Source organism: Pristiophorus japonicus, chromosome 11 (assembly GCF_044704955.1).
Source record: "Pristiophorus japonicus isolate sPriJap1 chromosome 11, sPriJap1.hap1, whole genome shotgun sequence".
In the NCBI taxonomy this organism is placed as follows: Eukaryota; Metazoa; Chordata; class Chondrichthyes; family Pristiophoridae; genus Pristiophorus; species Pristiophorus japonicus.
The window spans coordinates 128,283,686-128,389,188 of record NC_091987.1 but is presented as its reverse complement, the minus strand read 5'-3'; the positions used below and the strand labels follow the sequence as shown (position 1 = coordinate 128,389,188).

The 105,503-nt window shown below is 46.2% G+C and overlaps 1 protein-coding gene across 1 annotated transcript; it reads left to right on the top strand.

Moving 5' to 3' along the window:
- The first annotated feature begins 29,398 nt into the window (after positions 1-29,398).
- cdadc1 (cytidine and dCMP deaminase domain containing 1) lies at positions 29,399-97,432 on the top strand. The gene is made up of 9 exons (XM_070894034.1): positions 29,399-29,642; positions 46,012-46,103; positions 49,992-50,169; positions 51,032-51,622; positions 75,636-75,685; positions 79,760-79,932; positions 81,498-81,687; positions 94,992-95,046; positions 96,436-97,432. The coding sequence occupies exons 1-9, from the start codon at positions 29,558-29,560 to the stop codon at positions 97,242-97,244; spliced, it is 2,223 nt and encodes a 740-aa protein (XP_070750135.1). The 5' UTR covers positions 29,399-29,557; the 3' UTR covers positions 97,245-97,432.
- The last annotated feature ends 8,071 nt before the right edge of the window (positions 97,433-105,503 follow it).

The following is a 105,503-nucleotide window of genomic DNA, read 5'->3' as shown; positions in this document are numbered from 1 at the left end:
ACCGTGGTGCCGGTTGCCACTGATGTGTATGTTGGGGGATCGAAAAAGGTAGGATCCAAGGTAGATTGCTCAGGATAGTCCGTGAATCTGAGTTTGATGTGGTCCAAGTGTTTCCGGTGAATGAGTCATTTTGAAAGTTTGACCCGAAGCACCCTGTTCCCCTCCTTGGCCGGGAAGCTACTTGGGACCTTGTCCATAATTTAATACAAATACAGGATCATTGATTTCAATCTCGCATGACACATTTGCGCTATCATGGTATGCACTTTGTTGAAGCTGCCTGCTCTCTACCTGTTCATGTAGATCAGGGTGAACTAACGAGAGCCTTATCTTAAGTGCTCTTTTCATGAGCAGTTCAGCAGGTGGGATCCCAGTGAGTGAGTGGGGTCTCGTGCGGTAGCTAAGCAGGACTCGGGATAGGCGAGTCTGCAGTGAGCCTTCAGTTACCCTCTTCAAGCCTTGCTTGATGGTTTGCACTGCTCTCTCTGCCAGATCATTGGACACTGATTTAAACGGGGCAGATGGGACATGTTTGATCCCGTTATGGGTCATGAATTCTTTGAACTCAGCACTGGTAAAACATGGCCCGTTGTCGCTGACCAGGACATCGGGTAAGCCGTGAGTGGCAAACATGGCGCGTAGGCTTTCAGTAGTGGCAGCGGACGTGCTAGTCGACATTATCTCACATTCAATCCACTTGGAGTACGCGTCTACAACCACAAGGAACATTTTACCCAAGAATGGGCCTGTATAGTCGACGTGTATTCTAGACCACGGTGTGGTGTATTGTGTTCCTAACACAGATGAGACTGCAGACAGGGAGGTTAAAGTAACTGTGACCTCAGTCTTTATTAAGACACTCCAGAGTAACAGGCCTTAGGGGCCGGCTTATATACAGTGCTCCCAAGGAATGCGCTCCCTGGTGGCGGAATATGGGTGTGCATGCTTTACAGATACACAACATCACTCCCCCCGCAAAGTCAAAGTGAAAACTATTTACAAGGTGAGGCGGTCGGGAGCCTTTCTTTCCCTGGTGGACCGCCTTGGTACAAATGTCTGTTCTGGTGTGCTGGCTGTGCCTTCGCTGGGCTGGCGTGTTGTTGGCCCTGCAGGGCTGCTAGGTAAGGCTGGCCTTGCTGGGCTGTTGGGCGTGATGGGTTCGATTTCCTGGTCCAGCGTGGTGTCGTTGATCCTTTGGGTGTGTGTTGTGGGCTTGAAAAAGGTGGTGTCTGCTGTGGGTTATTCATGGCAGTCTGTGAACCGCAACCTTGTTTGGTCCAGGTGCTTTCTGCAAATTTGTCCATTGTCTAGTTTGACTACAAACACCCTACTCCCTTCTTTAGCTATCACCATGCCCGCGATCCACTTGGGACCATGTCCATAGTTTAGCACATACACCGGGTCATTCAGATCAATTTCCCGTGACACGGTGGCGCGACCAGCGTTTACATTTTGTTGTTGCCGCCTGCTCTCTACCTGATCATGCAGGTTAGGGTGAACCAGCGAGAGTCTGGTTTTGAGTCTGGTTTTCCTGAGTAGCTCAGACGGGGGCACCCCTGTGAGTGAGTGGGGTCTCGTGCGGTAGCTGAGCAGTATTCGGGACAGGCGGGTTTGGAGTGAGCCTTCTGTGACTTGTTTAAGCCTCTGTTTGATTATTTATATTACGCGCTCTGCCTGCCCATTGGAGGCTGGTTTAAACGGGGCCGAGGTAACATGTTTGATCCCATTGCATGTCATGAATTTTTTTAATTCGGCACTGGTGAAAAATGGCCCGTTGTCACTGACCAATATGTCAGGCAGGCCGTGGGTGGCAAACATGGCCCTCAGTCTTTCAATGGTAGTGGTGGCGGTGCTTCCCGACATTATTTCATCAACAATCCATTTTGAAAAAGCATCCACCATCACCAGGAACATTTTACCGAGAAATGGGCCCGCATAGTCGACGTGGATCCTTGACCATGGTCTGGAGGGCCAGGACCACAAACTTAGTGATGCCTTTCTGGGCGCATGGCTCAACTGAGCACACACGCTGCATTGCCGCACACAGGACTCTAAGTCAGAGTCGATACTGGGCCACCACACGTGGGGTCTGGCTATCGCTTTCATCATTACTATACCAGGGTGTGTGCTGTGGAGATCCGAGATGAACGTCTCCCTGCCCTTTTTGGATAGCACTACGTGGTTACCCCACAACAGGCAGTCTGCCTGAATGGACAGCTCGTCCTTTCGCCACTGGAACGGCTTGATTAGCTCTTGCATTTCAACGGGGATGCTGGTCCAGCTCCCATGCAGTACACAGTTTTTTACTAGGGACAGCAGAGGATCTTGGCTGATCCAAGTCCTAATCTGGCGGGCCGTGACAGGTGATTTATCATTTTCAAATGCTTCCATGACCATCAACAAGTCTGCGGGCTGCGCCACCATCAACAAGTTTGCAGACTGCGCCATTTCCACCCCTGTGGTGGGCAATGGTAGCCGACTGAGAGCATCCGCACAGTTCTCGGTGCCTGGCCTGTGGCGGATGGTATAGTTATACGCTGATAGCGAGTGCCCACCTTTGTATGCGGGCTGAGGCATTAGTATTTATCCTCTTGGTTTTCAGCGAACAGGGATATGAGGGGCTTGTGATCGGTTTCCAGCTCAAATTTGAGGCCAAACAGGTACTGATGCATTTTCTTTACCCCGAACACACACGCTAATGCCTCTTTCAATCATGCTGTAGGCTCTCTCGGCCTTAGACAAGCTCCTGGAAGCATAGGCGACAGGTTGCAACTTCCCCACAACGTTAGCTTGTTGTAATACACACCCGACTCCGTACGACGACGCATCACATGCTAGCACAAGTCTTTTACCCAAGTTATACAATACAAGCAGCTTGTTGGAGCATAAAATGTTTCTGGCTTTCTCAAAAGCAATTACTTGTTTTTTTCCCCATACCCAGTTCTCACCTTTATGCAATAGCACATGTAGGGGCTCTAAGAGGGTGCTTAACCCTGATAGGAAGTTACCAAAGTAGTTGAGGAGTCCCAGGAACGACCGCAGCTCCATGACGTTCTGTGGCCTGGGCGCGTTCCTGTCTTGGCGTCTGTGGGCCGAATGCCGTCCGCCGCGATCTTTCTCCCCAAAAACTCCACTTCTGTTGCCATGAAGACGCATTTCGATCTCTTCAGCCGCAGCCCTGCGCGATCCAGTCGCTGGAGGACCTCCTCCAGGTTTTGTAGGTGCTCGACGGTGTCCCGACCCATGACCAATATGTTGTCCTGAAAAACCAGCGTGCCTGGTACCGACTTGAGTAGGTTCTCCATGTTTCTCTGGAAGATCGCTGCAGCCGACCGAATTCCAAACGGGCATCTGTTGTAGATGAACAGTCCCTTGTGTGTGTTGATGCAGGTGAGGCCCTTCGAAGACTCCTCCAGCTCCTGCGTCATGTAGGCCGAAGTCAGATCGAGCTTGGTGAACGTCTTGCCTCCTGCCAGCAGCGCAAATAGGTCATCTGTCTTAGGTAGCGGGTATTTGTCCTGTAGCGAGAAATGATTAATAGTTACTTTATAATCGCCGCAAATCCTGACCGTGCCATCATTTTTGATGACTGGAACAATCGGGCTAGCCCACTCGCTGGATTCCACTGGGGAGATGATGCCCTCGCGTTGCAGTCTGTCCAGCTTGATTTCCACTCTCCCTCATCATGTGAGGTACCGCTCGCGCCTTGAGGTGAATGGGTCGTGCCTCTGGGACCAAGTGGATCCGCACCTTCGCCCCGGAAAAGTTTCCAATGCCTGGCTCTAAAAGGGAAGGAAATTTGTTAAGAACTTGGGTACATGAGGCCTCATCGACATGTGATAGCGCTCGGATGTCATCCCAGTTCCAGCGGATTTTGCCCAGCCAGCTCCTTCCAAGCAGTGTGGGGCCATCGCCCAGAACAGTCCAGAGTGGCAGTTCATGCACCGTGCCCTCGTAGGTGACCTTGACCATGGCGCTGCCCAGGACAGTGATAAGTTCTTTGGTGTACGTTCTCAGTTTCATGTGGATGGGGCTCAGGGCTGGTCTGAATGCCTTGTTGCACCACAGTCTCTCAAACATCATTTTACTCATGATGGATTGGCTAGCGCCAGTGTCCAGTTCCATGACTACGGGTAAGCCATTCAATTTTACGTTTAGCATTATAGGTGGACATTTCGTCGAAAATGTGTGCACCCCATGTACTTCAGCATCTGCCTCCTCTCTCTGAGGCTCGAAATTGCTTTGATCCACCGTGGACTGATCTTCCTCTGCCACGTGGTGGTTAGCAGGTTTTGCAGAGCTTGCAGCTCGTCTGCAAGCTTGTTGGAGGTGCCCCATTGTTCCACAGCTCTTGCAAACATACCCTTTGAAGCTGCATGAATAGGCTGAATGGAAGCCTCCACAACGTCAACAAGGTGTGAATTGCCTTGCATTCATCCTTTGTTGCGGACTCTGAGTCATCTGGGTCACCTGAGGCCTGCTGGCAGTTGCAGACTCGTGGTTTCTGCCTTGTATATTTCTGCTCGCAAACACAGTTCCAGTTAATTTATGAATGACTTGTGTGCTGAGAGATTTGTTTGGTGTTATCACTGGTGGACATAAACGTCTGTGCCATCGCAATGGCCTTACTGAGAGTCGGTGTCTCTACAGTCAAAAGTTTTCGTAGGATGGTCTCGTGGCCAATGTCCAGTACAAAAAAGTCTCTGAGCATTTGCTCCAGGTAGCCACCAAACTCATATTATCCTGCAAGTCACCTTAGCTCGGCGACGTAGCTCGCCAGTTCCTGACCTTCAGATCGCTGGCACGTGTAGAACCGATACCTCGCCATGGGCACGCTCTCCCTCGGGTTAAGATACTCCCGAACCAGTGTACACAGCTCCTCATACGACTTATCTGTGGGTTTCAGTGGAGCCAGAAGATTCTTCATGAGGCTGTAGGTCGGTGCCCCGCAGACTGTGAGGAGGACCGCTCTCCTTTTTGCAGCGCTTCCTTCTCCGTCTAGCTCGTTGGCTACAAAGTACTGGTCTAGCCGTTCGACATAGGCTTCCCAGTCCTCACCCTCCGAGAACTTCTCCAGGATGTCCACAGTTTGCTGCATCTTTGCGTTGGATTCGTATCCTCGTCGCCAATTATTGTGTTCCTAACAGATGAGACTGCACACAGGGAGATTAAAGTAACAGTGACCTCAGTCTTTATTAAGACACTCCAGAGTGAGTAACAAGCCTTAGGGGCCGGCTTATATGCAGTGCTCCCAAGGGATGCTGTGATCCTTGGGACTTCAGGGGATGCGCTCCCTGGTGGTGGAACATGGGTGTGCATGCTGTAGAGATACACAACATGGAGGGCCAAGACCATAAACTAAGCGGTGCCTCCCTGGGTACATTGCTTAATTGCGAGCATGTATTACATCTGTGAATGCAATACTCTAAGTCCGCATCGATACCGGGCCACCACATGTGGAATCTGGCTATCGCTTTCATCATTACGATGCCTGGGTGAGTACTGTGGAGGTCATTGATGAAGGTGTTTCTGCCCTCTTGGGGACCACTACTCGATTGCCCCACAGAAGGCAGTCTGCCTGTATAGACATTTCATCTTTGCGCCGCTGGAACGGCTTTATCTCTTCCTGCATTTCCACTGGGACACTGGACCATCTCCCGTGAAGCACATAGCTTTTGACTAGAGTTAATAAGAGGTCCTGGCTTGTCCAGGTTTTGATCTCCCGGGCAGTAACAGGTGATTGCTCACTCTCAAATGCTTCCATAACCATGGCTAGATCTGCGGGCTGCGCTATTTCCACCCCAACGGCAGCCTACTGAGAGCATCAGCGCAGTTTTCTGTGCCTAGCCTGTGGCGGATGGCGTAGTTGTATGCGGATGTGAGCGCCCATCCCTGGATGCGGGCCGATGCGTTGGTATTTATCCCTTTACTCTAGGAAAACAGGGATATAAGTGGCTTATGGTCAGTTTCCAATTCAAATTTTAGCCCAAACAGGCATTGATGCATTTCCTTTACCCCATAGACACACGCTAACGCTTCTTTTTCAATCATGCTGCAGGCTCTCTCAGCCTTAGACAGACTCCTGGATGCATAAGTGACCGGTTGCAGTTTCCCGAAATTATTAGCTTGTTGTAATACACACCCGACGCCATATGACGACGCATCACATGCTAGTACCAAACGCTTACATGGATCATACAAAACAAACAATTTGTTTGAGCATAACAATTTTCTCCTTTTTACAAAGGCATTTTCTTGGCTTTTGCCCCAAACCCATTCGCCCCCTTTTCGTAGTAAGACATGTTCTAGCAGTGTGCTGAGACCCGGTAAGAAGTTACCAAAATAATTCAAGAGTCCCAGAAACGACCGCAGCTCCGTCATGTTCTGTGGCCTCAGTGGATTCTCGATTGCCTCCTTCTTCACGTTGGTGGGCCTGATGCCGACTGCCACAATACTCCTTCCCAAGAACTCCACTTCAGGTGCCAGGAAAATGCACTTCGAGCATTTTAACCTGAGCCCCACGCAGTTGAGTCGACTAAGAACCTCCTCCAGGTTCTGCAGGTGCTTGATTGTGTTCCGACCTGTGACCAAGATGTCGTCCTGGAAGACCACGGTGTGCAGGACCGACTTTAGTAAACTTTCCATGTTTCTCTGGAATATCACCGCCCCTGATCGGATTCCAAATGGGCATCTGTTATAAAAAAAAGGCCCTTGTGCGTGTTGATGCAGGTGAGAGCCTTCGATGATTCCTCCAGTTCCTGCGTCATGTAGGCTGAAGTCAGATCCAGCTTCGTGAACGTCTTTCCTCCCGTCAGCGTTGCAAAGAGGTTGTCGGCCTTTGGTAGTGGGTTTTGGTCCTGCAGGGAGAAACGATTGATAGTTACTTTGTAATCGCCACAGATTCTAACGGTGCCATCTCCCTTGAAGACTGGGACAATAGGACTGGCCCACTCGCTGAACTTGATCGGTGAAATGATGCCCTCTCTTTGCAGCCGATCTCTACCCTTTCTCTCATCATGTATGGTACTGCTCTCGTCTTGTGATGGATGGGTCGCGCCCCCGGAATTAGGTGGATCTGCACTTTTGCTCCTTGGAATTTCCCGATACCTGGTTCGAACAGCGAAGGAAATTTGTGTCGCCAGCGGGCGATAGCGCTCGGACGTCGTCCCAGTTCCAGCGTATCTTTCCCAGCCAGCTCCTGCCGAGCAGCGTGGGACCATCGCCCGGTACCACCCAGAGTGGTAGCTTGTACACCGCCCCATCGTAAGAGACCTTTATGGTAGCACTGCCGATTACAGGAATCAGTAATTTCGTGTAAGTTCTTAGTTTTCGTGCGAACTGGAGTTAAGACTGGCCTTGAGGCCTTGTTGCACCACAACCTTTCGAAAGTCTTTTTGCCCATGATGGAGTGGCTCGCGCCAGTGTCGAGCTCCATTGACACCAGGAGTCCATTTAGTTCAACATTCAGCATTATCTGGGGACAATTCGTGATGAATATGTGCACCCCATGTACCTGTGCCTCCTCTATCTAAGGCTCTGGTTCATCGTGATCCTCCGTGGATCTGTCCTCCTCTGCAACATGGTGGTTTGCAGGTTTAACAGGCTTAGCAGCTCACCTGCACACTCATTGGAGATGTTCCATTGTTCCACAGCCCTTGCAAATGTACTCTTTGAATCGGCATGAATGGAAATGATGATCACTCCCGCAGCGCCAACAAGGTGTTAATGGCCTTGCATTCATCACCCTTGATGGTGGACTCAGACATCTGCGGATGTGTAGTTGCAGGTAAGTGTGACCTGCCCTGTACGTTACGATTCGAAAACAACATCACTTTGTTCACAGTACTTGTAGCAGCACTTGTGTGCTGAGAGATTTGCTTCGTATTGTCACTGGTGACAATGAACTCCTGCGCTATTGCGGATTGTTCTAAGAATTGTTCTGGTACTTCTGACAATTGTTGTTCTAATGCTGATCCTTTCCCATCTGACACTCAAGGCGAATTTTCAGTAAGTCTCTCCTTCGAGTTTCCTGCCGCCACTCCCAGCCTTATCAGGGTTGGGAATTAAACCGTGCTGCATGCCAGCTGAATTAAAGCAACGCCTTCATTAAGAAGGTTGCGTGGAGAGACTAGAGGAGCCGGGATTGTTCTTTCACAGCAAGAGGCGGTTAAGGGGAGATTTAATAGTGGCGTTCAAATGATAAGCGGGGGGTTTTGATGGAGTAAATAAGGAGAAACATCTCCCAGTGGCAGGCCGGTCGGTAACCAGAGGCCACAGATTTAAGGTAATTGGCAAAAGAACCAGAGGGGAGATGAGAAGATTTATTTTACGCAGCGAGTTGGTATGAACTGGAACACACTGCCTGAAGGGGCGGTGAAGGCCGATTCAACAGTACCTTCCAAAAGGGAACTGGATATATACTTGAAAAGGAAAACAAAATGGAGGGCAGTGAGGAAAGAGTGGGACTGATTGGATAGCTCTTTCAGGCACGATGGGCTAAATGGGGTGTTGTGTGATTCTATGAAAACCTGGCATCTGGAGTGTGCCCACGGGTGCACTGCCTTGAAGAGCTGGGTTCCTCAGAATAACCACTTTTTGAGACAAGTTCAACACAAAAGCAGGCCATTTGGCCCATCATGTCTGTGCCAACACTTTTGGTTGTGCTTCTGGTCGGGCATTTTGTTACAATCCTCTTGATTAAAAAAAATAATTTTCCTAAGGCCCTTGTCCTTTTGGTGAGGGTGATAAATTTCTACTGTTAAAGTTAGTCGATCCACTGTCGCTCCATGGCTGTGGGTCTTACTGCAGCTAACACCTTTTAATTACTGCATCAACAGGAACTGCACCATTTACCGGCCCAATATTTCAGATTTTTGCTTACAAGAAAACAATTCCTAGCAATCACTTACCAGCGATGCCCACATTCCGTGAACAAAAAATATATATTTCCTGGTATGTTCTGATATCTCTAGTATGAAATGAGCTTGGAGGAAGCTACTTTGGGACTCATTCGTCACCTGCTGTGGTTCTGTGATTCTATCGATAGTGAGTCCCGGGTCAGTGATTCTGGTTAGTCATTCCTGAACAAGAGCTGCCTAACCACAGCCTCTGCCCATGGCCATCCGATTTCTCATCAAACTCTTCCAGAGCAGGTACAGCACGGGGTTAGATACAGAGTAAAGCTCCTTCTACACTGTCCCATCAAACACTCCCAGGGCAGGTATAGCATGGGTTAGATATAGAGTAAAGCTCCCTCTACACTGTCCCATCAAATCCTTTCAGGGCAGGTACAGCACGGGTTAGATACAGAGTAAAGCTCCCTCTACACTGTCCCATCAAACACTCCCAGGGCAGGTACAGCACAGGTTAGATACAGAGTAAAGCTCCCTCTACACTGTCCCATCAAACACTCCCAGGGCAGGTACAGCACGGGGTTAGATACAGAGTACAACTCCCTCTACACTGTCCCATCAAACACTCCCAGGGCAGGTACAGCACGGGGTTAGATACAGAGTAAAGCTCCCTCTACACCGTCCCATTAAACACTCCCGGGGCAGGTACAGCACGGGGTTAGATATAGAGTACAGCTCCCTCCACACTGTCCCATCAAACACTCCCGGGGCATGTACAGCACGGGTTAGATACAGAGTAAAGCTCCCTCTACACTGTCCCATCAAACACTCCCAGGGCAGGTACAGCACGGGGTTAGATACAGAGTAAAGCTCCCTCTACACTGCCTTAAGAATGTGCCTCAGCCACAATGTCACAAGAGCGCCCCCTACTGCAAGCATTGTAGGTTTCCATTTTCCATACCAGGCATCCTTAGAATATGTTTGCCAGCCAAGATCTTATTGAATGGCGGTACAGGCTCGAAGGACCAAATGGCCTACTCCTGCACCTATTTTCTATGTTTCTATACCCTTTGAATCGGCATGAATGGAAACAATGATCACCCCCGCAGCAGCAACAAGGTGTTAATGGCCTTGCATTCATCACCCTTGATGGTGGACTCTGAGACATCTGCGGACGTGCAGCTGCAGGTCTGTGTGACCTGCCCTGTACATTACGATTCAAAAACATCATCACTTTGTTCACAGTACTTGTAGCAGCACTTGTGTGCTGAAAGATTTGCTTCGTATTGTCACTGGTGGCAATGAACGCCTGGGCTATCGCTATGGCCTTACTCAAAGTTGGGGTCTCTACAGTCAAAAGTTTGCGAAGTCTGGTTTCGTGACCAATGCCAAGTACGAAAAAGTCTCTGAGCATGTGCTCCAAATGTCCTTCAAATTCGCAACGTCCTGCAAGGCATCTTAGCTTTTTGACATAACTCGCCACTTCCTGGCCTTCAGACCTTTTGTACGTGTAGAACCAGTACCTCGCCATCAGAACGCTTTCCTGTGGGTTCAAATGCTCTCGGACCAGTGTGCACAAATCGTTGTACAATTTCTCTGTGGGTTTCGCTGAAGTGAGTAGATTCTTCATGAGGCCATACGTTGGTGCCTCACAGACGGTGGGGAAGATCACTCTTCGTTTGGCAGCGCTCTCTTTCCCATCTAGCTCATTGGCCACGAAGTATTTTTCGAGTCGCTCCACAAAAGTTTCTCAATCATCTTCCTCCGAAAATTTCTCCAGGATGCCCACTGTTCTCTGCATCTTTGGGTTTGCTATCTGTATCTCGTCACCAGTTGTTGTGTATGGAGAAAGAGTCACACTGAACACTGTGAGCTCAAAGTAAAGTGTGACCTTAGTCTTTTCTTGCAGGTCTCCAGAGTGCCTCTCCAACCTGTGAAGCCTCCTTAAATACCTGTGCTCAAGGGATGAGCCCTCTGGTGGCTGTACAAAGTAAATACAAGTTCACATATATATAGCAAATGGTATGTTAGCTTTTGTTACAAAGGGATTAGAGTATAAGAGTAAAGAAGTCTTATGGCAATTATACAGGGCATTGGTGAGGCCACACCTGGAGTACTGTGTCATCATCGGAATCGAGGAAGACTTGCTTCCACTCCTGAAGTGAGTTCTTTGGTGGCTGAACAGTCCAATATGAGAGCCACAGACTCTGTCACAGATGGGACAGATAGTCGTTGAGGGAAGGGGTGGGTGGGACTGGTTTGCTGCACGCTCTTTCCGCTGCCTGCGCTTGATTTCTGCACACTCTCAGCGTTGAGACTCAAGGTGCTCAGCGCCCTCTCAGATGCACTTCCTCCACTTAGGGCGGTCTTGGGCCAGGGACTCCCAGCTGTCAGTGGGTTCTCGCACTTTATCAGGGAGGCTTTGAGGGTGTCCTTGTAGCGTTTCCGCTGCCCACCTTTGGCTCGTTTGCCGTGAAGGAGCTCCGAGTAGAGCACTTGCTTTGGGGGTCTCGTGTCTGGCATGCGAGCTTTGTGGCCTGCCCAGCGGAGCTGATCGAGTGTGGTCAGTGCTTCAATGCTGAGGATGTCAGCCTGGACGAGGACGCTGATGTTGGTGCGCCTGTCCTTCCAGGGGATTTGTAGGATCTTGCGGAGTCATCGTTGGTGATATTTCTCCAGCAACTTGAGGTGTCTGCTGTACATGGTCCATGTCTCTGAGCCATACGGGAGGGCAGGTACAGGAAAAGTACTGCTTACAGTTCTGGTCTTACCTAAGGAAAGACATACTTGCCTTAGAGGGAGTGCAACAAAATTTCACTCGACTAGTTTCTGGGATGAAGCCATTTCCCTATGAGGAGATATGGAGTAGATTAGGCCTATATTCCATAGAGGTTAGAAGAATGAGAAGTGATCTAATTGAAACATAAAATTGTTAAGGGGCTTGACAGGGTTAATGTTAAGAAAATGTTCCTTCTGGCTGGGGAATCTAGAACACGGGGTCACAGTCTCAGAATAAGGGGTTGGCCATTTGGGTCTGAGATGAGGAGAAATTTCTTCACTCAAAGGGTTGTGAATCTTTGGAATTCTCTGCCCCAGAGAGCTATGCATGCTCAGTCATTGAGTGGAGATAAGAAATAATAACGGGAAAAAGTCACTGGTGGGCATAATCTATAGGCCCCCTAACAGTAACAACTCTGTTGTTCGGAGTAAATAGTGGGGGCTTGTAAAAAGGGAACAGCAACAATCATGAGTGATTTTAACCTTCATATTGATTGGACAAATCAAATTGGTCAGGGTAGCCTTGAGGAAGAATTCATAGAGTGCATAAGGGACGGGTTCCTTGAGCAGCATGTAACGGAAGCAACCAGGGGGCAGGCTACCTTGGATCTGGTCCTGTGTAATGAGACAGGATTAATAAACAATCTCCTCGTAAAGGATCCCTTTGGAATGAGTGATCATAGCATGGTTGACTTTCAAATTCAGATGGAGGGTGAGAAAGTTGGATCTCAAACCAGGGTACTAAGCTTAAATAAAGGAGACTATGAAGGTATGAGGGCAGAGTTGGCTAAAGTGGACTGGGAAAATAGATTAAAGTGTACGACGATTGATGAACAGTGATGTACATTTAAGGAGATATTTCACAGCTCTCAAGAAAAATATATTCCAGTGAGGAGAGGGTGTAAAAAAAAAAGATAGCCATCCGTGGCTAACTAAAGAAATAAAGGACCGTATCCAATTAAAAACAAGGGCATACAAAGTGGGAGGACAGAAGATTGGGAAGCTTTTAAAAGCCAGTAAAGAGTGACTAAAAAACGATTAAGAAAGGGAAGATAGACTATGAAAGTAAACTAGCACGAAATATAAAAACAGATAGCAAGAGTTTCTATAGGTATATAAAAAGGAAAAGTGTGGCTAAAGTAAATGTTGGTCCCTTAGAGGACGAGACCGGGGAATTAGTAATGGGGAACATGAAGATGGCAGAAACTCTGAACAAATATTTTGTATCAGTCTTTACGGTAGAGGACATAAACAATATCCCAACAGTGGATAGTCAAAGGGCTATAGGGGGGGAGGAACTTAACACAATCACAATCACTAAGGAGGTGATACTCAGTAAGATAATGGGACTAAAGGCACTTAAATCCCCTGGACCTGATGGCTTGCATCCTAGGGCCTTAAGAGAAGTAGCGGCAGGGATAGTGGATGCATTGGTTGTAATTTACCAAAATTCCCTGGATTCTGCGGAGGTCCCACCAGATTGGAAAACTGCAAATGTAACGCCCCTATTTAAAAAAGGAAGCAGACAAAAAGCAGGAGACTATAGACCAGTTAGCCTAACATCTGTGGTTGGGAAAATGTTGGAGTCCATTATTAAAGAAGCAGTAGCTGGACATTTGGAAAAGCATAATTCGGTCAGGCAGAGTCAGCATGGATTTATGAAGGGGAAGTCATGTTTGACAAATTTTCTGGAATTCTTTGAAGATGTAACGAACAGGGTGGATAAAGGGGAACCAGTGGATGTGGTGTATTTGGACTTCCAGAAGGCATTTGACAAGGTGCTGCATAAAAGATTACTGCACAAGATAAAGGTTCACAGGGTTGGGGGTAATATATTAGCATGGATAGAGGATTGGCTAACTAACAGAAAACAGAGAGTTGGGATAAATGGTTCATTCTCAGGTTGGCAATCAATAACTAGGGGGTGCCACAGGGATCAATGCTAGGACCCCAACTATTTACAATCTAATATTAACAACTTGGAAGAAGGGACCAAGTGTAATGTAGCCAAGTTTACTGATGATGCAAAGATGGGAGAAAAAGCAATGTGTGAGGAGGACACAAAAAATCTGCAAAAGGACATAGACAGGCTAAATGAGTGGGCAAAAATTTGGCAAATGGAGTATAATGTTGGAAAGTGTGAGGTCATGCACTTTGGCAGAAAAAAGCCAAAGAGCAAGTTATTATTTAAATGGAGAAAAATTGCAAAGTGCTGTAGTACATCGGGACCTGGGGGTACTTGTGCATGAAACACAAAAGATTAGTATGTAGGCACAGCAAGTGATCAGGAAGGCTAATGGAATCTTGGCCTTTATTGCAAAGGGGATGGAGTATAAAAGCAGGGCAGTATTGCTACAGTTATACAGGGTATTGGTGAGGCCATACCTTGAAAACAGCATACAGTTTTGACTTCCATATTTACGAAAGGATATACTTGCTTTGGAGGCAGTTCAGAAAAGGTTCACTAGGTTGATTCTGGAAATGAGGGGGTTGACTTATGATGAAAGGTTGAGGAAGTTGGGCCGCTGCTCCTTGGAATTCAGCAGAATGAGAGATGATCTTATTGAAACGTATAAGATTATGAGGGGGCTTGACAAAGTGGATGCAGAGAGGATGTTTCCACTGATATGGGAGACTAGAACTAGGGGGCATAGAATAAGGGGCTGCCCATTTAAAACTGAGATGAGGAGGAATTTCTTCTCTCAGAGGGTTGTAAATCTGTGGGATTCGCTGCGTCAGAGAGCTGTGGAAGCTGGGACATTGAATAAATTTAAGACAGAGATAGACAGCTTCTTAACTGATAAGGGATTAAGGGGTTATGGGGAGCAGAAAGGGAAGTGGACCGGAGTCCATGATCGGATCAGCCATGATCGTATTAAATGGCGGAACAGGCTCGAGGGGCCATATGGCCGACTCCTGCTCCTATTTCTTATGTTCTTATATTTAAGACAGAGGCCGATAAATTTTTGGGAACTAAGGGAATTAAGAGATAATGGGGGTAGTGCAGGAAGATATTCAGGTAGAAGATCAGCCATGATCTTGTTGAATGGCGGAGAAGGCTCGAAGAGCCAAATGGCCTACTCCAGCTCCTATTTCTTATGTTCTTATGTTCTTATATTTACTATGGGAAAGCATAGCAGCCAATTTATGCACAGTAAGGTCCCAGAAACAACAATGAGATAAATCACCAGATAATCTGTTTTTAGTGATGTTCTCTGCGTGAAAATATTATCCAGGAGGACATTATCCACTGGTCTTCAAATAGTGCCATGGGATCTTTTATGCCCATCTGAGAGGGCAGACAAGTCCTTAATTTACATCTCATCTGAAAGTTGACACCTCCGACAGTGGCGCACTCCCTCAGTATTGCACTGAAATGTCAGTCTCGGTTATTTGCTGAAGTCCCTGGAGTGGGACTTGAGTCTTTCTGACTCAAGACAGTTACTCGTCCCTCGTAAGTGGCTCAAGAATCTCACGTATGAGACCTGAGTTAGGATCTGCCCAAGGGCAGAACACAACAGACAGATGGGATCGTTTTAATATTTTTCATTCATGGGATGTGGGCATCGATGGCAAGGCCAGCATTTATTGCCCATCTCTAACTGCCTTGAGAAGGTGATGGTGAGCTGCCTTCTTGAACCGCTGCCGTCCGTGTGGTGAAGGTATACTTCTTTGTAATGGTTTGGTACAACTGAGTAGCTTGCTAGGCTATTTCAGAGGGAAGTTAGGAATCAACCTCATTGCTGTGGGTCTAAAGTCACATATAGGCCAGACCAGGCAAGGACGGCAGATTTCCTTCCTTAAAGGACATCAGTGAACCAGATGGGTTTTTATGACAATCCAATAGTTTCATGGTTAGTTGCTGATACTAGCTTTTTTATTCCAGGTTTATTTAATTAACTGAATTTAAATTCCCCAGCTGCCATTGTGAGATTTGGATTCAACATCATAGGTAGTCCCTCGAAATCGAGGAAGACTTGCTTCCACTCTAAAAGTGAGTTCTCAGGTGACTGTACAGTGCAATATGAGAATTACAGTCTCTGTCATAGGTGGGACAGACAGTCATTGAAGGAAAGGGTGGGTGGGGAGTTTGGTTTGCCACACGCTCCTTCCGCTGCCTGCACTTGTTTTCTGCATGCTCTCGGCGACAAGGCTCGAGGTGCTTAGCGCCCTTCCGGATGCTCTTTTTCCACTTAGGGCGGTCTTTGGCCAGGGATTCCCAGGTGTCGGTGGGGATGTTGCACTTTATCAAAGAGGCTCTGAGGGTGTCCTTGAAACGTTTCCCCTGCCCATCTGGGGCTTGCTTGCCATGTAGGAGAAGGACAGTGTGGCCCGCCCAACGGAGCTGGTCGAGTGTGGTCAGTGCTTCGATGCTGGGGATGTTGGCCTGATCGAGCACGCTAACGTTGGTGCGTCTATCCTCCCAGGGGATTTGCAGGATCTTGCGGAGACATCGTTGGTGGTATTTCTCCAGCAATTTAAGGTGTCTGCTGGATATGGTCCACGTCTCTGAGCCATACAGGAAGGCGGATATCACTACAGCCCTTTAGATAATAAGCTTTGTGCTGTGTGGCAGGGTCAGGTTGGTGGAGGACCTTTGTCTTACGGATGTTTAGCATAAGGCCCATGTTTTCATACGCTTTGGTGAAGATGTTGACGATGGTTGGAGTTCAGCCTCTGAATCTGCGCAGACGCAAGCGTCGTCTGTGTACTGCAGTTTGACGACAGAGGATGGGACGGTCTTGGATCTAGCCTGGAGACAACGAAGGTTGAACAGGTTCCTACTGGTTCTACAGTTTAGTTCCACTTCACTAGGAAGCTTGTTGAGCTTGAGATGGAGCATTGCAGCGATGAAGATTGAAAAGAGGGTTGGCGCAATGACGCAACCCTGCTTGACCCTTGTCCAGACGTGGATTGGGTCTGTAGTGGATCCATTGGTTAGGATTGCAGCCTGCATGTCATCGTGGAGCAGGCGGAGGATGGTGACAAGCTTTTGGGGGCAGCCGAAACGGAGGAGGACGCTCCATAGTCCCTCACAGTTAACAGTGTCAAAGGCCTTTGTGAGGTCAAAGAAGGCCATTTACAAGGGTTGGTGCTGTTCTCTGCATTTTTCTTGCAGTTGTCGTGCCATGAAGATCATGTCCATTGTACCCTGTAGTGGATGGAATCCGCACTGTTAATCCAGGAGGAGTTCCTCAGCCACAGGGAGAAGACAGTTGAGGAGGATTCCAGCGATGACTTTCCCAGTGGCCGACAACAAGGAGATTCCTCTGTAATTGGCGCAGTTGGACTTGTCCCCTTTTTTAAAGATGGTCACGATTACGGCATCTTTGAGATCTCCAGGCATGCACTCCTCCTTCCAGATGAGGGAGATGAGGTCACACATTTTAGCCAATAGTGCCTCTCCGCCATACTTTAGTGCCTCAGCGGGGATTCCGTCTGCTCCTGATGCCTTGTTCTTAAGCTGACGGATGGCCTTTTCTACCTCGTACAGGGCTGGGGTTTTGCTGAGATGGTGGTGGGTAGCATGCTGTGGGATGGAGTCGAGGACACTTGTGTCAAAGGCAGAATCTCAATTAAGGAGATCTTCGAAATGCTCCTTCCAGCGGACCATGACTGTCTCGGTGTCCTTGATGAGTGTCTCCCCGTTCTTGGCCAGCAGTGGGGTTGGAAAGAATCCTCGCACGTCATGGCTATCAGCCAGCTGCTGAATCTCCTGTGCTTTCTTCATCCACCATCTATTCTTTAGGTCGTGAGTTTTTTGTTGGACCTCGGCTTTCAGCCGTCTGTAGAACTACTTTGCTGCTCCCGAGTTGGGTTGTTGCTTTAAGTTCAGAAATGCCCTGCGCTTGCGGTTTATTAGCTCCTGGATCTCCTGGTCATTCTCATCAAACCAGTCCTGGTGTTTCCTGATTGAGTGACCAAGCGTCTCTTTGCACGCACTGGTTATGGTAGCCTGGAGGGCAGACCAAACGCTGTGGGCACTCTGCGTCTTGGGGTGATCGAGGGTCACCAGGTTGATAGTGAGGCACTGGCTGTATGGCTGGCTGTACTCTCTTAGCTGGGTCTTTGAGGGCCCCGGTGTTGATTTTTCTGCGGCATTGCTTCTGTTGCCGTCGTCGCTTTTGGGGCTATATTAATGTTGATGATGGAACGGATTAGGCGGTGGTCCGTCCAGCATTCATCGGCTCCTGTCATGGTGATGTGCACATCCTTGCGGTTCCTAGCTCGAACGGTGACGTAGTCGAGCAGGTGCCAGTGTTTGGAGCGAGTGTGTTGCCATGATGCCTTGCACTTGTCACTCTGGTGGAACAAGGTGTTGGTGATGACAAGGTCGTGTTCTAGTAATTTTGTCAGGTGCAGGGTACATAGAAGCATAGAAAATAGGTGCAGGAGTAGGCCATTCGGCCCTTCGAGCCTGCACCGCCATTCAATAAGACCATGGCTGATCATTCCTTCAGTACCCCTTTCCTGCTTTCTCTCCCTTGATCCCCTTAACCGTAAGGGCCATATCTAACTCCCTCTTGAATATATCCAGTGAACTGGCATCAACAACTCTCTGCGGCAGGGAATTCCACAGGTTAACAACTCTCTGAGTGAAGAAGTTTCTCCTCATCTCAGTCCTAAATGGCCTACCCCTTATCTTAAGACTATGTCCTCTGGTTCTGGACTTCCCCAACATCGGGAACATTCTTCCCGCATCTATCCTGTCCAGTCCCGTCAGAATCTTATATGTTTCTATGAGATCCCCTCTCATCCTTCTAAACTCCAGTGAATAAAGGCCCAGTTGATCCAGTCTCTCCTCATATGACAGCCCAGCCATCCCTGGAATCAGTCTGGTGAACCTTCGCTGCACTCCCTCAATAGCAAGAATGTCCTTCCTCAGACTAGGAGACCAAAACTGAACACAATATTCCAGGTGAGGTCTCACTAAGGCCCTGTACAGCTGCATTAAGACCTCCCTGCTTCTATATTCAAATCCCCTAGCTATGAAGGCCAACATACTATTTGCCTTCTTTACCGCCTGCTGTACCTGCGTGCCCACTTTCAGTGACTGATGAACCATGACACCCCGGTCTCGTTGCACCTCCCCTTTTCCTAGTCTGCTGCCATTCAGATAATGTTCTGCCTTCGTGTTTTTGCCCCCAAAATAGATAACCTCACATTTATCCATATTATACTGCATCTGCCATGTATCTGCCCACTCACCTAACCTGTCCAAGTCACCCTGCAGCCTCTTAGCGTCCTCCTCACAGCTCACACCGCCACCCAGTTTAGTGTCATCCGCAAACTTGGAGATATTACACTCTATTCCTTCATCTAAATCTTATTGCGCGAGGACCCTTGGGGAAAAGTGACCATAATATGGTAGAATTCCTTATTAAGATGGAGAGTGACAAAGTTAATTCGGAAACTAGAGTCCTGAACTTAAGGAAAGGTAACTTCAACGGTATGAGGCGTGAATTGGCTAGAATAGACTGGCAAAGGATACTAAAAGGGTTGATGGTGGATAAGCAGTGGCAAACATTTAAAGATCATATGGATGAACTTCAGCAATTGTTCATCCCTATCTGGAGTAAAAATAAAACTGGGAAGATGGTACCGCTGGAGTTGATTTTCCCTACACCCTCTCTGCCGAACATGCCTCCCCAGAGGTCTGTGTCCTTACCGTTGGCGTTGAAGTCACTGAGGAGGATCAGTTTGTCGTCCACAGGGACGCGGGACAGGGATTGTTCAAGGCTGGAGTAGAATGCCTCTTTGGCCTCATCTGTTGCGTCGAGTGTTGGGGCGTACGCACTGATAACTGTGGCGCACCGGTTCCGGGATGGGGTGAGCCGGAGAGTCATGAGGTGTTCTCTAATCCCGCAGGGGGAGTCTCTGAGGCGGTTGACCAGCTCGTTCTTGATGGCGAAACCAAATCCATGGAGGAAGTGTTCTTCCTTTGGTTTGCCTTTCCAGAAGGTTTAAGCTCCACCTTATTCTTTGAGCTGGTCTTCCCCTGCCCGCTGGGTCTCGCTGAGGGCGGCGATGTCGACATCGAAGTGTCTAAGTTCCCGGGCAACAATGGCGGTGTGGCGTTCTGGTCTGTCGATTTTGGGGTTGTCCACGAAGGTCCTGATGTTCCAGGTCCCGAACTTCATTTTGAAGGATGGAAGATGCCTGTGCGTGAGTTATTTTAACGTGGGGTGGCCTTGCACACCGGCTACCACACGGACTTAGCAGAGCAAGGTCTTGGTCCTGTGGCAAGGGAGTCCAAGACAATTGAAGACCAGGCTACTGTATGGTGGAGTGTGAGCCATAAGCTCGTTACTGAGCAGCGCTTTCAAGAGAGGTGGTGGGAGATCTAAGATGTGATGTGGGGAGGGGATGAGAGGCGCTGGGGCACTGCTCCATTTTAGCTTCTCAAAGGGTCGTGGGACAAGTCAGAGTGGCCACCGTCATTACCCGCGCCACGTGCCCGATAGGTGCTCCAGGCTTGTGCTGCCTCCGTTGTCAGGGAGACACTTATTTATAAATCAGCTGCCATTGTGAGATTTGGATTACTAGCCCAGTAACATAACCACTAGGCTACTGTACCCACGACGCCAAACTATCTTGGGACAGATGTACACCTGTTCAAATGGGCATAAAATATCTAGTGGGTGTAGAGCAGCGAAGCTCTTACAGGAGCTAGAGGATATTTGATTTACTCTTTCAAGGCTTTAAGGATCTTTCTGTCTCAATAAGGTCAGTTCTCCTGCTAATCCCTGGTAACCAGATTCCTGCTCCCAATACCGGTGAAGTAGCTAATGTGCCGAGCGATGATGCTGCTTTCCCTCACGGTTTCAACAACAACAGCAACTTGTATTTATATAGCGCCTTTAACGTAGTAAGGCACTTCACAGGAGTGTTATAAGACAAAACAAATAAATTTGACTCCGAGCCACATAAGAAGAAATTACGGCAGATGACCAAAAGCTTTGTCAAAGAGGTAGGTTTTAAGGAGCATCTTAAAGGAGGAAAGAGAGGTAGTGAGGCGCATAGGTTTAGTGAGGGAGTTCCAGAGCTTAGGGCTCAGGCAGCTGAAGGCACGGCCACCGATGGTTGAGCAGTTATAATCAGGGATGCTCAAGAGGGCAGAATTTGAGGAGCGCAGATATCTCGGTGGCGGGGTGGGGGGCGGTGGTTGTGAGGCTGAAGGAGATTACAAAGATAGGGAAGGGCGAGGCCATAGAGTGATTTGTAAACAAGGATGAGAATTTTGAAATCGAGGCATTGCTTAACCAGGAGCCAATATAGGTCAGCGAGCACAGCGGTGAAGGGTGAGCGGGGCTTGGTGCGAGTTAGGACACGGGCTGCCAAGTAGAATGTGGGAGGCCAGGTAGGAGTGCATTGGGGTAGTCAAGTCTAGAAGTAACAAAGGCAAATTTCAGCAGCAGATGATCTGAGGTGGAAATAGGCAGTTTTAGTTATGCCGTGGATAATTGGCCGGAAGCTCATTTCAGGGTCAAATTTGACACCTAGGTTGCGAACAATCTGGTTCAGCCTCAGACAGATGCTAGGGAGAGGGATGGAGTCGGTGGCTAGGGACCGCAGTTTGTGGCGGGACCAAAGACAATGGCTTCGGTCTTCCCAATATTTAATTGGAGAAAATTTCTGCTCATCCAGTCCTTGGATGTCGGACAAGCAGTCTGACAATTTGGAGACCATGGAGGGGTCAGTATACTAATCTGTTTTTCAGGGGCCAAGGAATGGAGGGGCATTTCATACAGAACTGATTGGCTATTCAGAGATCCTGGGAACAGACAAGCAAATTATGCATTGCATTGACTAATTGTTCAGATGGATGTGGAGTATAGAATGAGTGTCCATGTGTCCAATGGAGTAGTGAGCCTCTTGAATGTGTTGCCAGCTTGCGTAGTGTTTGCTGACTCTCTGCACACCTTCAAAGAGTACTCCTCTTCCTCCAATAACATGCAACGTTGAATGCCCATTGGGAAGCCCATTTTGCAAAGTTCAGATAGTTGCTCTGTAATTTCCCTTTAGTGCATGCCTCTCCATAGATAATGGAGAATGTAGCTGAAGGTCTCCTGTATAAAATGGTGCATGTGTATTGCAGATACCTTAAGGCAATCCCAGGAGATTGCCAAAAGTCTGGAACAAAAATAGCAGCATGCCACAATTGATTGAGCTTCAACTCGACCAAAAAGCTGAATTTCAGATTTCTACTGCCTGCTACTCCTCCCACTATAAAAAGAGCTGGAGCGCCGGGCCCTGGGACATCATGGGCCACCCCGACCTGCGAGAGAACATCTTCGCAGGTCGGGGCTATAAAAGAGCTGGAGCATGCCACTGCAGCTTCCAGCGCGAGCTGACACAAATGTGCAACGGCTTCGAGGTGGACGACTGGGTGACATCATCAGGGCCCAAGTCGCCATTTGGAGCGTGGGCAGGAGCATTGGCAGGGCTCTGGTACCGCAGAGGAGCAGGAAGATCGTGGCGGACTTGCGACGAGTGATCGGGGTGGAGGAGTGACGAGGGATCGTGGCTGGGATGTGGTGGGTGATTGTGACGGAGGTTCGGCGAGTGTTTTTGTGGCAGAGGAGCGGTGAGGGATCGTGGTGGAGGTGTGGCGAATGTTTGTGGCGGAAGTGCGGTGAATGAGGGTACGGGGCCCAGAAGAACCGAGAGCCCGGGGCAGAACGGGCCTGCCTACACTGCGATATGTGTGCGCACTAGGTCCGTGCAGCGTCCTGGTTAACCCTTGCCACTGGATAAAGGCCTAGCTTTGACAAGCCCATGTGGTGGCTGGTGTGCAATGGCCACCACACGTTTAAAAAATCCATGCACAGGCATCTTCCACCCCCTCAATTGGAGTTCAGGACTGGAACATCGGGTCCTTTATTGAAACATCTGTGAACTCATGTGGAAGCAAGTCATCCTTGTTCGAGGGACCACCTATGATGATGATTATTAAAAGGCTGCATGGGAAAGCAGAAGTCATGGAATGTTGGACAGATGGCATCATGCCATCCCTAGTTAGCAACACATTGATTTACAAATGTCTGTCACTCAGCCCACTCCAAAACCTGCTGGAAATTGTGACATAGGACTTTAGGGAAACCTAGGGGATTTAGAACTCACCCAAAATAACTATAACCCTGGAATTTCAGGGCCAAAGCGTGTCTTTTCTGTTTTACTTGCGATAAATTCCAATAACTACTGGCCAATCTGATGAACATTTCACTGTTAAACCACTTCAGTCAATTAGGATCTTTTCTATAGTTTAATCAACAGTCTGAGGTCACCATTTCTCTCCTGGATGACTTCATCCTTTTCTTCCTGATACTGTAATAAAGAGAGTCTAACCACCTCCCTTGACATTCAATGGCATTACCAACATCGAATCCCCACCATCAACATCCTGGGGGTCACAATTGACCAGAAACCTAACTGGACAGCCACATAAATACTGTGGCTACAAGAGCAGGTCAGAGATTGGGTATTCTGCGGCGAGTATCTCACCTTCTGACTCCCAAAGTCTTTCCACCATCTGCAAGGCACAAGTCAGGAGTCTGATGGAATACTCTCCATTTGCCTGGATGAGTGCAACTCCAAAACCACTCAAGAAGCTCGACACCATCCAATACAAAGCAGTTTGATTGATCGGCACCCCACCCATCACCTTAAACATTCACTCCCTCCACCAGCGGTGCAATGTGGCTGCAATGTGTACCATCTACAAGATGCACTGCAGTGACTTCTTCGACAGCACCTTCCAAACCCACAACCTGTATCATCTAGAAGAACAAAGGCAGCGGGCACATGGGAACACCACCACCTCCAAGTTCCCCTCCAAGTCACACACCATCCTGACTTGGAAATATATCGCCATTCCTTCATCGTCGCTGGGTCAAAATCCTTGAACTCCCTACCTTACAGCACTGTGGGAGTATCTTCACCACAAGGACTGCAGTCATCCAAGAAGGCTAGCTACTTCCTTCTGCATCTGCCCCTGGAAAGAACTCTCTCCAAACTCCCTTACAACTGCATTTATCAACTCAAAACTGTCCAACCTTTGGCCCTCTTTTAACAATGACATTTCTGCAGCCACCGATCCGCTCAACCACATCTCCACCACCACCTTTGATGTCCTAGTTCTGGTGTGGTGGCAACGGCAACGGCCACCACATGTTAAAAAAAAATCCACGCACAGGCATCTTCCACCCTTCAAGATTTAGTTCGGGATCTGGAATATTAGGTCCTTCATTGAAACACCTGTGAACTCATCCCTTTTTGGCGTGGAAGCAAGTCATCCTCGTTTCGAGGGACTGCCAATGATGATGATGATGTCCTAGTTCCTATTAAAAAGATTACTCTCTCCCACACTAGCCGTTCCCCCGGTACAGCCCTCATCTACGCTCGCTCAAGTCAAAAGGGCGCAGACATGAACGGATATGGCGGACAACTGGTTTAGCCATTCACCGCCAGATCTGGCTCGAACATATAAAACGTTATCGATTCCTACTCTTGTCTACAAAAACTGCTCACTATTCCAGGATCATTCTGGAATGCAAAAATAATCCCAGGCTACTATTATCTACTGCTAACCGTCTCCTTAAACCCCTCTCCGCTGTCTCCACCACAGTAACCTCCAACAAGTGTGAGGAGCTCATGGACTTCTTTGTCTCAAAGATTGAGACCATCCGATCAGCTGTCTCTACGAGTTCCCTTCCTTCATCTAGTCCACAGGATCAAACTTCATCTGAGGCTCCCACCAGCCCTAGCCCTAAACTCACATATTTTTCTAGTTTCTCTTTGATCTCCCCTCTTGATCTCTCCAAGCTCATAAGAATATAAGAACATAAGAAATAGGAGGAGTAGGCAATGCGGCCCCTCGAGCCTGCTCCACTATTCAATACGATCATGGCTAATCCGTTCATGGACTCAGATCCACTTCCCTACCCGTTCCCGATAACCTCTTATCCTCTTATCGTTTAAGAAACTGTCTATTTCTATCATAAATTTATTCAATGTCCCAGCTTCCACAGCTCTCTGAGGCAGCGAATTCCACAGATTTACAACCCTCTGAGAAGAAATTTCTCCTCATCTCAGTTTTAAATGGGCAGTCCCTTATTCTAAGATCATGCCCTCTAGTTCTAGTCTCCCCCATCAGTGGAAACATCCTCTCTGCATCCATCTTGTCAAGCCCCCTCATAATCTTATATGTTTCGATAAGATCACCTCTCATTCTTCTGAATTCCAATTAATCTTGTCCATGAAACCCACTTCATGCTCCCTTGACCCTATTCCCACTAAACTGCTGACCACCCAACTTCCTTTTTTGGCTCCCATGTTTTAGCCGACATTAAAATGTTTTCCTCAGGTACTGTTCCCTCTCCTTCAAATCTGCTGTCATCACCCCTCTCCTCAAAAAAACAAACCTTGACCCCACTTTCCTTACTAGCTATTGCCCCATCTCCAAGCTCCCTTACCTGTCCATAGTACTTGAACGTGTTGTCGCCTCCCAAATCCGTGATCATCTTTCCATGAGTTCAATGTTTGAATCCCTTCAATCTGGTTTTCACGCCTGCCACAGTATCGAAACGGCTCTCATCAATGTCACAAATGACATCCAACGCCTCTCCACCATCGTTCAGCTAGGTGGGACTGCACTCGTTTCTTATCTATCTAATCGTAGCCAGAAAATCTCCCACAATGGCTCTTCTTCCCACTCCTGCATTGTTATCTCTTGTGTTCCCCAAGGATCTGTCCTTGGCCCCTCTCTTAGTTCTCATCTATATGCTGCCCCTTGGCAATATCATCCGAAAACATGGAATCAGTTTCCACATGTATGCTGATGACACCCAGCTCTATCTCTCCACCACTTCTCTCGACCCCTGCTTGATATCTAAATTGTCAGAATGCATGTCGAACATCCAGTACAGGATGAGCAGAAATTTTCTCCAATTAAATATTGGGAAGACCGAAACCATTATCTTTGGTCCCTGCCACCACTTACTCCATCCCTCACCCTAGCATCAATCTGTGGGTGAACAAGACTGTTCGCAACCTAGGTGTCATACTTGACCCTGAAATGAGTTTCCAGCCACATATCCGTGGCATAACTAAAACTGCCTTTTTTCACTTCCATAACATTGCTTGTGTCCGCACCTTCCTCAGCTCTTCTGCTGCTGAAACCCTCATTCATGCCTTTGTTACCTCTAGACTTGACTACGGCAACTTCTGGCTGGCCTCCCACATTCTACACTAAGTAAACTTGAAATCATCCAAAACTCAGCAGCCCGTGTCTTAACTCGCACCGATTGACGATCACTGTCACCGCTGTGCTTTCTGATCTACATTGGCTCCCGGTTAATCAACTCCTCGATTTCAAAATTCTTATCCTTGTTTACAAATCACGCCATGGCCTTGCCCCTCCCTATTTCTGTCATCTTTTTCAGCCTCAAAACCCCACAAGATGTCTGCGTCCTCAAATTCTGCCTTCTTGAATACCCCTCATTATAACTGCTCAACCATCGATGGCCGTGCCGCACACATCAACTGTTTAGGCCCCAAGCTCTGGAACTCCCTCCCTAAACCTCTCCGTCTCTCTAACTATCTTTCATCCTTTAAGATGTTCCTTAAAACCTACCTCTTTAACCAAGGTTTTGGCCATCTGCCTTAATTTCTTTTGTGGCTGGGTGTCAAATTTATCAGTTTTGTCTTGTAATACTGCTGTGAAGCACCTTGGGAAGTTCTTACTACGTTAAAGATGCTATACAAATAAAAGTTATTAATAACAAGGCGGCTCACCATCACCTTCTCAAGGGCAATTAGGGATGGGCAATAAATGCTGGCCTTGTCAGCGATGTCCACATCCCTTGAATGAATAAAAACAAAACAATATGTAAAGAAAAAATAGGTAGTACTAAAGTAGGTAGAAATTTCAGATAAGGTGGCTATCGATTGGCAGATGAAGTTAAAGGAAGACAGGGAACCAAGCCTGGATAGACTTCATACAAGTGTGCTTAAAGTAGCTTACAAAATTTGTTACATCCTTGCCACCAAGTTTAGGTAAATCATTAGAAAGTAGTCCCCTGCTCTGAGTCTTTTGCCCCTCCCCCCTTCTCTGTGTCATTTGCCCCGCCCCTGCTCTCTGTTCTTTGCCCTCCCACTGCCCTGTGACCTTTGTCACGCCCCTGCTCCTTTGCCCCACCCCGACCTGTGTAAATTGACCCGTCCCCTGCTCTGTCTTTTGCCCCACGCCATGCTCTGCGACCTTTGCCCCGTCCCCTGCTCTCTGTCAATTTCCGCACCCGTTGCTCTGGTTTCTTTACCCCTCCCCCTGCTATGTCCTCTGCCCTGCCCTCTGCTCTCTGCCCGTTGCCCGCCCCTGCTTTGTCCTTTGCCCCGCCCCCAGCACTGTGTCCCTTGCCCTGCCTCCTGCTCTGTGTCCTTTGCCCCGCCCCCTGCTGTGTCCTGATCCTCGAACACTCTCTTCCTTAGGCGACCGAAGGCTGCGCTAGTGCACTGGAGGCGGTGTTGGACCTCGTCGTCGATGTCTCCCCTTGCTGATAGTAGGCTCCCGAGGTGTGGAAAGTGGTCCACGTTGTCCAAGGCCACGCCGTGGATTTTGAGGAGGGGGAGCAGTGCTGTGTGGCGGGGTCAGGTTGGTGCAGGACCTTTGTCTTAAGGATGTTTAGTGTAAAGCCCATGTTTTCGTACACCTCGGTGAAGATGTTGACGATGGCTTGGAGTTCAGCCTCTGAATGTGCGCAGACGCGTCGTCCGCCTACCAGCTCAGTTGGGCAGGTCACATTGTCTGCATGCCCGACACAAGACTCCCAAAGCAAGCGCTGTACTCGGAACTCCTACACGGCAAGTGAGCCCCAGGTGGGCAGAGGAAACGTTTCAAGGACACCTTCAAAGCCTCCTTGACAAAGTGCAACATCCGCACTAACACCTGGGAATCCCTTACCAAAGACCGCCCTAAATGGAGGAAGAGCATCCGAGAGGGCACTGAGTACCTTGAGTCTCATCGCCGAGAGCATGCAGAAAACAAGCGCAGGCAGCAGAAGGAGCGTGCGGCAAACCAGACTCCCCACTGTCCCCACCTGTGACAGAGATTATAATTCCCGTATTGGACTGTACAGTCACCTGAGAACTCCTGTTCCCCGCCCCTGCTGTGTCCTTTGTCGCGCCCCTGTTCTCTGTCCTTTGCTCCGCCCCCTGCTCTCTGTCCTTTGCCCCGCTCCCTGCTCTCTGTCCTTTAGCCCACCCCATCCTTCGCCTGCTTCATGACGACATGCAGGTCGTGATCCTTACCAACGGATCCATTACAAACCCAATTCACGTCCGGACCGGAGTCAAACAGAGCTGCGTCATTGCTCCAACCCTCTTCTCAATCTTCCTATCTTCCTCGCCACCATGCTCCACCTCACAATCAACAAGCTCCCCGCTGGAGTGGAACTAAACTACAGAATCAGTGGGAAGCTGTTTAACCTACGCCGCCTCCAGGCCAGGTCCAAGATCACCCCAACCTCTGTCGTTGAGCTGCAGTACGTGGACAATGCCTGCGTCTGCGCACATTCTGAGGCTGAACTCCAGGATATAGTCAATATATTCACTGAGGCATATGAAAGCATGGGCCTTACGCTTAACATCCGTAAGATAAAGGTCCTCCACCAGCCTGTCCCCGCCGCACCGCACTGCCCTCCAATCATCAAGATTCATGGTGCGGCTCTCGAGCTTCTTATCAACAAAGGCAGACATTAATGCGGAGATTCAACATCGCCTCCAGTGAGCCAGTGCAGCCTTCGGCCATCTGAAGAAAAGAGTGTTTGAAGACCAGGCCCTCAAATCTACCACCAAGCTCATGGTCTACAGGGCTGTAGTAATACCCGCCCTCCTGTATAGGCATGGACGATGTATAGAAGGCACCTCAAGTCGCTGGAGATATATCACCAATGATGTCTTCGCAAGATCCTGCAAATCCCCTGGGAGGGCAGGCGCACCAACATCAGTGTCCTCATCCAGGCTAAGATCCCCAGTATTGAAGCACTGACCACACTCGATCAGCTTCGCTGGGCAGGCCACATAGTTCGCATGCCAGATACGAGACTCCCTAAGCAAATGCTTTATGCGGAACTCCTTCATGGTAAACGAGTCAAAGGTGGACAGCGGAAGCGTTACAAGGACACCCTCAAAGCCTCCCTGGTAAAGTGCGACATCACCACTGACACCTGGGAGACCCTGGCCAAAGATCGCCCGAGGTGGAGAAAGTGCATCTAGCGCAGACAGCGGAAGGAGCGCGCGGCAAACCAGCCCCATCCACCCCTTCCCTCGACGAATGTTTGTCCCACCTGTAACGGTCTGTGGCTCTCATATTGGACTGTTCAGCCACCAAAGAACTCTGGGAGTGGAAGCAAGTCTTTGTCGATTCTGAGGGACTGCCTATGATGATGATGCTCTCTGTCCTTTGCCCCGCCCCCTGCTCTCTGTCCTTTGCTCAGCTCCCTGCTGTGACATTTGTCCCGCCCCTTACACTGTCCTTTGCCCCGCCCCCTGCTCTCTGTCCTTTGTCCCGTCCCCTGCTCTCTGTCCTTTGCCCTACCCCCTGCTGTGACGTTTGCCCCGCCCCTTACACTGTCCTTTGCCCCGGCCGTTACACTGTCCTTTACCCCGCCCCCTTGCTCTCTGTCCTTTGCCCCGCCCCCTGCTGTGACGTTTGCCCCGCCCCCTGCTGTGTCTCCGCTCTTTTCCCACACCAGCCGGTCCAGTCCCGATCTCTCCCCTCTGTGCGCACGGGATGTCATGACGCATCGTGACGCGGTGACGTTAACGATTGCGGCGAGTGCCGGTTTGTTTTGGCTTAGTGTCTTGTCCTATCCCCAGCTGGGCCAGTCAGTCAGAGCCCGGGATTAGGCCAGAGAAGCATTCGGACCATGAACCATTTGCAGAAGTCGGAGCGCGGGAGTGAGGATGGCGAGCGGAGGGAGAGAGGTGCGCAGACGGACTGCAACGCCAGAGGTGAGCGGGAGGTGACCCGGGACCCCTGTCACTGCCGGCCAGCCAATGTTATCGGTTTTATATAGTTGGCAGCAATAACATTCACCAGGATCTTTATTACCTGCGTTGACAACTCCACAAACCATTTACCTGACGCACTTGAGAGGGAAGGGTTGTAAAAAGGGAATGACTTAAAGGTGCACTTCTGTTGTCCGGTTGCTTCTCTGACATCCAGTCCTGGATGAGCCACAATTTTCTCCAATTAAACATTGGGAAGCTTGAAACCACTGTCTTCCGCCCCTTAGCCTCGAACTCCCTTCCCTCCCGCCTTTGGTCCTCCATTCATCACGACATTTCTGCAGCTGCCGATCTGCGCATTCACAGCCTCACCACCACCAACTTTGATGCCCTAAACCCTATTAAAACAATTACACTCACCTGGCCGCCCCTCCCCCCCGGTACAGTGCTCATCTTCGCTCCCTTAAGACCAAGGGTCGCAGACTTGAACGGATATGGTGGACAACTGCTTTAGTCACAGCCAGATCTGGCTGGACCACTTAAAGCATTATCGGGTCCCAATCTCAATTGCTCACTATTCCAGAATCATTCTGGAATGCAAATATAAACCCCAGCTTCTATTCTCCACTATTAACTGTCTTCTTAAACCCCTTGTGACAAAGGAAAACTATCCCTCCTGTCCTTCTTGACTTGTCTGCAATCTTTGACACAGTTAACTTCTCCAATGCCTCGCCACTCTCGTCCACTTGGATGGGACTCCACTCGCCTGGTTCCATTCTTATTTATCTAATCAGCAGGAGTGGGTAGAGAATCACCTGCAATGGCTTCTCTACCCACTCCTGCATCGTGACCTCTGATGTCCCCTAAGGATCTATCCTTGGCTGCCTCATTTCTCATCTGAATGTTGCCCCTTGGCGACATAATCCAAGAACACAACGTCAGTTTCCACATGTATACTGATCACATCCAGTTCTACCTTACTACCACTTCTTTCGACCCCTCCATGGTCTCTAAATGGTCAGACTGTCCGACATCCAGTTCTGGATGATCAGAAATGTTCTCCAATAAATATTGGGAAGACCGAAGCCATTGTTTTGGGTTACCGCCACAAATTCTGTTTCTAGCCACTGACTCCATCCCTCTTCCCAACTTCTGTCTGAGGCTGAACCACACTGTTCGCAACCTTGGTGTCATATTTGATCCTGAAATGAGCTTTCGACCACATATCCGCAGCATAACTAAGACCGCCTATTTCCACCTCCGTAACATCGCCCGTCTTTGCCCTTGCCACAGCTCATCTGCTGAAATCCTCATCCATGCCTTTGCTACCTTTAGACTTGACTACTCCAACAACTCCTCGCTGGCCTTCCACATTCTACCCTACGTAAACTTGGCAGCTGGTGTCCTAATTCGCACCAAGTCCCGCTCACCCATCACCCCTGTGCTCGCTGACCTACATTGGCTCCTGGTTAAGCATTCCTCGATTTCAAAATTCTCATCCTTGTTTACAAATCCCTCCATGGCCTCGCCCCTCCTTATTTCTGTAATCTCCTTCGGCCACACAAGCCCCTGAGATGGCTGCGCTGCTCAAATTCTGCCCTCTTGCGCATCCCTGATTATAACTGCTCAACCATTGGTGTCTATGACTTCAGCTACCTGAGCCCTAAGCTCAGGAACTCCCTCCCTAAACCTCTCCATTTCTCTATGTCTCTTCTCTCCTTTAAGACGCTCTTTAAGACAACCTCGTTGACCAAGCTTTTGTCATCTGCTGTAATTTTTTCTTGTGTGGCTCGGTGTCAGATTTATTTGTTTTGTCTTATAACACTCCTGTGAAGCGCCTTGGGACGTTTTACTACGTTAAAGGCGCTATATAAATACAAGTTGTTGTTTTGGTATGTTTGTGTAATCTCTCCTCATAATTGAGGGAGTGCAGCATAGAGTTCCGGTATCACTCTGGTAAACCTACACTGCACTCCCTCAAAGGAATATATCATTCCTAAAGTGTGGTGCCCAAAACTGAACAAAGTACTCCATGTGTGGTCTATCCAGGGCTTTGTATAGCTGCAGTATAACTTCTATCCCCTTGAATTCTAGTCCTGTAGATATAAAGGCCAAAATCTTACTAGTTTTTTTGATTATTTTTTGTACTTATTTCCCATGTTAGTCAACATTGTTAACGGTCCTCTCTCCTCAGGTATTGTTCCCCTCTCCAAATCAGCTGTCATCCCCCTCTCCTCTTTAAAAAAAAAAAAAACCCTTGACCCCACTTCGCTTGCTAGCTATCGCCCCATCCCCAACCTCCCTTTCCTGTCCAAAGTACTTGAACGTGTTGTTGCCTCCCAAACCGTGGCCGCCTTTCCCTGAATTCAATGTTTGAATCCCTTCAATCTGGTTTTCGCCCCGAAACGGCTCTCATCAAAGTCACAAATGACATCCTTTGTGACTGTGACAAAGGTAAACTATCCCTCCTCATCCTTCTGACCTGTCTGCAGCCTTTGACACAGTTGACCACTCCATCCTCCTCCATCGTCCAGCAAGGTGGGACTGCACTCGCCTGGTTCCTTTCTTATCTATCTAATCGTAGCCAGAAAATCTCCCGCAATAGCTTCTCTTCCCACTCCCGCATCGTTACCTCTTGTGTCCCCCAAGGATCTGTCCTTGGCCCCCTCCTATTTCGCATTTATATGCTGCCCCTTGGCTATATCTTCCGAAAACAGAGTCAGTTTCCACATGTACGCTGACGACACCCAGCTCTACCTCTCCATCACTTCCTCGACCCTTGGTCTACTTGGTATCTAAATTGACAGATTGCTTGTCTGACATCCAGTACAGGATGAGCAGAAATTTTCTCCAATCAAATATTTTGAAGTCCGAAGCCATTATCTTTGGTCCCCGCCACAAACTGCGTTTCCTAACCACTGACTCCATCCCTCTCTCTAGCATCAATCTGAGGGTGAACAAGATGTTCGCAACCTAGGTGTCATATTTGACCCTGAAATGAGTTTCCACCCACATATCTACAGCATAACCTCCGTAACATTGCCCGCCTCCGCCCCTGCCTCAGCCCTTCTGCTGCTGAAACCCTCATTCATGCCTTTGTTACCTCTAGATTTCTCTACTGCAACTCACTCCTGGCTGACCTCCCACATTCTACACTACGTAAACTCAGCAGCCAGAGTCCTAACTTGCACCAAGTCATGATCACCAAGACCCCTGTGCTTTCTGATCTACATTGGCTCCCAGTTAAACAATGCCTCGATTTCAAAATTCTCATCCTTGTTTACAAATCACTCCATGGTCTTGCCCCTCCCTATCTCTGTAATTGTTTTCAGCCTCACAAACCCACAAGACGTCTGCGCTCCTCAAATTCTGCCCTCATTATAACTGCTCAACCATGGGTGGCCGTGCCTTCAGCTATTTGGGCCCTAAGCTCTGGAACTCCCTCCCTAAACCTCTCCACCTCTCTACCTTTCTTTCCTCCTTTAAGACGCTCCTTTTCTTTTGTGGCTTGGGGTCAAATTGATCTGTTTTGTCTTGTTAACGCTGCTCTGAAGCACCTTGGGCGTTTTACTACGTTAAAGGCGCTATATAAACAAAAGTTGTTGTTGTTTTATTTTTACCTGTTCATGACATTTTAATGATGTATGTTCGTGGACCTCCAAGTATCTTTGGGCCTCCACTGTTTTTAGCTTTTCACCATTTAGAAAGTACCCTGCTCTATCCTCCTTAGGTCCAAAGTGAATGACCTCACATTTGCCTACATTGAAATTCCATTTGCCACATTCACATCATCTATTAATATCTCTTTGTAATGTTATGCTTCCATCTACACTAACAATGCCACCTATCTTTGTGTCATCAGCAAACTTGAATATGTGGCTCTCAATCCCGTCAACTAAGTCGTTAATAAATACAGTGAATAGTTGAGGCGCCAAAACAGATCCCTGTGGGACGCCAATGGTCACATCCTGCCAATTGGAGTACCTGCCCATTATCCCTATTCTTTGTCTCCTGCCACTCAGCCAATTTCCTAACCAAGTCAATAATTTGCCCTCAATTCCACAAGCTTCAACTTTAACTAATAGTCTCTTATGAAGGACTTTATTGAATTCCTTCTGGAAGTCCATATAAATGACATCCATAGAGATTCCCCTGTCCACTACATTTAGTCACCTCTTTTTAGAAAATAAATTGATCAGGTTCATCAGGCATGACCTACCCTTTACAATTTTTTGTTGGCTCTCTCTGATCAGCAGAAACTTTCAGGTTGTTCAGTCACTCTACCCTTAATTATAGACTCTAGTAATTTCCCAACAACAGATGTTAGGCTAACTGATCTATAATTCCCTAGTTTCCCATTTTCACCATTCTTAAATAGCGGAGTGACGTGCACAGTTTTCCAGTATAAAGGAACGGTTCCCGAATCGAGAGAACTTTGGAAGATTCTAGTTAGGGCATCTGAAATGTTCTCACCTACTTGCGTTAAAGTGCTGGGATGGAAATCATCCGGTCCTGGGGAACAATTCGGAAAGATAGACAAGAAGGGAAAGGAGGTAGGGTAGCTCTGTTAATAAAGAATGATATCAGGGCAGTTGTGAGAGACGATATTGGCTCTAATGAACAAAATCTTGAATCATTGTGGGTGGAGATTAGAGATAGTAAGGGGAAAAAGTCACTGGTGGGTGTAGTTTATAGGCCCCCAAATAATAACTTCACGGTGGGGCGGACAATAATCAAGGGAATAATGGAGGCATGTGAAAAAGGAACGGCAGTAATCATAGGGGATTTTAACCTACATATCGATTGATCAAATCGCACGGGGTAGCCTTGAGGAGGAATTCATAGAATGCATACGGGATTGTTTCTTAGAACAGTATGTTACAGAACCTACAAGGGAGCAAGCTATCTTAGATCTGGTCCTGTGTAATGAGTCAGGAATAATAAACGATCTCCTAGTAAAAGATCCTCTCGGAATGAGTGATCACAGTATGGTTGAATTTGTAATACAGATTGAGGGTGAGGAAGTAGTGTCTCAAAAGAGCGTACTATGCTGAAACAAAGGGGTCTACAGTGGGATGAGGGCAGAGTTGGCTAAAGTAGACTGGAAACACAGGCTAAACGGTGGCACAATTGAGGAACAGTGGAGGACTTTTAAGGAGCTCTTTCATAGTGCTCAACAAAAATATATTCCAGTGAAAAAGAAGGGCGGTAAGAGAAGGGATAACCAGTCGTGGATAACCAAGGAAATAAAGGAGAGTATCAAATTAAAAACCAATGCGTATAAGGTGGCCAAGGTTAGTGGGAAACTAGAAGATTGGGAAAATTTTAAACGACAGCAAAGAATGACTAAGAAAGCAGTAAAGAAAGGAAAGATAGATTACGAAAGTAAACTTGCGCAAAACATAAAAACAGATAGTAAAAGCTTTTACCGATATATAAAATGGAAAAGAGTGACTAAATTAAATGTTGGTCCCTTAGAAGATGAGAAGGGGGATTTAATAATGGGAAATGTGGAAATGGCTGAGACCTTAAACAATTATTTTGCTTCGGTCTTCACAGTGGAAGACACAAAAACCATGCCAAAAATTGCTGGTCACGGGAATGTGGGAAGGGAGGACTTTGAGATAATCACTATCACTAGTGGGGTAGTGCTGGACAGGCTAATGGAACTCCAGGTAGACAAGTCCCCTGGTCCTGATGAAATGCATTCCAGGGTATTAAAAGAGTTGGCGGAAGTTATAGCAGAAGCATTCGTTATAATCTACCAAAATTCTCTGGACTCTGGGGAGGTACCATCGTATTGGAATGCAGCTAATGTAATGCCTCTGTTTAAAAAAGGGGGCAGACAAAAGGCAAGTAACTATAGGCTGGTTAGTTTAACATCTGTAGTGGGGAAAATGCTTGAAGCTATCATTAAGGAAGAAATAGCGGGACATCTAGATAGGAATAGTGCAATCAAGCAGATGCAACATGGATTCATGAAGGGGAAATCATGTTTAACTAATTTACTGGAATTCTTTAAGGATATAACGAGCATGGTGGATAGAGGTGTACCAATGGGTGTGGTGTATTTGAATTTCCAAAAGGCATTCGATGAGGTGCCACACAAAAGGTTACTGCAGAAGATAAAGGTACGCGGAGTCAGAGGAAATGTATTAGCATGGATCGAGAATTGGCTGGCTAACAGAAAGCAGAGAGTCGGTATAAATGGGTCCTTTTCGGGTTGGAAATCGGTGGTTAGTGGTGTGCCACAGGGATCGATGCTGGGACCACAACTGTTTACAATATACATAGATGACCTGGAAGAGGGGACAGAGTGTAGTGTAACAAAATTTGCAGATGACACAAAGATTAGTGGGAAAGCGGGTTGTGTAGAGGACACAGAGAGGCTGCAAAGAGATTGAGATAGGTTAAGCGAATGGGCTAAGGTTTGGCAGATGGAATACAATGTCAGAAAATGTGAGGTCACCCACCTTGGGGGAAAAAAAAACAGTAAAAGGGAATATTATTTGAATGGGGAGAAATTACAACATGCTGCGGTGCAGAGGGACCTGGGGGTCCTTGTGCATGAAACTCTTTTGAGTAAGTTAGTTTGCAGGTGCAGCAGGTAATCAGGAAGGCGAATGGAATGTTGGCCTTCATTGCGAGAGGGATGGAGTACAAAAGCAGGGAGGTCCTGCTGCAACTGTACAGGGTATTGGTGAGGCCGCACCTGGAGTACTGCGTGCAGTTTTGGTCACCTTACTTAAGGAAGGATATACTAGCTTTGGAGGGGGTACAGAGACGATTCACTAGGCTGATTCCGGAGATGAGGGGGTTACCTTATGATGATAGATTGAGTAGACTGGGTCTTTACTCGTTGGAGTTCAGAAGGATGAGGGGTGATCTTATAGAAACATTTAAAATAATGAAAGGGATAGACAAGATAGAGGCAGAGAGGTTGTTTCCACTGGTCAGGGAGACTAGAACAAGGGGGCACAGCCTCAAAATACAGTGGAGCCAATTTAAAACCGAGTTGAGAAGTAATTTCTTCTCTCAGAGGGTTGTGAATCTGTGGCGTTCACTTCCCAAGGAAGCAATTAAGGCTAGCTCATTGAATGTATTCAAATCACAGACAGATAGATTTTTAACCAATAAGGGAATTAAGGGTTATGGGGAGCGGGCGGGTAAGTGGAGCTGAGTCCACGGCCAGATCAGCAATGATCTTTTTGAATGGCGGAGCAGGCTCGAGGGGCTAGATGGCCTACTCCTGTTCCTAATTCTTATGTAATTATGTTCTATGTTCTTATTTGTTACTCTTTTGTGCCAATATCTTCTTCATTAGTTATTTTGCTTGTGTTAATTTTGGTGAGTCCCCATCCCTGATTCAAAATTAGTTTCCTTTGGATGTCTTCCTCTACTGTAAATACTGACCCAAAGTATTCAACAGGACCATATTTTCATTTACAATATCACCATGATCAGTTTTCATGGGGCCAACATTGTTCCTAATATAATTGTAAGAACTTTCTGTTGATTTTGATATCCCTTGCAAGTTTCTTTTCATACTCATTTTGTACCTTACTATCTGTTTTGTCACCTTTTGTTCTTTGTATCTCTCCCAGTTGCAGAGGATCTGTGCTAGTTTCTACATTTTTGTAGGCTTTTTCATTTCATTTTATGTTGTCAGTTATATCTTTAGTCACCTATGGCTGTTTATTTGGCAAGTAGAACTTTTGCCCCTTAGGGTTCTGTATCACAAATTCTTATTTTGAACATCTCCCACTGATCTTCTGTCATTTAAACTATCAACAGGTTTGCCCAGTTTACTGTGTACTGTCTCCATCTCATCGCATTAAAGTCAGGCTTACCTAAATCTAGAATCTTATTAGCTGTTTTGCATTTCTCCCTTTCAAACACTAATTGAACTCGATCATGTTATGATAGCTATTAGATAAACGCACCGTTCGGCTGTTAACTAAGTCTGGCCATTACTCATTACTAAATCTAATATGGCCTGTCCTCTTATTGGTTCTAGAACACATTGTTGCAGAAAATTATCTTGAACACACTCAAGAAATTCACTACCTTTTGACATGAATTGGTCTGCTTATCTCAATCTATATGAAAGTTAAAATTCCTCATTAAAACCACTTTGCCATTGCTACATGCTATACATTCTACCACTTCACAGCTGCTACAGGGGGCCTATACACAACTCTCACTACAGTCTTAAATCCTTTTCTATTTCTTAGTTCTACCCATAATGTCTGCCGCTTACTTCTCTATATCCTCTCTTATCATTGGTGATTTCATCCTTAATCACTAAGACTACTCCTCCCCCTCTAACATTTTCCTTATATTTCCTATAGACCTTATAACCTGGTATATTTAATTCCCAGTCCTGACTGTCTTACAGCCATGTCTCAGTAATGTCTACCATGTCATTTTCTCCAATTTATTCAATTTGTTCCTTATACTCTCTGCGTTTATATAAAGAACACTTATTTGGGCCACACCATAACCTGTCCTTTTGCACTAATGTTTTACTCACACATTTCTTATTTCTCCCTCCTGGTTTAATTACTTTACATCTTTTAGTTTCCCCTTTAGTGTCTTCTTGAGTGAGTTCCACCCAAAAGTAAATTATTTATTATTTTGCAGTATCTCCTGAAGTGTTTCTCATGGTGAGTTCGAGGTTGTGCTGTTCCATGGGAGGGCACGAGTTAGGAGCAAGAGGGGAAGTTGTAGGTTTTCAAGGTTTGTTTTAGGAAAAAAGGTAGAAATATCAAAGTGAAATCTTTTTAAAAAAAAAAAAAAAAAAATAGGGAGAGAAAGAGGAAAGGACAACAAGGCAAGCAGAAGTCATGTGTTCACATTTTGTTTTAATGATTAGATTTGTTTTAAATGTGTACTTAAGTTTGGATTAACATTTCAGCAATGCAGCATTTTGTTTTTCACATTTCACTTCTACTCTCGCCCCTTTCCCTTCCCCTCAGAACCACGATAGGGTTCCCCTTGTCCTCGCCTTTCACCCATCAACCTCCGCCATTTACATTCAATTGATCGTCCTCCGCCATTTCCGCTACCTCCAGTGTGATCCAACCATCAAATACATCTTCCCCTCCCCTCCCAACATTCTGAAGGGATCGCTCCCTCCGCAGGAGATGCAACACCTGCCCTTTTACCTCTGTTCCCACTGTCCAGGAAACCAAACACCCCTTCCAGGCGAAACAGTGATTTACTGGTACTTATTTCAATTTAGTATACTGTATTCGTGCTCACGATGCAGTCTCCTCTACGTTGGGGAGACCAAACGCAGATTGGATGATTGTTTTGCGGAACACCTCCGTTCAGTCCGCAAGCGTGAGCTGAGCTTCCTATCGCCAGTCATTTTAATTCTCCTATACTGTACTAATGAATCTCAATGTAAGCTTGAGAAACAGCACCTTATCTTTCGCTGAAGTACTTTACAACCTTCTGGACTCATCATCGTGTTCAACTATTTCAGACCATAACCTCTGCCCCTATTTTTTCACGTGGCAGCTGTTGATGATTCTGCATTTCCCATTTACACTTCATCTGGAATCATCTTTTGTTTCTTAACTTGTGCCATTACCATCTCCTTTTGCTTTTCACCATCATCCCTTTGGTCTTTTAATCTCTCCTCATTCCATCCTATCACAAACCTTTGTCCTTTGCTCCCCTCCTCCCTTTCCTTGCACTTGCTTAAAATCTGTTACGTCTCTAACGTTTTCCAGTTCTGACGAAAGCTCATCAACCTGAAACGCTGACTCTGTTTCTCTCCCCACAGATGCTGCCTGACCTGCTGAGTATTTCCAGCATTTTCTGTTTTTATTCCATTAGCCTTTGAGTTTTTGTTCCTGTCCATGACATTTTAATGATCTATGTAGATGGATCCTTAAGTCTCTTTGGATCGCCACTATTTCTAGCTTTTCACCATTTATAAAGTACTCTGATCTATCCCTTTTAGGTCCAAAGTGGATGACCTCGCACTTGCCTATAATGAAATCCATTTGCCACAGTTTTGCCCATACACTTAAACTATTAATATCGCTTTGTAATTTTATGCTTCCATCTGCACTACTGATAATGTTGCCTATCTTTGTGTCATCGGCAAACTTGGATATGTGGCTCTCAGTCTCTAAGTCGTTAATAAATACAATGAACAATTTAGGTCCCAACACACATCCCTGTGGGACACTACTAGTCACATCCTGCCAATTAGTGTACCTGTCCATTATCCCTACTCTCTGTCTCCTGCTGTTCAGCCAATCCCCTAACCAGGTCAATAATTTGTCCTCAATTCTACGAGCGTCAATTTTAATTAACTATTTCTTATAAAGGACTTTATTGAATGTCTTCTGGAAGTCCATATAAATAACAGTGTAACTATTTGTACTGTACTTTTTTTGACAGACATGCGTCTGTTAAACCCCCGCCACCCCATGCCTGAACTGCACTTTTTTTGACCAACATGCCCACCACGTGGTGCTGAGAAGCAGGACCTGAGGCCCGAGACTCCACTGAAGCCCCAACTCTCTTCGCCCGCACAGGCCCCGGCCTCGACTCTCTTTTTTCCCCCCCAACCAGACACACTCTCTCCCCCCCGCCCCCCCCACCAAATTAGGTGCTTTTTCTTCCCCCCCCCCCCCCACCAAACCAGGTGCTCTTTCTTCCCCCTTCCCCCCCCCCCCCACCCACACTCCCCTGCAACCAGACGCGCGCTCTCTTCTCCCCTCCACCCCCAAACCAGGTGCTCTCTCGTCCCTTCCTCCCCCAAAAACCAGGCATGCTCTCTGTCATCCCCCCCCCCCTGCAAACCAGGTGCTCCCTCTTTCTTCGCCCCCCAAACCAGGCACACTCTTTTCTCCCTTCTTCCCCCCCACCCAACTAGGCATTCTCTTTCCCCCCCCCCCCTCCCCCAACCAGGCACGCTTTCTCCCCTGCCCTCGCCACCAACCAGGCGCTCTCTCTTCCCCCTCCACCCCACCCACACCCCCCCCCCCCTCCCCCACCCCAACCAGGCGTGCGCTCTCTCTCCACCCCCCCAACCAGGCTCTCTTCCTTCCCCCCCCCCAACAAACAGCCCAGTGGGGAGCTCGGTGGATGCGTTCGGCTGCTCGGGCCTCGGCTCGGGGCTGCTGCTGGATGGATCGTAGGCAATCTGGTGTTGGATCGGTTTCAGGTTGGGGACGGGTGGGAGTGGCAGACACATACATAGAAAAACGTTGGTGGGAATTGTGCTGCGGGGGGCGGGCAGGTGGAGTCGGTGATATTTGTCCTAACTCTCGCTTCTGCGAATACGTCGGGAGATGCATGCGCAGAAGGGAGACTTAGGACAAATAGTTACTCTGTAATTATAAACTCTAGTCATCATCATAGGCGGTCCCTCGAACGAGGATGACTTGCTTCCACATGAGTTCATAGATGTTTCAATGAAGGACCCGATGTTCCAGCTGAACTCCAATTGAGGGGGTGGAAGATGCCTGTGCGTGGATTTTTTTTAACGTGTGGTGACCGTTGCACATCAGCCACCACACGGGCTTGACAGAGCTAGGCCTTTATCGAGTGGCATGGGTTAACCAGGACGACTGGAGGCCTGCTCTGCTGCACAAACCTAGAGAGCGCACATATGCAGAGTGGGCTGGCCTGTGCTGCCCCTGGGCCCTCGGCTCTTCTGGACCCCGTACTTTTATTTGCTGCTCCTCCGCCACGATCTCTCGCCGCTCCTCCGCCACAAACATTCGCCACACCTCCGTACGATTTCGGCGCACCTCCACCACAAAACACTTGCCGCACCTCCGCCACGATCTCCCGCCGCACCTCTGCACCAAACATTCGGCAGACCTCCACCACAAAGCGTTATCAGACAAAATTTGACACCAAACCATGTAAGAAGATATTAGGACAGATGACCAAAAGCTTAAAAAAAGACTTGCATTTATACAGCGTCCCCCCACGACCCCAGGATGTCCCAAAGCTTCCCACAGTACTGTCGAAGTGTATTCACTGCTGCAATGTAGCAAACACGGCCGTCACACTGCGCACAGCAAGCTCCCACAAACAGCAACGAGACAATGACCAAACCATCCGCTCCAGAAACGTTGGTTGAGGAACAATCACTGGCCCAAGACACCGGGGACAACGCCTCTGCCCCTCCAATGGTACTGTGGGATCCTCCACGTCCACCCGAGAGAGTAGACGGCGCCCCGGCAATATCCCATTCGAAAGACCGCCCCTCCGACAGTGCGCCGCTCCCTCAGTACCGCCCCTCCGACAGTGCGCCGCTCCCTCAGTACCGCCCCTCCGACAGTGCGCCGCTCCCTCAGTACCGCCCCTCCGACAGTGCGCCGCTCCCTCAGTACCGCCCCTCCGACAGTGCGCCGCTCCCTCAGTACCGCCCCTCCGACAGTGCGCCGCTCCCTCAGTACCGCCCCTCCCGACAGTGCGCTGCTCCCACCCAGTACCGCCCCTCCGACAGTGCGGCACACCCACAGCACTGCACCGGGAGTATCAGATGATATGAAGCTTAGAAATATAGTGAGCAGTGAGAAAGATAGTGACAGACTTAAAAAGACATCGACAGGCTGGTGGAATAGACTGACACATCTCAAATATAATTCAGCACAGAGAAGTGTGAGGTGATGCATTTAGTACGAAGAATGAGGAGAGACCATACACACTAAATTGTACAATTTTAAAGGGGGTGCAAGATCCGAGAGACCTAGGGGATTTATTTTACAAATGTTTGACACTGTAGCAGGCTCCGGCGGGCAGGCGTGATAGGGGAGCAGCAAGTCATTCTCCAGTTGCTATGTAACAGTATCGGGGGGACTGAGCAGCCTATTTCTGTGCCTCTGTAAAAGCCTTGACATGAAGAATGGCCTCCTCCTTTTCCTATGTAACAGTATCGAGTGTCTGAATGGTCGTTTCCTTTTCCTACGTAACAGAATCAAATATCTGAATGGTCTCCTTTTTCCTAATAGTAACGAGTATCTGAATGGTGGTCTCCTGTTCCCATCTTCCTATTAGTTTGAGTGAGCATATGTGGTCTCCAGCTGCAGCCAGGACAGAAACGATCACTAATTCCTTATTTAACAAGCTCTGGGTGATGACCACCTGAAGGGCTCAGGTAGTTATTAGAAATAGAAGCTACTCGGGTGCCCAACCACCATTTACCATAAAGAGAAGTGCCCTTTTCGTTTGGGAACTGATCTTTTTTTCATCCACCCGGCTACCTCCAATCGGAATGCCATAATTCTCTACTCCTTTTCCAAACTCGAATGTTAACTTGGAATCTTTTATGACCATTAAATGGCTCACAATAACCATATGGAATATATACTTGCACCTAAAGTACAGCACAGTGACAGACCATTTCCACTACTGGTGCATGCCACTGTTTAAGTTGTACAGAAGCCTCCTCCCAACCATCTTCACCTAACCCTATCATCATAACCTTCGAAACAGACAAAGCACAATGTGAATTAACTCAATTCTTGAATTGAAAAAGGCCATCTTGGCCCATTGAAAATGGTGGGCTTGGATCTGCTCAAACACAGGACTCCCTGATTAGGTCCAATTACACTTCATTGATTTGATATTAGAATCTCGTTGATCAATATGTCCTGGCTGCAGAGAGAATTGCCCCATCAGATGGAAATACTAACTGTGCATGAGATTAAAGGCTGAATTGTGGCAATAAAGGACCCAAATTTCCTCGGGAGTTGCTTCGTTTTCTTTGGAGCAACTAGATTTTTTTGGAGTAACTTAAAAATCGCAATTCTCCCCATTTAAGTTGCTCCAGTGTAAGTGAGTTAGTTAGTTTTTTTTTAGTTTAATTGTTTTTCAAAAGGGAGCGTTACCAGCCACTTATGCTTGTTTTGGCCATTTAAGCAAGTTTAGCCAGCTAAAAGTTACTCCAGACTAACTTCGGCCAGTATATGAGGCCACTTGTGTCTGCTCAGAAAAACCTTGCGGTGAATTAATAAATCAGCGCAGGTAGTCTCAAAAACAAATGACAGTGTTATGATAGGAATGCTAGTTTTTTTTAAATCCCAAGCAGCGAGACTGGACAGGGTGTAGGTGCTATCAGCCTGATTAAACTGAGTATATTTTTAGTAAAGATAGCTAGATATTAAAGAATCTTTGAAGATTCTTCTCCCCCCCCCCCCCTGCCCTGCGCCGGATCAAATCTCCCCCCCCCCCCCCAAACTCTTCTCCCCGCCCCCCCCAAACTCTTCTCCCCGCCCCCCCAAACTCTTCTCCCCGCCCCCCCAAACTCTTCTCCCCGCCCCCCCAAACTCTTCTCCCCGCCCCCCCAAACTCTTCTCCCCGCCCCCCCAACTCTTCTCCCCGCCCCCCAAACTCTTCTCCCCCCCCCAACCAACCTGTCTCTTGTAGTCCTCAGCGCGGGAAGACAGCAGCCCACACAACCTGCAGCGCGCGCGCACAGATTCGGGGGGTGGGGGGGTGGAGGAGCTACTGTGCACACTCTCGCGCGCGCATGTGCAGAGGTCCCGGCACTGTTTTCATATTGTGTACTAACAATTAAAAGTTGAAATAAAAACAAAAGAAAGATGGAGATATAGAGTGGTGTTCTCCAACTTTTAACACTAGGACCACTGCGGTTTCTGATATACATTAATGACTTGGGAGTACAGGGCACAGTTTCGAAATTTGTTGTCGATTCGAAGCTTAGAAGTGTAGTAAAGAGTGAGGTAGAGAGTAATAGACTTAAAAAGACATCAACAGGCTGGTGGAATAGACGGACACCTCTCAAATATAATTCAACGCAGAGAAGTGTGAGGTGATACATTTGGTACTAAGAATGAGGAGAGACCATACACTCTAAATTGTACAATTTTAAAGGAGGTGAAAGATCAGAGGGACCTGGGGGAGTTCTTTCACAAATGTTTGACGTAGCAGGCTCCAGCCGGCGGGTGTGATGGGAGAGCAGAAAGTCATTCTCCAGTCCCTATGTAACAGTAACGAGGGACTGAGCAGCCTATTTCTGTGCCTATGTAATTGGCTTGAGGTAAAGAATGGCCACCTCTTTTTTTTTCCTATGTAACAGTATCGAGGGTTTGAATGGCTTCATCCTGTACCTATAACAGTTTTGAGTGTTGCAATGACCTCCTTTTCGTATGCAACAGTATTGATTAGCTGAATGGCCTCCTCCTGTTCATATGTACTAGTCTCAAGTGTCTGAATGATCTAAAAGCAAAATACTGCAGATGCTGGAATCTGAAATAAAAACAGAGAATGCTGGAAATCTCAGCAGGTCAGGCAGCATCCGTAAAGAGAAAAATAAACTCTAGTAATTTCCTGACAACAGATCTTAAGCTTAACAACTTTCTTGCAATTGATGGCTCACATCAGGCCCAAAGGGATGTCACTGCTCAGGGCAGTATGCAAAGATCAGACACCAAACAGGAAGGCAAAGGAGAATAAAAAGGGATGGGGGTGAAAGCACGGTTGAAGAGAAGGGATTTCAGGAGGCAAGCTGAGTTTTCGGACTCTGTATCCCCACCATCACAATGATTGCCTCCTTTTACCTCCATAACATCGCCCTGCCTTGGCCCATCTGATGCTGAAATCCTCATCCATTCACTTGTTGCTTCCAGACACGACTATTGCTCTCCTGGCCAGCCTCCCATCTTCCGCGGTCTGTAAACTTCAGCTCATCCATAACTCTGCTGCCTGTATCCTAACTTGCACCAAGTCCTCTTCACCCATCGATCCTGTCCTCGCTGCCCCACATTGGTTCCCAGGCCTCCAAGTTAAAATTCTCATCCTTGTGTTCAAATTCCTTCATGTCCTTGCTCCCTTCCCCACCCCTCAATTTCTGAAACCTCCTCCAGGCGTACAACCTTACCCAGAACTCTCCGCTCCTCCAACTATGGCCTCGTGTGCATTCCTTACTTGCTTTTCCCCACCATTAGTCGCTGTGCCTTTAGCTGTCTATGCTCTATGCCCTGTGCTCTGGAATTCCCTTCCTAAAACTCTCCGTCTCTCCACTTCTCTATCCTCCTCTGGGATCTTCCTTTAAACTTACCTATTTGACCCCACGTAATATTTCTTCCTTTGGTTTAGCGCCCATTTTTATCTGCTTCCACCTCTAAGAAGCAGCTTTAGTCATTTCTCTATGTTAAAGGTGCTCGTATAAATGCAAGTTGTTGTTTCTGCAGGCAGGCAGGCCGTGGTATTTGAATGCATCTATTTATTTCAGTATTAGATACCCTTTTTGATAAATAACCTATTAGCACCATTTTTGGCATTTCATTTGGTAACTGCTTTGGAGAAGTGCAAAATGCACAAGGACTTAATTTAGCAACAGCAAATTAACAATGACTTCTTTATTTCCTAGGACTGAGCCCAAGGCTTTCAAAAGTAAACCTTTTCACTCTTCTTAGTCTGTGGATGGAACTTTTTCCAAATAATGAACAAAAGACAACTCAGGTACGGTATTGGCCCAGCTGATCATAACTAATCTAAGTGACTTAATAATGTGGAATGATAAGTAGATTGCATGTTGGCCATTTTACATTGTCACTTAATGCTGTGCATTGAATTGTATTATGTTTTTCTCATTATTTCAATAATCAATTAAAACAGCTTCTACATTATCAATCATTGTATGTGTAATTCTAGTCTAACAGCTGTATATTTTTATATACTTGAGCAGTTTTTGTGCATTGACTATGTACAGTCACAGACTGGATGGTGTGGAATTCCTCAAGTAATTACACTTGTCTTGTACATAAATTGAGTATTAATGCAGATGAATTCATGTGCTTAGCCCCACTTCCAGTGCATTTCCTCAAGTTTCTTTTTTGCATAAGCTGGTGTAAACATTCTGTGAGTGAATTTTGTTTTTCCCATTGAGGTAAGGCCTTTTTGAAGGACAATTAATGGGACTATGTGCAAATTTCCACAGCATTGGACTTTGATATACATTGCATATGTTATATAACAATAAAAGCTGGTGATGTACAGAGCTAGCAGACAGTAAAGCAGCTACTAACATATATTATGTCACTTAGTGCACTTTAACAAGAAGTTATATTATTCTGTGTGAAAATTGCATGAGATGAGTGCCAGAAAATCATGCATATGAGCATGTGGTTTCTGGGGAGCACTTACGATGCCTTTACTCTCAAACAATCATACTTACTCCACTTTTTCCTGGGAGAGCTCTAATACCCCACAATGACATAGCTGATTGCACCTCTATCCCAATTCCTGTATTCTGGCAGAGTACAACTACACTACAGATAAATGGGTGAATTGGAAGACTTATAGACCAGATATTTGGAGTGCTCAAGCATGCTTCAGATGTTTTGGACTGCTTAGGTCTTACAATATGGCCCAGAGAGGGTTTCCAGAGTTACAGTAATGCACTACATACTGCACAATGCCAATGCAAAAACCTTACCATAGAAATTGCTGAGAAATAGCAAGGAGCCTTGCAAGACCAGAAGGACGCTGGTGCACAGGAACCACAAACAGCACAGTACTCGGTAGTGCATGAAGGGGACTTTTGCATCAGGCTCTCATTGACCAGTTTCTTCCCTTAAATCCTGTACAAGACCCTTGTATCAGTCTGATGTTGTGGCTGGTACAGTGCAATTGTGTAACCTTGCTAGTAGTACTAATGGGATGTTAGTGTCTAAACTAGTATTGTTATTGGTGTGCATACTGATATTTAGGCACATATCTATTATCTGCAACATCCCATCATGTCCATATATAACCTGTTCTGTTATTTCACATTTATGTACATTGTTTACATTTGTGCTTCACTTGGACCACGTTCCTAGTTAATTTGCTGAATAACTTAATATGTTTAGAACTTCAGGGCCATCTGAGGTATGTCATATTCATTTGCAAGGTTGGCTTTTTTCACTTTTATTACTACCTGACAGCTGTTTGCTCACTTTCTGCCACATCCAATGAGTACACAACACCTCATCAAGCCTCTCTGTTGTTGCCTCCCAAGCTTGGCATAACTTCTGGCTACAAGGGTGTGTTCCAATTTGAAAAGGACTTTTAAACCTCTTCACTGAAGCATTGTTTTCTCTGTTGCTTCCTTGGCCTCATTACTGATCGACTTCTCTATTGCAGTAATAATTATAGTTGGATTCACAAACTATGTAATTGGTGGCTGTGTCGTGCTTAAAAGTAGTGGCTCAGCAAAATTTTTGCATGTTCATTGATTGGCTCGCAGTTGTTTACGTGTTCTTGGAATATTTGATCTTGCAGAGATCCTGCGGTACAAATTAGTATTACAGCACCAAAGGGAATATATTTAACATATGTGAAGATGAAGTTTACCTCTTAGTTGCTTTCACATGGTTTTTCAAAAGCTGTTTTACGATGTCCACTGGATACTCAATGGTAGATGACTTGTTCTTCACTGCTGCTGTTCTGAAACTATTCATGATATTTGCAACAGCAGTCTGGGATAATGCACCCTCTGATTTTTTTTCCCCCTTCTTTTTCCCTGTGGGAAGCATCGTTTTTGCCTAAATAAGATTTTTCTTTCAATTTAGGCTAAATTGTTTTGTTTTAATTTTTTCTTATCCAAATGAAATATGGTATGGGGGATTGAGACCTAGGTGGTGGTGCAGCCATTTGCTTCAGAGTAGATGGAGCTGGTTCTAAAGAAGGTTGCACAATAGAACTTGTTTTAAAAAAATGCTGGGGAAGGGTAAGAAAGGCCAGAGCGAACAGCTAAGCACCGCAGAGATCAGGGTGGAGCAGAAAAAGGAATGTAATGTTAGAACAGAAAATACCCAGGTGTAGATAGCTTCCATGTCGCCCACCCAATTGTTGATTTATTATTGTCAGAATAGAATCAACAGATTTTCTCTCAAAAAGTAAACATTTCCAATGCTTTGTATATTGACTTAACTTTTGGAGAGGGCTAAGAAATGTATAGGAGATTAAAATGTGAATGCTGCCTCCCTGATTGCTCTGAGTTTGTGTGCCCTACAGATGAGGAAATCCAGGGTTTACTCCTAGGTGTGTTACATTGGGTAATCTCAGTTGAGCCAGTAGCTGGGCGATACAATGCCACAGTGTTTCTACGGAACGGAAGGGGAAATCAGCCAAGCTTCTGGCTCCTGATAGTAACCTCTCCTGGAAATGTATACATGAGGATAGGTTTGGGCTGGGCTGTAATGTTTCCCGACTGTCCTTCCCCCACCCCCAGGGTAGTGGTGCCACCATTCACTAGGACTCTCATGATTCGTAGCACTTAGGTCCAGCAGAGAGGGAGAGAGGGCAACCAGTGCTGGTATTGCCATCCTCTCGGGAGTTGGTGTCCTCAGGCGAGAGGGTAGAATTTTGAGGAGGGAAGTGAATGGGTCTGTTGGGGGGGGGGGGGGTCAAATTCATTACTAGCCCCAGTTTGGGGGGGGGGGGTGGGAGGCAAAGGACCCTAATAATGTCTGTGTACAACAACTAAACAATGGCACACTAAAAAAAATGTACACTCTCACGATTTGTGAACATGCACTCTCAAAATATCCCAAGGATTTGTTGACCCATTCAGAGTAAACGGAAAGGCATTGTAATGATTTCAAACTTTTTGGTGAAATTGTGTCGCTCTCAGCCATTTATTTTTCTGTTATAATTAGTCTTGAATGTCCATTATTCTCTGTGCAATCACTCCTAATGAATTACTTTGCAGTATAGTGACCTTGGGGGGGGCATGTGGGCATTTTGCACACTGGAAGATCCCAGAATCAGCACTGGGATGAATGACCAACTAAGCTGTTGGTTGAGGTTGGAATTAAGACACCAGGAGAAAGCTCTGTTCTGCAAATAATACTCTGGGATGTTTAAGACTCTGGTAAACCCTCAGAGCAGACAAACTTGGTTGTAATCTCATCTGATGGGTCACATCTCCAACACTCCAGTGTTCCCTTAGTATTGCATTGGAGTTGCTGCAGTGCATCCTGTAGATGGTACACACTGCAGCCACAGTGTGCCAGTGGTAGAAGGAGTGGATGTTTAAGTTGGTGTGGATGGGCTGCTGATCAAGCGGACTGCTTTGTCCTGGATGGTGTTGAGCTTCTTGAGTGGTGTTGCAGCTACACCCTTCCAGACAAGTGGAGAGTATTCCATCACATTCCTGACTTGTGCCTTGTCGGTGGTGGGGAGACTTTGGGGAGTCAGGAGATGAGCCATTTGCCGCAGGATACCCAGCTTCTGACCTGCTCTAGCACCGGCGGCATTTATGTGGCTGGTCCAGTTCTTTGTCAAGTCCTAGCTGTTAATTGTTTTATAACTGTCTATTTGAGTATTTAGGTTTCCTATTCACTGGGTATTTTTCTTTTTTAGCGGCGAAGAAATGGCCTCGTTGTTGCACATAGTTCAAAAATTATTGGCCTACACTGTTCTAGCACGGAGCTGCACGCAGGCCAAATTGCTGTGGTCAAACATGGGTCCAGGTTGAAGGACTGTGATCTCTACTTCTCAAGGAAACCATGCTCGACCTGTTTAAAGATGGTTTTAAACGGTAGGTACAGTCAAAAAGCATTTGATAGAGTGTCACATAGTAGAATTGTTAGCAAAATCGAACCCCGAAGGGATTAAAGTAGTAGTGTGGATATGAAATTGGCTGAGACAGAAAGCAGAGAGTAATGGTGAACAGTTGTTTTTCATGACCTGGACTTGGGTATAGGGGGCATAATTTCAAAGATTGCAGGTGACATAAAACTTGGAAATGAATAAACAATGATGAAGATAGTAGCAGACTTCAGGAGGACATAGACTGACTGGTGAAATAGGCAGACACATGGCAGATGAAATTTAATACAGGTAAGTGTGAAGTGATGCATTTTAGAAGAAAAAATGAGAGGCAATACAAGTGCAATGTCCCGAATCCAGACTTTCGAAAACAGGACATTTCGAGGAACGACGGGCGGCGTGGTCCAAAATCTGGCGAAACCTGAAATCCAGCACGGATTCGGTTCGCAGCGAGGCCCGAAATCCAGCAAAATCCGAAATCTGGCACGTATTTGGTCCCGAGGATTACTGATTTCAGACTTGATTTTCTTGTCTGAAATCTGGCAAAACCCAAAAAATGGCATGGACTCAGTCCTGAAGATTCCGGCTTTCAGACGTTGTACCTGTATAAACTTTCAAAAGAGAATTGGTATATACTTGAAGCGGAATAATTTGCAAGGCTATGGAGAAAGAGCAAGGGACTAATTGGATAGCTCTTTCAAAGAGACGACACAGGCACATTGGGCTAAATGGCCTCCTTCTGTGCTGTATGATTGTATGAAAAATAACTGCATAGTTGCCACCAAACAAACTTCTCCACTTTATTTTATTTCTGCTTACCAGTTTTTTTTTGTTTAAATATTGAATTTTAGCTGGAGTCAATCGAATATCCTACTGGCCTGGTGACCCAGAGATAAGTCTAGGTGAGGACAAGGTAAAGAATAACTGCTGCTCAGACGCAAAGCTAGACGCTAAAGCTGTGGAAAGACTCAAGTCCAATAGTCGTGCTCGTGTCTGCACCTTGCTTCAGCCTTTGGCTTACAACATGCTTCAGTTTATAGAAGAAACCTCAAAAAAGTGTGAGTTTTTGCAAAGCATAGTCGGCATGGACCCAGAATTTAAACTCGACAATTTTTTTACCGAGTGCAGAAGAAAACGATTACGGGAATTTGAGAGATTGTTCTTGATTTCCGACAGCGAGGCCCACAAAGAAATCTTAAAGACTGTTGGCTTAGAGAATGTGTGCGACGATGTTCATTTTACTAACTTGAGGCATAAAATGGAGGAACTTGTCTTTTTATTAGCAACAGTCGACTGTAGTGTTCCAAAGTACGGAACGTTCAGATTTTATTGCGATGATTCATGCAACGATGATGGAGCATGTGACGAGCACACAAACAATGAATTCCAAGACTTTGCAAGACACTGCATGGTTCAAGCCAGATTATTGGCATATCGGACAGGTGAGTGGATCAATCTGGTCTTTATACTGAAGTTGGGTATGATCCTAGTGCTGTGGTACACAGACAAGTGTGCTCTTTATCCTACATTAACTAATAAAGAACCTGCATTTATAAAGGCTCTTTCACGGTGTCAGGACATCCAAAAGCGCTTTACAGCCAATTAAGTACTTTTTGCAATGTAGTCACTGTTGTAAAGCAGGAAACCTGGCAGCCAATTTGCACACAACAAACTTCCACAAACAGCATATGACCAGATAATCTGTTTTAGTGATGTTGATTGAGGGATAAATATTAGCTGGGACACCAGGAGAACTCCCCTGTTCTTCGTCGAAAAAGGGCTATAGAATCTTTTACGTCCACCTGTGAGAGCAAACAGGGTCTCGATTTAACGTCTCATCTGAAAGGCGGCACCTCCGACAGCGCAGCACTCCCTCAGTACTGCACTGGAGTTTCAGCCTGGCTTGTGTGCTCCAGACTCTGCAGTGGGGCTTGAACCCACAATTTTCATTGGCTGAAAAGCATTTCAGGACGTCCTGAGGTCATGAAAGAGGCTATATAAATGCAAGTCTTTTTAATTGTCATAATTAAGTGAGTGGTAAGATAGTGATACAACATTAGTGCTAATGAATTCTGTCTTCACAGGATGGATGCTTTTGTTCTCCCAAGTTTTTCAACCCTTGTAAAACCAGCCATCATGGGCAGGAACACTGGATATATCCCCAGGTTCCTTCTAGGGTCTTGGAAAAACTTAGCAAAAAGGAATTCAGATCAGCGGGGTAGGAGAATTGAGCCATAGAAAAGCTCTATGGCTCAATTCTCCTACCCCGCTGATCTGAATTCCTTTTGCTCAGCATTAATTTCTCCCACCCCTCTCTCACTCTTTTCCCACCCCCTCCATCCTTTCTCCTCTCTTCTTCCATCCCTCCTCTTCCCTACCTTGCCCTCTCTCTTCTCTCACCCCCTCTCTTCTCTCACCCCCTCCCTCCTCCCACCCCTTTCCCTCTCAACTCCCACCCCTCTAACTCCCTCCTTCTCCCACCCTCCCTCCCTCCCTAGCTCTTTTTCACCCATTTCTCGCCCTCTCTCTTTCCACCCATCTCCTGCTCTCTCTCTGCCCCCACCCATTTCCCCTCTTCCCCTTGTGGTCAGAAATGTTCTTGATTTTCCTATAAACAACATGTTGATTCCTCTCACACCCGCCACCTAAGTGCTAATATTAAATTCATTCTTGAAATAGTACCTACCTGTAAAGTTGGCCATAGTACGGAAGGAATGATTCCAAATGTATAGTTTTCCCAGTACTGCTTTGGCACCTTCTCTGAGACCTGGTGCTGGAGTTCTGCTCAGTTCCTGGAGCTTGGATTCTGTAATTGAAGAGCAAAGTTGTAAATTCTGTATTGGGATACCGTTTTCATCGGTATCCTGTGAAATTCCCAGAAAACACCATGAAATATGGCAACGAGGCAGAAAATGGCAGGAGTAATAGTGTTCACCCTCCATTGTAAAACTGTAGTATCTAGAGTGCACTGTGATAATCCACATTGCATGTCAGCCAGGTAGAAAAGGATCTGACAACTGGGTCAGAAAGTTCTAGCTCTTAAATTCTGTGTGTGAGAGATACATTGTGTGAGTTGTAATTTCCACCCCTCTCCTGTAGACTTCAGTACCCAGAGTGCACCACAGCACATCGCTTGACAATTGGACGGAAAATTTACAAATAATAGTGAGGCGCAAGCAACAAGGGGAAAGAAGATCGAAAATAGTTATTTTTTGGCTATTTATACAGTTTAAGTTGTAAAGTAACATTTTTGAGGTAAAAGTGCTGTTTAGGAGGAGATTTTTGTCACTGAGGGGGACTTTTTAAAAAAAAAAAATTAAATTAATTCATTGCTTGTGGGCATCACTGGCAAGGGCAGCATATATTGCCCTTGAGAAGGTGGTGGTGAGCTGACACCTTGAACCACTGCAGTCCATGTGGTGAAGGTACTCCCCCAGTGCTGTTAGGGAGGGAGTTCTAGGAATTTGACCAAGCGACAATGAAGGAACGGCAATACGTTTCCAAGTCTGGATCGTATGTAACTTGGAGGGGAACTTACAGGTGATGGTGTTCCCATGCACCTGCTGCCCTTGTCTTTGTAGGTGGTAGAGGTCGCATGTTTGGGAGGTGCTGTCGAGAAGCCTTGTTGAGTTGCTGCAGTGCATCTTGTAGATGGTACACACTGCAGTCACGTTGTGCTGGTGGTGGAGGGAGTGAATGTTTAAGCTGGTGGAAGAGGTGCCAATTGAGTAGGCTGCTTTGTCCTGGATGGAGTTGAGCTTCTTGAGTGTTATTGGAGCTGCACTCATCCAGGCAAGTGGAGAGTATTCCAGCCGCTCCTGACTCGTGCCTTGTAGATGGTGGAAAGGCTTTGGGGAGTAAGGAGGTGTGACACTCGCCGCAGAATACTCAACCTCTGACCTGCTCTTGTTGCCACAGTATTTATAGAAACATAGAAAATAGGTGCAGGAGTAGGCCATTCGGCCCTTCGAGCCTGCACCACCATTCAATATGATCATGGCTGATCATGTAACTTCAGTACCCCATTCCTGCTTTCTCTCCATACCCTTTGATCCCTTTAGCCGTAACTCCCTTTTGAATATATCTAATGAACTGGCTACCAACAACTTTCTGTGGTAGAGAATTCCACAGGTTACAATTCTGAGTGAAGAATTGAGGGAATTGAGTGTAATATCTCCAAGTTTGCAGATGATACTAAGCTGGGTGGCGGTGTGAGCTGTGAGGAGGACGCTAAAAGGCTGCAAGTGACTTGGACAGGTTAGGTGAGTGGGCAAACGAGTGGCAGATGCAGTATAATGTGGATATCCACTTTGGTGGCAAAAACACAAAGGCAGAATATTATCTGAATGGCGGCAGATTAGGAAACGGGGAGGTGCAACGAGACCTGGGTGTCATGGTACATCAGTCATTGAAAGTTGGCATGCAGGTACAGCAGGTGGTGAAGGCTTCAAATGGTATGTTGGCCTTCATAGCTAGGGGATATTGTGTTCAGTTTTGGTCTCCTAATCTGAGGAAGGACGTTCTTGCTATTGAGGGAGTGCAGCGAAGGTTCACCAGACTGATTCCTGGGATGGCAGGACTGACCTATGAGGAGAGACTGGATCGACTGGGCCTGTATTCACTGGAGTTTAGAAGGATAAGAGGGAATCTCATAGAAATATATAAACTTCTGACGGGACTGGACAGGTTAGATGCAGGAAGAATGTTCCTGATGTTGGGGAAGTCCAGAACCAGGGGACATAGTCTAAGGATAAGGGGTAAGCACTTAGGACTGAGATGAGGAGAAACTTCTTCACTCAGAGAGTTGTTAACCTGTGGAATTCTCTACCACAGAGAGTTGTTGATGCCAGTTCATTGGATATATTCAAGAGGGAGTTAGATATGGCCCTTACGGCTAAAGGGATCAAGGGGTATGGAGAGAAAGTAGGAAAGGGGTACTGAAGTGAATGATCAGCCATGATCTTATTGAATGGTGGTGCAGGCTCAAAGGGCCGAATGGCCTACTCCTGCACCTATTTTTTTATGTTTCTATGGGGCCAAGTTTCGGCCTGAGTTGCTCCTGTTTTTTTGGAGCAACTGGTTTAGAACGGAATATCTTAAAAATTTGAATTCTCGGCATTTAGTTTGCTCCAGTTCTAGTCAGTTAGAACAGTTTCACTTTGGAACAGAATTTTTTTTTCAAAAGGGGGCGTGTCCGGCCACTTGCGTCTGTTTACAAAGTTTAGGCAGTGAAAATTTACTCCAAACTAACTTAGAATGGAGTAAGTGAAGATTTTTGTACGTTCGTAAAAAACCTTGTCTCCGCTTTAGAAAATCAGGCGTAGGTTACAAATTAGGCGTAGGGGGGGAGGGGGAGGGGGGGAAGGGAAGTCATTAAATTCTACAATCAATCCTTAGTTATACTTATACAAATATTATACAAATAAATCCAACCTGAATAAAAATTTATAAGCAAAGAAAAGATTAAATAAACCATATTCCTACCTGTGTGAAACAGCAGCAGCCTTTGAGCTGCTGTGCTTCAGGCAGACCTTCCATGTTGGAGACAGGCAGGGGTGTGGCGTCAGTGTCTCGACGGCAGCCCCAACAGCGGCAGCAAGCAGCCTTCGAGCTGAGCTGCTGTGCTTCAGGCAGGCCTTCATTCTGTTAGTGGCTGGCCGGCAGCTGAAGAATCAACACCAACACACGCAGCTTTCCAAGGAGGTTGAGGCCATTCGGCCATGGGATAGGAGCGGCGTGAGTGGCTGGCCGGCAGCCGAAGAATCAACACCCACGCATGCAGCTTTCCAAGGAGGTTGAGGCCATTCGGCCACGATTAAGGGGCGGTGTCAGTGGCTCGACGGCAGCCGAAGATGCAGCAGCAGCCTTCGAGCTGTGAGGGGACTGAGGCCATTTGACCACGGGATAGGGGCATCGTCAGTGACTGGACGGCAGGCAAAGACACAGCAATCAAGCAGCCTTCGAGCTGTGAGGGGGACTGAGGCCACTTGGACAGGGAGAGGCAGCCACATAGACAGTTTTATACTTAAATTTGCAGAATGGGTGCTGCATTGTCAACACCACGTATTATGCAATGGTTCGCCATCAATTCACTGCATAGGAGAGAATTGATTAGAGCTCACCGCACCAGGAACGTCGTAGCCCGTAGGTTGATGGGCAGGAGACCTTACCCACTTCGACAATATCGAGCCAGGAGCTCGTACCTGGACGTGAGCGAGGCTGATTGTGTAAAAAGGCTGCGTTTTCGCAGAGAAGTTGTCACTGAGATCTGTGATATGGAGAGAGCAGATTTGCAGCCCAGAAGCAGAACGCCAACTGCCCTGTCTGTTGCAGTGAAGGTAACAGCGGCACTTTCTTTCTATGCCTCAGGATCGTTTCAGGCTACAACTGGCGATGTGTGTGCCATCTCTCAACGTGCAATACATGCCTACATTTACCAGGTCATGGCTGCACTGTATGCGCGAAGGAATGACTTCATCAATTTCCCAATGACCGCACAAGCGATCCATGAGAGGGCTGTGGGCTTCTTCAGGTTTACCGGCTTCCCAAAGGTACAGGGCTGTATTGATTGTACCCACATAGCCTTGCGAGCACCTGTGGAGGATTCTGAGCAGTACCGAAATAGGAAAGGTTTCCACTCTATCAATGTGCAGCTCGTGTGTGATGACAAACAGCGCATCATGTCAGTCGATGCGAGATACCCTGGCAGCACCCACGATGCGTTCATCCTACGCGACAGCGTTATATCTGACATGTTTCAGCAGCAGCCAGAAGGGCAGAGCTGGCTACTGGGAGACAAAGGGTACGGCCTGACCACCTGGCTCATGACGCCCCTACGCGTGACACGGACAGAAGCCGACCGTCAATACAACATGGCGCAAATTGCGACGCACAGCATCATTGAGAGGACCATTGGCATATTGAAACAGCGAGTCCGATGCCTGGACCATTCCGGAGGATAGTTGCTATACTCTCCTCAGATTGTCGGTCACTTCACTGTTGTGTGCTGCATGCTTCATAACTTAGCCATCATGAGGCAGCAGGATCTGGTAGTGGAACCAGAAGACCTACGTGAGGGTCCAGTGCATGATAGTATTACGGAAGAGCAGGATGTGGATGATAACGACGAACAGGAAAGCATGCAAGTGCCTGATGCTGGAGCACAAAGTCGGAGGAGGGCCGTCCATCTTGCCCCTTTAACGATTGCTCGAGCCTTGCGCCAGCAGCTCATCCATGAACACTTCAACTACTGATGCCTGAGGGCTCTGTGACCACTTTTGCACATGGACATGTTTATTCTTTGCAGTTGTTCCTACGTTGTGTTGTGTTAATGGAACATGAAACAGTTTTAATGAAAAAATATTTTATTGAAATGTTAACGTCACTGTAATAAAATATTTGTTGTATCAAACTATACTTTTTAATATGACTCTTGAAGATCACTTATAAACTTGTAAAGTTACAAAACAATTGCAGTGTGAAAAATTTTACACTCTAAGATCACTTAAACTTCAAGATCACTTTTTAGATGCAAAATTAAATAAGTTACAGAATGTGAGAGCATTTACACTATAAGATCACTTGAAAACCCTGAGATCACTTATAAGTTGTAAAGTTACAAAACTTACAAACCAGTTTCAATGTGAAAAATCTTACACTCTGAAGAACACTTAAACTTCAGGATCACTTTTTAGGTGCAAAATTAAGATACAAAAAAATGAGAGAGCATTTACACTAAGATCACTTAAAAACCATAAGATCACTTATAAGTTGTAAAGTTACAAAATTTACAAAACAATTTCAATTTGAAAAACGCTACTACAGCTACATCAAGAACAAGAACAAAAGCAGCAAAGAAAGGCTGCAACCATGTCTCATCCATATCTCAATGAATGTTCACTTCATCATGGGGGTGTCATTTGATTGGCTGGGCTGTGTGCCCTTATTGCAGCAGCTACCTCAACCAGGCCCTCCCTGACGGCCTGTGCCGACACTTACATGCCCTCCCTGACGGTCTGTGCCGTCATTTGCATGCCCTCCCTGATGGCCTGTGCGTCGATTGCACTCCCTCGGATATTCCCTCCCTAAATTCCCGTGTCATTACTGCTATTTCTCCCGTCGGGACCGTAAACTCTCTTCACCCACTGCACTGCCACCACCGATGAGTGATCGGGTAAGCTCATTGATCTCCATACCCAAAGCCACAACCTGATCCACATCTGTTGCACACTGCATCTCAGGAGAGCGTGTCTCCAATCTCCTTTTCCTCTGCCTGGGTCTACCTCGTGGCACCACTACACTGGGCGGCGCGGGCACGGACAGTGGGACACTCGGTGTTGCAAGCGGCACCACTACACAGGGAGGCGCGGGCTGGGACTGTGGGACGCTCTGTGTTCCAGACGGCAGATCTAGAGAGAGAGGCTCTGGCTAGAACGGTAGGACGCGCTGTGTTGCAGACGGCAGTACTAGAGAGAGAGGCTCGGGCTGGGATGGTGGGGCACTCGGTGTTCCAGACGACAGCACTCGAGTGCAAGCCATGGGCTGGGATGTTGGACAAATGGGTGTAAACTGCCCATGATAGCAGCAGCAGCACTGGGACCCGCAGCGTTGGAATCAAAACCATAGTAGGTGGAACCAGAACCTATGCGAGAGGGAGGCGCCGGCTCGGACGGTAGTGCACTGACTATAGAATGCTGCATTATACCAGCAGCACCACTGGGACCCGCAACATCGGAAGCAAACTATGGAAGGTGGAACCAAGACCTATGCTAGGGGTTGAAACTCTGATGCCCCTTGATGGGGGCTTATAAACACTCATTTAGAAGCTCTCCCCTGCAGAAATTTCAGTCACCGTTGCCATCATCCAGTCTGGTTCGTCCGCAGCTGGTTGTACTGGTTCTTGTTCTGTACCCTCAGGATCCTCAGGGTTGGCAGCAGCAGCAGCAGCATCATCATCATCATCATGTTCTGCAAAATACATCAGAACAGTCAAATGTTTAACAGCAAGGGAGGGGGCCGGATGGGTGACATGAGTACTCTCACACATAGCAGGTTGATTTAAAGGGCCACGATGCATTTTCAGGACATGCCCTCTTCCTCGCGAGCGGGCCCAACTTGTGCTGTACTGATTGCTTTTCTCCATGTACGACTCATCATAGCAGCTACCTTTTGTTCCAGTGGTGTCAGTGGATGCAGATTGGGCATGCCTCCTCCTGTCCGAGTTGCCTCACTTTTGTTGTGGGCCAATTTCTTCTGCAAAGAGTAAAATATAACTTTTTACAGAGAATGTGTCAGTCTGCAAGGTGGGACATACAGATAGCCAGGTTACAATTACGATTAAATTAAAAATGGGAAATATTACTTACACTAACTACTTGACCAAGGTCGTGCCATTTCTTTTTACACTGGCTTCCAGATCTCATGGTATGCACCACTGCACAGTAATCTTCTGCAACTTGGTTCCACCGTTTCTTCTTTTCTTTTGGTGGCATTTTTATGCGACCTCTGTTGCTGGTATCTAGCTCCTGCCATCTCTGCTCAATTACATTGACTCATATCTCTACTTCCTCATGCAAGAAATTCTTTGTTCTTGGTGGACGTTGATCCATTGCAAAGTTGAATTGGCACTCTTATTTCTCAAAACACAGTCCTTAATTTGCATGCACCAATGCAGCACCGGTTCTGCAAGTTTAGCAGTGAAAAGCTGAACTCACTGATTTCAGCAGGTGATTTATTCAACAGTGCTGCTAAAAGCACTCCCTCACACACACAAATATCACAAAAATTAAATTACAAGCCTTTCCAGGGGTCCAAGAGACAAATCTTCACTTTTTCTCCAGTCCCTTTAAAAATGGCCGAGTGCCAATGTTTGTTTCACACTGCGCATGCGCGCACGCTCCAAAGGGTTGCCGGCACGACATTGGCTCATTTGAATTAGACCCGCCCCCCACTGCTTAGAGAATCGGCGCAAGTGTCTGGCTCCGTCCCCCGCTATGATGTGCGCGCTGCGCCAAGCTGAGTTCGCGCGCTGCGCCAAGCTGAGTTCGAGCTCTGAGGAGCCGGAGAATTAAACAGTTTTTTTCCTGCGCACTTGTAGGCGCGAAGAATAGGCGTGCAGCTCGGCGCGGCCCGAAACTTGGGGCCTATGTTTCTAAGAAATTTCTCATCTCGGTCCTAAATGGCTTACCCCTTATCCTTAGACTGTGACCCCTGGTTCTGGACTTCCCCAACATTGGGAACATTCTTCCTGCATCTAACGTGTCCAGTCCTGTCAGAATTTTATGTTTCTATGAGTTCCCCTCTCATCCTTTTAAATTTCAGTGACTTTGGGCCTAAGTTTCGGGTGGAGTTGCTCCAATTTTCTGGGAGCAACTAGTTTAGTTTGGAGTATCTTAGAAATTGCAATTCTCAGCACTTAGTTTGCTCCAGTTCTAGTGAGTTAGTTTAGGTTCGTTTTAGTTCAGGTATTTTTTTTCAAACGGGGGTGTGTCCAGCCACTTCAGCCTGTTTTGCAAGTTTCGGCAGCGAAAACTTACTCCTAAAGGTTGGGGGGTGGGGTGCGGGGGGAAGTTAGAGGATTTTCCAAAGCACTAAACACCTTCACAACAACATTAAAGAAGCAAAGTACATTTAAAGCACTAAACACTAAACAAAACACACAAAGTAATAAGTAATTAACAAATAAAACATAGAAGGAACTCTGCATCTAAAGCACCAAGACCAAAATAATAAGCAACCAATCAATAACAAATAAAAAAATAGAACTCCTCCCTTTTATGTGAAGGGAAGGTGTTTCTGTCCGCCTCTCTCCATGTCTCTCTCTCTGTCTCTCTGTTTCTGACAGTGAGGGTGGAGAAGGGGGGGGAAGAGAGGGTGGGGTGGGGAGAGAGTGGGGGGAGGGGCTGAACAGGAGGTGGGGGGGAGGCTGAATGCGGGACGGAGGCTGAACAAATGATTACTATAATATGCAGTAACCCCGGAACCTCGCTCCTCTGCCCCCCCCCCCCCCCAATTGGTATAGGCACCCCTGCTCTCTCCTCCGGCCCTCTGATCATTTTGAGTGCCCTCCCAACCCACGCTCCTCCATCTCTTCCCATGTTTTTTCCCCCACCGATCACCTCCCCGGTCCCCACACCATTCAAAGACAGACTGGGGGAAAAACAATACTGCAAAACTGATTGCTAGAACTCAATACTACACTGTATGCACAGAAACCAGTGAAAATACATTCACCAGTGAAAGGATACTTCCACAAAAGGAGTAGCCATCATTTTCAAAAGAAAAACACTTCCATGGAAAAACGCACTGCTGAGCCAGTGCGCACACTGTAACGCGCACACGCAAGGGTGCCGACTGTGAAAAACATGCAGGACCTTAGCCCCGCCCCCTGCAGGCTGGGATCGACTTGCTCCGCCCCAGGGAGACTCCGCTGCGTCACGCCACGCTCCAGGACGACCGGAGAATTCCCCGCGCTTTTTGGCGCGCTTTTTAATGCCAGACAGGTCACGTAAATCTTAGAGGTGCGCTGTTTTCTCCAGCATCGGAAACTTGGGCCCTATAAGCCTAGTCGATCCAGTCTTTCTTCATATGTCAGTCCTGCCATCCCAGGAATCAGTCTGTGAACCTTCGCTGCACTCCCTCAATAGCAAGAATGTCCTTCCTCAGATTAGGAGACCAAAACTGTACACAATATTCCAGGTGTGGCCTCACCAAGGCCCTGTACAACTGCAGTAAGACCTCCCTGCTCCTATACTCAAATCCTCTCTCTATGAAGGCCAACATGCCATTTGCCTTCTTCACGCCTACTGTACCTACATGCCAACTTTCAATGACTGATGTACCATGACACCCAGGTCTCGTTGCATCTCCCCTTTTCCTAATCTGTCACCATTCAGATAATATTCTGCCTTCCTGTTTTTGCCACCAAAATGGATAACCTCATATTTATCTACATTATACTGCATCTGCCATGCATTTGCCCATTCACCAAACCTGCCCAAGTCACCCTGTAGCCTCTTAGAATCCTCCTCACAGTTCGCATTGCCACCCAGCTTAGTGTCATCTGCAAACTTGGAGATATTACATTCAATTCCTTCGTCTAAATCATTAATGTATATTGTAAATAGCTGGGGTCTCAGCACTGAACCTTGCAGTACCCCACTAGTTCTGAAAAGGACCTATTTCTTCCTACTCTTTGCTTCCTGTCTGCCAACCAGTTCTCTATCCACGTCAATGCATTACCCCCAATACCATGTGTTTTAATTTTGCACACTAATCTCTTGTGTGGGACCTTGTCAAAAGCCTTTTGAAAGTCCAAATACACCACATCCATTGGTTCTCCCTTGTCCATTCTACTAGTTACATCCTCAAAAAATTCTAGAAGATTTGTCAAGCATGATTTCCCTTTCATAAATCCATGCTGACTTGGACCGACCCTGTCACTGCTTTCCAAATACACTGCTGTTACATCTTTAATAATTGATTCAACATTTTCCCTACTACCGATGTCAGGCTAACCGGTCTATAAGCCCCTGTTTTCTCTCTCCCTCCTTTTTTTAAAAAACGAGGTTACATTAGCTACCCTCCAATCCATAGGAACTGATCCAGAGTCTATAGAATGTTGGAAAATGATCACCAATGCATCCACTATTTCTAGGGCCACTTCCTTAAGTACTCTGGGATGCAGATTATCAGGCCCTGGGGATTTATCGGCCTTCAATCCCATCAATTTCCCTAACACAATTTCCTGACTAATAAGGATTTCCTTCAGTTCCTCCTTCTCGCTAGACCCCTAGAATTTCCTGAAGGTTATTTGTGTCTTCCTTAGTGAAGACAGAACCAAAGTATTTGTTCAGTTGGTCTGCCATTTCTTTGTTCCCCATTATAAATTCATCTGATTCTGACTGCAAGGGACCTACCTTTGTCTTCACTAATCTTTTTTTCTTCACATATCTATAGAAGCTTTTGCAGTCAGTTTTTACGTTCCCGGCAAGTTTCTTCTCGTACTCTATTTTCCCCCGCTTAATTAAACCCTTTGTCCTCCTCTGCTGAATTCTAAATTTCTCCCAGTCCTCAGGTTTGCTGCTTTTTCTAGCCAATTTAGATGCCTCTTCCTTGGATTTAACACTATCCTTAATTTCCCTTGTTAGCCACGGTTTTATTTTTACGCCAGACAAGGATGTACAATTGTTGAAGTTCATCCATGTGATCTTTAAATATCTGCCATTGCCTATCCACCGTCAACCCTTTAAGTATCATTCGCCAGTCTATCCTAGCCAATTCATGTCTCATACCATCAAAGCTACCTTTCTTTAAGTTCAGGACCCTAGTCTCTGACTTAACTGTGTCACTCTCCATCTTAATAAAGAATTCTACCATATTATGATCACTCTTCCCGAAGGGGCCTCGCACAACAAAATTTCTAATTAATCCTCTCTCATTACACAACACCCAGTCTAGGATGGCCAGCTCTCTGGTTGGTTCCTCGACATATTGGTCTAGAAAACCATCCTTTATACACTCCAGGAAATCCTCCTCCACCGTATTGCTACTGGTTTGGTTAGCCCAATCTATATGTAGATTAAAGTCACTCATGATAACTGCTGTACCTTTATTGCAAGCATCCCTAATTTCCTGTTGATGCCATCCCCAACCTCACTACTACTGTGGTGGTCTGTACACAACTCCCACCAGAGTTTTCTGCCCTTTGGTGTTCCGCAACTCTACCCATACAGATTCCACATCATCCAAGCTAATGTCCTTCCTTACTATTGCGTTAATCTCCTCTTTAATCAGCAACACTACCCCACCTCCTTTTCCTTTCTGTCTATCCTTCCTGAATATTGAATACTCCCAGCCTTGGTCACCCTGGAGCCATGTCTCCGTAATCCCAATTGCATCATATCCGTTAACAGCTGTTTGCGCAGTTAATTCATCCACCTTATTACGAATGCTCCTCGCATTGAGACACAGAGCCTTCAGGCTTGTTTTTTTAACACTATTTGTCCTTTTAGAATTATGTTGTAACGTGGCCCTTTTTGACTTTTGCCTTTTGATTTCTCTGCCCTCCACTTTTACTTATATCCTTTCTACCTTTTGCTTCTGCCCTCATTTTACTTCCCCCTGTCTCCCTGCATAGGTTCCCATCCCCCTGCCATATTAGTTTAAACCCTCCCCAAAAGCACTAGCAAACACAAATTCCTAGGACATCGGTTCCGGTCCTGCCCAGATGCAGATCGTCTGGTTTGTACTGGTCCCACCTCCCCCAGAAGTTCCAATGTCCCAGGAATTTGAATCCCTTCCTCTTGCATGTGGCTGGTCCAGTTAAGTTTCTGTCAATGGTTACCCCCAAGATGTTGATGGTAGGGGATTCGGCGATGGTAATGCTGTCGAATGTCAAGGGGGCAGTGTTTAGACTCTCGCTTGTTGGAGATAGTCATTGCCTGACACTTCTGTGGCGCGAATGTTACTCGCCACTTATCAGCCTAAGCCTGGCTATCGTCCAGATCTTGTTGCAAGTGGGCATGGACTGCTTCATTATCTGAGGGATTGCGAATGGAACTGAACACTGCAATGATCAGCAAATATCCCCACTTCTCACCCTATGATGGAAGGGAGGTCATTGATGAAGCAGCTGAAGATGGTTGGGCCTTGGACACTGCCCTGAGGAACTCCTGCAACAATGTCCTAGGTATGACTCCAGCCAGTGGAGAGTTTTCTCCCTGATTCCCATTGACTTCAATTTTACTCTGGCTCCTTGATGCCACACTCTGTCAAATGCTGGCTTGATGTCAAGGGCAGTCACTCTTGCCTCACCTCTGGAATTCTGCTCTTTTGTCCATGTTTGGATCAAGGCTGTAATGAGGTCTGGAACCGAGTGGTCCTGGTAGAACCCAAACTGAGCGTCAGTGAGAAGGTTGTTGATGCGTAAGTGACACTTGATATCATTTTGCTGATGATTGAGACTAGACTGATGGAGCAGTAATTGGTCGGATTGGATTTGTCCTGCTTTTTGTGACAGGACATACCTAGACAGTTTTCCACATTGTCTGGTAGATGCCAGTGTTGCCAAGCTGTTCCAGTACAGGTACAAGAGACGCGGCTAGTACAGTCGGGATGTTGTCAGGGCCCATAGTCTTTGCTGTATCCAGTGTGCTCAGCCGTTTCTTGATATCACATGGAATGAATCGAATTGGCTGAAGACTGGTTTCTGTGATGGTGGGGTCCTCTGGGAGGCTGATATGGATCATCCACTCGGCATTTCTGGCTGAAGATGGTTGCAAGTGCTTCAGCCTTGTCTTTTGCATACACGTGCTGGGCTCCACCATCATTGAAGATGGGATAGCCATGGAGCCTCCTCCCGTTAGCTGTTCAATTGTTCATCACCATTTACGACTGAATATGGCAGGACTGCAGAGCTTTGATCTGATCCGTTGATTGTGGATGACTTAGCTCTGTCTATAGCGTGCTGCTTTCGCTGTTTATCATGCATGTAGTCCTGTGTTGCAACTTCCCCAGGTTGGCACCTCATTTTTGGGTACGCCTAGCGTCCATGTTTGACCTGAAGCCGAGACTTCATGGGTCCCTGAGTCCATGCTGCGGGCTCCCAGGACCACTCCCTCCTGACAGTATACCACTGTGCCGCCACCTCGGGTGGGTCTGTCCTGCCGGTGAGACAGGACGTACCCAGGGATGGTGATGGAGAAGTCTGGGACATTGCTTGACCAGTTTGTGGGACAGCTCTCCCAATTTTGGCTCAAGTCCCCAGATGTTAGTCAGGAGTCGAATGGACTGCATGTGCCTTTGTCGTGTCCGTAGCCAGTGCTGAGATGGATGCCGGGTGGTACATTCTTATTATTGCTTTTCAAGAACTAAAGAACACAAGAAATAGGAGCAGGAGTAGCCCATTTGACCCCTCGAGCCTGCTCCGCCATTTAATAAGATCATGGCTGATGTGATCATGGACTCAGTTCCACTTTCCTGCCCACTCCCCATATCCCTTTATTCCCTCATCGCTCAAAAATCTGTCTATCTCCGCCTTAAATATATTCAATGACCCAGCCTCCTCTGGGGCAGAGAATTCCACAGAGAGAAGAAATTCCTCCTCATCTCAGTTTTAAATGGGCGGCCCCTTATTCTGAGACTATGTCCCCTAGTTTTAGATTCCCCTATGAGTGGAAATATCCTCTCTGCATCCACCTTGTCGAGCCCTCTCATTATCTTATATGTTTCGATGAGATCACCTCTCATTCTTCTGAATTCCAATGAGTATAGTCCCAACCTACTCAACCTATCTTCATAAGTCAAACCCCTCATCTCCGGAATCAACCTAGTGAATCTTCTCTGAACATCCTCCAATGCAAGTATATCCTTCCTTAAATACGGAGACCAAAACTGTACGCAGTACTCCAGGTGTGGCCTCACCAATACCCTGTAGCAGGACTTCTCTGCTTTTATGTTCTCTCCCCCTTGCAATAAAGGCCAACGTTCTATTTGCCTTCTTGATTACTTGCTGTACCTGCATACTAACTTTTTGTGTTTCATGCACAAGGACCTCAGGTCTCTCTCTACTGTAGAACTTTGCAATTTTTCTCCATTTAAATTATAATTCGCTATTCTATTTTTTCTGCCAAGGTGGATAACCTCACATTTTCCTACATTATACTCTATCTGCCAAATTTTTGCCCACTCACTTAGCCTGTCAATGTCCCTTTGCAGATTTTTTGTGTCCTCCTCACAATTTGCTTTCCCACCCATCTTTGTATCATCAGCAAACTTAACTAAATTACTCTCAATCCTTTCATCCAAGTCATTAATATAGATTGTATGTAGTTGAGGCCCCAGCACCGATCCCTACGGCACCCCACTAGTTACTGTTTGCCATCCGGAAAATTACCCGTTTATCCCGACTCTCTGTTTTTTGTTCGTTAGCCAATCCTCAATCCATGCTAATATATTACCCCCAACCCTGTGAACATTTATCTTGTGCAGTAACCTTTTATGTGGCACCTTATCGAATGCCTTCTGGAAATCCAAATACACCACATCCACTGGTTGCCCCTTTATCCACCCTGCTCGTTACATCCTCAAAGAACTCCAGTAAATTTGTCAAACATGATTTCCCTTTCATAAAACCATGCTGACTCTGCTTGATTGAATTATGCCTCTTCAAATGTCCTGCTTCCCTTAATAATGGACTCCAGCATTTTCCCAACAACAGATGTTAGGCTAACTGGTCTATAGTTTCCTGCTTTCTGTCTGCCTCCTTTTTTAAATAGGGGTGTTTCAATTGTGTTTTTCCAATCCGCTAGGTCCTCCCCAGAATTCAAGGAATTTTGGTAGATTACAACCAATGCATCCACTATCTTTGCAGCCAATTCTTTTAGGACCCTAGGATGCAAGCCATCAGGTCCAGGAGACTTGTCCACCTTTAGTCCTATTATTTTACCGAGTACTACTTCTTCAGTGATCGTGATTGTATTAAGTTCCTCCCTCCCTGTGGCCCCTTGATTATCCCCTATTGGAATGTTTTTAATTTCTTCTACTGTGAAGACAGATACAAAATATTTGTTCAAAGTCTCTGCCATTTCCCTGTTCCCTATTATTAATTCCCCAGTTTCCTCGGCTAGGGGACCAACATTTACTTTAGCCACTCTTTTTTCCTTTTTATGTACCTGCAGAAACTCTTACTATCTGTTTTTATATTTTGTGCTTGTTTACTTTCATAGTCTATCTTCCCTCTATTATTTTTTTTGTCATTCTTTGCTGACTTATAAAGTTTCCCAATCCTCTGGCCTCCCACTAGTCTTGGCCACCTTGTTTTCAATTTGATACTATCCCTTACTTCCTTAGTTAGCCACGGATGGTTATCCCTTCTCTTACAGCGGTTTGTTCCAACTGAGTGGCTTGCTGGGCCATTTCAGAGTCAACCACATTGCTGTGGGTCTGGAGTCTCATATCGGCCAGACCAGGTAAGGACGGCAGATTTCCTTCCCTAAAAGGCATTAGTGAGCCAGATTTGTTTTTACAACAATCCGATGGTTTCATGGTTACTATTAGTGATACCAGCTTTTTATTCCAGATTTTAAAAAATTTAATTAACTGAGTTTTAATTCCCAGCTACTGTGGTGGGATTTGAACTCGCGTCGCGGGGTCATTTGTCCACGCGTCTAGATAGCCAATATGCTATCGTTCCCCCTGATCTTTGCTCTCAGGATGGATAGAAATGTTTGGGGCACTGGACATTGTAAGCTTGATGGTGGGCAAACACTCACTGGGCACTGTTAACCAACCGCAGCCGCCGCAGGAGCTATAACTCCATCGTGAGAGGCAAAGCTGAAGGGGGAAATATCTTTAAATAAATTAGAGAATAATTCCGGGGAAGGAGGCATCAACTAAAAGTGCTTACACTTTAAGTAAATACTTTGGTGGTCCAGGCAAAAAATATTATCGCTAAGTTTTGGTAAGGGAAGAACAAAGTTAGTGATATTTTTAAGGTGCCGGTTAATGTTATTAAATATTATAGCTGTGAAGTCTGTATCATTCAGTATCAATAACATGCAATATTTTTACCTTGTGTCAGTCATTTGTTGTATTGCTTCAGCACGTTTGCTCCATCGTAGTGCAGGGCAAACTGCTGTCACATACTGGCCATTGTGAGAATATGGTAAGCATCAGGAACTATGTGGGTTTTGGTAGTGTAATGATTATGGTACTGGGCAAATAATCCTAGAGGTTACGAGTTTGAATCCTACAACAGTTTACCCGTAGAAGGTTATGAAATTGAATTCGATAAATCTGCTCATTTGTAGGCTGACAGCAGAAAATAACTGCCAATTTCCTCAACAGAGGATTCCCCTCCGCCGTGGTTAACAGGGCCCTCGACCGTATCCGTTCTATTTCCCGCACCTCTCAGAACCATGAGAGGGTTCCCTTGGTCTCACCTTTCACTCCACCAGCCTCCACGTTCAACGGATCATCCTCTGCCATTTCCACCACCTCCAGTGTGATTCCACCACCAATCACATCTTCCCCTCCCCTCACAGCATTCCGAAGGGACTGCTCCCTCCGCGACACCTTGGTCCATTCCACAGTCACTCCCAGCAACCCCTCTCCTTCCCACGGCACCTTCCCGTTCAAGCGCAGGAGATGCAACAACTGCCCTTTTACCTCCTCCACTATCCAGGGCCCCAAATACTCCTTCCAGGTGAAACAGCAATTTACTTGTACTACTTTCAATTTAGTATACTGTATTCGCTGCTCACGATGTGGTCTCCTCTACATTGGGGAGACCAAGCGTATACTGGGTGACTGCTTTGCGTTTAGTCCTCAAGTGTGACCCTGAGCTTCCGGTCACCTGTCACTTTAATTCTCCACTCCATTCCTACTCTGACCTCTCCATCCTCGGTCTCCCACACTGTTCCAACTAAGCTCAACGCAAGCTCAAGGTGTTATGTATGCAACACCTTGTAACCAGCATTCTACCGCCACCAGAGGGTGCATCTGTTGGAGTCCCAAGGAATCCCAGCATCCCTTGGGAACACTGCATATGAGCAGGCCTCCCATGCTGTGCCGGCACTCTGGAGTCAGAATAAAGAGATTAAGGTCACACTTATTCAAGTCTACAGTACTCAGTCACATTGCTTTATTTGAGATATAACAGCTGTCGACGAGTAATAGATAAAGAACCATCACGCGAAAATGCAGAGAACTGTTGGTATCCTGGAGAAATTCTCAGAAGGTGACGATTGGGAAGTCTTCGTGGAGCGACTCGACCAATACTTCGTGGCCAATGAGCTGGAAGGGAATGAGAACGCTGCCAAACGAAGGGTGATCCTCCTCACCGTCTGCAGGGCAACAACCTATGGCCTCATGAAGAATCTTCTTGCTCCAGTGAAACCAACAACCAAATCGTATGAAGAACTGTGTACGCTGGTCCGGGAGCACCTAAATCCGAAGGAGAGCGTTCTAATGGCAAGGTATCGATTTTATACACGTCAACGGTCTGAAGGCCAGGAAGTGGTGAGCTACGTCGCCGAACTAAGGCGCCTTGCAGGACATTGCGAATTCGGTGGATTCCTGGAGCAAATGCTAAGAGACTTTTTTGTACTTGGCATTGGCCATGAGGTACTCCTTTGCAAACTATTGACTGTTGAAACACCGAACCTGAGCAAAGCCATAACAATAGCCCAGGCATTTATGTCCACCAGTGATAACACCAAACAAATTTTGCAGCATAAAGATGCATCGGCAAGTACTGTACACAAAGTAACGTCGTTTTCAGGCAAGAATGCGTATGGCAGAACATACACACCTGCAGCTGCACGACCTCAGATGACTCCGAGTCCGCCATCAAGTGTGACTGCGAGGCAATTAACACCTTGTTGGCGCTGCGAGGTGATCATTGAGCCCATCAGTGCCGCTTCAAACACTATGCGTGCAAAGGCTATGGAACAATGGGACACCTCCAGCGAATGTGCAGACGAGCTGCAAACCCTGCAAACCATCACATTGCAGAGGAAGACCAATCCATGGCGGATCAAATTGAACTAGAGACTCGAACCGAAGAGGCAGAAATGTACGGGGTACACACTTTCACCACGAAATGTACATTGATCATGTTAAAAGTTGAACTGAACGGAAGTCCTGTATCCATGGAATTGGACACAGGTGCGAGTCAGTCTAACATGGGCAAAAAGGCCTTTGAGAGGCTGTGGTGCAACAAGGCACAAAGGCCCAAGCTGAGAACTTACATTAAAGTTGCAGATCCCTGTAATTGGCAGTGCAGCAGTCAAAATCTCCTATGATGGAGCGGTGCATGAACTACCACAATTGATTGTACCAGGAGATGGCCCCACACTGTTCAGCAGAAGCTGGCTGGGAACAATCCGCTGGAACCGGGACGACATCCAAGCACTTTCGTCTGTCGACGACGCCTCATGTGCCCAGGTTTTGAGCAAGTTCCCGTCGTTGTTTGAGCCAGGCATCAGAAATTTCTCTGGGGCGAAGATGCAGATCCACTTGGTTCCCGGTACACGACCCATCTACCACAAGGCATGTGCGGTGCCATACATGATGCAAGAGAAAGTGGAGATCGAGCTGGACAGGCTGTAACGACAGGGCATCATCGCGCCGATTGAGTTCAACGAGTGGGCCAAGTCCGATTGTTCCGGTTCTCAAGGGCGATGGCAAGGTCAGAATTTGTAGGGACTATAAAGTAACGATTAACCATTTTTCGCTGCAGAACAGTACCCGCTACCCAAGGCAGACGACCTATTTGTGACGTTGGCAGGAGGGAAGATGTTCACCAAGTTGGACCTGACCTCGGCCTACATGATGCAGGACCTGGCGGAATCTTCGAAAGGCCTCACCTGCATCAACACGCACAAAGGTCTGTTCATCTACAATAGATGCCCGTTTGGGATTCGATCGGCCGCGGCTATTTTTCAAAGGAACATGGAGAGTCTGCTAAAGTCGGTTCCACGCACCGTGGTTTTCCAGGACGACATATTGATCACAGGTCGGGACACCATCGAACACTTGCAGAACCTGGAAGAGGTTCTAAGTCGGCTAGATGGTGTGGGACTCTGGTTGAAACGCTCGAAGTGTGTTTTCCTGGCGCCATAGGTCGAGTTCTTCAGGAGAAGATTCGCGGCAGATGGCATCGGACCTACCGACGCCAAGATGGAGGCCATCAAGAACGTGCCGAGACCACAGAATGTGCCGGAGCTGTGGTCGTTCCTGGGGTTCCTCAATTATTTTGGTAATTTCCTACCTGGCTTAAGCACCTTGCTAGAACCTCTACATGTGTTGCTACGCATGGGAGATGACTGGGTATGGGGGAAATCACAAGAGACTGCTTTTGAGAAAGCCAGAAATCTGTTATGTTCCAACGAACTGCTTATTCTGTATGACCCATGTAAACGTTCAGTGCTAGCTTGCGATGCGTCTTCATACGGGGTCAGGTGTGTGTTACAACAAGCAAAAAAATCGGGAACATTGCAACCAGTCACTTATGCGTCCAGGAGTTTGTCCAAGGCCAAAAGGGCCTACAGCATGATTGAACAAGAAGCTCTGGCATGCGTTTACGGGGTAAAAAAAAAAATGCACCAGTATCTGTTTGGGCTTAAGTTCGAGTTAGAAATTGACCATAAGCCGCTCATATCACTATTCTCAGAGAGCAAAGATATTAATACCAATGCCTCTACTTGCATCCAAAGATGGGCGCTCATGCTGTTTGCATATAACTATGTAATTCGCCACAGGCCAGGCACAGAGAATTGCGCTGATGTTCTCAGTCGGCTACCATTGCCCACCACTGGGGTGGAAATGGCACAGCCTGCAGACTTGCTCTTGGTGATGGATGCATTTGAAAATGAAAAATCACCCGTTACGGCCCGCCAGATCAGGATCTGGACCAGCCAGGATTCTTTGCTGGCCCTTGTAAAAAAAAAAAAAAAAACTGTGTCCTCCATGGGAGCTGGTCCAGCATTCCAGCGGAGATGCATGAAGTGATCAAGCCATTCCAGTGGCGCAAAGACGAAATGTCCATACAGGCGGACTGTCTTTTGTGGGGTAATCGCATGGTTTTGCCTAAGAAAGACAGTGAAACGTTCATACGCAACCTAAACAGTACCCACCCAGGCATAGTAATGATGAAAGCTATAGCCAGATCCCATGTGGCCCAGCATCGATTCAGATTTGGCGTCTTGCGTGTGCCAATGCAACACTTGCTCTCAACTGAACAATGCACCCAGGGAGGCACCGCTAAGTTTGTGGTCATGGCCCTCCAAACCGTGGTCTAGGATCCACGTTGACTTCGCTGGCCCGTTTCTAGCAAAATGTTTTTGGTTGTTGTGGATGCTTATTCAAAATTGATTGAGTGTGTAATAATGTCCGTAAGCATGTCCACTGCCACCATCAAAAGCCTACGAGCCATGTTTGCCACGCACAGCCTGCCTGATGTCCTTGTCAGCGACAATGGGCCGTGCTTCACCAGCGCTGAATTCAAGGAATTCATGACCCACAATGGAATCAAGCACGTCACATCTGCCCCATTCAAGCCCGCATTCAACGGCCAGGCAGAACGGGCAGTCCAAACCATCAAGCAAAGCTTGAAACGTGTGTCGGAAGGCTCCCTGCATACCCGCCTGTCCAGAGTCCTGTTCAGCTACCGCACAAGACCCCACTCGCTCACCGGGATCAACCCTGCCGAACTGCTCATGAAAAGGGCGATCAAAACCAGGCTCTCTCTAGTCCACCCTAATCCCCATGATCATGTTGAGGGCAAGCGGCATCAACAAAGCATGTACCATGATCGCGCAAATTTGTCACGTGATATTAAAGTCAATGACCCTGTATTTGTACTCAACTATGGACATGGTCCCAAATGGCTTGCTGGCACTGTCGTAGCCAAAGAAGGGAGAAGGGTGTTTGAGGTCAAACTTGCAAATGGACTAACTTGCAGAAAGCATTTGGACCAAACTAAACTACGATTCACAGTCATGAGCAACCTGAAGAGGACAACACCAACTATGACCCTCCGATACACACACAAGTGGCAACCGACATCACGGTTGACCACGAAGCTGAACTCATCATCCCCAGCAGCCCAGCAAGGCCCAACGACCTCATCTGCACCTGTGTTTATACCGAGACGATCGACTAGGGAGCGGAAACCCCAGATCGTCTCACCCTGTAAATATGTGTACTATTGACTTTGGCCGCGTGGGAGGTGGGGGGAGGCGGAGAGTGATGTTATGTATGCAACACCTTGTAACTAGCATTCTACCGCCACCAGAGGGTGCATCTGTTGGAGTCCCAAGGGATCCCAGCATCCCTTGTACACTGCATATAAGCAGGCCTCTGATGCTGTGCCGGCGCTCGAGTCAGAATAAAGAGACTAAGGTCACACTTACTCAAGTCTGCACTACTCAGTCACATTGCTTTATTTGAGACATAACACAAGGAACAGCACCTCATCTTTCGTTTAGGCACTTTACAGCCTTCTGGACTCATCGAGTTCAACAATTTCAGAGCGTAACCACTGCCAATCGTTGGCTCCCTTCCTCCCCCCCCCCCCCCCCCCCCCCCAATGTGACAGCCAGGGTGTACAACGTCAAGTGAAGTAAATCTAGCAATGGTGAGGCCATCCCTGGGGTCCTGGGCAGCGATATGGTCGGGTGCTGATGCCTTCTGTCCTGTGCAGCATTAGTTGATTGCAGAGAAGGTTAATGGTGTTGCTGGTGTTGGGACTGATTGTGGTGGAATTCTGAGGACCAAGGTAAGATAGTTTCAAGGGCACTGATGCTGATGTAATAGATGACAGGAGAACTTGAGATGACAGAAACAATCTGTCAGTGGTGAGAGGGGTTGTTCCAATGAGGTGACACTGGATAGAGAGTTTACTCCAAACACTTGCCACCTGCATAAAGTTCAATCTGTCTTCCATATGCCGTAAGCAACAGCTTCTGAGCTTGGAAAGTGAAGAGCTGTGAGATGGGAGCTTTTATAGCACATTTGCAGCTGTCAAGTAATGAGATGATTCCTTGGCCATTCAACTCCTTACCTGTGAACCCGAGCAGCGTGGACTCTGTGGACGACCTGGTAAATTGTGAAGGTGAGCTCAAAATAGTTCTTAATAGTCTGTTAACAAGGTTATAATAATCTGAATTGCCTCCCCCGCCGCTGCGTGTCGGGACTACTCAGCGCTGACAGATCCAACATTTGGGACAGGCTCATGGCAACGGGGTCCTGACCCACTGTCAAAAAAAATTTTTCCTACACAATCTGCCACTGACCCCCCACAAAATTCCCCCCCTTGCCCTATTCAACCCTGAGTTAACCTTCTGACTCCATATCCTCTCCAACACAAAGATCGCCCCTTCCACCTATGTAACATCACCTGCCTCAGCACATCTGCTGAAACTCTCAACCATGCCTATGTTACCTTCAACCTCCTTTAAGACCCTCCTTAAACCTACTTTTTTGACCAAGCTTTTAGTCACCCCTCCTAATATCTCCTTGTTTTGTCATTCATTTGATTATACCTCTGTGAAGCACCTTGGGATGTTTAAAGGTGATATAAAAATACAAGTTGTAGTGTATTTATACAGTAACAATCCAGATGGTTGCTGGAATCACTTTTTAAAATTGTGCTTAATTCAAGTTGGAGCATTTAAATTGATTGCTTACCTGAGAGATCTATCCTGATCTATATTTGGCAAGGTTCATTATCTGGGAAGATTATGGCACTTGACTTTTTTTCTGCTACAGACATATCTAACGTGCACCCCTCGCTACCTTTCATTTGATGTGCCATACTCGGGTTTTTAATTATAGCTATCCTGTGTCCTATATATTTGATTTTTAGAATTAATACATGGCTACAGTAAGTTCTTTTGAAACACTTGTATAATTGATTTTGCATTAATATCCTCCTGCATTAATATATTTCAGAGGATCAAAAGATTGGAGTTGGGGCAGTGATCTGGGCAGAAGGAAAGTGGGTAAGTTCTATCTTTTTGCATTGTATATTTTAAAAAGGGAATTTTACTGGTTTTCTGCTGAAGTCATTTGACCCTTTGCTTGGCTGTGACATCACAGTCACCGTCACCATTTCACTCGATGGCTACCCTCCATAGGCAAGTCTAAACAGTGAACACCAGCAAGGTATTCAAGTGTGCAGGGCATCCGAGCTGAGATCAATTCTGCCCTTGACCAATGGCAACTTTAGGCAGGAAATCATGGCAACTTTGATTTCCCCCACCCTTCTTCCTTCAGCCAATTGTAGCACCCTTATCCTTCTCCAACACCCCACCCCCCCTCAAATCGGGAAGAAAAGGGATTAGTGGCTTTGATAAAATAGTGCATATGGGAATTCGATAAAATCAAACATTGAAAGCTGTGCATGGAAGAATTTCAACTCACTCATGTAGCTGTGTATAAACCGAGGAAGCTATTGGATGAAGATAATTTTATAGTTTAGTTTAAAACTATTAACATATAGGAATTTAAATTAGTTATAGTGTGACCCAAAATTGAATCCTCCAGATGAAATATTTGTTCTCACACAGTAGTGAATGCAACAAAAGCATTTGATGTGATTAATTAACTCCTTTAAATAAGGGTTGGATAAATATCATCTTAGGTCGTCTCTCGGAGTCTAGGATGACTTGCTTCCACACTAATGAGTTCTCGGATAACTGAGGAGGCCAATGCAGCATCTACAGTCTCTGTCACAGGTGGATCAGACGGTGGTTGGAGGGACGGGTGGGGTGCTTGGGTTGTCATGCGCTCCTTCCACTATTTGCTCCCGGCAAAGAGACTCGGGTGTTTGTCGCCTTCCCGGATGCTGCTTCTCCATTTTGAGCGGTCTTGGGCCAGGGATTCCCAGGTGTTGGTGGGAATGTTGCACTTCTTCAAGGAGGCTTTGAGGGTGTCCTTGAAGTGTTTCCTCTGCCCACCTGGGGCTCGCTTACCATGTCGGAGCTCCGAGTAGAGTGCTTGTTTTGGGAGTCTAGTATTGGTCATGCGGACGATGTGGCCCGTCCATCGGAGCTGATCGAGCGTGGTCAATGCTGGGGATGTTGGCCTGAGCGAGAACACTGGCATTGTTGCACCTATCCTGCCAATGGATTTGCAGGATCCTGAGGAGGCAGCATTGGTGGTGCCTGCTGTACATATCTTAATGGAGGGCTGTAAGAAGAAAAAAAGAAAAAGAAATAAAAACTTCAATTTATACAGAGCCTTTCATGACCTCAGGATTTACAGCCAATGAAGTACTTTTGAAGTGTCGTTACTGTTGTAATGTAGAAAACAGTAATTTGCGTACAGCAAAGTCCAACAAACCGCAATGTGATAATGACCAGATAATCTGTTTGTGATGATGGTTGAGGGATAAATATTGGTCCAGGACAGCGGAACGAACTCCCCTGCCCATCTTCGAAATAGTGCAATAGCTTCCAGTAAATTTGCTGTATTACAGCAATGGATAAAGTGTGGTAAACCTCAAAGAGTACTCCATGTCATGGGCTACCAGTGAGCAATGCTACAGAAGGTCAACTAATATTTTATATATAGATATTTTGTATAGGATAAGAATTAAAAAAAAAAAAATATGTATATCTATCCAAACATTTTAGTCTGAGAACAGAAAAAGCTAAATCAGTCCACTCACTACTTTCTAGAGGGCTTCATTATCATCATAAGCAGTCCCTCGGAGTCAAGGATAACTTGCTTCCACTCTAAAAGTGAGTTTTCAGGTGACTGAGGAGCCCAATGCAGGACCTACAGTCTCTGTCACAGGTGGGGCAGACAGTGGTTGAAGGAAAGAGTGGTCGGGAAGCCTGGGTTGACGCACGCTCCTTCTGCTGTCTTCACTTGGTTTCTGCTTATTCTCGGTGATGGGACTTGAGGTGCTCAGCGCCCTCCATGATGCTCTTCCTCCACTTTGGGCGGTCTTGGGCCAGGGATTCCCAGGAATCAATGGGGATGTTGCACTATGTCAAGGAGGCTTTGAGGGTGTCCTTGAAGTATTTCCTCTGCCCACCTGGGACTCGCTTGTCGTGTCGAAGCTCCGCGTAGCGCGCTTGCCTTGGGAGTCTCGTGTCTGATATGCGGCCAATGTGGCCCGCTCAACGGAGCTGATCGAGCATGGTCAATGCTTCGATGCTGGGGATGTTGGCCTGAGCGAGAACACTGACATTGGTGCGACTGGATTTGCAGATCTTGCGGAGGCAGTATTGGTGGTACTTCTCCAGCGCTTTGAGGTGTCTGCTGTATATAGTCCACGTCCCTGAGCCCATATAGGAGGGCGGGTATCACTACTGCCCTGTAGATAATGAGCTTGGTGCCGGATTTGAGGTCCTGGTCTTCAAACACACTCTTCCTCAGGCAACTGAAGGCTGCGCTGGCGCAATGAAGGAGGTGTTGGATCTTGTCGTCAATGTCTGCTCTTGCTGATAGTAGGCTCCCGAGGTGTGGAAAATGGTCCACGTTGTCCAAGGCCTCATCGTGGATTTTGATAATCGGGGGGCAGTGCTGTGTGGCGGGATCAGGTTAGTAGAGGACCCATGTCTTACGGATGTTTAGCGTAAGACCTATGCTCTCGTACGCCACGATGAAGGTGTTGACGATGGCCTGGAGTTCGGCCTCCGAGTGTGCTCAGATGCAAGCATCGTCTGCGTACTGCAGTTCAATGACAGAGGATGGGACGACCTTGGACCTGGCCTGGAGGCAGTGGAGGTTGAACAGATTCCTATCTGTTCTATAATTTAGCTCCACTCCGGCTGGAAGCTTGCTAAGGTTGAGATGTAACATTGCAGCAAGGAAGATTGAGAAGAGCGTTGGTGCGATGACGCGGCCCTGCTTGAGTCTGTGGTTGATCCATTGGTCAGGATCACGGCTTGCATGTCGTCGTTGAGCAGACGGAGGATGGTGACAAACTTTTAAGGGCAGCCGAAACGGAGGAGGACGCTCCATAATCCCTCACGGTTGACAGTGTCAAAGGCCTTTGTGAGGTCAAAGAAGGCCTTGTACAAGGGTTGATGCTGTTCACTGCATTTCTCTTGTAGTTGTCGTGCAGCGAAGTTCATGTTCGTTGTACCCCTCAGTGGACGGAATCCGCATTGCGACTCTTGGAGGAGCTCTTTAGCCATAGGGAGAAGACAATTGAGGAGGATTCTGTCAATAATTTTCCCTGTGGCCGACAGCAGAGAAATTTCTCTGCAGTTACCGCAATCGGACTTGTCCCCTTTTTTGAAGATGGTCACGATTACACCGTTCATAAGATCCCCTGGCATGCTCTCCTTCCAGATAAGAGAAATTAGGTCATGTATTCGTGCCAAAAGTGTTTCTCCGCCATGCTTTAGTGCTTCGGTGGGAATTCCATCTGCTCCTGTTGCCTTGTTATTCTTCAGCTAATGGATGGCCTTTTCTACCTCGTGCCCGGCTGGGTTTGTGCTGAGATGGTGGCGGGTAGCATGCTACGGGATGGAGTCAAGGACTTGGAGGTCTTGCACAACTGTTAACTCACATTTATTTTTTTCCATGAGCTTTATACAGAGCAGAGAATATGGCCCTTAAATGTCTGACTGTTTAGCTCCCTTTGATTTAATGGGTTTGTAATTGAGCCGCTCATTGGTTTACTTTTAGGCAGGTCGACCATCTGTATGGTGTCACCTCACCATGTGTATCCTCTACCACCACGTGTGATGCTATTATTTCCGTAACATTACATTTCACGGAGATGAGATCACATTCTAAAATTTTGTTTGACGTTTCATCTGAAAAATATTTTGAAAGTGTGAACATTCTGAATTCCCATCGTACAAGAGATTAACCCCTCTCTAATTGGCTGAAACTGGCATAATGGACCATTCTATTCATCTCCAGCTGATTTATTTTAATATGTATTAAAGCAGAATTGATCATGAAGCCAAGTCTCGGGACACCTGCCTGAATTCATTCAGCACTTTGTTTACCATGAGCTATTGGAGCAGGCACTGCCTGCAGGAGTCCTGATGGATGTTATCATTTTTTTTTACTTCTGTCCAAATGATTGATTGATTGTTTATTTGTAGAGTAACTGTGATGGAACAGGAGCCAGGTACCTGATTGGATGCGGTTATAACGCCTACCCAATGGGGTCCGAATATGCAGATTACCCTCAGATGGATGAGAAGCAGCAGAAAGACCGAGAAGCCAGGAAGTTTCGGTACATTATACATGCCGAGCAGAATGCTTTAACCTTCCGGTAAGTACTCAAAGCACTTGGGAACAATTTATTTTAACCCTCTGAGATTACCAATGCATAAAAGAAGAAAGAAATACATGCATTTTTATAGCGCCTTGCACAATCTCCAGACATCCCAAAGTGTTATACAGCCAATGAAGTAGTTTCCTATGTTACTGTTGTAACATAGGAAATGTGGCAGCCAATTTGCACACAGCAAGGTCTCGCAAGCAATGCCATAATGACTAGATAATCTGTTTTAGTGATGTTGGTTGAGGGATCAATATTGGCCAGGACACAAGGAGAACTCTCCTGTTCCTCTTCCAAATAGTGCCATGGGACCTTTTGCATCCACCTGAGAGGACAGACTCTGTTTAATATCTTATCTGAAAGACGGCACCTCTGACAATGCACTCCCTCAGTACTGCACTGGAATGCCAGCCTGGATTATGTGCTCGAGTCTCTGGATGGTGATTAGGTAACCGCTTAATACTCTGCATCTTAGATGGTGAATGTCCAAACAAAGTAAGTTGTTGGCATCAAAGACAAACCATAATTTAGCCATCACTTTGACTACCAGTGTTGGTTCATCAGAGTCTTAAAAGTGCCATCTAGCTGTCATTGACTCAAACATAAACAGAGAGAATTGGTCCTAAATATTTGTGTGTGTTTTTCTTTTAAACCTCTGGCTTTTAAAATTTGCATTTTTGGAGACAAATGCTGTACAGTGAAATATGATCTGAAGTAAGAGGTTTGTATGGATTTGAAGAATATTGTTGCAGTTCTAAGTGTTTTACACTATACATAATCTGTCTATTGTGTGATCGTACTACTCCCTAACTAGGCCATCATAATGGCTTCATTTCTGACTGACTACAAATTTCCCCACTATCAAAATGTTTCTGACAGTTGGAAGCAACCCTTAAAGGGTTCGCTAGCTATCGAGAGTGTGGCTAATCTAATTCCTAATTTTTATAAGTAACATTCCATCAATTATGAAGGTAAAACTTCCATGTGTTTCCACTAAAACTTCCAATTTCCAAATTATCTCAATGTGAAATAATAACGGCTACGTCATTAAGTTAAGCCCAGTGAAAATAGATAAACCCTATAGCAAATTGAAAACTGGCACAAGCCAAGAGGATGCTTTACATCATGTGACACGTTTACTTGTCCTCAGAAGTGAGTGCCATCATCTGTGAAGAGAAGCAATAAGTCATCATTTCAAGAAAAACTGAGGCTGACTTGTTGAGTGTTTCCGGAATTTTCTGTTTATGCTGCTTTAATGCTTCTTTGCTGTCATGCAAAATTCATGAGATGATGGCATCATACAACCTTATCTGGGGAACTTGAAACCCAGAGTGATCAGTTCCTCTGATCCAGATGCAAAATTTGAAAAAAAAAACTATCTTTTTTAAATATTCTCATGATCTGTACAAATAGAACACACAGTGGGGAATACTGATGTGCACAATTTAATTAAGACTTGAGGATATCCTTGCCAATAGGTTAATTATCAGGTGATAGACTGGGTATTCCATTGTTCAACCTCCGGTTATTAAGTGTGCAATGTGTTCCTTCTGTAGGTGTCAGGATATTAAAGATGATGAAAAAACAATGATATTTGTTACCAAATGCCCTTGTGATGAATGCGTACCTTTAATAAACAGTGCCGGTATCAAACAGATATACACAGGTGACCTCGATGCTGGCAAAGTAAAGGCAGATATATCCTATCAGAAATTCCCTGGTCTACAAGGAGTGAGGAAGTTTACAGTAAGTACCTCATAACATCTTGTGTTATCCTTATGATTTGTAAACTCTCACATCATAGCATCTAATCCTAGTTTGAGTAACCATGATGTTTCTCAGTCTTCATTTCAACTGCAGAGACGCTGAATTGGCACAGCGTGATCATGAGCTTGGAACCTTTGTTTTCCTTGTGTTTTCCAAGTTCTTGAACGATTCATAGAACTTCACACTTTAACCAGTTCTGCTGCAGATGAGTGAACTGTGTTGTACTTAAGTGGGTACAGTAGTGTAATGATTGTTACTGGACTAGTAATCCAGAGATCGTGACTTCAAATCCCACCATAGCAATTTGAAAATTTGAATTTGGTTTTAAAATAAAAAAATCTGAAAATAAAAATCTGCTTTCTGACCATTGAAGCTGTTGGATTGTCTTAAAAACCCAACTGGTTCACTAATGTCCTTTAGGGAAGGAACCCTGCCGTCCTTACCCGGTCTGCCCTATATGTGACGGCAGTCCCACAACAATACGTTTGACTCTTGCCTGCCCTCTGAAGTGGCCTAGCAAGCCACTCAGTTGTTAAGGATGCACAATAAATGTCAACTGTGCCACTGATGTCCATATTATGAGAATGGATAAAGCAACTTCCCAGTAAGGAAAGATTAAACATGCTAGCCAGCCTCCTCTTAAGATAGATGTCAACCCTGGGTCAGTGGTAGCCTCCAAGTCAGACAGTGTGGGTTCAAGTCCCACTCCAGAGACTTAAGCATATAATCTAGGCTGAGACATCTATGCAGTACTGAGGGAGTGCTGCACTTTCTTTCGGATGAGATGTTAAACCCGTCTCTTGGGAGGATGTAAAAGATACCATGGCACTATTGGAAGAAGAGCAGGGAAGTTCTTCCAATGGTTTTTGCCCCCAAATAGGCTAAACAGACATTGGGCTTTACAGGATAATCCATATCCAGATCCCATTAAACAGGCTGAAAAACTTGGAAACAATAAGACATGGTTTAATCCTTTTTAATCATATTATACAACCTACTACATATAGTGACCATGAGATTAGGGTACAGAGAGATACTCACTGGGGGGACCCGTCAGGAAGAACTGTAAGCACTTAATTCTAATCTGCTTACACTGGTCGAAAGTAGATATTCAATTCTCTCTGAACTTTTGTGTGTTGTAGCATCTTGCTAACGTGGTAATATGTCTACACGTTCCGATTATTTTTAGTGCACCTGCGTGACACTATCATTGCTTTTACTTTGGCTTGTACCTTACTATCTCATCTTTTCATATCTTTTTTTCTACTAGCCTAGGGACATAGGAATAGGATCAGGCCATTCAGCCCCTCAAGCCTGTTCCACCATTCAGTGAGATCATGGCTGATCTGCAATCTAACTCCATATACCTGTCTTTGGCCCATATCCTTTAATATCTTTGGTTAACAGAAAGCTATCAATCTCTGATTTAAAATGAACAATTAATGAAGCATCAATTGCTGTTTGCGGAAGAGTTCCAAACTTCTACCACCCTTTGGGCTAAAAATTGATCTTTTGGTGATAGTGGTATTTTTTCGGCATTTTTTTCCAAAAATACCGCTTTTTTTTTAAAAGGCCTAAAATTGGCACAAAAAAATGTGCCCGACGGTAAAAATCGGCGTTGCATGAGGATTCACGTTGGAAACCGTGGTCCTCAACAACTTTAGTCCAAGGCCGATTACCGCTAAAAAGTCAAGCCCTGGGAGGGGGGAAAATACCAACAAAAAAAAATTGCAACAAACAAAAAATATAAAATCACAAAACATTCACAAGACACTTATCTAGCGAATTGCTGGAAAAGAATTTAAAAATAAAAACTTTAGCTTACCTTTTTTGCAGGTCTTCATACTTACTGCTGTTTCTGGGGCTGCAACGCAGGCTTTTCTCGGGTGTTTTTTTTCACCCAGCATACGGGTGCACCGAATGGTTAATTTAAAGCGATATCGCTTTTTTTTCTTCTTGCACGACGGCGGTCCGCTTTTCAGCGGTATGTCAAAACCGTTGGCGCACAACTTTGGCCAATTTATGGTGATGTTTGGTGAACATCTTTTTCCATCAAAAAAGACAAAAAAATCACTGAAAAAACGGACGCAAGGCTGGTCAATTTCTAGCCCTTTTTGTCTGTAGAAGTGTTTCTTAATTTCATTCCTGAAAGGTCTGGTTCTAATTTTTAGACTATGCCCTCTAGTCCTCGACTCCCCACCCCAATCAGCAGAAATAGTTTCTCTCCAGCTACCATGAGTTCAAATTGCACCACAATAGCTGGGGAATTTAATTTCAGTTAATCAAATAAATCTGGAATGAAAAGCTCGTATCAGTAATGGTGGCCATGAAACTACTGGACTGTCGTTAAAAACCCATTTGGTACTTCAATGTGCTTTAGGGAAGGAAATCTGCCGTCCTTACCTGGTCTGGCCTATATGTGACTCCAGACCCATAGAAAAATGGTTGACTTTTAACTGCCCTCTGAAATGGCATAGCAAACCACACAGTTGTAACAAACCGTTACAAAAAAACAATAAGAAAACCAGATGGACTACCCGGCATCGACCTCGGCACCGGCTACAGACATGGCAATGGCACACCCAGCCCAGTCGACCCTGAAAGGTCCTCCTCACGAACACCTGGGGATGTGCCAAAATTGGGAGAGCTGTCCCACCAGCACGTCAAGCAACAGCCTGACATAGTCATACTAACAGAATCATACCTTTCAGGCATTGTCCCAGACTCCTCCATCACCATTCCTGGGTATGTTCTGTCCCACCGGAAGGACAGACCCAGCAGAGGTGGCAGCACAGTGGTATACAGTCGGGAGGGAGTGGCCCTGGGCATCCTCAATATTGACTCCGGACCTCATGAAGTCTCATGGTTTCAGGTTAAGCATGAACAAGGAAACCTCCTGCTGATTACCACCTACTGCCCTCCCTCAGCTGATGAATCAGTACTCCTCCTGAGAGTAGCAAGGGCACAGACTGTACTCTAAGTGGGGGACTTCAGTGTCCATCACCCAGAATGGCTGGGTAAAGCCACTACTGATCAAGCTGGCCGAGTCCTGAAGGACGTAGCTGCCAGACTGAGCCTATGGCAGGTAGTGAGAACCAACATGAGGGGAAAAACCTACTTGACCCCTCGTCTCACCAATCTACCTGTCGCAGTTGCATCAGTCCATGACTGCATTGGTAGCAGTGATCACCACACAATCACTGGAGACTAAGTCCCATCTTCACGCTGAGGACCCCCTCTATCGTGTTGTGTGACACTACCACTGCTAAATAGGATAGATTAGCAGTTCAAAACTGGGTATCCCTGAGGCGCTGTGGGCCATCAGCTGCAGCAGAATTGTATTCCACCACAATCTGTTAACTCATGGCCCAGCATATCCCTCATTCTACCATTACCATCAAACCAGGGGACCAACCCTGGTTCAATGAGTGTACAAGAGCTTGCTAGGAGTAGCACCAGGCGTACATAAAAATGAAATGCCAACCTGGGGAAGCTGCAACACAGGACTACGTGCATGCTAAGCAGCGGAAGCAGCATGCTATAAACAAAGCTTAAGCGATCCCACAATCAACAGATCAGATCAAAGCTCTGCAGTCCTGCCACATCCAGTCATGAATGGTGGCGAACCATTAAACAACTAACTGGAGGAGAAGGCTCCATGAACATCCCCATCCTCAATGATGGAGGAGCCCAGCACGTGAGTGCAAAACACAAGGCTGCAGCATTTATATCAGTCAACTCCTGAGGTCCTCACCATCACAGAAGCCAGTCTTCAGCCAATTTAATTCACTCCACATGAGATTGAGAAATGGCTGAGCGCACTGGACACAGCAAAAGCTATGAACCCCGACAACATAGAAACATAGACAATAGGTGCAGGAGTAGGGCATTCGGCCCTTTGAGCCTGCACCACCATTCAATAAGATCATGGCTGATCATTCACCTCAGTACCCCTTTCCTGCTTTCTCTCCATAGCCCTTGATCTCTTTAGCCGTAAGAGCCATATCTAACTCCCTCTTGAATATATCCAATAAACTGACATCAACAACTCTCTGCGGTAGGGAATTCCACAGGTTAACAACTCTGAGTGAAGAAGTTTCTCCTCATCTCAATCCTAAATGGCTTACCCCTTATGCTTAGGCTATGTCCCCTGGTTCTGAACTTCCCCAACATCGGGAACATTCTTCCTGCATCTAACCTGTCCAGTCCCGTCAGAATTTTATATGTTTTATGAGATCCCCTCTCATCCTTCTAAACTCCAGTGAGTACATAGAAACATAGAAAATAGGTGCAGGAGTAGGCCATTCGGCCCTTCGAGCCTGCACCGCCATTCAATGAGTTCATGGCTGGACATGCAACTTCAGTACCCCATTCCTGCTTTCTCACCATACCCCTTGATCCCCCTAGTAATAAGGACTACATCTAACTCCTTTTTGAATATATTTAGTGAATTGGCCTCAACAACTTTCTGTGGTAGAGAATTCCACAGGTTCACCACTCTCCGGGTGAAGAAGTTTCTCCTCATCTCGGTCCTAAATGGCTTACCCCTTATCCTTAGACTGTGACCCCTGGTTCTGGACTTCCCCAACATTGGAAACATTCTTCCTGCATCTAACCTGTCTAAACCCGTCAGAATTTTAAATGGTTCTATGAGATCCCCTCTCATTCTTCTGAACTCCAGTGAATACTCGCCCAGTTGATCCAGTCTCTCCTCATATGTCAGTCCTGCCATCCCGGGAATCAATCTGGTGAGCCTTCGCTGCACTCCCTCAATAGCAAGAATTCCCTTCCTCAAGTTAGGAGACCAAAACTGAACACAAAATTCCAGGTGAGGCCTCACTAAGGCCCTGTACAATTGCAGCAAGACCTTCCTGCTCCTATACTCAAATCCCCTAGCTACGAAGGCCAACATGACATTTGCCTTCTTCACCGCCTGCTGTACCTGCATGCCAACTTTCAATGACTGATGTATCATGACACCCGGGTCCTGTTGCACCTCCTCTTTTCCTAATCTGTCACCATTCAGATAATAATCTGCCTTCGTGTTTTTGCCACCAAAGTGGATAACCTCACATTTATCCACATTATACGGCATCTGTCATGCGTTTGCCCACTCACCTAACCTGTCCAAGTCACCCTGCAGCCTCTTAGCGTCCTCCTCACAGCTCACACTGCCACCCATTTGCAAACTTTGAGATATTACACTCAATTCCTTCATTTAAATCATTAATGTATATTGTAAATAGCTGGGGTCCCAGCATTGAGCCTTGCGGCACCCCACTAATCACTGTCTGCCATTCTGAAAAGGACCCGTTTATCCCGACTCTCTGCTTCCTGTCTGCCAACCAGTTCTCTATCCACGTCAGTACATTACCCCCAATACCATGTGCTTTAATTTTGCACACCAATCTCTTGTGTGGGACCTTGTCAGAAGCCTTTTGAAAGCCCAAATACACCACATCCACTGGTTCTCCTGTGTCCACTCTACCAGTTACATCCTCAAAAAATTCTAGAAGATTTGTCAACATCCTGGCTGTCGTGCTGAAGACTTGTGCTCCAGAAGTATGTGCGCCTCTAGCCAAGCTTTTACAGTACAGCTAAAACATTGGCATCTATCTGTCCAGGTATGTCCTGTCCACAAAAAGCAGGACAAATCCAATCCGGCCAATTACCACCCCATCAGTCTACTCTCAATCGTCAGCAAAGTGATGGAAGGTGTCGTTGACAGTGCTATCAAGTGGCACTTACTCATCAATAACTTGCTCACTGACGCTCAGTTTAGATTCCACCAGGACCACTTGGCTCCAGACCTCATTACAGTCTTGGTCCAAACATGGACAAAGAGCTGAATTCTAGAGGTGAGGTGAGAGTGTCTGCCCTTGACATCAAGGCTGCATTTGACCGAGTGTGGCATCAAGGAGCCCTAGTAAAACTGAATTCAAGGGGAAAACTCTGCACTGGCTGGAGCCATACCTAGCACAAAGTAAGATGGTTGTGGTTGTTGGAGGTCCAGCCCCAGAACATCGCTGCAGAAGTTCTTCGGGGTAGTGTCGTCGTCCCAACCATCTTCAGCTGCTTCATCAATGACCTTCCCTCCATCATAACTTCAGAAGTGGGGATGTTCACTGCACAGTATTCAGTGCCTTTCGAACTCCTCAGATAATGGTCCAGTCCATGCCCTCATGCAGCAAGACCTGGACAACATTCAGGCTTGGGCCGATAAGTGGCAAGTAGCATTCGTGCCAGGCAATGACTATCTCCAACAAGCGAGAGTCTAACCACTGCTCCTTTACATTCAATGGCATTACCATTGCCGAATCCCCCACCATCAACATCCTGGGGGTCACCATTGACCAGAAACTTAACTGGACCAGCCACAAAAATACTGTTGCAACAAGAGCATGTAAGTGGCTGGGTATTCTGCGGCGAGTATCTCACCTCCTGACTCCCCAAAGCCTTTCCACCATCTGCAAGGCACAAGTCAGGAGTGTGATGGAATATTCTCCACTTGTCTGGATGAGTACAGCGCCAACAACACTCAAGAAGCTCGACACCATCCAGGACAAAGCAGCCCTCTTGATAGGCATCCCATCCACCACCTTAAACATTCACTCCCTCCACCACCGCCGCACCGTGGCTGCAGTGTGTACCATTGTGTCTACAAGATGTACTGCAGCAACTCACCAAGGCTTCTTCGGCAGCATCTCCTAAACCTGCGACCCCTACCACCTAGAATGACAAGGGCAGTAGGCACATGGGAACACCGTCACCTGCAAGTTCCCCTCCAAGTTACACACCATCCTAATTTGGAAGTATATCACCATTCCTTCATAGTCACTGGGTCAAAATATTGGAACTCCCTCCGTAACAGCACGGTGGGAGTACCTTCACCACACGGACTGCACACCAATCTCTTGTGTGCGACCTTGTCAAAAGCCTTTTGAAAGTCCAAATACACCACATCCACTGGTTCTCCCATGTCCCCTCAACAGTACCCAAAGCGGTGTATCTGTTTTTCAGGGAGATGACTGCAGGGGACCCCTGCACTGCTCTTCCTGTTGGTCACCCATTCCCTATCTGGCTGTGTACCCTTTACCTGCAGTAAGACCAACTCACTAAACATGCTGTTCACATCCTCCTCGTCATTGTGGATGCTCCAGAGTAAATCCACCCGCGGCTCCAGTGCCGCAATGCGGTCTGTCAGGAGCTGCAGCCGGATGCACTTCCTGCACGCGTAGTCGTCAGGGACACTGGAAGCGTCCCTGACTTCCCACATAGCACAGGAGGAGCATAACACGTGTCCGAGCTCTCCTGCCATGACTTAACCCTTATATTTTCTTAATTTGGCAATAATAATGCGAAAGGTTACTTACTGATAAAGAAAAGAAAAACTACTCACCAATCACTTACCCCCTTGGCTGTGACGTCACCTTTCGATTTCTTTCTACTTTTTTGCCTTCTCTCCCAGCTGCAGCTGCACCAGCTCGCCTCACGAACTCCCGCCTCCCGCCGCTCTCCTCGAACTGTTGGGCCTTTATAGGCCGCTCACCTCACGAACTGCCGCCGCTCTCCTCAAACTGTTGGGCCTTCATGACCAGTCTACCATAGAAAACATAGAAAATAGGTGCAGGAGCAGGCCATTCAGCCCTTCTAGCCTGCACCGCCATTCAATGAGTTCATGGCTGAACATGCAACTTCAGTACCCTCTTCCTGCTTTCTCGCCATACCCCTTGATCCCCCGAGTAGTAAGGACTTCATCTAACTCCCTTTTGAATATATTTAGTGAATTGGCCTCAACTACTTTCTGTGGTAGAGAATTCCACAGGTTCACCACTCTCTGGGTGAAGAAGTTTCTCCTCATCTCGGTCCTAAATGGCTTACCCCTTATCCTTAGATTGTGACCCCGGTTCTGGACTTCCCCAACATTGGGAACATTTTTCCTGCATCTAACCTGCCTAAACCCGTCAGAATTTTAAACGTTTCTATGAGGTCCCCTCTCATTCTTCTGAACTCCAGTGAATACAAGCCCAGTTGATCCAGTCTTTCTTGATAGGTCAGTCCCACCATCCCGGGAATCAGTCTGGTGAATCTTCGCTGCACTCCCTCAATAGCAAGTATGTCCTTCCTCAAGTTAGGAGACCAAAACTGTACACAATACTCCAGGTGTGGCCTCACCAAGGCCTTGTACAACTGTAGCAACACCTCCCTGCCCCTGTACTCAAATCCCCTCGCTATGAAGGCCAACATGTCATTTGCTTTCTTAACCGCCTGCTGTACCTGCATGCCAACCTTCAATGACTGATGTACCATGGCACCCAGGTCTCGTTGCACCTTCCCTTTTCCTAATCTGTCACCATTCAAATAATAGTCTGTCTCTCTGTTTTTACCATGCAGGACCTTATCAAAAGCCTTGCTAATGTCCATATATACTACATCGTATGCACTACCCTTATCGACCCTCTTGGTTACCTCCTCAAAAAAATTCAATCAGGTTAATCAAACACGATCTTCCCTTAACAGATCCGTGCTGACTGTCCCTAATTAATCCTTGCCTATCCAAATGCAGATTTATCCTGTCTTTCAGGATTTTTTCCAATAGTTTTCTCACCACTGACGTTAGGTTGACCAGCCTGCAATTACTCGGCCTATCCCTTTTTCCCTTCTTAAACAAGGGTACCACATTAGCAGTCCTCCAATCCTCTGGCACCATGCCCATATCCAAAGAAGACTGGAAAATGATGGTCAAGGCCTCTACTATTACCTCTCTTACTTCGCTCAACAACCTGGGATGCATTTCATCCGGGCCTGGGGATTTATCTACTTTCAAAGCTGCTAAACCCCTTAATACTTCCTCTCTTACTATATTTATTTCATCCAGAATATCACACTCCTCCTCTATAGCAGTATCTGCATTACCTCTTTCCTTTGTGAAAACAGATGCAAAGTATTCGTTAAAAACCCTAGCAACATCTTCTGCCTCCACACAAAGATTACCTTCATGGTCTCTAAAAGGCCCTAGCCTTTCCTTAGTTACCCTCTTACTCTTAATATATTTATAGAACATCTTGGGGTTTTCCTTAATTTTACTGGGCAAGAATTTCTTGTGCTGTCTCTTAGCATTCCAAATATCCTTTTTAATTTTGCCTCTTAACTTTCTATATTCCTCTAAAATATTTAGCCGTTGATATGTGACATAAGCTTCCCTTTTTTTTCTTGATCCTCCCCTGTAAGTCCCTTGACATCCAAGGGGCTCTAGAATTATTTTTCCCAGCCCTTTTCTTTAAGGACACATGTTTGGCCTGAACCTTTCAGATCTCCTTGAATGCCTCCCACTGATTTACCCACAAGTAGCTGTTTCCAGTCCACTATGGCCAAATCACTCCTTAACTTAGCAAAATTAGCTTTTCCTCAATTCGGAACTTTTATTCCGGGCTAATTCTTGTCCTTATCCATAACCAACTTGAATCTGACTGAATTATGGTCACTGGCACCCAAATGCTCACCGACTAATACCCCTTCAACCTGCCCAGCTTCATTCCCCAAAACTAAACCCAATCGTGTTGGGCTTGCTACATACTGACTAAAAAAGTTCTCTTGAATGTATTTCAAGAATTCTGCACCCTCTATACACTTCACACTAAATTTGTCCCAATCAATATTTGGATAGTTAAAATCCCCTACTATTACTACCGTATAGTTTTTAGACCACAGCAATTTGCCTCCATATTTGCTCCTCTCTCTCCCTCCCACTGTTCGGGGGTCTATAATACACTCCCAGCAGTGTGATCGCCCCTTTTTTATTTTTCAATTCGACCCATATGGCCTCAGTTGATGATCCCTCTAACATATCATCCCTCCTCACCGCTGTAATAGTTTCTTTAATCAGTACCGCAACCCCCCCCCCCTCTCTTTTTACCCCCCTCTCTATCTTATCTAAAAATCCTGTAGCCAGGAATATTGAGCTGCCAAACCTGCCCCTCTTTCAGCCATGTTTCTGTAATGGCTATAATGTCATACTCCCAAATGTCTACTTGTGCTCTTAGCTCATCCGCCTTATTCGCTATACTCCTTGCATTAAAGTATATACTATTCAGCACAGGAAGATCTCCTTGCTTACTACATACCAAGCCCTGTTTCTTCTGTCTTACAGATTCGCTTTCTAGCTTCTTGCTATCCAACTTCTGCTTTACTTCCGTCCCTTTTGAACTTGTTCTCAGGTTCCCTTCCCCCTACCAAGCTATTTTAAACTCTCCCCAACAGCACTAGCAAAACTCCCCACGAGGATATTGGCCCCAGCGCTGTTGAGGTGCAACCCGTCCGATTTGTACAGGTCCCATCTCTCCCAGAAGCGGTCCCAATGCCTCGAGAATTTAAAGCCCTCCCTCCTACACCAATTTTCCAGCCACGTGTTCATCCTCGCTATCCTTCTATTCTTATAATCATTAGCACGTGGCACCGGTAGTAACCCGGAGATTACTACCTTTGAGGCCCTTTAATTTTCTTCCTAGCTCCCTAAATTCTTCCTGTCGGACCTCATCCCTCATTTTACCTAAGTCATTGGTACCGATATGGACCACGACCTCTAGCTGTTTACCCACCCTCACCCAGGATGTCCTGCGTCCGCTCTGTGACATCCTTGACCCTGGCACCAGGGAGGCACAAAACCATTCAGGAGTCACATCTATGGCCGCCTGTCTGTTCCCCTAACTATAGAATCTCCTATCACTAGGGCTTTTTTGTTCTTCGTCCCTCCCCCCTGTGCAGCTGAGCCACCTGTGGTGCCTTGGAATTGGCTCTGGCTGCACTACCCAGAGGCACCATCATCCTTACCGATACTCAGAATTGAATATTGGTTTGAAAACGAGATGGATTCACGGGGGGACTCCTGCGCTACCTGCCTAGCACACTTACTACATCTGGTGGTCACCCACTTCTCCTCCACTTGCACGCCTTCAAGCTGCGGGGTAACCACCTCCTGAAATGTGCTATCCATGTAATTCTCAGCCTCGCGGATGCACCTTATTGACTCCCCCTGCTGCTCCAGCTCCGAAACACGGAGCTCGTGCAGTTGAAGCTGGAGACACCTCCTGCACATATGGTTGTCTAGGCTGCGCAAAGCGTCCAGGACTTCCCACATGCCACATGATGTGCACTCCACGGGGCTAAGCGGCGCTGCCATCTCTCTAGTTAGACTTATCTAGTTTAAAATCTACTTAAAAAGAAATAGAGAAAAGAGAGCAACTCACCAACTCACCTCACCGACCTCTGTGGTCTCCCGGCCTCCGAACTCCCGGCCTCCGAACTCCCGACCTACTTAAAAAGAAATAGAGAAAAGAGCGCTACTTACCAACTCACCTCAACGACCTCTTGGCCTCAAACTCCCGACTCGCCGACCTCAGGGCCTACCAAATCGCCGACCTCGGGGCCTACCTGCTCGCTGACCTCGGGGCCTATCGAATCGCCGACCTCAGTAATGTCTGTTGACTGGTTCTAATCTTGTCCTGAACATGGCCTCTTCGAACCTACATTATTGTAAATTCTTAGTTTTACTATGTGTAAATGTCTTTAATATTGGGAAATGTTTAAGTTATTAGAATTATTACGATCTTCCCTCTCTTGGCCTACCCCTGTCTACAGTCCTGTCCAGCATTTATCCATCAACCCACACCTAAAACAAATGATCTAGTAATTTAACTCATGGCTGTTTGTGCATTCTTATTGAGCGTAAATTGTCTGACTTGTTTTCTATAGTGGCTATACTTCAAAAAGTACTTTATTTGTTGTAAAGTGCTTTGGGGTGTTCTGAGGTGGTGAAATGTAATGTCTGTCTATCTTCTTTCTATAGGTGTGGCTGGCTCACTAAATATAATGGGCTCCATTATTACATAGAATTGCATGGATTGCCCAGCACAGAAACAGGCCACTCTGCCCAACTAGTCTGTGCTGGTGTTTATACTTTCATTCCATCTACCTCATCTCAGCCTTTCAGCATATCTTTCTATTACATTTTCTCTCATGTACTTGTCCAGTTTCCTTTTGAAAGCATCTGAGCTATTCGCCTCAATTACTTCCTGTAGTAATGAGTTCCACATTCTAACCACTGAGTAAAGAAAAACACCCCAACCTGTTCGGTCTTTCCTGATAGCTGTAATATCTCAGTTCTGGTACCATCTTCAGTGCTTCTATGTCCTTTTTATAGAATGGAGACCAGAACTGTGCGCAGTACTAAAGTGCGGCCTGAACAGGGTCCAACAAGTTTAACATAACTTCACTACTTTTGAATTCTATACCCCTAGAAGTAAATCCCGTGCTTTGTTAGCATTTTCAATTGCTTTGCTGACCTGCGATGCTGCTTTTAACAATTTGTTCACCTGTATCCCTAGATCCCTGAGCTCTTCACTTTCTTCTTTTCTACAGTGCAGGTGATGTTTCTGTTTTTCCGACCAAAATGCATCACCTCACATTTAAAGTTCATTTGCCACTTAACTGCCCAGTCTGCAAGTTTTCTAATGTCTTCTTGTATTATGTTGCATTCTTCCTTTGTGTTAGCTATACCCCTCCCCCCCAGTTATATAAAAATGTATAATTTTTCCCTACATTTTTAGTTAAATAAAAGTAAGTGCCTGGTGTAAATAAAGCATTGTATGGGGGAGTGCATTATAAATCCTTCCGCTCTTAGTATAGCCTACAACTCATTGGAGATTCACCAATCAGTAGTTATCAAGCCAAAACATTCACAATCCTACTGCACTACACCCAATATCTTCCATTGATACCATACAAGTGGAGGGAGTTTGTTTTCCCAATTCAATGTGTGGAAAACATGTGGCCTATGATTATCCCATCTATGTAGGACTGGTGATGACACCCAGCCTACTTTTCATTTAGAAGCGCTAATCACTTATTGCCAGAACATTAAGACCTTGTTTTCCCCACCCACCCCCATCCAAAAAAGTAAAGTCAAATAAAAACAAGTATTCTTACAATATAAATAAAAATGTCACATTATATTCAATGCAATTTTTATTCCACTGGTAAGGCTCCCCATTGGCAGCAGAGCATCACAGTGACCCCTATAGAATCTAATTCATGAGTTCAAACAAATGCCATTATTTAAATGTTCACTGTTACTAAGATTTTAGAATAAGCCTATGAGCATTTTTATAACAATGACCACCTCCAAGTCCTAAGCCATTTTGTGAGATGAGATACATGAACAAATGACTGATAAATATCTACTAGAGGAGATTCATTGACATAAACTTCTGATTTTTTTTTTACAGTGGCAGGAAAATCCAACCATCAGTATTTTAACATCGAGTGTCCGAGCTGTTCACAGTGAGTGTCTGTTCACTGATACAAGCCACAATCTTTATGTATTGGATAAACATGTAGTTTGGGTAGAATGTTAAGGTTTAAGGGGGCACACTGTACTGTCAAACAGAACAACAGTTGTGGATCATGTGTGCAGGTTCCAAAGACACTTTTACATCGCTCCAAAATAATCCTGTTTGCGGAATAGTGGTACCCTGCCACTCTTGGTACACCATCCTCAGATTGTTTATTTGATCTCTCCATGGGACCACAGAACACTGACTGAGAAAAGGATCTCTGCAGGATATGGATTCTGGCTTCTGTAGATATGGGGAGACCGAAGAGAGAGAGCAAGCTATCTGTCTGAGTCGGGTAAACTAGCCACATAGTTGAAAGTTAAGTACACCTGCCACAATTGGGATTCCAACTCTGCCCTCTTGGTTTAAAAGTCTATGGGATGACTTCCTGGGAAGTGTATGTTGGCAATTTAAGCCCACTCTTGGATCAATTTATCAAAATGTATGAAGAATTTACAAACCCTGTAGTTTTCTCAACAGTGCTGCAGTTGCCAGTGTTTGCAAAGTTTTAACAATCACTGAAAGCTAGTGGCTGTCATCGCTCAACAGCTTAAAAATATCATCTTTTGGTTCATGTTGGGAATACAGCTGTGCTAATCGGATTCCTCAGAGGTATTACTGTGAACTCTACAGGAAGGGCACAGGACAGAGATACTGAACAAGAGCAACAATCCCCTACTCATAGGAGCCCCTACCCCTCATAGGAACATTAGGAACAGGAGCAGGCCATTCAGCCTCTCGAACCTGCTCCACCATTCAATTACATCATGGCTGATCACCTCAACTGCATTTACTTTCTCTGCTCCATATCTCTTGATACCCTTAGCCTACAAAAACTATCGATCTCAGACTTGAAAGCTCCAACTAACACCCTGCATCCGCAGCTTTTTATGGAGGAAGTTCCAGATTTCCACTACCCTTTATGTGAAGAAGTGCTTCCTGATTTCACTCCTAAATGGCCGAGCTCTAATTTTAAGATTATGCTTCCCCCTTGTTCTTGATTTTCCCCATCAGAGGAAATAGTTTCTCCCTATCCACCCTATTGAATCCATTTAACTTTTTAAATAACTTGATCAGATCGCCCCTCAACCTTATAAACTCAAGGGAATACAAGCCAAGCCCTCAGCTTTGTCAACGACTCCAGTAAGTGCTTTGCTTGTTATGTTGTGTTTTACATTTATCTCAATGAATAGGGTGTGGTGCCTGCAATAAAAGTGATAGTGGTTGCTCCATGGAAGACACTTATCTACCTCACAGTACTTGGAGCAATACTGTGAACTTACACCCAATAACTTCTAGCACCCTGACTATATCTTCACTTGTGTTCTCTTCACAGGAAAAAGAGGACCAACCAAACCCTCCACCACGTGCACAATGATTTCCAGCATAGAACCTGCGCCATCTTGTGAGTCATTGGTATTGGGGTGCTCGGCAAGTATGGAGGGACCCCAATCTCCCTTGGCCAAAGGTGATTTGAAAAGGCCACTGCAGGCTCCTAGGTTTGAACCCCAAACTGAGGAGATCAATGAGCCAGCTATCAAACGGAGGGTGGTGGAGCATCAGTGCTGTCTGCAGAGTCTTGCAACTTCATTGCATGCTGTGACGGATGATATGGTGGGTAGGATGGAGATGACCATGTCAAGGCTGAATACCTCCATGTCTGATATCCACAATGTGCTAGACCAACAATTGGCCGCATTGCAGACTAGTAGGGAGGGAGCGTCATCACAGGCAGTATCTGTGATGGAAAGCTCTTTTACCCAGGGACTGAGCAACATAGGAGCATCACTTCAAAATGCCCTGACTGCTGCTGTGTCTGACATGGGCTCCAAAGTGCAAGAAGGCCTGCAGATGGGATTTGAAAGCCTTGGGAAAAAAATACAGTCAACAATGAGGGAGGGTTTTGCCGATCTGATAAAGGAACATACCTCTGCTCACCGAAACCTATGTGGCAGATGTGAAGGAATCTCGCCCACCTGGGGCCTGAATAGCTCGTCACAAGAGTTTGGATCTCACGACGGCCACCCCAGCCAGCTTTCACTTGGTTCCCCACTGGAAAGCAGAAATCCCTCTGTGGCAACTCAAATACCAGGAGCACAAAAATCTGAGGAGGGAAGGAGGGAAGTCGGAAAGACCTTTACATGAGGTAAAATTGGGGTGTGAAATAAACTACCCAAGAAGGCTACCCAAGAACTAAATAACAAAAGCAAAATACTGCGGATGCTGGAATTTGAAATACAAACAGAAAATGCTGAAAAATTCAGATGGTCAGGCAGCATCTGTGGAGAGAGAAAAACAGGGTTAACGTTTCGGGTCGATGACCCTTCGTCAGAACTGGCGAATGTTCGAAATGAACAGATTCTTAAGGAGCACTGAAAGGGGGAGGGGAGGAAAGAACAAACGGGAAGGTCTGTGATAGGGTGGAAGACAGGAGAGATTTGAGAGACAAAAGGGATGATGGGCCAACTTGAGATGGTAATGGCAGAAGTTAGAAAATGATTAGTCAAGATAGGGTGTGAATGGTGGTATAATTACCAACTGTCATGGGAAACAGAGAAAAAATACATAAGATCTGGGGTGGGATTTAAAAGAGAAAGGGAGCAAAATATGGCCAGAGGTTATGGTCTGAAATTGTTGAACTCTAGGCACTTTACAGCCTTCTGGACTAAACATAAACGAAAGATGAGGTGCTGTTCCTCGAGCTTGCATTGAGCTTCATTGGAACAGTGTTGGAGTTGGAGTGGAGCGGGAAATTAAAGTGACAGGCGACCGGAAGCTCAGGGTCACACTTGCGGACTGAACGGAGGTGCTCCGCAAAGCAGTCACCCAATCTGTATTTGGTCTCCCCAATGTAGAGGAGACCACAACATGAGCAACGGATGCAGTATACTAAATTGAGAGAAGTACAAGTAAATCGCTGTTTCACCTGGAATGAGTATTTGGGGCCCCTCCCCCTTTCAGTGCTCCTTAAGAATCTGTTCATTTTGAACATTCACCAGTGCTGACGAAGGTTCATCGACCTGAAATGTTAACTCTTTTCCTCTCTCCACAGATGCTGCCTGATCCGCTGAGTTTCCCAGCATTTTCTATTGAACTAAATAACATGGGTAAAAGAGGCATTGGACATGTATTGCTGATTAAGGAAGTGATTGCGACATACCTCTCAACCACCCAACTCTGGTATAGGTCACACACTAGTTATACAGGGTATCATTGATCCGGCATGCATAATGGTTTAATTCTGTTCAAATCATTGACTAAGCTCCCACTGTAGTTTCCTGCCGCTCCTTTTACATTACAGTAGCTTTCCTGGCAGACTGCAGTGCTACTTCTCACTGCTGTATCTCAGAGCCTTCACTGTCCTCTTTCATCTTTAGGGCAAGCGGCCATTCCCATGTCCAGACCTTTTCACAGTTCGTCAATTTAAAAGCATGTTCAGGCTTGGCATTTTACTCTGCCAGACTCAAGCCACTCGTTATAAGCCTTCATAGCAATCATGGCTGTCCACAAGATCTACATATTCTTTGCTGCAGCGCTTCAGTACCTGGATGTTGCTGATGGGTCTTGAATGGGATCATCGGTACCTGTAAACTGCCTATTGGCTGCTTCACCTGTACTGATAATCTCCAAGCAGATCAACCACAGCCTGGTAGACAGTTTGAAGCTTTGTAGAGGAGTTCAAGAAAATAATTGTCGTTTACAGTGCAGTGTCAGCTGTGGCTCATTCAAGGACTTGAACAAAAAAATCGAGGCTGACAATCCAGTGTAGTGCTGAGGGAATGCTGCACTGTCAGAGGTGCCGTCTTTAGGAAGAGATGTTAAACCAAAGCCCTGTCTGCTCTCTCAAATGGACGTAAATGATCCCATGGCACTATTTTGAAGATGAGCAGGGAAGTTCTTCCTGGTGTCCTGGCCAATATTTATCCCTCAACCAACATAACAAATAAACATTATCTGGTCATTATCACATTGCTGTTTGTGGGAGCTTGCTTGTGCACAAATTGGCTGCCGCATTTCCCACATTACAACAGTGACTACACTCCAAAAGTACTTCATTGGCTGTAAACCACTTTGAGACGTCCGGTGGCTGTGAAAGGTGCTATATAAATCCAAGTCTTTTTTTTTAAATGTTTGTTTCAACTGAAGGACAACCACTGGGGATTGATGTTCATGAGTCTTCCACTTCTGACTAATTTTATTTAGGGCTAAAGAAGATTATCTGGTATCTCTAATATTATTTCTGCGCTTCAGTAGTTTACTGCATTGGTTGGTTAGCCAGCAAACAAATGGGTGGTCTTGCTGATATCGCATTCTCTCATGGCTTCCATTTAAAACATCCTATCAGGTTTGCATTCCCTGGAGTATAGAATATTAAGGGATGATCTAATTGAGGTGTTTAAGATGATTAAGGTAATTAATAGGGTAGATGGAAAGAAATAATTTCCTGTGTGTGGGTGGGGGGAGGGGTTCCAGAACAAGGAGGGATATTCTGAAAATGTCTAAACTGAGATTGATATATTTTTGTTAGGCAAGGATATGGAACCAAGGCGAGTAAATGGAGTTAAGGTACAGATCAGCCATAATCTAATTGAATGGTGGAACAGGCTCAAGGGACTGAATGGCCTCCTCCAGTTCCTATGTTCCTAAGATTACTAGCAGTTTCACTTCAGGGTCTGTGCATTGGTCCATGTCGATACAGAATGCACCTCAAGACCTTTCTCATTGTCAGAATGATATTTTGGACCTAGAAAATCTCCAGCAACATATCTGATTTTTGTAGAACTGTGGCTTATCTTCGTTTCAATTTCTGGATCCGTGCAATGTTCCTTAAATAATGTTATGTTCTCCACAAGGAAAGAATAAATTGGGCTGTACTTTCAAGCTCTGCTTTAATTTCCTTGATGTGCTCTTTGAAGCATTGATTGAGTCACCTTTTCTCCTGCAGCATGCTTTCTGTTCTGCCGAAGTTTCTTTGATGTCTGTTGTCATAACATACCAAAGTGTCCACTATCTATAACACTCATTGATCTTGCGTGACATTGTACGGGGGGAAGGGAGTCAACACTTGAACAAAAGATATGTGTCGATATTCCCAAAGAATGTGACGACAGTACACTTTAAAATAGCAGGCAACAATATTATGAAGATTTTAAAAATTAATAAACTGGAGAGTTTAAATTAAAATGCGTTCTTCAGTTTTTTTGGATGCTATACGACGGGAAACTTACACCCACAGAAACCAATGCAAACCACACACCATGATTGAGTGACGACAGCAAAAGGATACTGATGAACACTGTTGCACTGATGAATAGGCAACAGTGAGTTAATAAATAAATGGAGCAGCAGGCACTACAGAAACAAAAGATTCATAAAGCATCATCAGATTAATAAATAAATACTGCAGTAGAAGTCAGTGAATTAAAGGGAGAAGTGGCAAGCAATGTAATTAATAATTTCATAGTACAGTAGGCGGAACAACACATCGTTATCAGGAAGTGTTTCTGGTGAGTCGGCGCTGATGAATTTGCCATTGGAAGGTAATAACATATTCAAACCAACTATTTACATGTCTCCAATTTATAGCCAAGTCATCTATATAACTGGCCTGCCCACAATGCAATGTCAAGCTACACCTACAGAAAGTGGATTCGACCACAACCCGGAAAAACCAGGCCTGTATTAAATCAGATTAAAAGTGACCAGCCACAGCTCATGAATAGACCCTTGTGCAGAGAGGATTTCCAGCAATCTCTTCAGTCCCGAGTGCGGAGAAAGAGGGAACTCACCGGAGGTGGAGACCAAAGCCAGATTAAGGTTAGAGCAGCAAAAGACACACTAAGGGACTCACCAGGACAAAAGAGCCATTGGTTGTAAAAAGGAAGTATATGGAGCCATTTGCAATAATTGTTTGAATAATTATGCAAGTATTACCTTAGCTAATCTCACCAATGAAGCAACTGCACTGTTGCATTGTAGGAAATGTGGTAGCCAATTTGTGTTTTGTCATGATCTTATTACTGTTGTAGGAACTTAATGTGCATAAATTGGCTGCTGCATCTCACGCAATATAACAGTGATTACACTTCAAAAGTACTTCATTTGCTGTAAAGTGCTTTGGGATGTCCTGAAGTTGCGAAAGGCACTCTATAAATGCAAATCTGTCTTTATCCTGAGCCTTTAGTGATTTAGCTGATCTCAGCGAAGGGGAGAGAGTGTAGCAAAACAGTACAATTTGCATCAGTGCATCAAAACTGTCCACTTCCTGGTGAACCATGTGCAGGTGGATGTCAAGTGAGGCCAGGGTCAAGCTTGGTAGTGCTTCCCCTTAAAATTCTTGATAGCATTCACTGTCTAACCTTCCTAAGGAATGACCATTTTGGCAAGGTCTGAGGGCTGCTGATGAACAATATTCAGCATGAAGCATCGCCTTCAGGGAAGGAGGGGAGGAAATTGGGATGTAAAAGTCATGTAACTACAGTACAATCGCATCATAGTAATGGTGGTGTGGGTGAGATTACTAAAAGTAATAGTTGTATCATTATTCAAACAATTATCATCAATGGCTGTATATTTCCCTGTGTAATTATATAAGTCAACTGGGGAATGACTCAAAAACTTTGTAAAAAGCTACCATTACAAAACGTGTCATATTTCCCAATATATTGTATCAGCCACGGATCAGTGATAGCACTCTTCCCTCTGAATCAGAAGATTGTGGGTTCAAGTTCCATTCCAGAGACTTGAGCACATAGGCTAGGTTGCCACTTCAGTGCAGTACTGAGGGAGTACTGATTGTCAAAGGTGCCATCTTTCAGTTGAGATGTTAAACCGAGGCCGGCCCCTCTCAGGTGGACGTTAAAGGTCCCTCAGCACTATGTTGAAGAAGAGCAAGAGAAGTTTCCCGGTGTCCTGGCCAATATTGATCTCTCAACCAACATCACTAAAAACAGATAATCGTTTTATCTCATGACTGTTTGTGAGGCCTTGCTGTGTCCAACTTGGCTGTTATGTTTCCTACATTACGACAGTGGCTGCACTTCAAAAAGTACTTCATTGGTTGTGAAATGCTATGGGACATCCTGAGGAAGTGAAAGGTGCAAATTTTTTACTAGGGTAAATTAAAAGAACATCTTTGTATAATCAGTCATTCTTTCATAATTCAGCATTCAATGCAGAACTGTTTCTAGTTCATACACGAGCCACTGGAGGGGGCTCCTGCAGCAGCAATGTTCCAAGTTGTTACACGAGCCACTGGAGGGGGCTCCTGCAGCAGCAATGTTCCATCGCAGTGACAGAAAGTAAGTAGTAATGCATTACATAACCCCCAGAAAATAGAGCATCACCTGGAAATAAGGCAGGCACACCTCGTGTGTGAGGCTATTGCTTTTTGGGTAAGAACTGGACACAGCAGGGAAGATTTTCCTTTGAAAGTACACAAGTTTCCTGGTGTACCTCAGGTGGGGCGGGATGGGGAGGATGGAAAATCTGGCGTTATTTCTGCCCCGAAGTGCCCAATCCAAAATGGGACAGGAGTGATGAAAGATGCTGTTAACATCAGAGTGACATTACGTGTCGCACTTCCCATCGTCACTCATTGGGAATACATGGAATAAAGGCGAGGAAATACATGGAACAAAGACAAGGAATGAATATGGAAATACACACGTCACAACAGGTAATTCAGCCCAACTCATCCGTGCCAGTGTTTACCGTACACATTGGCATTAAAGCCACTCAGTAAGACGAAACCATGGCGGTGTGATCAAGTCCCTCTTGCACTGCCAGAATTTACCACTACGAGTCTGGTCTGATATGGGTCGGGTCTGATATGGGTCACGGCCCATATAGGTTTGGTCCAATATGGATCATGGCCAATATGGGTTTGATCTGTCATGGGACAGAGCCAATTTGGGTCAGGGTCAATATGGGTCAGGTAAAATATGTAGCAGAGCTATATGGGTCAGGGCCAATAAAGGTCAAGTAAAATAGGGGGCAGGATCAAATGGCTCAGGGACAATTCAAAAAGAAAAAAATTAAAACTTGCATTTATATTATGCCTTACACCGCCTCAGGACATCCCAAAGCCAATGAAGTACTTTTTGAAGTGTAGTCACTGTTATAATGTAGGAAACATGGCAGCCAATTTGTGTACAGCAAGGTCATACAAATAGCAATGTGATTATGACCATATAATCTGTTTTTAGATGTTGGTTGAGGGATAAATATGGGTCAGGACATAGGGGAGAACTCCCCTGCTCTTCGAAATAGTACCATGGGATATTTTACATCCACCTGAGAGGGCAAATGGGACCTTGGTTTAACATCTCATCCAAAAGACAGTACTTTTGTACTCAAGTCTCTGGAGTGGGACTATGAACCTACAACCTTGTGACTCAAAGGCAAGAGTGTTACCGCTGAGCCACAGCTAACTTACTCAGGGTCAAGTCCAATTTGGGTCAGGGCTCATATTGGTCATGTCTGATATGGGTCAGGGCTGATATGCGTCATGTCTGATATGGGTCAGGGCAGGCACTCTGCCATTCCCTTCCTCGACTTCTATTTCTTCATTTCTGTGGATAGTCTATTGACAAACATCCACGATAAGCCCACTGACTCCCACAGCTACCTGGACTACATTTCCTTCCACTCCACATCTTGTAAGGACTCCATTCTATTCTCCAAATTTCTCCATCTCCATTACATTTGTTCTGACGACGTCACCTTCCACACTAGTGCCTCTGATATGTTTTCCTTTTTCTTCAACCGAGGATTCCCCTCCAACATGGTTAACATGGCCCTCGACCGTGTCCGTTCTATTTCCCGCACCTCTGCTCTCACCAGATCCGCTCCCTCCCAAAACCACGACAGTGTTCCTCTTGTCCACACTTTTCACCCCACCATCCTCCGCCATTTCCGCCACCTCCAGCATGATCTCACCCGTAATCATATCTTCCCCTCTCCTCCCCTCTCAGCATTCCGAGGGGACCGCTCCCTCCACGATATGCTGGTCCACTCCTCAGTCACCCCCAGCAACTCATCCCCTTCCCGCGGCACCTTCCCATGCAAGCGCAGGAGATACAACACCTGCCCTTTTACCTCCTCCCTTCCCACTGTTCAGGGCCCCAAACACTCCTTCCAGGTGAAACAGCGATTTACTTGTACTTCTTTCAATTTGTATTCACTGCTCACGATTTGCTTTCCTCTGCAATGGGGTGACCAAATGCAGATTGGGTGACCGTTTTGCAGAATACCTTCATTCAGTCTGTAAGCGTGACCCTGAGCCTCCAGTCGCCTGTCGCTTTAATTCTCCGCTCCACTCCCACTCTGATCTCTCCATCCTCGGCCTCCTGCACTGTTCCAATGAAGCTCAACACAAGCTCGAGGAAGAACACCTCATCTTTCGTTTAGGCACTTTACATCCTTCTAGACTCAACATAAAGTTCAGGAATTTCAGACCATAACTTCGGCCCACATTTTTTTTTCCCTTTCCTCCTTTTTTATTTACAAACCCCCCCTTTTTATCTCTTTCCCATGGCAGCTGGTGATCATTCCACCATTCACACCCCATCTAGACTCATCTTTTGTTAATTTGTGCCATTACCATCTCATTTTTGCCCTTTTGTTTCTTAAATCTCTTCTGCTTTCCACCCTATCACAGACCTTTCCTTTTGTTCTTTCCTCCCCTCCCCCTTTCACTGCTCCTGCCTCAAGAATCTGTTATATCTTGAACTTTTCCAGTTCTGACGAAGGGTCACAGACCTGAAACGTTAACTCTGTTTGATTTCCAACATTTTGGTTTTTATTTCAGATATGGGTCATGTCTGATTTGGGTCAGGGCTCATATAGATCAGAGCCAATATGCATCAGGGCCAATATCGGTCATGTTGGATATGGGTCAGGGCAGATATGGGTCATGTTTGATATGGAAAAGGGCAGATATGGGTCATGTCTGATATGGGACAGAGCAGATATGGGTCAGGGCCAATGTGCATCAGGGCCAATAGTCAGTCATGTCGGATATGACCCATATCCGACATGGGACAAGGCAGATATCATCATCATAGGCAGTCCTTCGAAGCGAGGATGACTTGCTTCCACACCAAAAAGGGATGAGTTCACAGGTGTTTCAATGAAGGACCTAATATTCCAGATCCAGAACTATATCTTAGGGGGTGGAAGATGCCTATGCTTGGATTCTTTTTAACGTTTGGTGGCCGTTGCATACCAGCCACCACATGGGCTTGACAGAGCTAGGTCTTGATCCAGTGGCAAGGATTACCCAAGATGAGGACAGATATAGATCAAAGCCCATATGCATCAGGGCTAATATCAGTCATGTCGGATATGGGTCAGGTCCGATATGGACTATGATTAAATAAATAAATCCAACCTCAGGAAATC

What these genes read in the sequence shown, in the direction of transcription:
- cdadc1 (XM_070894034.1), top strand. Translation starts at nt 29,558, where the DNA reads ATGAACCATTTGCAGAAGTCGGAGCGCGGGAGTGAGGATGGCGAGCGG. An exon ending in ATTATTGGCATATCGGACAG is followed by an intron (nt 51,623 to 75,635) that starts GTGAGTGGATCA and finishes AATATATTTCAG; the next exon opens with AGGATCAAAAGATTGGAGTT. An exon ending in CAGAATGCTTTAACCTTCCG is followed by an intron (nt 79,933 to 81,497) that starts GTAAGTACTCAA and finishes TTCCTTCTGTAG; the next exon opens with GTGTCAGGATATTAAAGATG.